The following is a 144,179-nucleotide window of genomic DNA, read 5'->3' as shown; positions in this document are numbered from 1 at the left end:
TGTTGAGTTGGTCAAGCATGAATGCTAATGTCAGCTACTATGCACTATAAAAAAGAAGTTACTTAAAGAAACTCATTGTGCGACCCTTCTCTATTTTTGTTTTTGTTACACTAATTTTAGCATCACAGTCTTCCCATTTATGGCCACAGCCACTCATTTCTGTCTTGTTTGACATGCTCATGAAAACAACACTACCAATTACACAATTAAAGTTTTTCTTGACCAGAAGACATGAATAATACTCATGGTAATGAGTAAACTGATCTTCATGTGTGAAATGGATGGCAGCCCGGTTTTTAATGTCGCAACGTGACGGCTTATTTGTCCCAGATGAAGATACACATCTGTAGTCATTAGTATTGTTGAGCCATTCTGTTCCTGTCACTGCAAGGTTGGAAATAAGGCTGTATGTCCCATGTTGTATTTGTATATTTTCACTTGGTGCTTTTAACACCTTCTCATCTCTTGATGTTTGCAGACAGATGGCAAACAGTAGTGCAATATAGGGAAGGTGATCACAATGAAGGCCAAAAACACTGTCAAGGCGGGGACAAAGGTTATCGTCAGTACACATTGCTTTATCAGAATAATTACATTAATTTAAGCTATTCCCCATTATGCTTGTTGACCTCCACTTTGAAAGCTACTGGTCTGCAACCACAGTGGTCAGATAATAAGCCAATGTTTCCCCTTCCGCCCTTCTCTTCTGTCTCCCTTCATTCCTCTCCTATATTTGACCTCCTTTTTTCCTTGAGGCTCTTCTCCTCTTTCTGACCCTCCGACCCATCATGGTTTTGTTCTTAGGCTTTGTGGCTGTCAGTGGGGAAAGCATATCTGCATAGCAGTAAGTCCATGTTTTTATATGCTGTGTTAGATAAGATAAGATATGCCTTTATTCATCCCACATTGGGGAAATTCTGGTTGTTAACAGCAGCAGACATTCAACATTCAACTTCACAAGCGGTGTACATAGTGTACATATAGGTGGACTACCAAATAAAAGATATAAATAACCAGATATCCAGATATGCCAATTACGCAACTCCCTGGCAGCAGAGCAATGCATGCACAGCAATAAGATGCAGGCAAGCAAAGTTGGTTATTACATCAACTGACGTGACAAAAGGGATAAGCATCAAAGTAAAAGTAATCAATAGGTAAATCAATGAAGCCAGTGATTTATGCAACTTTGATTCTCTCCATGCTGCAATATCTTCAGTATGTTTCTAATGATGAATCCATCTATCATAGGTGAATGCTTTTTCAAAGGAGGCAGCAAATACAATATGGCTTAGAGAGGTGTCCATGGGCACTACCACAGCTTTGTATTCCTGAGGACAAAAGAGTCCATGAAGAAGTTACAGCCTTGTATATAATGGACAGTGAATTCATTGCACTGTATTTCAGAGAGATCAAATAAGAGTCAAGCAAATAAAGCTGCAGAGACTCGCCTTATAGAATGAGACGCATAATAAGGCCGACCACTGCTGCTTCTGCAAGAAGATGACAAAACACAACATAACTTTAGACCTTCATACAATTGCTAACTCCTCTGAAATATATAAAATTATTTCTGCAGCAAAGGCAAGTAGCTTTTTAAAAAAACAGCAGCTACAGTTGGTAGTTAACCAGCAGAGATCTGCCGATCAGAGCAATTTAAGCTGTGAAGGATATAATATGAACAAAAATGTAGTCACACACAGAGTTGGAGTTAAATTTGTGTACAAAATACAAACATAATGCCTGTGATTGGTTGCAGGACTGTCCAGTTGCACACTGAGGTATTTTTTATGTTCCATAATGAACTCTCAATGAGTCATATTTACCCAGTCTAGTAGCTAGAAGTTGAGAGTTTTCTATAAAATGCGCAAGTGTTTTATTGTAAATGGTAAATCTGAAAAAAACATCCTATTCATTGCATTACTTGAAAACCTGCTCACTTTTAATGACCTTTAGTGTCTTTTGCTCAGCATTACAGTATGTTCTCATGTAGAGAGTCTAAAAATGAACATTTAATGTACTAAAAATGGAATATTACTCACACCGTGGTAATAAAATGTCCTTGAACTTTTGGTCTTTCACATTCAGCAAATCTTCACTACATCTCATGAACCTGCAGTCTCAGCCAATCTTTAGGCCGCCGTGTGCTTGCTAAGTGACAAATGATGCCATTGATCCTCCAGGAGGAAATAGACATTGAATTAAACTATAAGGTCACTAACAATTATGAGGACTCTTACTCTTCACCTGCCTCCAGGGAATCAATCCGTCCTCTTAAAAGTGGCTTAGTATGACTTAAGATAAAGCTCAGGTTTTCATGATCACACATACACAGTACAGTAAGGTACACACCCGCAAGCAGAGCAGGCAGTGGGACTGTATGAAAGACGATACGCCTGTTTACTTGTTGACCTTTCAATGAACTGCGGACAGTCTACCACCCATGGTGCTGTGTCCCTATGCGTAGGCTGAATAGCTTGATGTAATTACCCGACTCATATGGAAATCCTCTGAAACACAAGAGAATCGCAACAATCGAGCAGGGTAGGCAGCCTCAATCTGATGTAGCCCTGTAATTTACATAAATTGGGATGAGAGACATGAAAGAAGAAAAATGAAATGCAAAAAGCCTTGTGTTTATTGTCTGATTTGTGTGTGAACGTATGCCTTTATGATAGATGGAGTAGGAAGGAATAATTACAGGAACGCCAGCCTACACTAGAGATACAAAACAAGATAGATGGATGAATGAGGGACCAAAGAAAGGGAGTGGGACATAAGAGAAGTGATAATATGTTAGTAACACTGCCTAGAGCTGATAAACAACACTGAAACATTCTTACCATAATGCTAAACTGCTTATATCCCAAATAAATTCTGTTACAACAATCAACCAATGGTTTCATTTGTTTTGTTATGTTTTGCAAGTGTAATCAGAACCTGTCTTCGCATAATGCATGACAACAAAGACGTATGAATAGGCCAATGCAAACCATTTGGAGAGTCCCATGTGACTTAAATTGAGAAGTGGAGAAGGATTTCCGATTATAGCTGTTTAAAACTTCAATGGGGTGAGGTCAGTGCTTAAAACAGATGCACATGCTAGATACTATAAAAAAATGTGACAGCACATTCAACCCCACTTGTAAGATAGGCATAGTTATCCTTATTACACAAAGCAAATAAACGATTTCGCTGCCTGTATCTGTTATTTCCAGTTGCTGGTTGTTTTATAATGACCATGGTGCTAACAGGAGCTAACTGGCTAACTGACCTTGCTAGCTTAGCAGCAGGTGTAGACCCCTTCATGGCCTATGTCGCTGTGACGTCACAACATTAGCTGGAGGCAGAACAGAGGGAAGTTTTGCAACGAAGACTGTCACTTTCAACCATGAAACTGTCATCTTGCTGTATTTTTGCTGCCAAAAAAGAAACTAAAAAATCAAAAAGACTTACTTGAAGTTTTATCACATAGCAGACTGCAGACATTTTATGTTCACCTGACCCCACATTAAGCACAATGTAAAGAAAATGAAGTGTGTAAATAATTCAACTTTCCTTCTCTTGTGCTACTTGTGTTTTCCCAGTTGTGGATTCTTATTTGCTTGCATGTACATTAGAGCCGCCTCTGTGCCCTTGGCTTTGGTGACCCTGGCAACTGGTCTCTGTGGCAACGCTGAGTCATTTCCTGGTTAGTGTGATTGGGTAATGTGAACCCACCAATGTTTCCTTTGGGATCTTCATAATGAACTTTATCTGGTACTTAATCTGGAATGGAGCGAGGGCACAAAATAAGGAAATAGCTGATGCCGAATAAATAAATAAATATTCAATCTAGACACTGTGGTTACTTTTTGTTGGAGTTGGCTATTTTCATTTCCTTGCCCTGTTGGTCAGTCACATAAATAATGTGTTTATTTGCTTATTTACATATGAATCTCACGCTTTCTTTCCTTTTGTTTTTCTTCTTCTTTTTTTTTTTTTTAAATAATAAAGTATTAATTAGGCATTAATGCAAGGTCCTTTTTGCTTTTGTTAATTGTTCCTCTCTGATTTACCTGCGCTGGACGATCCTTTTAAAACAGCTATCTCCTTTGCTGGTTGGTCTTTATAATTTATTTACTTCTCTACAATGTACCACTTTTATGGAGAAGAACAAAAACAGACAAAGTGATATCTTCAAACTATAGATGTTTAACATTTGTTGTTGTTAGTTTTTACTGGAAACTTTAGGGCTCAAGGCAACAATGTCAGTCTGTATATGATGAAGGAGGATATTCTAGCTAACATCTCACAATTCTCTGCTCCTGTGGAAATAGGGTAAAAGGGCCGGCCCATATACAAGAAAACACAGCTAACAGTGGTGCTAAAGTGGGGCTAAATCACATGTGCAGATGTAACAGGGTTAAGAAGTAGTGATTCCACTTGCCATATATAAACTCATCACACAACAAGAGAGGTACAGAGGCTGAGATAGAATTCACAATTTAGGAAACCAACCCCAATTCTAATAAACCAGATGTCCTCTACCAGATGTCTCTAGGACTTTGCCGACCACTATGGAAGTACAATTGATAATATCAAATCCAGTCTTTTAACTTTTAAAAACATCCAATTCTAACACACCTGAACCATTGCTTTTACCCAAGGAAACATTGGAGAGTTTTGCCCAGGTTGATGCAAGTTTTCTCCCAAGTAAAGCCCACAGCCTAATAGATCCACTTCCCACGTCACTTTTAAGAAAATTTTATGAATTGAGGGACACATTTTAAATATTGTAAACTACTCTCTTCAGATGGGTGTCTTCCCCACTGCCTTCAAAACGGTGGTGGTGAAGAGTAATTTAGACCCTGTGTCTAAATGTCTTAACAGTCTTGGGCCTTCTGAGGTCCTCCAGCACCGGCCTTTTAACCATACCACAAGATAGATCTAAAACACACGGGGAAGCAGCATTTAGATATTATGGCCCCCGACTCTGGAACAGCCTGCTGGAGAACCTCAGGGTGGCAGAGGCTGTTGATACTCTTAAAAAGAGGCTCAAGGTTCATCTTTTTATTCGGGCTTTTACGTGATTTTATTTCTTCTTTATTCTATTTTATCACATTTCATGATTTTAATTGTTCTCAATTGTATTTATACCTGCATTTATACCATACATGATTTTTATTTGTGTCATTTGTGTTTTACATGGCTCATTTTAATATTTTTATTCCACTGCTCTAAATTATTCTAAAATCTAAGTATTTATTCATTTACTTTATAATATATTTTACTGGGTAAAGAATGTTTATTTAATTCAATTAAATGTATTTATTTTTTCCTATTTCTTACCACATCTTACTGTTTTAGTCTTTTAGTTCTCCAGTGTTTCCTCATGGGGGCTGCCATGCTTGGGGCTGTTCCTATCTCTCCGTGGTGTTGCTGTCCCTTGGGTCCCTTCGACCTGGGTGGTTGGACCCCGTACTTAGGAGTGGGGCCCGCCAAGGGGCTGGGACCCCCTTTGCATGGATGGGCCCCACCAAAAGGTAGTGTCCTCCTTGCCTCAAGCATCAGTGCCAATGCGTGGGTATGTGTGCATGTGAGTGTGAATGTGTGTGTGCCTTTGTAGTGTGTGGGGTGTGGGGCGTGTGTGTGTGTGAGTGGGTGGGGAGGGCGGGAGTGTGTTCTCCATTTGTTTCTTGTTATGTTTTATGTTTTTATTTGTGATGCATAAAAAGTGCTAAATAAATAAAGTGTGATTTGAAATTGGAAATTTCCCTCTTCCTGGGTTTAAACAGTATGACTGGAATTTAATTATTAGGATTACACTGTCTTCAAAGCCTGTCCGTGATGTTGGTTCCAGTTGATTTGTTTGATCATGTTAAATTTCTGCACTAGTGAGAAAACCAAGTGAAAAAAAGTAAACCAAAATCGTAAAGATGCACTGAACTTTTTTCTTCTTCTTTTTTTTTGATCTATTGATCAAGTCAAAACAATGACTACTGAAACACATCTAACACTTTTGTGCTAAAGTGCTGCAAAAACATATTGGGTGGACTATACAACTATATCTGAAGGCAATTCTTACCCTTTTTCTGCATTTCAACCCACTGAAGTTCCACCCCAGCAAAGAGAAAGGAGCATCTCAAGTGTCAGTGAGATAATGCATCTGTGAGCTTCCACTGGCTCCCAACACATCTCTCAGTGGCAAAGAAAAAAGCTGGATGATGCATGTGTGTGTGTGCATGTGTGTGTGTGGTCATATGCTGTTATTTGTTGAGGCTGAGTGAAGAGGTTACAAGGTCTTAAAAGGTGGCCAGATTTCTGTTCCACACAATGAAGAGAGCAGCATCTGGTTGTCTGTAACCACAGAAGGTGTTCAGATCACATGATCTTGCCTGGTTATGTGGCCGCAAATACTGATGCAGCTTGTGGAGCATCTGGTTACAACAGCCAAGTGGACTTACCCTAAGCCATCTGTCTAATTTAGAAAAGGTATTATATATATATCCAGTTCCATGGGAAAGCTGGTTACCCTGGAATGAGCTCCCCCTCACAAATGTACCCATTTCACATGAAGCTAATGGGTCTTGAAAATACAGCAGATTTCTTAAATAAATTCACCTATTATTGTTGGCCTATATCAGGAAAGAGGGACACAATTTGGAACAGCATCCGAATCAGTTCAGTCTAAATTGAATAATGGAGAGAAAGTCTCTCTTCTCAGAGGAAGAGATGAAAGAAAGAGAAGAAAAGAAAAAAGACGTGAGATGCACTTACACTAAACAATCTGTACTATGCCCTAGCATGACTTCCAAAGGCCAGTTTGTTTGTCCAGTGTGATTGCTGGACAAACATGATCACTGTTCAGTGTGTTGTGTCCAGCAATCTGATATAACCACATACCATGTCCAAGCATGAACTCAAATGCTCTGAAATCAACATCATGCAACAAACATTTGCTATTAATTCTTGGGAAGACCTCTTTGCAGTTTGTCTCAGAATACCTGAACCGATAAAAGTCAGTGAGTTAGCTACTCAAAATCCTCTAAAATTCTTACTGACAATTGTTGCTTTGCACATTTGATACTTTGAAACTATCAGGCATGTGATTGACTCCAGATAAGCCACAAGCTAAACAAAAACAGGAACTCTGTAAGCTTACTGGTAGGAATTTTCACAGGGGAGTGGGGAAAAGGTAACATTATACAAAATAACCACACTTAGTGTGAGACTTCAAACTGTCTCTTCAAAAGCATGGATCTGCATGTCATCCTGGCAAAATTAAAGACGAGTCTGCCTTAGAGCCTATCAACAATAAAACTAATGGACTAGAATCTTGGCACAAGTATCATTGGATTAAATTACTGTGTAGGGCACAGTGTCCTCCATAATGACATTCCAGAGTATTACCCATTTGTGTGTTTGTCAAGACAGAGATGCATTTAATAAGTTGGTTGGAGCTAAACTAGTCATAAGCATGCTGGTATAGAAGTTCATTTTTCACGGATACTGCTTCGTGTCTTTGTGTAAATTGGAAATTGTTTGCTCACACCATTTATATATTATAAGATCTTGTACATTGGGTTCCAGCTTGCTCAAGTGACCGTGTCACATCTTTAAAGGCATCAAACTGTAATTAATTCATTTTTCATTTAATCATCGTCTTAGAAAACAGTTCTTCCAGTGCAAGCGACATGCCAGTAAACATTACTCATTCAGTGTTTGATGTAACAGTTGCCACTGTTGTTGCATTACTATTGCATTTATGCTCAACCATTGCTGAGGATAAGTACTGACTAGAGCCTCTGCTCAGGGAACAAAAGTCCATGCACAATGCACAAATCCCCAAATGCTTTTGGGGATATCGTCTTTGTCAGACTGTGTTTGAAATAGCCTCATTATCTTTCATATGAACATCTGAATTGTGACAAATGGACAGATGAAACTGAATAAGAGTTTCAAACTTCTTTATAGAGCTTAACATGTTACATCACAGTGGCCTCTGTGGCTGCTCACTGAAAGAGGGGAAAGGCAGAGAACTGCATTTTTATGTCTTATTTTTGTCAATGCAAGTTAGACACATACAAAAAATCAGACAGAATTATTCATACATAGGATTCTTCCGACTGCCAAGAGTGTCTTTCAAAAACTTCAAGTCCCTTATTTCACAGTGAAGTCAGAAACAGAAATGTTTTGGTTCATGCAGCACTATATCTGTCACCGTCTCATAACTGTGACTTGTAGCCAGCAGGGAGAACATCACATGAACTCAAAGAAATGCAAACATAAACACCCACACAAACAAAAAGTCCCACAAGCGCAAGCCATTGTGTACAACACACAATATGTCATGTCCTGAGGGATGTAGTGTTTGCTGTAATTCCCCAGATGAGGAAAGAGACCTATAACTCAGCCCTGTTTAGCTGTACCTCTCTCAAAAACACCCCCTCACTTCTTCATGTGGTTGAGGTCTCACTCCATTGCATCCTGAGGCTCATGCTTGACATTCTTAACTTGCCTTCTCATTTTGCGCTTAATGTTGTGTTGATGTAGTTATTTAAAAACCACAAACCTCGTGTGCTGCTATGGGGTGAGTGCAAGGATGTTGCTCTGAAACAAAATGACATTTTACGTTCTCGCATCCTCCTCCTCATTCTCCTCCTCTAGTGCAAATCGCCCTATCAGCCACACCTGCTGCATCAGCCTGGAAGCTCAGACACAACATTGTTTGTGGGTGATTATGACTTCACAGCATTAGATCGTACACAGAGGAAGAAAATAAAGTAGGAGGAGATGACACACAACAAAGGTCAAGAACCAGACAGTGCAATATGCTTCATGCAGCCTGCTCTGCCCCCGGGGAACCCAGAAAAGACAATTTCCCATGAATTGTCTCCAGCTGCCTCAACATGAGCTGCAGAACATGACAACATTTCTAGGAGTGAGACATTTAAATAGAATCTATTCTCATTAGGGGAGATGTACTTGGGGTGTGCATTACAGGAAGCAGTTTCATCCACACCTACACAGCTGCATGACAAGAATAGATGAGGACTAGACAGACAGCCGACTGGCACAATAAATAGCCCTATAAATCTACCAAGCTACCTAATGTGTGTGTTTGTGTGTGTATGTATCACCCCAGGGATGTAAGTTAGAAGTCTGCATGCATGCTTACTATCTGTCTGCATTCCTGAGCATTCTAACAAGACAACACAATACAAATACCAATACAAACACATTCCATGCCACAGACAATGACTGGGTTGGCAGCAATGGTAAAGATGTGCTTATAGCAGCAACTCATTTCATTTGTTTGCCTTCTTTCATTTTAAAATAAACCACTGCTCCAAATGTGTGTGACCCCACAAATTACTGTTAATCTGGCTAATTAGAACTATGAGACTCTAATTAGTGGTTATATCTAAATATGCATTACACTGTGTTTCGCAATTAGAGGTAGCCAAATGCAAATACAGTGCCTCAATTTGTTGTGAAATGTTAGCTGTTATTGTTGGTCAGGATTGTTGACTTGATTGTGACTGATTCTCCGGCTGGACTGTGCCACTTATTGAATATACAGTTAGGTTCATATATATATGGACGTAGTGACAGGAGTTTTGTTATTTTAGCTGTTTACTAAAACATGTTACAGTTATATAATCAATATGGACTTAAAGTTGGAGGAATGGTTTAGGAATTGCAGCTCTATAATATGTAGCCACCTCTTTTTCAGGGGATCGAAAGTAATTGAACAGCTGCTTCAAAAGGTACTTCATGGGCCGCATGGACTATTCTCTTGTTAATCTTTCATCATTTAGGCAGGTAAGAGGTCTGGAATTGATTCCGGGCCTGACATTTGCTTTTAGAATTTGTTGCTGAGAATCAACAATATGTGGTGAAAGTAGATCTCATGAAAGTACAACAGACCATCATTAGGTTGAACAAAAATGCTAATTCTATCTGAAATAGTGGAAATGTTAGGAGTGGACAAACTCAAAAAGGCCTGGACGTTCACGGAAGACAACAGTGGTGGATGGCCATAGGACCCTTTCCACTGTTTAGAAAAAACCCTACATCCAGCCAAGTGAAGAACACTCTCCAGGAAGTAGCTGTGTCAGTATGTATACCATATACAGAAGATTTCATAAGAGCAAATACAGAGAGTTCACTACAAGGTGCAAACCATCAATCACCCTCAAACATAACTTCTGAAGAAGCCAGCCCAGTTCTAGAACAGCGTTATTTGGAGAGATGAAACTAAGATCAACCTGTACCAGAACGATGGGAAGAATTAAGTATGCAGAAGTCTTGGAACAGCTGATGATCCAAAACACAACACATCTTCTGTGAAACATGGTAGATGCACCTTGACATGGACAAGGGCTTTCAGTGGGACTGGGTCACTAGTGTTTATTGATGACATGACAGGAGACGGAAACAGTCTATTCAATTATAAAGTATATAGGAATATACTTATTGATCATATTCAGCCAAATGAAGCAAAATTTAGAGTACAGATGGACAATGACCCAAAACATACAGCAGAAGCAACCCAACATATTCTGCATTGGCAATGTCAATCAGATCTCAACCCAATCGAGCACACATTTCACTTATGTGAGACAAAACTCAGGGTCAGAAAGACCAACAAACAAGGAACAACTGAAGGCAGCTGCAGTAAAGACCTGGCAAAGCATCACAAAGGAACAGTTCTAGCATCTTGATGTCAATGGGTTCCAGACTTCAAGCAGTCATTGCCTGCAAAGGACAAAATATTAAAAATCAATATTTTATTTATGGTAATGGTTTTATTGTCCAAATACTTTTGAGCCCCTGAAATGAGGAGACTTTGTATAGAAATGGTTGTAATAGGATATGTTTGTTCGACCGCTTAAATTAAACCTGAAAGTCTGCACTTGAACTGCATCTCAGTTGTTTAATTTCAAATCCAAGAGTCCAAACCATGAAGACTGTGCCACTGTCCAAATATATATATCGGCCTAACTGTACATATGACATGAAATAGGTTTACACTGATGCAATTTCCATAGGCCACCATGTCAGGACAACACTGCCACTCAGCAGGACCTACAGTCTGGAGGGACATCCACCAGGTCGAGCAGCCAGTCCATCAGAATGTCAACAGGGGCCTGAATTAGACTCTATAAAACCATGTTTGCCTTCCGTGAACTGTGTTGTGACTATTTGAATTCCTTTGAATTAAATAATGTCTTTGCACAATTATCTGAAACTAGAGGCTATGTGGGTTCTTGGAGCATCATAGTAAGCCTGTCTCCAGTGGCGTCATTAGGTCTGTTTTAGGGGGGCTGAAGCCCCCCTAAAATATTCTTAAGCCCCCCTAAATAGTTTGGTGTTGTTTTATTTGAAAAAAAGAAAAGAAAAAAAAAGAAGATAAATAGCCTGAATTCCCAAGATCTTTGTTGTAAAGGATATAGCACTTCTTCTGTGGTATAATCCACTTTTCTGCTATATACTTGAATGCCAAACAATGTCAAAACACATACATATAAAAGAAAACTATATTTGCTGTTGTAAACTTGTGAACTCATTGTAAGTTCATATAAATAAATCTTGATCATGTCTACTTCATCATGCAGGCAGACTGCAGATAGACACACACCCACCTGCACCAAGCCCAGAGCTATTGCCCTGGGCTCGGAAGAGACGGATGCTGGAATGCATGTACAAGTCAGAGTCAGGCCAGGCTGCTCTTCCCCTGCACTAGAATCCTTTATACTGTGCCAAACATGAAAAAAAAGCCACAGTAGTTATTAGACCAATGGAAGGAGGGGGTGAGAAGAGACTGATAACCAGCTATCTGGAGAGAAAGTGTGAAGCTACAGGCATCAGCTACAACAAGAAGAGTTCACGCCATATTAGGCTGTCAGTTCAGTTAAGATTCAAGATTATTCAAATCAAATCAAATCATACTTTATTTATAGAGCACCTTTCCACGAGGAAACACTGGAGAACTAAAAGACTAAAACAGTAAGATGTGGTAGGGAAAATAAATAAATAAATCAAATAATAAATAAATAAGTAAATGAAATAAATAAATAAAATAAAATAAGTAACTTAAAACACTGTTTATCCAATACAAATATATTATAAAAGTAAATAAATACAGAAGTACTTAGAAGAGTGGAGTTAAAGTAAAATGAGCCATGAAAAACACCAATGACACTAATAAAAATATGTATGATAAAATATGACAAATACAATTAAGAAGAATTAAATCAATAATTTGATAAAATAGAAATTGAAATGAGTCTATTTTGAAGTAAACTAGATTTCACTATTTCAGTTATACTGAATCTTAACTAAAGTAGTATGGTGTGAAACCCCCTGGCTGTATTTTAAACACTTAAAAATTAAACTACATTTTGGAACTCCAATCTAAAAGAACATTTTCTCATAGAGGATAGTTTTCCATTGTGTTGTAATTGGCAAGTTAATTTAATGTTTTAAGCAGACTGAAACTGAACGAGACTTAGGAGTCTCACTCATGCTGACTTTCAGCGTGAGCCTCGTCTTTCATGTGTGTCAGTGAGCATGCATATCTTAACTTTGATGATGCTATCACAGGAATTCTTCTGGCCAGAGGCTGCAGCTGATGGAGAAGCTGAAACGTAGACAGAACAGCCTTGCTTCAATAATATGATGAATGAGCAGCGTTGACGGACGGAGATGAGACGAGCAGAGAAGTGTGCAATGTAAAAGATGAAAATGGGGGAGAATGGGAGCTGAGGGGTAGGGGAAGAGTCTATCTCTGTCAGCATTATGGTGACTGCCATCTGACTGGTGTATAGAGAAAGAAGAGGCTATTCTTATTTAAGCAATCAGCTTTATTTGACTCACTGTTTATCTTAATCTCAACTTCATTTGAAAGTCTTGTTGAGTCATGTCATAACAAGCAGTACTGCACACAGTCATGTAAAACCTTGTCAAAATAGACCCACAGTCCCACAGTCCTGCCTCTACAGAATGCTGCCACTCTTGTTCTATTCTGGATGAGTCCAGAGATAGGAAAGTGTCTTTCCTGTTGTGTCTTTTTGCATGCTTGCCCTGTTCTGTGCAGCAGTGGATACACTGTAAGCCACAATGTAAAATGACTAGAATGGCCCTTAGTAACTTTGCACATATAACTAGCTTAGATGTGACATCAGAAAGAGACGACATAAAGGCATATGTTACAAATTTAACACCAGCAGATAAAGAAGAACAGGCATGAAGACATGTTCTCCAGCTGAACATTTGCTTCATCCTGGTGTCTCCATCTGTCCTGCATTTAATGAGGGTGACACAGTCTTGCGTTACAATGGCAATAACATCTTGTCATGTTTGGTCGTCAACGTCAAAACAGGACATGAGTGCTTGTTTTTATCTTCTGCTTACTATGTGATCCAGTTATGTGTCACCTCTCAACTGACTGACTTCTGGCATGGTTGCTCTTTCTTGAATGTGGCCAGGAGATATTTGTGGACTTAAGGAGGAGCGGGACATTAAACACTAGTTCCATTCCTGGAGAGGAAGTCATCAACTGACCTGACTGGAAATGAAACACTCTACAACACTCGACATGTTGAGGAAGCTTTGGTTCTTTAATGTGTGCAACACCTTGCTGCACACCAGTCCTTTAACCAGCTGAAACCAATATGTGGTCTTGGGCAATTTCTACATTGGAATAGTAAATAAATAAATAATTTCAAGTTATTTTGTTTTATTTAGGAAGTCTCACTGAGGTCATGTTCTCATATGTAGCTACACATATACATTCTTAATTATATAGTTAATTGATATTAGACAAAGACACACATACACTCATACAAACACACCTCTGCTCTTCAGCTGGCATCTGTTTGTTTTCTCCTGGTTTCTGGTCTGCCTCACCATTTTTTCTCCAGCTGCTTGGAAAACATAACAACATCTCCAGAGCCTCTCCAGGACCAGAGGCTCTCCTCCCGCTGCGTGGCCTACTAACGCTGCTTCACGCCGGACTATGCAAACTCCAGATGTCCATGCCCTGACTTTCTCCAGAGGAAGGTATTGCGAATGTTTGTTTATGGGTGCCACCCTAACAGCTGTTAGACTGCCAGACATCACAGATTGAGAACATATGACTAATCTTGTATCCAGATGCCCAGCGTGTCTGTGTGTGCGTGTATGTGTGTGTGTGTGTGTGTTGTTTGCAAAATCAGCCAAATCACCTGCCATAAACACACTTATCACACACACCCTCTTAGCAAACACGTGCATGCACTGACAAGCCTAAGAAGAGTCTAATGACAGAAACAAGCTGGCATCAGACCTTCCTGAAGGCTGTGGACACTAGCAGCAAACTATCTTCTTGTTACTATAACCAATGTAACACATTGATTGTTGCATTAAATCCCATCAAAGGTGTCATTATACAGGTAGGCAGACAGTAGGTTCAGAGAGATCCATCAGTATTTCTGACAAGACAATGCAGGTAAAAGCATTACAAGATTAAAGTTGAGGATCAAATTCTCAGTTCAGCTGCTGCTAAAGTATAACCCATGTCAGCAAGCTGCAAGCTGAAATGCCATGCAGTGACCTCACATGCTGTATTTAAAGAGAAAAACACAAACACATAGCCGTCAAGCCATAGTGAAAATGGGAGGAGGAAATCAGTGACTCAACCTTTCAAATTTCCATTTTCAGAACATAAAATAAGAGAATCACAGAAGGACGACATATCTTCTTTTGCTGTCCCATACCATTCTCTTTCATATTTCAGTTCACAGCACTTCATCCCCATGGCCTGATTCAAATGCATTATGTAGTTTGACATGGACATGGACTGAAACAAATTTGATATTTGGATAATCTCTCACATTGTGCCCTGCAGTTTTTGAGTTTCATTATGAGCCATGAAAAAAAACACTAGTGCATTCAGTGGTGTTGTAAACTCATTCCACTCAACGGCATTCAGAGGTCGGCATGCAGGTTCAGGTCGCAGGGGAAGTAGCTTCAGCGGGGAAGTCCAGACGGCCCTCTCCCCAGCGACTTCCATCAGCCCCGCCGGAGGAACCCCATGGTGTTCCCAGGCCAGACGAGAGAGGCCTCCTTCCAGTGGGACATGCCCGGAACACCTCTCACGGAAGACAACGTTGCTAGATGCTGGAACCACCTCAACTGACTCCTCTCGACGTGGAGGAGCAGCAGTTCTACCCTGAGCTCCTCCCATGTGTCCAAACTCCTTACCCATCTCTAAGACTGAGCCGGCCACCCTCCAAAAGAAATGCATTTCAGCAGCTTGTACATGTGATCTTGTTCTTTCAGTCATTCTTCAAAATTCATGACCATAGGTGAGGATTGGAATTTAGATTGACCTGTAAGTTCAGTGATTCACATCACTGCAGACACTCCATCCGTCTGTCAATCTCACACTCCATCCCACCCTCACTCGTGAATAAGACCCTGAGATATTTGAACTCCACCTCTGAGGCTGGACCTCACTCAAGCTGGAGGTTGTTGTTCAATGAAGCTAAGAGGACCACACCATCCGCAAAAAGTAGGGACCAGACCCTCCGATCACCGAACTTGACACCCTTCCCCATCCATTCTGTCTATAAAAGTTATGAACAGAACCAGTGACAAAAAACAGCCATGGTGGAGTTCAACCCTCACCAGGAACAAGTCTGACTTACTTACTCTTCTGTCCATCATAAAGCCTGCCCAAATAATTTGATTTGGCCCAACAGACCTTTCGTCAGAGCATAATCAGACCCAACTAGATACGGCTCCCTGGCTATGATAGCTGCTGTTCCACAGTCTAAAGGTGCCTTGTACTATCAAAATGCACTGAGCACAGTAAATTGAGTGAAACATTAGCAGTATTTATTAATTTATTAATTTGTTTATAAATTTTGCCCAGGCTGATCTGACCCCCTGTCACAGTGACCACAAAAGCACCAAAAGCGTTCTGCCCTCACTCCTCCATGAACATTCCCAAATATACCACTGGCAGGCTAATGGCAGTAAAAGAACATACAAGAGTCTAGCTGCCCACATCTCGTCTTACCTATTAAGCTACTGCAACACACCCCAGTCCAGTCTGTCCACATTCACAGCCACATTCAGATCAAAAATGATCACCCCGTTTAACAAATGACCGTCAATTGTATAACATAGGTGAACATGATCAAACTGCACGCTACAAGTTTTATGACTTAGTTAAGAGAGCAAACAAGACACAAGGTAGTGCATGTTTCAGTGTGCTATTTCAGCTAAGTGTAGTAAAGATTCAAGGAAGGTTGGATTAATGCTCCTAAAACCTTATTGCACTGAAGAGAGACTCGCAGTTCATCAGTCAAATGGCTATCAACACAAAGTACTGGACTTAATCAATAAATATAGACGCCCAAAAATCTGTTACACAAGAACTGTGTCACAGCTCAACTCAAACACTCCTCCATTGTACTCTGAGAGTTCAAGCACACTGCCATAACACACACACACAGGCAAATGCATGTTTCCCCTGTGATGTTTTGCTCATTAACTTTATTGCATCTCATACTTTTATGAGCTTTCCTGCCCATTGTGATGATAACAGGTTTAACATCAGTGTGAAAGTGTACAGAGTTATGCATATTTTAATTCAAGCACGTACGAGAGTGTAAACACACATACTCACACAGATGTGTTTTTTATTGTACAGATGGGGCAAACTACATTTGATAGTAAAACATGTGAACACAGCAGGTGCTTTATAACTCACCACCTCATCTGGCTTCACTTTGTAGCCTCAGCTTTGTAAGGCACACTGATGAGCATGCACTGTACACCAGCCATGGCAGAAAGTAGATGCAGATCTCATAAAGGTTTAGAAATGGTAAAAGTCAGAAGCACATGATGACCAGGTAAGTCCTGCCATGAAAGTTGTTGGGATTCCCTGTGGATTAACCTGCAGTAGATGAATGTAGCTCGTGCATTGTCTTGGCCTCTAACTCTGCATATGTTCTCCACAGGGTGGAGGGTGGTGGTTCAACTAGGACTCGCTGATTTAACTATATAATAGGTTTTAAAGATGGTGTAAAAGGAAATTTTACACCTTACATATTCATCCAGTTCAATTGTCGAATTATACTGCGAGCAGTATGAAATGAGTTATTTAAAAGGCTCATGATGTCAAATAGTAACATGGCCATCGTTTCTTAATGTTTCAAATACTGAACACCTTACAGCTTAACACATATGAGAGAGGATTTATCTTCAGAATATGTCTCCTACTGTTGTGTCTCATGTGTCCTGGGTCTGTGGAAGGTTGTGGGAAGTGAAGAGCTGTGTTGTCTTTTGGACTCAGCTGCTGTGGATATGTCTAAACTGGCTCTCTGGAAAGAGGAAACAGACTGACGGTGGAGGTTTTATGCAAAGCTTCAGTCACACAAAACCAAACGGACACGTGCACTTCTGTTATACCTGTTCCTTGGAGCTTCTTTTGCATATTTTTTTTTTTAGCTCATAAAGCCAGTTCCAGTTTTCTCGTGCAACAATGAAAACTCATAAAGTGTCTCTGGAGTGCACTGAAAAAAGTACTGATTATGCACCAGTCAGTCAAAGGATCAATGTACTTTTATTTGGAGTTTTTGGTTTCAGTGACTGAACACATGAAATTATTGACACATGGTCAACTGTCAGTTGTAGATCACATAGACTTTTAGGGCACTTGTGCATCTGCATGTGTGGATGTTAATTCACACATTCTCTGAGTGTTTGTCTTTGTAAGTGCGTCCAGGTGCTGTTTGTGGGTTCGTTCTGGGGTCCAGCTGTGGTTCTTCTCAAGTCCTCACAGATTTTCTCTACACCCTTACATGATCACTGAATGTCTTGTTCAGACTTAAAAGTTTGGCTTTGGATTAATTGCAGTATTTACAGGACATCAAGGAGAGGAAACAGGCAACTAAGGAAACATGAGGTTTGAGTGAAAATCCATAACTGATCAAACTTTAACACAGTAAACACGTGGATGCCAGCAATGTATAGATACATAGCACTACATAGGAGTGAAAAGGGGCTGTTTGTAGCTGGCTTTTGAACGAATTCCACACAAAGTGCTTTCAGACAGACACGGTTCTGGTTCTGGCTCCAGTTCTGTTCTGGAGTCTGAGAACCAGCCCGCATTCACACCTGTTTAAGTGGAACCAAAGTGGGTGGACGTTACTCTGCGTTACTAAGGTGACAGTAAACAAACACAGTTACATGGCAGATCGCATGGAGCATCTGGGGCCTTCATCCTGTTGCTACAGACATTTGTTTTCATTCAGCAGTCCAGCATGAATCAGCTGTTGATGGCGAGAAGATGCAGAAGACATAGAATGCAAATGGAATGCAAAAAGTACATGTAGGCCGATACGTCCTATATATCTTGCAGACATAACTGGCTACTGGAGCTAACTCAACACAGCAAGACAACAGATATTTAACACAACTTTTTACCTAACAGGTAATCTGTGGACCATTGCACATTTTTTTTCCATGTTTGCCCACTGATGATGTCATGCTTCTTGGTTCCCTTGAGAACCAACTTTTCAGGTTCCAGACCTGTTATTTTTTTTTATCTGAATGCGGCGGCTGGTTCAAAATTTGGTTCGGAAACCGGAACTGGCACAGAGCCCTGCCGGTGTGAAAGCCCTAACATTGACACGGGTGCATTTAGGGGTTTAGTCTTGAATGCTAGTATTTCTTTTTAACATCATATACTGTATATGTAGAAAAAGAATGCAATATGAGCAATGATAGCCGAGCAAACAATGAAAAGAATAAGGGATTGAAAAATTCTATCTGGAGAAAAAAAAAATACCATTCTGATAGTCAAGTTGACAAATGGTCAATAGAATATTGGTGTGCTTATCACCAAAAATGAACACACAAAAACATATCAAATATATCGTATTCCAGATTCTGAAAAGTGAAATATGCTGCCTCACACGTGTGCACCTTTACATAATGTCATTTTGTATGCTGGAGCTATGAGGTATGTGCCACACCTCTGCCCCTAGCAGATCTTTACAAGCATCAGGAGCATCGTACCACTGACCACAAGGTTGGCAGTCACCCTGCAGCTGCACATACGCACACTTTGCTGGTGTGATGTGGGCCAGATCTAGAGCCAAGACACACTGGACTGAGCTGTGTTACAGCTCCAGATGCTACATCAACATTACCTCACTGTGAAACGATAAAATAGGAGGAGGGCACAGGGCTGTGATAGGTGGAAACTGTTTTGTGGTTGTGTACAATAGAGCACAGAAAGTATGATGACATAACACTTTCCCACAGACTTTCAGCACATTTGAATTCGATAATATGGATCACATTCACAATCATTCCTTTCATATAGTTTAATGTTGTATTATTTTATAATCATTGTACTCAGTATGGTCACACTCTGATCCTGTCAGTCCATTGGTGCTTTGTTGTCATGACATGTAGTGTGATCAGATTTGTTGCATTTATGGACACTCATGTGCTCTGTGCTTATCTTTCCTTGCTGTATCCTGTTATCTGCTGCAGCTGAGTCTCCCCAGACACCTGCTTAAGTTCCGTTTGATTCAATGAGCTGAGTTACACTGCATGAACAGAAAAAGAAAATAAACAGACAATCAGGGTATGCAACAAATGTACAACAAGTGTACATCTATTTTGGCATTTCTCCACACATAGTTGTATATTGTTACATTTTTGCATGTTACTTTTGCATGGCCCATGCTAAGGAGAGTTTCTCTGTTTTGTTACAAATAAGTTCATTCATTCATATATTTTCTGTAATCACTAGACATCTAGAGGGTAGGGTAGTTGTAGCCTATCCCAGGAGTCACTGGTCTATCGCAGAGAGACAGACAACAATTCACACTTACACCTACGGCATTTAGAATCACCAATTAACCCATCAAGGATATCTTTGGACTGTGGGAGGAAGTCAGTGCACCCGGAAGAAACGTGAAATCCGCACAGAATGGCCCCAGTCAGCCTGGGTTCAAACCCAGAGCCTTGAGGCATCAGTCCTAACCACAACATGGATGTGCTATGCTCACCTTTAAAACAGATGACACTGCAAGGAGCAACACTGATGACGTGATAGTGGAGGATGGAGGCAACTTGAGGTCGAGGGAGCTTTTGTTTCAGAGTGATTTTTAATGTGCGGTAGCTTTTCAGTGGTACGTGACATCTCCTCTGTTTTTTGCTAAAGAGCTGTACGTCATAATATTAGAACATCTTGAAAGTACCCATGCTTATTACTAGTTCCACCAGATACACGCCGAAGCCACCAGTCAAAAACTAGCCTTTGCATCTCTATTTCCAAGATATCTGCCATTGCTTCAAAAGAAAAACTGGCTTCAACTATTAAACTGTGGATTTAAGATCTTGCACAGAATTTAGCACTGGAGAAAATGTGCTTCTCTGCAAGAGGATATGCTCAGAGGTTTTATGCGCCATGGCAACCATTTCCAAACAGCCCTGAAGCAAACTCCCAGTTGCTCCCAGTGCATGTCACTGGAGTCTGAATGTGTGTGTTTGTGTGAACAGGTGAGTGATTGTGAAACACTTTGAGTACCACTAGGCAGAAAAGTGTTATACAAATACATTTTCCCATTGAACATAATCATGTCTATGATCGATAGCACAGTGGAGCTAAATGCTAAATAACTGACAGACTCTTAAGTGGAAAAATTCCGATGAAGACTAGTTCAGTTATTTATAGGGAAACCACTGCCTGTTTGTATTCAGTGCTCAGGATGCCCAGCAGGTGCATCTGTTAAAGTAGGTGGGTGAGCTGTAAACCTTCAGACCTTTACAGAGGAATCATTAACTATAGCGGCTAGTGATTGACTTCCTGTGTTTGTCTACATAATGTTTGTCTCCAACCGATGGCTGCATGTGTTGTGGGGCCAAAAGTAAGTTAATTTTCTACCAAGAGAAAAGAGGTGAGTGCAAGTAATTACAATGCTCCACGGGGTGTACCTGGTGATAACTGCAGCAGATACATTTAACAAGCACTGATCCTGGCCAGACTTACACACAAACGCAGCAGGAGAGCATTTAAAGCATGTAAACACGATGCAAAATAGGCCACACTCGAATACCATGTACACACAGGACATACTCCAATAAAGTTGTTTGTTTACAAAGTGCACGGAGGTATGTTTGAGAAAAAAAAACTTAATGGTTGACAGTGAATCTAAAAGTAGGTCACTATGCAGTCAAAACGTTTGTTACACCAGCTGTGCTTCATGGTATGGGCCCAGCAATACACAGGCACATGTAGATCTAAATACAGTCCAGTGCAGACACATACATGTCTCCAGATAGTTGTCTGTCTTGGAATATTTTTTTTTCTCACATATAGTGCAAAAGTTTACATATGCATAGCATTTGTTGTTGTTGCACAAAATGAACAAATATTAATTATTTAGTATCTTATGTTGCTTTAACAATATGCAACTCTAAAAACCAACTCCACTGCATAATAATAATATATTTGATTTGTAATGCTTTTTTAATCAAACCATCTCAAAGGGGTTGAGATGGAGGAACTTAGTGAGTGAGAGGGGAAGAGGTTAGACACCTACAGTATGTAGGCAGGCATGGCTAATTGGATTCCGTGAGGCGCAGAACTGTTCTTGAACATAAATTACACTGATTTGGTTTAACAAAATGGAACATTTAGCAACTAAAGAGCCTTGAGATTATAAAATTAGACAGTGCTTTGGTGGCCAGAATGAGAATACGTTGGCTTATCAACGTAAAGATTCCGTCTGTTCTAGTGTTGCCTCCTGATTATGTAAATTCCCTTTTTACAAAAAGGATAAAGGATATATATGTAGCTCTTTTTAACGTTTTATATCTTTGGGGAGGGGAATTGGTCCTAATCGAAGTTTCAAAAGGAGGACTTCCATAGGATCTGTTTATAATGTTGATATACTTTAGGATTCATTGTCTGGGAACCAAGCGTATCTGTACCTTGACAGACAGTCTCTGGCATATCTCTAATTACTGCAGACTTATGATAGACTCATTTTGTCCTCAGAGGGAGAGGAAGACAAAAAACTACAATTTGACATTTATTTTAGACAATTATACCAGAGAGAGGATGTGAGTAGGTGTCACTTCAATTTTGGTCTGGGAAACTACTTCCTGAAGTCTCATGAAACATCTCATGAAAGTAAAGCAGTGTAGTTCTGGTGTTTGGACGGAATCCATCAGAAAACACCCTGGTACTGCTCCAGAACAATGAATTTCCTCAGTGTGATGATACCGTTGCCCAGCCGATTTCTTATAGGTTCTACAGCAGCTCGCTAACTTCCTCTCTGCTCATGTGGCTTCCCAGCAATCTGCTCATGTGGCTTCCCCCTCCCACCTCCCATAAGGCCATTCTGCTGCATGTCCCGTGTGAGACAGGAAGCAAGGCCCTATGGACAGTGACCTCACCGCAGGAAGAGAGTAAAGGGTGTGTGTACTCTGTGTGTGCAGAACTATAGCTGTCCACTCTCCTCAGGCAGCTCACAAAGCATTACACTGCAGAAAGCTGAAAAAGACAACTTGGAAGACTTTTCAGAGCAGTTTTTAATGTGTACATGTCCAGCATGGCTTGTTAACACACTCAACTAGAGGTGAACACACAACTCAAATGTATAAAACCTTACATTTTCTAAGAAAAAAAATACTAACAACCAATCAAAAAAAAACAAAAAAACAATTGGAATGTTATTAACGAAAAATAAATCAAGTTTTGAGAGAGAAAATCGGCACAAAATCAAATCAAAATAAGACAAATGATCAATGACAAACAACAATTTCATTTGTTCTACTGAATTCCTACATTTTTATGTTGTTTTTTTCCCCCTCTACCATATCTGTGGCCAATAGGCCAGGATGATGGCGCAGGTATCTTTATTCTTTTTTTTTTCTTTTTCAGAAAATCATTGAATCATTACTCAGGTGGTAATGGAAAGAGAAGTTGAAAAGAGCCAAGTGTGAGAAGTTCCACGAAGGATGGTCAGTGAAGAGTTGACTGAATCCAACAAAATCTACTCTCTACTGAAGCTCCAGTTAGTGGGTGGGGGCAGTCTTCTAAAGTAGTCAGCTCAGCAGTTACAATGCCTGTGTCATGATCCAATGCACATGTCCAGGGCAAAGCGACGACACAGGCGCTGAAAGACAATTGTCAGCCATTTTTTCTTCTGGCGGGTGATGATTTAAAGTTAGTGGGTTAGTGGGCAACCCACAATCCTTTGGGTTCAAGTCATTGTAAGCCACGAAGTGAAACTGAAACAGAACACAGTCTGTCCTGTCCAAAATATTTCGTTTAAAGAAAGGGATATCTGGTGACAGTGAGAAGCTGAAAAATAAAAGGTGCACAGCCTGCACATTACAAACACAGCTACAAGAATACCTGGTTCTGAATGAGTGTGGAGCTTTTAACTTCTATGCTCGGTAGTCACAAGAAAGAACGTCATAAGCGCCAAAACATCATGACAGAATCAGGAAAGCCTAGCATGCAGTGTTTAGAGAAACACATCCTGAGAGAGATGAAAGCTCAGACCAGCTCAGCATGTCCTAACCTCACCTAAACTTCATCAAGGGTGTGTACTGCAAAATGGAGAAGGCATTACCATAAAAGAACCTCAGCATTTGCAGCATTAAAACTGAATGTGATATTCAGGTGCTATGTCTGCTTTGGAGAAACTCAAAACCTGACAGGTCGTGTTTTAATCCATCCACAGTTTTAAATGTTGCTGAACAAGGAGGTGGATCTAAAAACAGACTTTGCTGTGTGAGGCTGAACCTTGGGCGGAAGTGGTGGGGTGCGAAGGGAGGAAGGTGAGGCTAGGGAAGACAATAATGTGTTTGTGTGCGTGTGTATTAGGGAGGGAGAAAACAGGGAGAGGAGAAAGAGAGCGCTAGAGACTGTGAGAGACGGAGAGAAGGCCATTGTTGTTATTATGATCCCCTCGGGTTTAAGAGGGCTGGGCTGAGTGTGCAGAGGGGTGGGCATAGAGAGAGTGTGGGAGATTTACAGTCAGAAAACAGGCCTCGCAAATGGAGAGTAGAGCTGATTAACTGAACACCTCCACACACACACAAACAAACATGCATCAATCAGTCCTGACAGATTTCTCCCCCAACCTTTCAACACTTCTCTTCTGCCTGCTGTCCTGAGACAATGCACCGTACTAAATTCAGTCCTCGTCAAAAATCGTCTCACTAAAAATCTCTGAAACTGCTGAATCACCAGAATTTCAAGTCAAGTAAAGTCAGGTGCACTCAACCTTTTCAACTCTGAAGTGGTTACTTTAGCTTTGAAGTGGTTAACTCCCCGTGGGCTGTGTGTTTGGAGGTTACAGAGGATAAAAGGAGGCTCGATAAAAAAGAACTCCATATACAACTTTGTGTCCAGTGCAGTGAGTCTGCAGATTCTGAGCCTGTCCAGACGCTCGCTCGGCTGTCTGAGCACACACCGATGTGCCCGTACGACCGGTGGAAGAGCAGGAAGAGGACAAGAGAGAGGAGAAGAGGGTGGGGGTGCTTTTAACACTGATTAGCCGCGTCCGCCAACCCCCCACCCCTCCCCCATAAAACCATGACGATGGGGAGGTGAACGATGGACACAGGGACAGCGTTTCCTGGCAACCGCTATCGACCTGCCTCACATCAATCTCCAAGACGTCTGCTGAAGGCTGATCTGCTCCTCCCTTCCTTCTTTTTACATGTCCTGTTCATTTCAATTGTGTCTGCTTAAGCATGTCACTTTTGCCTGTCTCCACCTAGCGAAGGACAGTAACAGAAAAACAGCGTTGTGAATGTGTCAACATACAAGCTGAACCCCGGCCACTGTGAGACCTATGCAAATATATACAACACACTTTGACAGCCCTTCCTAAAAAAAGGTCTGTCACCTACTGTAAGCTAAAGTTTCCTCTTTGGCCAGCGCTGTAGTTGAGTTAGCAGGAGAATTTGGGTCACAAGGGCCGTTGCCAGACCTCTCTCTCTCTTCATCTCACTCCCACCCCTCCTTACTCTTGTGATCCAAACTTTGCACACTCAGAGAGCCGAGGTTAGCCCTCCTCCTCCCCCCTCCCTGCCCTCCCCCTATTCTCAGCTGCAGGAAATTCAGAATCTCCTCACCCTCCCCATCCACATCTGTGTAACCTGATCCAAGCTGTCTGAGCCCCCCCACCCCGATCACAGGGAGCTTACTTCTAAATGCTACCTCAGAGAAGCCTCCCTCCCATTCATATCTGAAGTGTAAATATTTGATGGTGGTTTGCTGTTAGCCTGTTTTAACATCATGATGATTTAAATTCATGATAACGAGATCCACAGCATTTTCACCAACTATTTTGCAAATCGTGCTGTTGTCCTCCATATTTTAAATGTATGTTTCCATGATGACCATTGGTTTCCACAATCAAGAAGCAGAATTTTGTGACAATGTTTGTGTTGTTAAATAGTTTACAGTTAGTTACGGTATGTATAAAAACCAGTGGCTAACATGAATGTCAAACACTGTTATGCTTCTGATATAATGCATGGTTCAGGAAAATGTTTTTCCCTGCACCCCTAATCCCTTCTCTGTTCTTGCAAGATGAAAAGAGAGCAGAGAGCGTTTTGATTTGAGGAGTTCAAGGTTTAGTTAAGAGGTCACAAGGGGTACCGGCATTTGCACGCACCTGCTGGTATTTGATGAGGAGGATTAGTCTGTGCTCACATGAGCCTGCAGGCCTGAGCCAAACCCGGTTCTTACTATCTTTACAACAGAAACATCCCAGGTCATCCCTTTGGTTTTTAAACTGTCCTTTTAAAAACACAAGCAGTAAAATGCCCATTATGAACTGCATGGTAGTTAGCTTCAACCTGCCTGGAACCGCTGTGTTGCATTTATAGAGTTACATCCTGTTCTGAAGTTAAAGGCCACAGTGTTGCTTTGTTTCCTCCTTGTTTTATGTTTATATGCACACAAGTACAATGAATGCTCCCTCTCCTGTGTTATTTCGTAGTGAGCTGACTCCTTACATTAACCATTAGTCTGTCTCTGTAGCATGCAGAGAAGGTCTTATTGTTGACAAAAAGAGGCAGTCTGTGAATTAGTCCCATAATTGAAAGCAAAGGGAAGAGGTCCCTTTAAAAGTCTCTTCAGCCTTTGAGCCAAAGAGGTCTTTAAATAGTTTCCAAATAAGGGAAAGAAAGAAGGTAAACCTATTGTCCAACTGTGTGAGCAAAAGATAAAGAAAGAATACAAGGCTTTTGTAGTGGTAGGATTTAAAGGATAATTACAATTTATTACAGCTTGAGTCTTATTTGTAGCCATCATTTCTATTTTTAAGGCTTATGTTAAGATTGTATTCATATGTAATTGCTGATAATATATCTGGGACTGCTGTAAACTGGCTGGAACTAAGCCGGATGGAGGAAGCAACGTTATTAGCTAGACATACAAAAATATGGTTATTTTATTTGTTTTTCTTTGTCTGTTTTTGTGGTTTAGTGAAGTGATTTGGATGGCAAAAAATGAAGCTTGAGCAAAGAGCTGGTTGTCTATGCCCGGCATAAAGCCTGCATACTGCAACAAATCAATAAGTCAGATTCTGTCCAAACGTTAAAAAAAAACAAGGACACAGATACAGTACAATTTAGAAGCCCAAATAGATCCAGAGAATCTACTTCCATTCTTTAAGCTAAGATAAGCTAACTTCGTGTCAGCATGAGAGGGTTATTGATCCTGACATCCTAATTCTCCACAAAAAAGCAAAGAATTTACTTTCCAAAATGTCACTGACAAATGATAATGCCTTGGAACTGACTTTCAAATGAATCTACCAATCTATTATTTATTAGCTCTTTGTTTGGAGTTAAACTAAAAATGGAGACACACCAAATGCAAGTAATCCATCACTGCATGGCTTAAGTGTGGTAGAACAACCTGGAACGACTGGCAAACCTGGAGGCTTGCCTAAAGAAAACAAAATAGTTTTTGGCAATATCCAAATATTCCCAGATCTCAGCAATTTGTGTGGTAAATACACAGTTAAACATATTCATAAACACGAATGGCTCTAACTGAAAAATAAGACTGAGGCTGTAATAATCCTTTCAAACCATAGAAGTTCCCATTAAAAATAAATCACTCTAAGTTTAGTTACAGGCTCTTCCTAATCACCATTAAATGGAGCCAAAAGATAATAATAGCTGGTCTCATGACAGGTCTGTTGTATGCTCCGCCCCCATAAACTATGCTGCCTTGCAAAGATAAAGCTGGAAGATAGAGTGGATGAGAGGAAGGAAAAAGACACTACTCAACGCTATGTGTGTCCTCCAAATCTTTTGTAACCCTTTGCATTTCCTCCTTCGAGGCAACTGAGATAGCATAAGCAGATGTCAAGTTATCAGGAAAAAGCCCCTACCGAGAATATGGGAAGGAGGAGGGCGGTGTAGACACGGAAGAGAGAACACAACAGCCTTCCTGGTTTAGAAACAATAATAACAAAAACAAAAAGTCACACAAAATGAACCAAAACAAAAACAAGAAAAAAACTATGTGCAAACTTCTCTCATATAAATAGACTACAGTCGACGCATTGTAGAGCACCATGGGAAACGGGAGGAGGTTAGGGCAGTGTGTGTATGTGTACATGTATGTTTATGTTTGTGTGTGTAAATGTGACATGATTTAGGATTGCTTCTAGTTTGTGTGTGCCTCTGTATCTGTACAGTATTTGCATGGATCAACTACCACATGTACTAAGAGTTGCAGGAGCCACTGAGCACAGAGACTTGAGACAAATAGATCACTGGGTAGAGGGCAGTTTTAGACGAGGAGGGTATCTAAGGTCTGACTCAAGTTCAGAGTTCAGTGTCCCTTAATGTCAGGGGTCAGACCCAGTCCTGCAGCGAGCGCTTGCAATGCACCAGCAGCCGTGGCGCTCCTTTGCTCTGCAGCGTGTTAATGATGGCATAGATCAGTCCCAAGATGCACAGCACCAGGACCAACGGGATGGTCACCATCAGGATGTTCATGGTCCGCTCTTCGTTGTCATCCACCTTCAACACCACATCCACCTCATTTGTCTCTTCCTCCCGACCCTCGTGATAGTCTTCGTCTTTGTTGTTTTCTTTGCCTTTGCCTGTGTCTTTGTCCGTTCCTCCGCGATCTGCTCCATCCCGATCTTTGCCCTTATCAGCGTCACGTCCTGCGTCTGGGTTGAAGGGTGGACGGTTTACATCTGGGTACTTGCGCCCTGCGTCTGTATCTGTGTCTCTATCAGGATCTAGATCCACGCTGCAGCCCATGAAATCTCTCAGGATGGACTTTGGGTAGCCTGGTTCACTCTTCATGCGGTGGTTGTCAAACTTCCAGTACTTGGAGCCCTTATAGAAGAAGGTGTATGCTAAAATATGGAAGGAGAGCAGAATACGTAAGTCAGTGTAACAGTGTGAAAACAGACAATTTAAATGAGTAGCCTCATATTTTAGGAGAGCTTGCCAAGAGTTGCAGGGACAGCTCAGAGATAAAATAAATAAGTGACTAAATAAATAAATGTTACCGAGATGAAATGAAGAAACAGGAACAATTACGGTTTCATTTATTTTTGCATATTTATTCATATTTATGTTTTACCCGTCTGTAAAGTCAACAGCAGTGCGACCGGCTAACGACTGGCTACAATGGGGACTGTGCCCAGAAATTGGGGATGTCTGGTCACCCGCCCCCCAAAAAAACAAAAAACAACAACCGACACGGCACCTTTTTTTTGCACAAGTCGTCTTTTTTGGACCTTTTCATCCATATCATGATGAAAAAAAATACTTATCGGTATTCGGTATGGACTGGCATACTACCCAGGTCCTCAAGAAAGCATTGATCCATCCATTAGCTAGAGGGTTACATCCTAGACAGGTTGCCATTCTATCACACAGCTAACACTAGAGAGACAAACAACCATTGACATGCACACCTATGGCGACATGCTTGTCTTGGGACTATGGGAGGAAACAGGAGAACAAACCAATGTGCTGTATAAATGGAAAACAGAAAAATATAAATTGAAAAATCCACTGTTCTTCAGCAGAAATCGGAGGCTTCGTCACCCTATTGTATTTTCATTCAGCCAGCGCTTCACATGTCAGCTCAAATTCACTTCATAGACGCTCACAAATGCAATCCTTTCTGTCTCCTGACAACTTCATGACCACGCCCCGTTTCTTTGTTTCAAGCATTTCCGTCTGTCCCAGACCCTCTTCACCCTTCACCCTTTCTTACCAGCACTCATACACATATATTACTCTTCATGTCTGAGCTCACCTCCATCATCGCTAAGAAAAGCCCCTTTGGGAGAAGAGGGAACTGACGATCCCCAGATACTGATTGGCTTTGGGTAGCCTCTGTCAGCTGAGCGGGACTGCTCGTTGAACCGCCAGTACCTGCAAAGAGGATGGTTGGTACTGTTTATCAACTGTCTAAACAAGAACAGTACAACTTATGGACATATACATAGTGTATATACTGTACATGGTGTATCATCTGTTTTGAGTGCAAACACACTGATAAACCTAAAGCCAGCTCTATCATTATTTTTATAAGTGTGCTACTGTTTGCAGAAGTGCAAGGCATGTTTACAATATGTACAGAATATTATAAAGTGTTATAACTGCTATAACAAAAAACTATTCCTCCTGTATAGCCAGATAAATGTAAACCAAAAGATACATATCCAAAAATAAATGAATAATATAATAAAAACAGAAGTAAGATGAAAAGGTAGATGACAAGTCAGGGAGCTGATTACAATCAATCCTGAGCAAAAGGTCCAGACTGCATAAAAATCTAACTATGTTACTTTGAGCATGTTTCATGGAGGGAAAAACCTTCAAACAACTTATTGAAAGATTGATGTATAAAACACTAATATACTGTGTAGCAGGTGAATTAAAGCAGCAGGTTGTGGGCTTTATTACCAGTCTCCTTGAAAGAAGTAAGTGTAGCCAGATGGCTCCCACCAGATCGCTGTGTCTATCCGGTCATAGGGAATATCTTGACCATAGTCAACCAGCTCAAGTGGATAGCCTGACTCAAGGTTAGCCTCCCTGAAAAGCCAGAATCTGTTTCCTGTAAAGTGGAGAGGGGGGTGTAAGGGAGAGGAGGGGAGGGGAAAGGAGAGTAGGGGAGAGGGGAGAAAATTGATGCATACACCGGTAAATTCCCTATGCACGCCTACTCATAACCCTTAAAGACTGGAAAACACATACATGCACACACACGTCATGTACATTTAAGAAAAGGCACACATGTGCACTTTTTGTGAAGAATTGCTTGTGCACATAGTGAGCATTTAATTTACTGCCAATTCTGCATAAAAACAATCCCAAAAACTAAACCAGCATTTACACAAATTATAAAAATGCAATAATGATTTGTTGGCAAGCAATCACAAAACCCAGCAAAAGTGAGTACGACATCATTGACTAAGGAGTTTGGGTATGGCTTGTAATTATCCATTAGGAGCGGCTTGTCTTATGTCAGGCTAAAGCAGATTTCTCGCTGAAGGGAAGGTTTTATTGTTTTTTACAATGTCAGACAGGGGGACTCTGTTGCTCCATTACATCTCTTTTTGGCTTCAGTCCTCTTCCCCCCCTCACCCACCCATCCATCCACCCACCTCCGGCCCCTTGCTCCTCATTTAAAATGAAAGCTCTAAACTCGGCATATGGAGAGAACAAGATGTTGACGCAATGCTTCCCAGGGTTCCTGTGGTGCACAGCCCTGATGTAAAATCCCATGACTTATTCCATGCCTTTCTAAGGCTAAGCAAGAGCATTGTTTCTGTTGCAGCTGGGCATGTTTGGGATATAAACTGCCATGAAACCTCTGGGTTACACAACTGTGCAACTGACTTAGCATTCTGATAACCTGTAATATTTTATGGTGCTCTTATGAATGCTCAAATATAGATTGCTCCTTTCAAAATGCCAAATATTACAGAAATTGATACGAACCACAACCCCATCCTTTCATGCATACAATGATGCATCCATCCACCACTAAATGCACACAAACAGGGTATTTTCCATTACACATCCCACCAAAAACCTTTCTTGTAGGTGATTTTTGTGGGAAATATATTTTATGTGCACACAGTTAAATATTCAAAGTAAAGTATTTATAGTGTTGATGTTTGGTGTCTAACCTAGAACTAAACCATCACTCCCTATATGGAAACATCTCCCAGCAGGGACTGGGGAGCAGCAGCTCACAGCGACTTGTGTGCTGACAGATGTGGAATCTACACTCAGGAACTTTTGGGCATCCTCAAAACCATGTGTCAGCTCACCCCAAGAATCTCCTCTGGCCATTGGACCGTTCTTAACTAACAATAAATTCTGACATTTCACTAGCCCACAAGATCACATCACAAGAGCATACCACAAGACCAAGTAATGACTGCTGTTGCCACAGTAATAGAAAGTAAAGTTGTTGATTGATCTGATAGGTTCATTTAAAAGTTTTAGTGAGAAACATCACACTGTTGTACACAAGACCCGTGTCTTGTGATTCTGTTTGTTCCTTTCTTCTCCTCTTCCTTCCTTTTTCTCTCTCTCTCTTTGCTAATGGCTTTTTGCCAAGTGTCATACTGAGAGGCTTACCAATGACATCATTCTCCTCATCATCAACAGCTGCCCCAAAGCCTGTAGCTCCTAGAGTTCAACGACATTAAAGGCTGAGTTCTTTCTTTCTCATCCAACAACTTTATCTACTGTAGTAAAAGACAAGCTGGTCTCAGTATAAATAATGAGATGTGCTAAAACAATTTATGCCTTCCATGTAGAATCCATTATATGCTCCTGCTTTCTTGAGCACATGGGACTATGTACTGTATATCTATAACACTATCTGCAGAAAAGAATTCCACAATCTGGTGAGAAAATATGACAGCACAATGGCATGATGGTTGGAAGTATATAACAAGAAGTAATGCATTTAGGTAGTAAAGAAGAAATCATATGGTAAATATGTTTTTTTTTCAAATGCAGGACAGTATATAGGTCAACCATGCTAAATATGTATGTGAATATAAGCTTTCTACTTCATGCCTGCTGTCATAGAAGTAAGACACACTGTCTTACAATAACACCTGGATCATATACTGTGGATACAGCTGCAGCATCTAATGATGTAGCACAGCCATGACTGTGCCCTGGCTTGGCAGGAATCAGTATAGTGTGTGTTCATTTTCTAGAACGAATTAAGTGGAGAGATTGGTGTTGGCTAGCAAAAGAAGCATGAACATGATCCACTCCACTCCTCATTCTCACTCTCTGACTAAAGATTTGTTACACCATCACCACTGCACTACTGGGCTATTCTGCACACACACACTTCAAATAAACTATTTGCACAGTTATGCACTGTTTAATGGTCACTTTATATTTGTGTATTTTGTATTGCCTAATTTATCATCTGTCCACGTCCTCTAGTGTCATGTGTTAATGTTATAGTTCCTGTTTATTGTGTACTTACATTTAACACAAAAATCCATCTGTATAATGTGTTCATAGTAGCTCAGTCAGTCATTGTTTGATCACTCACCTGTATAAATGGTCTCACCTGTACATAGGTTTCATCTGTAAATATTGTCCATATGCTATAAAAACAACCTGTACCATACCACTATATACCACAGAATTTATGCTACATGCACTTACTACTTATTGCACTTCTTGTTACTAAACTGCATTTTGTTGCTCTGTACCTGTGCATGTGGAATGACAATAAAGTTGAATCTAATCAAATGGAATGGAATGGAGTCTAGGCCTGTCAACAAATTTTGCTGCATGATATAATGTTACACAAATTATTGCTGACAATATCACAATATCATCATCAACATTATTTTGAGACCATTTCCACTAATGTAATGATAATATGGCATAATAATGAAAGCATCCTTTCAAAAGCAATAAACTTTTATTTCTCAAGAGTATTTAACTTTGTACTTGGAATTCTTTTAAGTATCCTCAATAAAATAAAATGAACAAAAAACAATAAAAAATAAAATTCTCAGGGTTGCATTTCTTTTGTGAAGTAGCTAACTCTCTGTGAGCACACACCATTTTTCGCTGTTACATTTAAATTTAGCCTACTTTGTCCACCAAACACCTCAGTGAATGTTGACTGTCAGGACAAAAGCTCCTCTGTGTCTCCAGCTGCAGTTTTGTTTCCAGCTGGGAAAACTGGACCGGATGGTTGTGTTTCAGGTGCATGTGCAAGTTGATTGTATTGCCTTTTTTCATTGCCACTACTTTAGAACTAATACAACAAACGGACTTGTCCGTGTTAAGGGGCTCACCTTGCTCATTATGCTTAAATGTGAAATGTTCCCACACACTGGGACTCTGGCATTCAGTTTTGAAACCATTCTTTTTATTCTTACAAATTTCTATTCGTGTTACCTTGCTCGCTACTAGGGATGGGCATCGTTAATCGCTTCTTTTAAAGAACCGGTTCCAAATGATTTAATTCATCGATATCATTAGCCATTATGCTTACTGATTCCCCTTACTGATACTTTACATGCCGAATCTTTAAGTAGTTTGCCAACTGCCATAAAACAAAAGAAGAAGAAACTTTAAATGGAAGCACGTCATTCACATCACGTGGCACTCACGTGACGACAAGGAAGACACGAATCCAGAGAGACTGAAACGGTCCAAAGTGTGGCTTCACTGCACTAGAAGGTACTAGAACAGCGCAACGTGCGACTTATGCAGCACCGTAATTTCAAGGAAGGGCACAAACACCACCAACAAGCTGAAGCATTTGTTGACGACGCACAGCATTAAATACAGAGTACGCTATGTGTCACTACAGAGCAGTGCTAGTGAGGGTCCGCTGACCAATTTCCTATGATTCTTACACAATTTCTCATCTCTTGTTTACAACCTCAATAAAATTTCTGTTTACATGAAACCACAAACACCTACTTTTTCAAGACCAAAAGTTCACAGGAGGAATTGATAAGCGATTCGATAAAGAATCCGATCGATAAGCAGAATCTACAATGGCATCAGTATCAATAAAATCTAATCAATGCCCATCCCTTCTTGCTACTCTTCACAGGCTAACTTGCCGCTAGCGGCCCCGGCCCCAACAAAGTGAGACAAAGAAAGTGGATGACTGACAAGAGGGTTCCGTACTTTCATTCCTCTATGAACCAACGTGCCCAGGTGCTGAGACCAAAGCACAGAGTGAACCATCCTCTCATCCAGCCTCTTTGGTAAGAGAGACGAGGAAAACAAACACGCATGCACATGGCGATATATCAAGGCTGGCAAAATTATCGAGTTAATTTTCATTTATCGCGCAATTAATTGATTTATTGATTATCGTATAGTATTCACTGCTTACCTTTGAAGAAGACGAACCTGCCATCATGTCTCTCATAGGCAGCATCTATGTCTCCGGGCAGACCTCTCCAGAAGTGACCGATGGGCATCGGGTAGTTATCGAGAACCCTGTTCCGTCGGACCCGCCAGAACCAACGGCCCTGAAGGGGAAAAAATTAACAAGTGTGTTTAAGTGGGTATGGTTTCCTATTAGGTCAGTGAACAGGATGTGAAAGTACGAAAATAATACAGGTACCTACTGTAAGAACGTCACTTTTCACTAGACAGCTGATTCACTGTGAGTCACATTGTCAAGCTCTGCGGATTTATCTAGGCCAGTATATACAATACAATGTACACGGTACAATGGTAGCAGGCTAATAATAGTCAGTCTAGCTGGATTTATCATGTCACAACATTATGATTTTAGGAACAATTTGAAATAATCTGTCATTACAGGACACTTTGACTTGTGAACATTCACATCTACACTGCCAGGCGATAGATTTTCACCCGAAGACCTCACACTCATTCATAAGTGGTGAGTCAGTATTGTCCTGGATAATGTAACAGTAAAATGCTCAGTGCTGCTTCTTTCTGGCAAGCACACCTACTTTGTCCTTCATGCAGGACACATTGGCAGACAGTACGGCGCGGCGTGGTATGGAACGGAACACGGGACAGGACCGACTGGATCGTCATTAATTTGTGTGGTCCAACAGCTCCTTGCATTGAACTGATTAGCCCTGCATTGACCATATTAGTCCTCAGCACAACAGAACAGACCAACGTGTGAGAGTTTCAATACTGAAAGCAGCTCAATGTGCTCTGCTAGCTGCCTTTATGTTTCTGCTGTGAAGTGCACAAAAGAAAGAGGAACTTTCCCTGCAGAATGTCAGCCTCTCTCTTCTTTTAATCTAGAGATCACAGCTCATCAAACAGTACATAATATGAGCAATTATGCCTGTAAAGGATAACAGTGGAGAGGAACAATTTCTACAATAAAAAACTACAGTTTCTGGGCAAAATGACATCAGTGAAGGCATTGAGACTATTCAAAGGTGAATGCAATAGGAAGATCCATCTCAAGTTTTAAAATAAAAATAAAATATGAGCCAATAATAGTCAATGTACAATTGCATTTTGGGCTCAGTTACAATAGGATGATATAGAAACATGTAAAGATGTGATAATTACATTACAAAAACAAGCAATTAATGCCATTGGCAAAGTTGAACTTACCAAGGTCTGCATTCACTCTGATCATTTGTATTTTAAGAACCACTGCAGGCAATGAATTGGTTAACGTTGGACACTGATTAATGTTGTCCAGACAAGCTTTGGATAAAACCCAGGACCAAAGACATTACTGGCTGAGATTAATCGCATGAGCACTGCTATAACTGTATAACTGTGACCATGTGCAGCTCATGTCCAGGCAGCTGGATGTCATGTTTTATAACTACTGGTCAGTGTCAGACACACTTACAGTACAAGATAGAACATATATTTATAGACTGTGTGTGTCTGAGGGAAAGGATCTACGATATGAAAAGTGCAAACATAACAGGAGCAAAATAAAAAAAGGAGCATCTGCGTTGTTTTTTTTTCAGCTCTGCAAACAAAATCGTTCATATTTCTCCGCTGACACATGCATGTCAAACGGTGTGCTTGGATCAAGTTTGAGATATGTTTGACGGTTTAATGCTGTTGGATGTCTTCAGCTGCTTAATTCCCTACTGCAAATTTATTGTCGAATGTCAAAATTTCTGACATCATGGCAACATTTCTGGAAGTACAACTGAGACTCCCTTCAGAACATTCCACTCAGTGTAATATCTGCAAACCTCTGCACTGTTCACTGCTGTCAACACCTCGTCTGGCCTCTGCTTCCAGAACACATCCACAAACTATCTACATATAAAACCTAAACTTTGACTGATGACTAATGACTGTTACCTCTGATACTGCTGAAAGTCAGATATACAATGACATATGAAAAGAGCATAATATCAAAAACACCCTAAACATAACATGAATAACAGACCCTGCTAAGAGCAGATGCAGCCAAGAGCACAATCGTCAGTTTAAATATTGGCACACAGCTTTTGGTAAAATAGGTAAAAGGGTAAAAAGCCAGCTAATATCGGACTGCTTTTTCAGCCTTAATGAATGTGTTGTATAGGTCCAGAGGGTCTTTAAGGCTTACACCTGACCACCACCCTCCCTTTAAACAGCGCTCCATCTCATAAAAGAACACCGGCCCTGTTGGTTTACAGTCCACAAGGCCTGATTGAAAACAGATGCCTTGTTGGCTCTGCACACGCCATTTGTCTGAAACTGACTCTCAGGAAAGTGGTTGACTGTCTCTTCTGCTTCTCTACTGGAAGCTGACTGAATTTTCAAGCAAAGACATATTGTGAAATAAAAAGTCATAATGGTAGACCTCTCTAAGCTATGTTTAACATTTATATCTTGAACCAAGCTGGCAGGGTGTGAATGAAATTAAAAATACCCATACTTTTTGATCCTAAAACCCACCTTGAAAACAAACATTTCTCCTCTGAGCATAGCAACCGTGTCAAAGTTCCCTTCACAGATATTCGGTCCATAGTGGTCTGGTCTTTCAGTGGTCCTGGGGCGGTCAGGGTGCCGAGGAGGTGTCTGAGGCGGCCTGGGCTCCGGGCGGCGCGGTGTCACTGTGGGTAGGGCCTGTGTGGGGCCACCATCTCGCTGACCTTCAGGGGGGGACAAATAGTGGGTTAAACTGGATGGAATTCAGATCAAATAGAAAATAGTTTACATTCACAATGATTATCATAGGCTCTTCCCAGTTACAGTATGTGTTTATTTAAACATCTTGGTTTCAGTGCCCTGGACATGGAGCACTCCAACAGAAACCAGGATACTGTGGCAGCTCATCAACACTTTTGAACATTGTTTGTTATGACAGAACAATGAGACCTAGATGGGTGACTAGGTAAGTATGCAGCAATATGAAAAAACAGATTTTCTTTTGGGCAAGATTTTAGGTAATAGTCTTAAATTGGTTTTCAGGGATTCATTGATAGCTCAGTTTCCTAATTTTAAATAAAAAAAAAACTGACAAATAATAAAATAATCATTTAATGACATCACCTTGGCATCTTTTTAGAGAAAACAACTAGCTTGACTCCATCGTTCAGATTTTAACATGATAAACGGTTACAGTGCTGTCTCTTTGCACACACAAACTACCACCATGATATTCCTTTGTATTTCTGATCAATTTAAAGGTGAAAAATTAAATGAGCATGAATCTTCTGAAAGCAAATCTTTGAAAAAGAATGTTCAAAAGTCAACTACAATTGTAAAGAAATATTACGAATATTAGAAAAAGTGTGCCAGTCACCAGTTTAGGTCCCCTTGATTTAAACACCTTTTATTTTTACACACCAGAGGGTGTGTAAATCTAAAGAATCCTACCATAAATCTGCTGTATGCCCCGCCGGTCATCTTCAGGAAGCTGGAAGTTCTCAGTCTCCATCCACTGGTAAAATGGAGCCATGATAGCCAGGGGGTTGTTGGAGTGCTCTAAACCCAAGGCGTGTCCCAGCTCATGGACTGCTACCAGGAAGAGGTCATTACCTGTGTGAATATGAAATAAATTAAAGGAAGAAAACATATGTTGCATTTTTTTAAATTTAATTACTAAGGAAGAAACATCAGACATTGAAGAAGAAAGAGAGAATACATGATCCTCTTTGCATTCTTGGGTGTCTTACTAAGAATCCTGTTCATTGTACTCTCCTACTTGTTATGTCAGCAAAAATCACACACAGACACACTAATAATTCTGTCACTTCCAAAGAATCAAGAAATTAAGTTGTCCTACTAATAAATTAAAGAATTATCTTCATCTCATCTTTTGCTACCGCTTAGCCTCACTAGGGTCATGGGGGTTGCTGGAGCCTATCCCAGCTGGCATCGGGCGAGAGGTGGGGTACACCCTGGACAGGTTGTCAGTCTATCGCAGGGATAACACTTAGACAAACAACCATTCACACTCACACCTAGAGTCAGTTTAGAGTCACCAATCTCTGACCGAGCATGTCTTTGGAGGTCGAAGGAAACTAGTACCCGCAGAGAACCCATGCGGACACAGGGAGAACATGCAAACTCTACCCACAACGACTTCAAAATGCACATTCACAAGGTTACAACACACCTGTGGCAATGGCCACTGCATTCACTTCCTCTAAAGAAAGAATACTTGGAGATGTTTTCAAACCAACGAAAATTAGTTTCCCATAAAGTCATCTCTGAAGCAAAGCAAGCACACAGCTGGGAACTTCCCCTCGAGCTTGAAGCTCAGTCAATACCTCTTTGTTGTTGTTCACCCAGGGCCCTGGCCTAAATTAACTCTGAGCATGTAAGCCATTTTGTCTTCCCCATGATGGACCACACTGACTGGACAGATTTGTGCCAGTGACATCATGCTGCTTGGGAGGGAGGGGCTGTGACTTGGTGATGTCACTGCCATTTATGTAAAAGGAGGTGAGATGCTCTCTAAAGAACCGTCCTTGTGCATCTCCATATTCTTCCTTGAACACAATAAGGATACACACAGTTCACCCCTCACCCCTACCATCTATAATTTCAGAGTCACATGAATGTCCTCATGGCAGGCTAAGTGCAGCTCACACTCAAGGGGAGAAAACAGGCAATGCACTGAGATAGCAAAGGATGAATGAAGAGAAAGTGAACACAAAGAGGCCTTTGTGAGGTAACCGTGACAACCATTCAGTTTTAGAAAAAAGCGTGAGTAAACTTTCAACGTCTTCGCAGTTAGAAGTTCACCCCGTACATCTATTGCTAATTCCGACAACCTTACAAAAGCCTGTTTTTCTTTCTGAAGCTTTGTCAACATGTCTAGCATGTCTCACACCTTATTCAGCAGCAAGGGAATCCCAACATAAGAAAGCGCAGACTAAAGCAGCACCTTGACAACTGAATGCACTTTCCAAGTTTGTGCTGCCTTTTGCCAGCAACTTACTCACAATAGTCACATCTGACCACAAAAACTTTGGACTTTTCACTGCTAGCGTTTCACTGCTAGTGTTTCCTGGGTAAGGCGCGTTGAAGTGTGCATGTCAGCAAGTTAAGTGTGAAAACTGTTTTTGTTAGACCATCTGGGACAAAAAGGCTATAACCACTAAAAATGGATGAAATGGATTTGTGCTTTAACCATAAACTGCTGTCATTTTAACTTTGTATGTCTTACTATTGATGGGTAAGCTGCTTTTGTTGGGCGCACTTTGTTTCATGGACGCTTACTTGGTACTTTATACATTGCAACATTGTTCAGGGCACAATATATTTTCCTTTGCTATTTTTGTTTGTACCAACATTTAAACAGTGGTACCTGGAGGAATGCCAATGTATGATACTGTTTAGTGTCAATACAAAACAAAATGTAGGTTTTCTTTTTAGTCTTGCACAATAAATAAGTGTAGTTCACCAAATAAACATTTAGTCTACAAAATTAACACATAGCTAATGGATTTGCTTGGTTATCACTGTGACACCTAAAGACAAAATTTAGATAAATGTAAATTTATATAAAATACAAAACTCAGGAAATGTTTACAATTGATTATTTATAAAATCGTTGATGCAGAACTGACTGCAAGCGGCATACCTGAGTGCCCGGTATTACTGCTTTTTAAGAAAAAAAGACATGTGACATGTATGTTTGAAAGGCAGTAAACCATCCAGAGTTCAATGGTGACTGCATCTGTTTGAAGTTAAACTAGTCAGACTTGTGTCTTGCTGAAGTCAAGAGCGGATTGTAATTTGGTTGTGCTTTTAAGCTTTGTAAGTAGCTAGGTACAACAAAAGGCCCACTCTACAGATCTCCCCCGAGTGGAACACACTCCCACTTACTCTGTTATTCCAGCGTCCCTGTGATCTGTCCTGCAACCCATCCCACACAGCACACATACAGCTGATCACACAGATACAGACACACACAGGGGCGTGCACGCAAATACACATAAACACGTCTGTGTCAGATGTGTATGTTTGGATAACAGGGCAAGAAAGCTCATTGTTACCAAAAATCCCTCTGTAGTGGGCAGGGTTTAAGGGTGCACAGCTTGAGGAACTCTGAAGTCTTCCACGGGATTCTAAATAATAAGCTTCTCAATCTGATTAGTTTAGCGCAGGAGTTAAAAGTCGTAATTTGGTTTAGACTACATCTAAGGAAAGGAAAGGCTGAGCATGAAGTACAATTAGGTTGTGTTCCTTGTCTAGATTGTACACACCTTGATACACACAGTTTATGGGCTGTTGTGTATCACTACAAGTTTCTTAATATCATACTTGTTGTTTGAGTACTTTAAAGAGGTGCAGTTTGGGCGTTTTGTCCACTGCAAGCAAATAAAACTCTTTTAGAGAACCTTTGCAACACACACATATAGACATAACCCAACTTGTGCATGAAAACATTCATACACCTTTAGCCAACTAAGATAGGTTTTAAGTCTTGGAGCATCTTAAGAACCTCTCCAAGTAATTCACTGTACATGGTCCTCAGCAACCTGACCAATGTTGAATGCTTGCTATTGCTTATGATTTTCATCTATAATTTAGTTCTGTTAAAGTACATTGTCAATGAAATTTCTAAAATCCACACAAAACCAATTCCAAATTCCACTGACAGCCACCACTTACCTTGTACGTTCTGGTTCCCTATGGTCCATGGTTCATCAGAGTCAAAATGTGTGTCACCACCCATTCCAGGTCCAGGAAAGTAGGCATGAGCTAGGAAGCCCCCCTCGCCATCAAAAGGAGAGCTGTCTCCATGAAAACCTGATGCAAAAAAGATCATGATGTCGGGCTCTTTGCGGCGTCCATATTTGATCTCCTGGTAGGGGATTTCATCAAAGGTCAATGGGGTAACACTCTCCCAGACTTTAAAGGCCCGCCTGATGGCTTCATATGAGTTATACTCTCCAATTTTGGGAGTGTAGTTCTGAATGCTGTGGAAAATAAAGAGGAAAAGAGTAATGAAATTTCAGATCATGACCCATATTAGTTTAAATCCTGTTTAACTAATAAAACATAATCCTTGGTACACTCACGAGAAGTGAGTGTACCAAGGGTACCAGAGTTTTTCATTCTTACATAGTTAGCATTTTGAGTTGTTTAACAATTTGAGAAAGACAAAGGCAAAACTATCAGTACATTCTTTATACAGAAGGAAATATGAACTTAATACAAGTCCTAAATTGTTTGTTTTACAGTAGCAACCTTCAGCAAAGATGTGTGTGATGTGCATTTTCTGTTTTTGTTACCTGTAAGTTAGATGGCCTTTGTTCCACTTGTGTCCGGTGAGGGCGTACCGTTTCCGCCGTACATTGGTTTTGATCTGGCCTCCAAACTTGTCAGGCACACCGCAGCGGGGTCTCCTCATGGCACTGATGGAGTTGAAAGATATCAGCAGCAGGCAAGAGGATTGTGTGTGTGTTGAAAGGATAAAGCACCAGAGAGAATATACTTTTTTTTTATATTTTGTCTTATTTAATATAAAGTGAGCCCAAGAGTTGCCTAGTACAGCCAAGCTGGTGAGTAGTTTTTTCTTAAGCAACTAGGCAGAATGTGAGCCTTGCTTAACAGCTGTGGAATGGACGAAATAATACCCATTCTTTTATACCATTGAGGATTTTGCAACCACCTAAGCCAAATCAACCTTCTACAATTTTTAAAAGAATATTTGGAATGGAAATGTTTGCAGGCCAGTCTACATTTGTGTCATCCATGCCTGTATAATAAATCCCCAAAACCATCATAATTAAGCCCTGCTCACCTGATGGTTTGAGGGTCCATCTGTCCAGTGACCTCCAGACCATAAAACTGCTGCATGTCACTGATGGCACTGGACAGGATTTGAGCTGATCGCATGGTCGACATCTGTCTGCTGGCCTGGGGAAGGTAACCATACATCTTCAGCCATGCCTAGAGACAGACAGAAAGAAAAAAGGGAAAGTTAAATATTGATTCTAAGAAGGACCGTGTTCACAGTAAGACTTTAATCCTAGACAGCTAACTCTACAGTGACATGTCTGTGAAGCAAGGTCCTGGCAAGAGAATTGTGGGAGACATGAACTACGACAAGAAAGGGTTAGAAATACAAACTGATGAGATGAACCGAGAAGTTTGTCTTTTCCTTAGTTTACGCCTCTGTCTGGCAATGTGAAAGCACACCAAAGACGGGTCATCCCGGGTCTGAAATCCCGTGTCGATTCAGGATTCCCGATGTGAAAGTGGTATATGATGACATGAAAGGGATGTTCCCTGATGCTTGGGTTTTGAGAGACAATAACTCATGCGGTATTTGATATTGAAAAAGAGTATAGTGCTCCTTTTAAATGAATTGTCTTGTGTTTAATGTTTTGAAAATAAAATGGAGAAGGCAGAAAGAAGCTGTAGCTGATGTGTGTGCATGTGTCTGAGAGAGTTGGTGAGTGGGGGTTAATGGCAGACTTAAAGGAGAAAAAGTGATACTTGACCCAATCACAGATGACGCGAAGTCTTTCCCACCTGTTATGTAGAAACTCAATATCACAGACGCACACGCACAAATACACACGCAGGCACATACACACAGAGAAGTGCACTCGCATATTTGGTAGTGTTGCACACTAGATAGGGACACACTCCCAAATGTGGTGCCGGGACTGTAAAAACATGTGTGTTTGAGAGCGCATGTTTGCTCGGGCTTGTACTGGGGTCATATACAGTGGGGGAAATAAGTATTTGATCCCCTGCTGAATTTGTAAGTTTGCCCACTTCCATAGAAATGATCAGACTCTGGTTTTTATGGTTGTTTACTGGTTATGGGTATAGACAGAATATCAGTCGAAAATGCATAAAAAACACACAATCTAAAAGTTATAAATTGTTATGTATTTTATTAAGGGAAATAAGTATTTGATCCCCAAGCACAACACAAGTCAGTACTTTGTAGAGAAACCTTTGTTGGCAAGCACAGCGATGAGACGTTTCTTGTAGTTGGTCACCAGGTTTGCACACAGCGCAGGAGGGATTTTGGCCCATTCATCTTTACAGACAGTCTCTAAATCCTTCAAGTTTCTTGGCTGCCTCTTGGAAACTCGGAGCTTCAGCTCCCTCCACAGGTTTTCGATCGGGTTAAGGTCTGGAGACTGACTAGGCCACTCCATGACCTTAATATGCTTCTTCTTGAGCCACTCCTTTGTTGTCCTGGCAGTATGTTTTGGGTCATTGTCATGTTGGAAAACCCACCCACGAGGCATCTTCAGTGTTCTTGCTGAGGAAAGAAGGTTTTTGTCCAAGATGTTACAGTACATGGCTGCATTCATTGGCCCCATAATGCGGTGGAGTTGCCCTGTACCCTTTGCTGAAAAACAGCCCCAAAACATGATGTTTCCACCTCCATGCTTAACCGTGGGTATGGTGTTCTTTGGGTCATACTCACGTTTTTTCATCCTCCAAACACGGCGGGTCGAGTTAATGCCAAATAGCTCAACTTTGGTTTCGTCAGACCACAGCACTTTCTCCCAAGCCTTCTCTGAGTCATTTAGATGTTCACTGGCAAACTTAAGGCGGGCCTGTACATGTGCCTTCTTGAGCAGGGGGACCTTGCGGGCACTGCAAGAGTTCAATCCATAACGGTGCAGTGTGTTGCCAACTGTTTACTTGGTGACGGAGGTCCCAACTGCTTCCAGATCATTTACAAGCTCCTGCCGTGTTGTTTTAGGCTGCTCCCTCACCTTTCTCATCATCATCCTCACTCCATGAGGCGAGATTTTGCGGGGAGCTCCAGACCGAGGACAGTTGATGGTCCTTTTATGGATCTTCCACTTGCGAATAATGGCACCAATAGTTGTCACCTTTTCACCAAGCCTTTTGCTGATGGTTTTGTAACCTATACCAGCCTTGTGCAGGTCTACAATCTTGTCCCTGACATCTTTTGACAGCTCTTTGGTCTTGCCCATGGTGCTGTAGAAGTTGGAATGTAAGAAACTGATTCTTAGAGCAGGTGTGCTTTATATACATGACGAGTTAAGATCAGGAGTATTGGTAATTAGTTGACTGAGCACAGCTGTGTGCCACATGCGCACCAGCCAATCTGTAGGAGCCTGAATTCTAAGTGAATTGTTGGGGATCAAATACTTATTTCCCTTAATAAAATACATAACAATTTATAACTTTTAGATTGTGTGTTTTTTATGCATTTTCGATTGATATTCTGTCTATACCCATAACCAGTAAACAACCATAAAAACCAGAGTCTGATCATTTCTATGGAAGTGGGCAAAATTACAAATTCAGCAGGGGATCAAATACTTATTTCCCCCACTGTAAGTGTATGTGTTCGGGTTTCAAGATCACACCCATCTTTCACAATAGAAAATACTACTTTGATAAAGGTCTGTGTTTGCTTATCCACTCCTTTGAAAGCATAAAACAGTCTTTCTCTCTCACACAAAAAAGCTTTCCGTAATATCTGTAGAAAACTGACTGGTGAATGTGGTAACCCCATTAGATTGTAAAGTGCTTGGAGTTTCCATGATAAGGTGCAATATAAAACCAAGGCATTATTATTATTGTAAATTAGTTCATACAGAGCTGCTGTAAATAATTATAGTGGAATAAACGCAAAATGCCTGATTGATCAGTCAACGTCAGTAGTTGAGCTGAGTTTGACGGAGTGCCTCTCATAATTTCTAATCAAACAAGCCGGTGGATGCCTTTTAGTAGATGACAATTTAACATCATGGCCTCTTCTAGCTTTCTACATCTAGCTTTTTACATCAAAACTGTCTCTTAGGTTCTTTGGCAGAAATAACTGCAGGAAGGTCATATTTCACATAATCAAATTAAACTGAATTACATTCCACTTTAGAGGTAAACACAGACTATCTACATAGTGTGCAGCAGCTCACCTTAATAGGTTTTCAGTCTAGTTATGCATGTTGAGGTTGTATGAAATCCATGCAGAACATTAGTTCATATTCAAGCATACATAACAAAATCAGTACAGTGCAGTGATGCAACATTCCTTATTAAGCTGCACCTGAGGTCTTTATAGTCTAACCACGGGCCATCATGAAGACATTCACAGAAAAAAGTCTCTCAAAACAAAGTATCCAAGCCCTCAGGATATGGAGAAATTGGCCCAAGGAGCTCCTTTATGTCATTGCGCCTCATACATTTGGAAAAACAGGCTGCTATATGGTGAGTTTTATTATAACAGTTCTCTTTCACTCTTCACACACTCAATGCTTTTAACTGATGCTGATGTCTGCTGGATGATTTACAGATTACCTGCTATTTATACCTAACATTTACACATTGATAATTTTCTTTAAAATGTGAATAGAAGTTAAAAAAAAAATATCTGAATATGTCCCTCAACCATTATGCTATCACTGGATTTCATCTTTATTTTTCTCTGTCGGGCAGTGCAGTCCTGGCTATGTTAGTATGTTCTGAATGTGTGTGCATGCATATATGTGGATGTGTTGGAACAGGAGGAAGAGTAGTGAGGGCTGAACTAGACCTGACCCGAATCTCACCTAGGAATATTATGTGAGTACTCTCAACAAATTCATAAACACAAAGAGCAAGGGAAACAAGTGGCAGTTTCAAAAAACCCGTTGTTGTTACTGTTCAGAGCCACTGTTTTCCAAAAGATGTATAGAAAAGCATTAGCAAATGAACTTGTTGGTTTAGAACTCCATCTCCAGATGACTCATTTTCAAACAAGAACCATGTACACTGACTTGACTGCTGTACATGGTAACTGAAAGACAATGCTATCTACAAAAATATTCCAAAATTTTCAGATGCAATGTGTTGCTCCATCTACAGCCCCATGCACACTTGGACATATGAATTTCCTAAATGACAGAAAACATGTCCCCAAAAGACAGAAAATCTATCAAGAGCTGATTAGTAATGAGCATTATTGATTTTCATTTCCTTTCACTGAATGTTCTCCATATTTCATCCTGTCTATAAATTAAAACAAAGCAATGTGCAATGCTGTAATGCATAGAGTTGTGGACATTCAGCAACAAAAGGCACTAACAAAGGAACATACGATCACTGACTGACCTGCAATTCCCATCTGATTATCAATTAATTATCAATTATCAATTAATAGATTTAATAAACTTATTTTCATATTCTGGTCACATGCTGTTTGTCTTACTGTAGTAATATCACACACTGCAAATGTGAATATCCGTAATGTGTTTTTATATGTTTGTCTTTGAGATGTTTGTTTTTATGTACATTCCATGCCTCTGATGTAGTCTCTGAATACTCTCGCTCCGTTCCCATCCAGGCCAGGAACTACAGCCGGCTGTTATCTGGCACGAGGGCAGAGTTGCAGTGCTGTTAGGAAGATGTATGGAGGCATATGAACTCTCAGCCCATTGTCTTAAAGAGTGAAGCACTTCAGTCTGGCTGCTCACCTTCTCATATCAACTAGGCTCGATACAAAACAACAAGGAGCGGACCTGTGTGTGTATGTGTGTGGACTCTGGGCCTCGTCTATTAAATGGTCTTTCAACGAGTCCTTGAGCTTACCTGCCAAAACCAGGCCCAGCAATATACAAGGAGTTGTAAAACCTGCCAGTGTGTGTGTATGTGTGCATAGATGTGTGTGAATCCACCACAATGTCAGCCAAGAGAGAGCCACTAACAGAGCTTTTATTCCAAAGGCTTGGTCTGCTGCCATCACTTATGCCCCAAAGTCCTACCCAGAAGATGGATAAGTAAATGAAGCAGTGACAAAGAAAGAGAGACAGGGGAGGGGCAGAACTGGAAAGGTTCAAGTTGAAAATTTCAAGAACAACAGAGACTCAGAGATTACAAATGCTCCTGTTTTTGCATGCAAGACAATTTCTTACACCAAACACTGAGGCAAAGAAACACAAACTGACACATTAATCAAATTTGAAAATCACCACTGGCTGCAGTCAGAGGTATAAACATGAATACCTACAAACATGTAAATAAATGGAAGAAATATCCTAGTTGTCATTCCCCTGCCTCATTGTGTCACCGTAGCAATGTGAATCTTTGTGGACATGGTGGTAACCAATCACAGGTGGGCAGTGGCTGGAATGTGAGGAGGTGGCACGTTACGGATTATATGCACAACAAAGAAAACACGGCTTGAGGAAGTTAACTGTTGCATGCAGTAATATATCACTATGTAATATGTAGCTATTAATGTGTTGCACACTTTCTCATACTCTCTTTGCACAGCCAGCCTTACTTATTATGTCCATGTTTCGTTCTCTCTCATCCTATATCTCCGATTCACAAGTTTTTTTTCTCACTGCTCCCTTCGGACAAGAGGGTCCATTGTACTTCCTAAGATGCCTTGGAGTCCCAGACCCAGCATGCCTGTACACAGTTTGTGTGTGTGTGTCTCAGTTAGAGAACAGCTGTCACATTCAGCTATCACATGCTGCACAGCTGAGACTGATCTCTGCCATCACGGTCAACTTCCTCCATCTTTGTCCCCTCAGTTCAGCTTTCATAAATAACTCCATCAGAGAGTTTTCACTGCCGTCACTGTAACGTTTCCCTTTTTTAACTCAGAATTCCTTGGATTCTTGTCACACAATCACTCTAATATTCCCTTGTTTCTTCCTCCATTCTTTTAACCTCCTACCTCATCCTTTTTGTCCAGATAGAGTAGGAGTTGAGGTTTCAGGCCAAATTTTAAAAGCGCAAATTCAAGAGGATCTGACTTCTAAATGACGTCTTTCACTATGTGACAATGGCAGCCGTTACAGTTGTAACAAAATCAGTTTTTTTAAGCTATGGTGTGAAACTTCTACATTACATTAATTACATTACGTTGCCAAATTGGATCACACAGTGCTAATTATCACCGTCAGATAAACAACTCTGTTTTTCTATTTCAGTTTACCAAGGTCTAAATCTAAAATAAAAAGCCCTCTCTCCCTACATTCTGCAGTGGGGAACCAGTAACAATACATTTTATGATCAATGGAGCTGTAGAGAGAGCACCAACTAGGAGTATGCCAATGAATATGGGAGTTGGTGAGTAACAGAAGTTACAAATATTACTCAGTTTCTATGAATCTGCTGTTTCTGGTGTTCTTGAATAATGAAAAGGGAACATTGGAAGTGTCCAACCAAAGTATTTGATGTTCCAGATAAATCAGAGACAGTTCAGAGCAAGGACTACTTGGATATCACACCATGGCGCTACAGCAGCATGGGCAGCGCTTTCATCAACTACTTACTTCTCTTGCATTACCACATGTCCTTCTTTTCTGCCGCTGTGAGGCTGCACAACCAAACCTGCAGCCAGTAGACCACACACTGGACCATCTCAACACAACCGTAACATCTGTAATATCTGTGCACGAGCCTACTTATGTTTACATAGCTTTGACTCCCATGTTTAAGGTCCATAAGTGCAACTTCTATTGTGTCTAATTTTCTATTTTATTGTATTTAATGTTTACTTTTTTTATCTCCTATGGGCACTATATCTATTTTTTGTTCCTTAAAAATGTCTTGTACTTGCACATCATGCTGCGCACATGTGCCTTCAATTGCCCCCCGGAGACAAATAAAGTTTGAATCTGAATCCGAAACCGTCCTTTAAACTGTATGCTACTGCAATGCATCTTACTTTATGTTATTACTCCAATGGGGACACAGCATTTCTGCACTGTAGTTTTCTATCTATCTATCTATCTATCTATCTATCTATCTATCTATCTATCTATCTATCTATCTATCACAAAATACAAAACAAACCAGATGAAAACTGTCAACCCCAAACTGAAGGCAAGTTTTACACTTTTACGTTGAGAGAGAATGTTAAATTTATTGTACTACTATTGCTTCTGACATGCAAAAAGACTTTTTTTGTTGTATGCTGACTGACAACCAGATACCCAGGTCACAGTCTGCTCACCTTAAATTATCCTTAGGTCTCCCTGCCTGTAAGTCTGTCTTTCTGCACCACTTTTTGCACCACTAACCACCTTCTTATAGGTATCAAGACCTCTCTTACCTCCTTACCTTACCTCATTTTTTGTCTCTCAAAACAAACAAGTGTGATGGATAACTGGTTTAACAAGAACGCAAGAGGGGCTGCTTCAAGTCCCAGCTTGATACTTTGGGGGCCCAGTGATACACCTAAATAAACCTGAAATAAGTGTACATTTGCTCACTAATGGGTAAAGAGGAAGTTGTGGCTCCTTGAGATAAAATAACGTGCATCTCTTAAGTTTTAAAGACCTACACTTTAGCATGGGGATTGTTTTAGAACACCTAGACCATAAAAATGTATACCTCTGCGTTGAAGGCGCTTTCATCGTCCGCTCCACGCGCTCCCACGGCACACAGCCACAGCGCGAGGACGGTCCGTCTCCAGAGCAACCACAAGCAGCTGTCCCGTGAGCTGGAGGCCATGGTCTGGGCCCTCCGCTCGTCGCGGTTCAATCCCAACGGAGCAAAGACGTCTCAGGCGAGTTTTTACTCGCAGTAGCGTTAGTTTAAAAGCTCTATAAAATCTCTGCAATACACTATTCCCTCGCAATGACGCTATCAGTCTTCAAGAGGGCACTTGCCTCCTGCAAAAGCGCTCCATCCCAGATTTACAGTCACAGGCAGCGACCCTCCATGAACGTCGGTGAGTTGTCTTTATTCGCCTGTCACCACGTAAGTCCATACAGCTTACTCCTTCAAATTGTTTTACGCCGCTGACGGTGCCACCTTTACTTGCGTGTTGCGCTATGGTTATCTGCAGTGGGGGCTGCTCACGGGAGCGCACATCTCATTTAATTAACAGCAAACCGTTGCTTGATTAGTAACCTTGAACGTGCACTTTACAAGAGTCCGCTCCACGAGCAATGCACACTTTCAGCAAACTGGGTCCACCACAAGAATGCTTCGGTAAATCATATACTGTTCAAGTCCAATGAATTAATAGCTTCGTTTCGTAATAATGCGATTCAGGTTAAAGTTGCAAACAAATAAAACTGCGACGATAATGAGTCCAAAGTTAGCCACACTTGTCCGACTCCTGCAGCACCATTAAGTAATGAGCTCTAGATTTTTAGATAGAAACATCTATTTCACGGTTTGTGTGCCCTTTCTGTCCAGTTTGCCCTTTTACCGGAGGAAATCTTCTCGAAAGCCGGTCCTCTTAGTCCCGTCTTGTGACAGGTTCTTGAGCTGTCACCAGAATGGAACAGATCGTGGAGTGGTTCGCGCTGGCCGTGGTGTTTCGGGACCTCGCGTGGGTCTTTCAGCCAAGCGAGACAATAGCAACGACGTGTTCCTGTATGGACTTTCAAAATAAAAAACCTGTGCGCGCCATACCGTACCTCAACTTTAAAGGGAATCTAAATGTATCGCAGTCATTTTCGCCCCTACGATATTTCGAACCCGATTGTTTCCACGTACGAACAATAAAAACAGTCAAAGACAATCCAGGGAGCACAAGAAACAGGTCGATGGACTCATGTGATCAGTGCAATAAATGTTTGGCAAAAACAGCAACGAACATGTAACTGTGTAGTAACTACAAGTGGTTCTTTTTCAATGTGTTTCCTCCGTGTTTTGTTTTTCATTTTCACAGCAATATTTCCGGTATATCTATTAGCCTGTAAGAGCACTGACCGCTTCAATCCTTTATGAACCGCACGGATGAGGGGATCATGATGGTGTTCCACATTTCCAGACTTTCTGTAACCACTTTGTATATATACATTTATTTATTTCATTCACTTAAAGATGAGAAGAGTCAACTCAGTTGAGAAGGGAAGGTAGCACCTGTCACCACTCAGACACCAGACAGGTCATTTACTCTCGGTCTGTGAAGGACAACCTTATCAACTGAAGGAATCTTAGACAAAAAGTAACAAAGAAGGTAGCTCCTTGTGGAAGTGGTATGTTATTGTTCAAACTTACTGATGCTTATGTTAGTAACAGCTACTGAATGATCAGCAACGTTGTCTTGAGCTTAAATTATTATTATTATTACTATTATTATTATTATTATTATTATTATTATTATACAGCCCAGTGATCTTACCAAGCAGTCTTTGCATGCTACTAAACACGCAGTGTTTTCTACTTTTCACAAAACCAGTTTAATATCGGTTTTCATTCAAAGCAGTAGTTGATCAACAAGAAATGAACACCTTGAACTGATTTGAAGAGCTTATTGAGTCTTTCCTTTGTTTTAGTATACTACAACTTATCTTAACTTCTGTACATGAGGTTATTCTACTTCACTGGTCCTTCTTCCTCAGGAGAGTAGTCTAAGAGTTAGTCACAGGTCGGGCCTTTTGCACGCACCATTTTTTGAAGTCATAGAGGTAGATATTCAAAGTGGCTAAAATGCACTCTATACTCTCTAGTTTTCTTCATGCTGTGTGGGCCACCTGGCAGAAAGGCCTCAGGCCTGCCCAGCAGTTAAGCTTGCTGATGGGTAAAGCATGAAGTGCAACTGACACACGCTCACATCTGTTGAAGGAATGCACAACATTTATAGCCGTTATTTTTAATGAAAAGAAAACTAATTAAAGTACATCATAGGTTACTTGTATAAAATATAGGGCTTTAATGAATATCAAACCTAAGAAACAGAAAGTTCATTTGAGAAGGTTGTGTGGGGGCTGGGGCCTATCCCAGCTGTCACTGGGTGAGAGACAGGGTACACCCTGGACAGGTTGCCAGTCTCTGTCACAGGGCTAACAGAGAGAGACATACAACCATTCTCACTCACACTCACACCTGTGGAAGAAAGCTAGAATACCAGAAGAAAAGCCACGGAAGGACAACATGCAAACTTCACTCAGAAAGGCTCCAGTTGGCCAGCGGATTCAAACCCAGTGCGCACCACTGCACCATTGTTCCACTAGCACCAAATCAGCCTTTTTAAATAAAAAAATAATAATAAGTGCAGACTTGTTTTTGGATTTTCGTATTGCAACAATGGGAAAAATCCCAATTTTACATTAACTTTTACATTCACCACTTTTTAATGTAGCCAACCACTGCCCTCTGTTGGTCGTGGTGAGGTAATGAACATTATTATTATAGAAGATTATCTTCATCACATTTCAGAGTACAGCAATCTGCAGTATAGAGAAGAGTGTAGAGCTGCAGTTTATAAAAGTGTACATCATGATGATAAAACCTGAATAAAATTCAGGATTCAAAAAAAGAACTTCTCAAAATAAATAAATAAATCACTTAATGCTGAATTTTCACTTCTGAAGTCCACTTCCTCCTTTACAGTAACATCATTTACATGTTTGTTATCAACTTCCCACAAAGCTCATTGGCTTTATCAAGTTTTCTCACTTGCTTGTCCCACTGTCGCATCAACTGTGTTCTGCATTTCTGATGGAATAATTTTTACAGAAGCTCAGCAACATGGTAAAGTAAGTCACATTTGATTTTTCTCTTGCCAGAACCACCTAATTTAGCTATCAGCTTCCATGCTGATATATTACGTGATATACAGGATGTGGCTCTTTAAATAAGTCTACACAGATGACCCCGTATATGTGGTGCTGTATTCCCAGTTAAGTTCAGGGTATTTGTACTTCCTCTTGTGTCTGCTTGAAATGCTTAAATGCATGATATATACTAATAATGTATATTATTTTATATTATTTCCTAAACTGAATTTACTCATCTTTACTTATTCTTCTTCCTTGTTGAAAATAAGAATCATTAACCCTATTCCTATTCTATATATGCAATGTGAAACCTGAACTATATATATTATTAACCTATGATAACTATATTAAATAAACTACATGTCTGTGAAAGTCCTCAGTTACCAGGTCATGGTATTCCAAAAGAAGTTTCTAAAAGGCAACTGGACCTGCAGAGTTACGAGGAAATGTGTCGCTACTCATCTTGTTGCTTCAGTTCTATGAGGCTAGTGGGAAGTCTTCTCAAAACTCAACAAGTCCAGTTGCCCTTTTTAAACGACTTTTGAACTACACGGATCATATTTGCAGCTGCTGTCAACACACATATTCTTTGTTGCATTTGCTTTCATTGTCTTATTCATTGTTTTATTGCATTGTAGAAGTGGCCGTTCTCCGAAATAACTGTTTATTTTAACTGTTTGTTTGTTTGCATTTTTCCTCTTTTTACTCTTGCCAACAAAAAGTGTCTAGAGAGTAGAGGCAGTGATAAGGGCCAAAGCTATTTAAACTGAAATGTGAACACACAACAGACTGAAGTCAATAGCCAACTGGTATGTGCATTTTACGTCTGTGTGAGAGGAAATAAATTTACTTGCAGAGTTGGTCTCTGCTAACTCATGTTGGTACGTTGGTCTTCACATTATTTATTCTTCTTGATCATGATGTTGCGATACATGTAATACTGGTATACTGGCATGTTCATGGAGTCCAAGCAGAGTGCTCTCCAACACTTGCTTTTCATTGATCGGAACACAGATGATCACTGACAGCAGTGTGGGGCTTTTAGCCAGAGACCGCAGGTGATGAACTTAACCAGAGGAGTGGCAACATCAGTCATTGTCCCATAGTGTCAATAGTCTCACCTTGACGAGCAAGGAAGTATCAAAAGTACATTGGGAGCTCTTCATAGCACCACACTAGCAGGAACATATTGGTGCATGGAAAGCAATACTGCATCATTTTTGCATACTTTTCTACCTTCAAACTGGTTTCATGGCATAGCATGGGCCATGTTACCTGACAGGTTTTTGATTCACATGACTTCTGTTTACTTCACAGGATAAAATGGTGGCTGTTCTTGTGGATGGTCCTGACTTCTTTGCTCTTTGATCTTTGCTCTGTTCACAGTCCCAAGTGTGAAGGTACTGAACAAAGTATAAGTTGCTTTAATATGGTACAATATAGCATGTTGATACTTTCAATATCACCTTTATCATCTTAATAATATCTTAATAATAATTTATTTGACAGGGAAATCCGAAAGATGTGAATCTCCATGGAATAGCACGAACAGCAAGGGGTAAACATTTTATTTCACTGCTGTGATTGTATGTTTGTGAGAGCATCTGTGTTCATGTATATTTGATTCTAAGTACTTTTTATCCATGAGCGAAAGAATTTGCTTTGTCTTTTTGTCTTAAAAATTTCCTGTGTTTTTTTCACAAGACAACTTAAGCAAATGCAACAATATATAAACGAGAAAATAAAAAACTTGGTAAACTGCCAAAAGTTGTCCCTCTGTAATGGTGTGGGTTTAATGCACAAACCCAGTCACCCCTTTAAAGGCCTTGAACTTCAAGCCAGTGATACCGAGGTAAAAATATCACTTTTTTTGTCATTATAATTGTTTGTTTATTTGATTATTTTTTAAATTGTCTTCCACTTTGGTCGACATGTGATGACATACTATATCTTGAATATGTTGAAGTGTGTGGTCATTTGTTAATTCATATTTGTTCTCTGGTCTTGGTATAAGATATAAAAGCAGCTGTAGAGTTGGATTATTCACATTTAATAACTCATTATAATTATCTGTAATCTATAATCATTATCATTATAGATTACAGACATGAACAAATGATGTCTCGTCTTGTTCTTGGTGCTGTGTCTGTGATGTAGGTAATGCTGGACGGGCCTGTCCTAAACAGCAAAGTGACTGTACAACTGCCAAAAGAGCTAGATGCCGGACCAAACAATGGCATTACCTTTCTAATGCTTTACTCAACAAACTGGGTCAGCACCAACACTTTATGAAAAAAATTGTAGAACAGGCTTTTAGGAGCTGCATTCCAAAAGACTGTATTCTAAATTTAGTTTTGTATGTTCAAAGTGAGATTGCATGTTTTTTTAAAAATTAAACAGAGAAAAGATTGTGATTATTATTTTCAATATCCCCACTGGTTATGATATTATCAAACAGTCCTTATATCCTTATATCTAAATATTACTTTTTGGCCTACTTGCGGATAAAGACACGCAATGCAAATACTCGTACGCAGAAATACAATAATCAAAATCTTTACATATCATTAATGCAAAAGTAGGCAAAAAGATTGTCTATGTCGTCAGATTATTTAAATTGTCCAGCTAATAAAAACAAATACCTTATAATGAATCATGTGATCCATATATTAAACCAATTTAAAAAAAAAACAAAAAAACAACAACAACAACAAACTGCTGTTTTTCCAGTGCAGCACTTTCAGAGTGTTCTGTATTTGCTGGTGTTGTCAGCATATCCTATATCCAGCTCTGACTAAATGTATGCTGTCCTGTAGCTTGATTTGGAACCCTCGGTTAACCTGTATGAGGAAAGACTGATTAGCCTGAGTGTGGAGGACAAAAATGTTTCAGGACTACAGGAACATGTAAACATCACCATAAATGTTACCACGGTTGTAAATGTAAGTACAACTTCATTTTATTATTTTCATCATTCCCTGTGTCCTCACCCTCTATGATCTTATGTTAACCTGGGATGTTACTGTCTCATAGGAAACCCAAAAGCCTTCGTGCCAGTTCTATAATTTTTCAACTGAAAGTGAGTATACAGCATCACCTCTGTCATGAAGAATAGTTTAGTTAAAATAATGCTAATTTGGCTTCTGAGTTTTTGTTCACAACCAGCAAAGCTTGCAGATGTAACTTCTATGTGACAAAATCGTAGACATGATGGATTTGTCTTTCTGACTTACCAGAATTTAGCCCTGATGGCTGCGTAACAAGATGGGAACGGAGTCACATCACCTGTTCCTGTGACCATCTCACATACTTTATTGTGCTCATGGTAGGACTGGCCGTTTTCATTATGCAAAGTCAGGCTCAAGAGTAACAGTATTAGCAGAGACCTGATAGGACTTTCTCCTGTAAAACATAGAAATAGCGACATGTAGAATATAGTGGGTAACTCTATAACATAGCTTCCATTTGTCTCTTCAATTGTATCTGCAAAACATATCCTCAATGATCAGAGAACAAAAATATCAACTCTCCGGGCCATGTAGCTTTTACGGAAACTAGATTTGTGGGTTCACACAACTAATCAATCATTCAACTGGTCAGGAATTCTTGACACATGGAAGTAACCTGTCTCCTGTTCTCAGTAACTCACAATATGTTGGCGCATATACGGGACTGCAGGATATGGATAAAAACATAAGTAATCACGACAAGATACACCAGTCTCATTCAAGTCCATCTGAGTTGACGGGGTAACTTTGTTGTGTCCCTTCACTGAGGAAGCCCTCATATGATTTGATCTGCTCAGATGGCCTAAGATGCAAATCAATTTACAGCCATTCTAATTAAGCTGCATAGAGTCATCGAGTTGGTTCAAACTAGAGGTCGACCGATTCATCTGCCTATTTGACCTTTTTAATCGGTCGATGGTCGTGGCCGATTTAAATTCTGGCACGTCCGCGGACAGCCCACTGTTATTGATGCGGTGGATCGTGCAGCTGCTGCGTGAGAAGGACCCAAGCCAAAACTTTTTTGAGCGCACAACTCTCTTGGGAGAGCAGGTAAGGCTTAAATTCTCGTCTTTGAAAGTCATAGACAATAAGCATATATTTACCTTTTATTGGGTACATTATTAAACGGAGCCTTAAACGGCGGTGAACTTACAGCAAGCCTTCGACCAACTGTAGCTTATAGGTAACTTAGCATTACGAAAGGGTAGTCTATTACAACCATCACCCCCGACGTTGTGAGTTCGGTTTTATTTTTCTTTTGTCACAGTCGCAGAATTTGAACTGTTTGTGTGTGGCGGTAATAGTAACGGGGTGTGTGTAGGGTGTCTAGCGCTGCAGGCAGCAGGTCTCAAACACTGCAGCGTGAATGGGGGCTACGTCCCTCCCCCTCTCTCGACACATTAAATTGCACGGAGACACAGCTCCCGGATATATCAGTTTAGAAGCACAATTAAGTTGATGCGGGCTGTTTTCTCAGTGCAGCGTGTTTTTAACGAAGATTCGAATAGATAATCAGATCTCTCGATACACAGCAAACATTTTTGTGTGTGTGATTACCAGATTGTCTGCATTTGGCCAGTAAGCAATCTCAACAAAAATATGTTAGTGAAATGTTAGTGAAAGATTTTAGTTCTTGTCCACCAGTAGGCTAACCTACTACTCATTATTTTTCAAAATATATTAGAGGATCTGTTTTAATATACAAGTGGTTATTAAATGGATTTAAGATGAAGGAACTACTAAAAATACTAACCATGTGTGATTATTTTGTTTTAGTAATGGCTGAAAAACAAACAAAAAAACAATCCAGTTTGGGAATACTTCAGCGAGCCAACACCAGAGAAGGCCAAATGTGGGATCTGTGTTTTGTTATATAAATGTTCTTTGAAAATTTTTGCTGTTTGCCACCATTGTGCACTATATGGTTAATTTATATTTTTTCTGTTTTTATACAGGCTAAATATATGTTAGAAGAAGGATTATGTTTGTTATATAAATGTTCCTTGAACAACAATTGTGCACTAAATTGTTAATTTATATTTTTTTTTATATATTTTTTTGTCTATTTGTTTTCTATTTATCAATAAAAGTTGTGTTGACTTCATAATTCTTTGCATCCTTTGTTATTAGTGTGCCATTTTTCTTATGCAAGTAGAAGGGGAACTTTCAATTATCGGCCAGGAAAATATCGGCAGCAGACGTCGGCCATCGGCTGACCAGCGTCTAAAACATCAGCATCGGCTTGAAAAAATCCATATCGGTCGACCTCTAGTTCAAACCCATCATCCTGACATGATCTGATAATGTTCCACAGAACTTATTGTGATGTCAATTTTTTTGTTAGTTTGGTTCTCGGTAAACAAACCTTGATATTTTGTTCATCTGATGTGGTGGCTGATCCCTTCTATTCTGAATTTGATTGCTGACTTAGAGATGGTGGCAAAAATAATTTTCCTTTTACTCAAAATGAACTCTGAGATTCTATGTTCTGAGACATTTTGACCCTACTATAAATATTTATATGTTGAATAACGAGTACTAATGCTAGAATAAAAATTATTTGTACTCAACAAAGGTGATTTTATGTGTATACGCATATAGAGCATATATACAGTTAGACCTATGGTGATCCTCATTTTATTGGCTACGGAAGATGTTACACTATAAAATATATGATAACTATTATGTTTTTTTGTATAGTATGCAGGGTCTACAACAATTACTTATGGTCAAAAATGTCTCTTAAAAATAATTTGTTACCGTGATAGATGCTTTTGTCTACAAAACAACATCCAATGCTGGCTATCACAGTGTCATTCTTGATGCTACCACTAGATGCCACAAAGGTTAAAGACCTCTCGTTCTCCATGCAGTGACCTTAAATACAGCGCAGGGATCCAATAAAAACCCTACGTTCAAAATTTCATTTAGGTTTAGGTGTTACTAAAATACCAATAATCGTAGAATCAATAGTGGTACAGATCTGTTTTATCTATACTTCAGCATAAATTGGAAGTACCAAAAGCAAAACCCCAGTTTCTTAAAATTGTACGTAGAGTGCTTAAACTCTCCACTACATTGAGGATACATTTGCTAATTTAGTAAAATGTCAGTCCTATAATTCACTGGCAGTCACAATAAAACAGCAAGAGAATGTGAATGTGTATTTTCTCCACAGCTGTCTGCCACACCCCCACCTCAAGACCTGGCTGCTCTCACATACATTACTCTGATTGGCTGTAGTATTTCTCTTTTTGCACTGGTCATGACTGTTTTGCTCTTCATCACAAACAGGTAAACTTTCACTGTCCTTTATTGCTTCTGTCTTCACAACTCGCACAATGCAAGTGATGTAACATCTATTGCTACTTGCCCCCATCACATTTTCAGCTCTTCTTCTCCCTTCCTCCTGCTTGTTTGACTTTTTCTTACTGTCCTTTACTTACATCCATAAGTTGCCTCAATTGTTTTGTTCCTTTTTTCTTTTTCTTTAAAAGACTTCTTAATTGTTGTTCTCTCATCCATTGATCATTTGTTTTTCACCACATAAGACCTAATTTCCTTGTAACCACTTTGTAATCAAGAAATCAAACCTCTCTACTCACGTTAGATAATTTATCCTCTGCCCCACAGAAAAATTAGAGCAGATGTCTCCATGAAGGTCCACATCAACCTTGCAATTGCCCTGATCCTGCTCAACTTACACTTCCTCCCCAACCAGGCAGCGGCAGCACTGTTTAACGATGGACTTTGTCTTTACATGGGTCTGGCTCTTCACTACTCCCTGTTGGCTACTTTTAGCTGGATGGCCATAGAGGGCTTCCACCTCTACCTTCTCTTAGTCAAAATCTTCAACATCTATTTCAAGAGATACCTGCTGAAACTCAGTGTAGTCGGGTGGGGTGAGTGGCTTTGTCTTCATTCTCAATCAGCAATCATCAAGCAACAACTGTTCAGTCACATGATAGTCGCTTGTTAATTCTTGTGTTTCAGGTATTCCTGCTGTCATTGTGTCAATTGTGGTCATCCTAGACACACGCAACTATGGTAGTGTCATTGTGGACTCAACTATAAACACATCGATGTAAGGGAAAAAGCAGAAACACATTTGCAAGAGTGTACAATTAAGACTAATAACTAACTTATTAAATATCTTTGTGTATTTGAATGTTCAAACAGAACTGACGCACTGGTAGCAGGAACAAGCAGCAAACACCATTTCACCACGCTTCTAACACCCTATAGTTGGCACTCAATCAAAATTTGTCCAGGAATACTTTCACTAAATGTAGCTGAAACCTTCTGTCAACGTGAATTGACATCTTTGATGACACAATGCCATTTTGATTGTTCAGTAAATGACATTACATTTATAGATATGCTTCTTTTCTTTGTAGATGTTATTTAACTAATAACACAGTGAAGAATGGGACTACAATTGGAATGTTTTCCTTGGTGTTCCTCTTCAACATGATCATGTTAGGGGTAACAATCAAACGTGTCGTCAGTCTTCGCCGTAGTCAAGAGGTATGGAAATCCACTCTTTGCTCTTTTATTGAGAATAAATGGTGATAAATTAAAGGATCATCATATCTCATTTCGTAAGTGTCTCACTGCCAGCATGCCCTTTGTTGGCAGTAGGCAACAATCTTTTATGAGAGTTAGAGGTACATAAAGTACATTGGGTTGCCCTATCTATTTATTTGCTTTTCTGATAACATTTTTTTATATCATTTATTTTCCCTTGCACACACTCCATGTATATGCTACTGTTTCCCATAAAATCCTCAAAAATTCCATTATTAATCCTTAAAAGAGTAATGACAAAATACAGTATTTTGTATGTGTTCATTGAAAAGAGAGTCACTCTCCAAGACTTTACACATGTCAGGGTTTCATATAGATTTGTAATTGGTAACTGGTTTCTAATGGTCTATAACCAACTGCTGTTTTACCCTAAAATTTGCATGTCAGTTTGGACCGTGGGATCGTAATAGAGCCAAGAAAGACATTTGTACCCTGCTTGGAGTCATCACTCTTCTTGGCATTACCTGGGGCCTGATCTTCTTCTCGTTTGGCTATCTGGCCATTCCAGGCCTTTACGTTTTTTCCATCCTGAACTCACTGCAAGGTCTGGGCAACATCTTTTTACTTTTTGTCTTTGTTCTGTAGTAGGAGTGTAACGGTTTGGTACGTACCTCGGTATGGGGATCACCGTTTGGTACGGGTTCGGTGCAATGGGAAAATAGCAACAAAAACTCAGACATGAAACACAGAACATACGTTATTTCAGTTTATTTATCACAATGGCAATACAGTTGAGTTATTTTATAGTTAACTTTAACCTGTTTGATGAATTTGATAATTTTGAAGACTGGGATGCAGCAGAAAAGAAAGAGAGAAGAGAATATGAAAAGAAGGAGGAGATGCGACACAAGGTTAAACCTGGAACTGGAACTGGACAATTTAGAGGATGATCCTCTACACATTAAATGATTAGAGTGAAAGGTGGATGATATTTCTTGCAATAAAAACGGTTTAGAAAACTATCTGTGGACTGGAAATTTCGCATGATCCTCTAGACACACACCCGGTAATACGTGCACTGGCCTTCTGAAAGGATACTTTGTATCACGTAATGTAACGTTAAGCAATCATCTCTCTTCCTCTACGCTGATTAGTAACTGCTGCTGCAACGCCTGCAGACCGGAGATGTTAAATAGTCCACTCAGCCGCTTCTTGTGAAAAAGTGACCATGGTATATGCGGGTTAATGCAGACGAGGTGTCCATCATCTGAAATGAATGGACGATGCGGAGGGTTCACTGGGAAACCTGAAGTGCTCCCATACGCGTGATTTCAGTGAAGCCGACGGCTCAACTCAATATTCCCCATTCTTCTGCTTCTGCTGATCAGTTTCTGCATCTTGATCTACTCATGCTGCGTGAGAGATTTATCAAGCTTGTTCAGATTGTGGCACAAAATATTCCAAAATTACTCAATACAAACCAAATATTTGATATATTAAACAGATTCCATATGCGGCTAAGTTGGTAAAGTGCAGGAAATGGACTCTACAGGCCAGGTTGGGAATCTCTCAACATGTAATGGAGGAGCAAATTGTATATCATTGAAAATAACTAGTTTCCAGAGACTCTGGATTTGACACAGGTTTGAGGATCTTTGCTCCCAATGGAAAATTAGAAGATGCCTTTCTAATTCATTGCACTTGCTTGTCAGGAATAGTAAGTCTTGTCCATAATGTTAAAATACTGTATGTATTTATAGAGCAGATATTTGACTGCATGTTTGCATATTAACCTGGCAACTGTTAGATTGTGTAGACAAAGTCTAAATTTTTACTTCACTCTTTCTCTCGTTTCCTGCATGCAGGGTTCTCCATCTTCCTGTGGTTTTTGATGTCTTTGAGAAAGGCTGGAAACTCAGACCCTGTGAGGAGCAGTCAAAGCACCTAAACCTAAAACCAGAAAGTCATGTGAATTTGGAGGCCACGTCAGCACCTTGTGCTGTTCTTTTGTTTTTTGTTTTTATTGTTATTGTTATTATTATTATTTGTGTGTGTGTGTGTGTGTGTGTGTGTGTGTGTGTGTGTGTGGTTATTCACTTCTCCTGTCAGTGGTTTTAATCTTGTGATTGATCAGTGTGTATTCAGGCATGCATTTAGCTTTGTCCGTCAGGATTTTTTTTTCTACATTGCGTGTGATCTGATCTGGGTTTGACATGCAACTCACTTGATATTGATTCTTGTACTTTAAAAGTTTCTCTGATAATGTGGATTCTGTGGATTATACCTATTGCGCTGGATATTGAAATGTTTCCACATCTGTTTAGTAATATTTTATCATGTAAACATACGAGCATATAGCATATTGTACATAAATCTCTGGATACATTACTTTAATATTGGTTAGTTCTTCAACACTGACAGCTGGAATTGTTACAATCTTTAGTGGTTTCTACAACATGGTGTTAGTGTGCATTTTCGTATTTCTGTTCTCAGACTGGTTTACTGCAGACTGATGCACAGTCAAATGTCCACAGAGGGTGAAAAAGTTTGACTGAGTTATTACAGGGCCATAAAAACATAAAACCTCCAGCGGACCTAACACAAGTGCTGCTGTGTTTCGCTTACATACAATAAATGAGAGCCAGCACAGCTCAGTGGTACTTGTCTAGTTTATGTTGTTCACCTGAGAGGAAAGAACTACTCTTCTACTGAATATTAATGTAAGTTTATTTTCCTCTATCTAATGGGCTTGGGGTATCTGTGTGGTGTTAGTGTGGATATACTAGTCACAACATTCATGTGATATAAGATTAATCTGACTGAATTTTTATACAAGACATGTAATTATTTTCCTAAGTATATAAAATGTAAATTTTAGGTGGACTGTTTGGATAAATAGTGAAACAGCAAGAATGCAAGAACGTGTGAATTTAACTTTTTGAGTTTTCAATGTTTTTGATTTATGAGTTTCTACTGTGGCGTTTGTTTAATTTCATTATTTGTTACTGTGACTGGATTCATATGCTATGTCTGTGTGAGTGCAAAAACTTTAAAGAATAAAAAAACACATTCACACTCTACTAACTGAAAATCTTTTTTTAACAAAGAAACCAATCCGTTTAAAAACTGTAAGCTAATATTTGTGAATAACTGATTTCATGCCACTACACTTTCTACTGTTTTATCAGCTGATGGTGTCACATATCATAGGTATCTGTGTGCTGTTCTTTTATTTGACTTTACAATTGCATTTCCTTCATTCAATTGTCATATAGTTAAAATAATCACTCAGAGGAAGAATGATGGTTCCTTTAATGCTGTTAATGCTGCTGCTGTGTGAATCACTGGCTGACCAAGGTATGAATGTCAGTTTTGCTTGTTCATGTGTTGTTCACCAGAGAAGGAGGAAAGTGTAATGTATCTTTGCAAAATTGGTAGAAAAGAAGATTATCCATTTGTTTGCAAACTTAACTGAAAAGTGTACCTAGGAATTTAAATTGTGACTAATATCTATGAAGCTTATTTTAGTGACAATGGCAAATAAAAAAAAAGTAAAAGCACACAAGTGTGGTTATTTAGCAAGGCGGTGGTTAATTAAACTCTGACAAAAACTACCAAAAGCATTCTTCATAATGTTAAGGTATACACATATGTATTCAACAATACACAAAAATGTGTTTGCTCAAAACAGATTCCCAAATAATACTAATAGTTATTCAGGTTATACAAAATCTCCCAACAACCCTTTTGCACATTGTATTGACTGTTATAGGTAAATAGTACAATACAGTCAAGTGCAAGATTCATGAATGGGTCATATTACATTATATGCTTAGAATTTGCTACGATTTAGTGTGGTTTTAATGTTTTTAAAACATTTTAAAAAAATGAGGCGGGAAGGTGAAAATGTCCATTTATGTAAGTGTGACTGAACATGTGTATGTTGCAGTAAGTTGATTCTTCTGACTCTGTGTTCAGTGTGTCTCAACTTTTCAGATTATCGCATTAATATTAATGACACCTGTGGGAACAACCTTTATGAAAACCTAGGTGTAACTAACTGCTCTGTGAATGGAATCCCTTGTGTCTTTAACTGCACATTCAGCAACTACACATGGCCAAGTGGATCACTCATTTGCCTCAATACTACAAGTACATATAAGCCAACCAAGTTTGAGTATGTCTTTGGAGACTGTAAGTATACTGTCTCCCAAATAGACTGTTGTCCCTGTACAGTCATGTCTTTAGCAAGTATCACGTGTGAAGTCCCAACTTTCTTTAAATAGGACTAATATATGTCTTGATCTTGTTCTCGTCTCACTTCACAGATAACAACTGCTCCAAATATTTATGTGAGTTAGACGTCATCTTGCCATTGATTAAGACTTTGACTTGTAACAGCTCTGACCAGAAAGGAATGATGAAACTCTTCGATATATGGGATACATGTAAACTGCTCTTCAGTAGCGATCATGTTGTCAAAAAAACTTTTCTAGAGTAAGTGTCAATCCAGGTTTGTGGCGCTAGGATATTCATATTCATTATTATTAAATTAACTCATACATATACTGTATATTTCTCTAGTAATGTTTGCTTTTTGCCACATGACTAGCACAATTCTGGTACTTTCCCAGAGAATCAATATTGTCTTTCCTTCCTTTGCATCACCATTCCATTCAATTCAATTCAATTCAATTCAATTCAATTCATATAGAGCCAATAACAATACAAATTGTCTTGAGAATTGTCACAAAAACCATCCTGAAACCTCCAGAGCAAGCTTGAGGGTGGGTTTTTCCTTGCCACCATTCTCCCTCTCCCTCCTCCATGACGTCAACATACCTTATGCGGTCCAGTACTTTGGTTATCGACCGTCGGTCCCTGCTCTACTTTGCATTTATGAGCAAGTATTTGCATTGACGAAAACAGTAAACACTGAAGCATAGGTCCCTTTTGGTTTTTGGATATAGCTTGACCTAGACAAGTGAGGACCCTCACAGATTAGAGTGTTAGCATTGGTTTTGTATGCATGCTCAGATTCTCTAAATACACTTGCACAGAAGGGTCTTTCATGTTGCATCATGCCCATCTTATTTATGTAGATTGGAAAGGAAGATGATTCATTCGATTATGGGAACAACTCAAGTTAAGGCTGGAAGCCCCACGATCTACGACCTGAAATACTTGTCTCTACTTGTGGTAAACATCAGTGATTCTAACCTCTCCTCTGTAGAATCCAACTTAAGTATCCAGATGGAAGCTCCAAAGGTACACAGGCTGTGAAAATCTTGTTGAGGAAACAGCAAATGCTTTAGTCTTTGTTATATCAGGCTAACTTCAGGCTCAATTCAAATTAAGCTTGCTGACCAAGGTTTGATCATCAATGAGGGTATTTTGAGCGTGACTTATCAGCTAGTTCTTTATAGCTGCTGCCGCCTCAGAACAGGTCGTTTGTACCTACGGTTCAGCTGCCTGTGGATGCCCTGCGCACCATCCCAGAGGAGAAGAGGATCATTGGCTTGGTCAGCTACATGCACCACAGTCAGTTCAAAGTATGTCTATATTCACTCTATATTCACTTGACATGGTCAATCAGTTAGATTCATCATTTAGCCCTGGCCAATGAGTATTGGTCATTCAGACCTTTGGCCAAGAACATTTTAATGAATCATATTACAACATCTTCATTACAGATGTTTACAGTAAACTGTGTGTTCTATGTAATAGTGTCTTGCGTGTCCATCACTGTACAACTCACAGTATTCCTTTGGTCAGCTTAACCAGGAGGAGATTTCATCAATGGTTATCAGAATAGAGCTACTAGGGGAAAGGCATCTCTATAATCTGAATACGCCAATCAAGATGAATTTCCCTACGCAAACAACTGGGACCGTAAGTCTGCCAGTTTAAGGATGTAACATTTTATCATCGCTTTGTTTTTTTTTGTTGTGTTTTTGTTTTTATAAACTGTAGGACAAAGGAAAGAAAGTTGTGTTGGAGCAAGACTCACTAGACTTAATCATACTGTGACATTGTGTTGCACCTCAGTGAAAGTAATTTAATTCCGATAGCTAAGTAGTCCTTCACTACAGTCAGTTCAGAATGAGAGCTTGTCAACTAAATTTAAAATACTGTATCTCCATTTGTGGTTTTTCAGCTATTCTTTGTATGAGGTCATACCAAAGTCTGGTGATATATAAAGAGACTGAAGGATTTGACTTTGAACTACTGCACCATATTTAATCTATTGAGAAAGCTTGAGTTGGTTGTACATGCAACTGTTAACTATAACATAGCTCCCTACATTTCCATTTATATTTTTACAGAACACTTCGAAGTTACTGTGCCACTATTTGGATGAGCATGGTAGGTATACGCCAGTTTTTGCCTACAACAAGATAAACTGTAAAGCACTGACTTGTATTCAAGTTACTGTTTAGATGCAACTTAATTATTGTTGGGTTGTAAGGATTAAATCATTTCAGTGGTTTGATGATTAAATCCAGAAAGAATCTTAAACACTGGGCATGGAATACTCTCAACCCTTGTCTACCTTTATCAACACACAGTCATTTAAAACCAAGAGACTTCTACTTACACATGTTTGGTTTAGGAGTATAACAAGTGGATATCACTTCTTTGAATACCTTGCATTGATGCAGATGTTTTTAATAAGACAGCCAGTAGAATTATAGTGAATTTTTACAGCTACTGTGTGTTGTTGATGGTTCCAGATTGGGACTGGAGAACAGATGGATGTGAGACTGACAACAGTACCCATAACGACCAAAATGACATTATTTGCAGCTGCAACCATACAACACCTTTTGCCGTCTTACTGGTAATGAAACACTCTGGATTCGGCAAACTTTTCAAGTGTCAGTGTCAAACATTTGACGAGTCGAGTTTATTTGATGAAACCTTTAGTTAATCTGATTTCATGGGGCACAAAGCATTAGTCTGTAAAAAGAAGGGTACAGTGATACCTCACTGAGAAGTTGGAGGTCTCCCAGAAATACGTCACATTAATGCTCTTAAAATCAAAGCTTTTTATTGAAGAATTTTATGAATGACAACTATTGCCATTCTGTTATTACTTTCATAATAAGAGTCACTACATTATAAAGGTTAAATGCTGTTACTGTAATGTGAAGATGCAGCTTTGGGAAACATTTAGTTTCCATTGAGAGAAACCTCTGGACCCATCAGCTTTCTATTGATGGTTTAGCACTCTTCATTCATGGAGATATCTGTTTATAGAGATTACATTAGCATTAACACTGACATTGGTTCCTGGGAATCTGTCCATAGACAGCCAGTTTGTAATAATGCAAATGTATGAAGTCTTTAATACTTTGATCACGCTGCTACAGGCTTAGTCAACATTGTGTTACCTTATTCTAAGATAAATAGTGACTTCACAGACATTTATTTAAATTAATATCGGCAGGATAACTGTCTTACAATCATGATCAAAGTGCCTCAGTAGCCAATATACCATATTCTTAGTCTTCATTAACTTATAAGGTAATAATAATACGAAAATATAATATATAGAATGAGTAAGATATTATTCAGTTCCTAAAATTGCATATTTTGGAAAATATCTTGTTGCTAAAGCGTCTTGCATACTGATACTGCTCCATATATTTTGCAGATTAGGGAACCAATTGGAAAAATCCACTGGGAAATACTGTCATACATCAGTTACATTGGCTGCGGCCTGTCAGCTTTCTTCACTGCTTTGTCCATGGTCATCTACGTATTCCACAGGTAGGTATATAAAGGAACAACATCGACACCATGCATGGTTTGAAGAACTATCAGCTCCTCTGACTTTGGCTAGATTTGAATCCAAATCTAATGACAGTTTGTAGGTGTTTGATAAGAATCACCAGATGTGTTTTTGTGCTGAAGTGTGGTGTATTAAAAGCTTTGAATAAAAAATGAAAATTAGTATTATGACTGGAATAGTGTGTTTCTGGAATATGTGCTGTGTGCCATAACGCTGCAGTATCGAGTGTTATCTTGCCTGAGGACTTGAAGTTCCTATGTTTTTGTTTTTTTCTCCCTAAGAAACTGCACAAAAGACTACTCCACATCTATCCATATATCTCTGAGTGGGGCCTTGCTTTTGCTCAATACAACCTTTCTTCTGACTGAGTGGGGGACCCAAGTGAAGCCAGGCTGGATTTGCATCTTTGTTGCAGCGCTCATGCATTACTCCTTGCTCTGCTGTTTCACCTGGATGGCCATAGAAGCACTTCACCTCTATCTACTGTTCCTCAAGGTGTTTAACACCCTCTACAGACACTACCTGCTCAAACTGTCTCTTGCTGGATGGGGTGAGTGTTGCTAGAGCACCTACTGTATTTACTGTGTGTTGGTGTTGTGTCTCTGTGTATGACAGGATGGGAAATAACTACAAGTGTTTGTGTTTTTGTTTGTTGGAAGGCTTTTCATGAGAGCACACTCTGACCCTTGGTTACACACAAAGATAAACAATGATAGGTACCTGCATATTGAATATGCTTAATGCTCATTTAGTCATACAGTGTAACTAATGGCTCATTGATCTGGATGTGCAGGTCCTTTAATTAATAATTAACAAATAATGTATATGCTTGACACATTAAATCAGGTGAAGGTTATCTGTGTCACTGTGTGATTGACAGGGATTCCTGGCTTAATCGTGTCAGTCTTTTTGGGAGTTAACGACTACAAACAGTTTTATGGAGTTACAAGTATGACCATGGCTGATACTAACCAAACTACCTCTATGTAAGTAAATCCTAACTTTAACTAACTTTTAGCTACAGTAACTGAGAATGTCATATATCATATATCAGACACACACACAAAAAACATGAAGAACAGCACAAGGTGTTGACCTGGCCTCCAAATTCACTTGAACCCAATATTAGCCAGATGGTTTTAGTCTTGTGGCTGAAAAAATCAGTATCAAAACCATTTCAGATTTGTTTCTACTACAAATAGATGATATTTCTTTTATTTGTGTAAACTACACCATAGGCACATTGTATTCCTAGAGATTATGACTGTTTGTGTTGTTATTAAACTTTATTTTTTTTTAAATTCCTCTGTCGGTTTCACAGCTGCTGGATCACAGACAACGCCTTCTTCTACTCGTTGAACCTGGTATATTTCACCATTATATTTATCTTCAACTCTGCCATATTTGTGGCAGTGGCCTCTAGTATCTGTAAGATGAGACGAGCATTAGAGACTAACTCAAACCTTGGCGTAAAGACTGGGGAGAAGTCTTGGAAAGACCCAGAAAGGTGCAGTTCATTCTGCAAGAGTGGCCTCACTGTGTTGGGTCTTACCTGTCTGATGGGGACCACCTGGGGCCTGGCCTTCCTGGGCTCTGGATATGTCAACTACCCCATCCTCTACCTTTTCTGCATCCTTAACTCACTGCAAGGTCTGCAATCAACTTAGTTGTTTTTGATCTTCTGACTAAATGTATGACTACTGAGCAATGCTGCTAATATCATATCTTCATCTAACACATGTGTCTCTTTGTCAAGGTTTCTTCATGTTTGTGTGGATCTGTCTGTCTGCAAAGAAGCAGAGGAAGAGAGCTATGGAGGAGAAATATAGTTCAACTCCAGGGAAGACTTCGGAACTCAAATCTGAGTAGACCTCTAATAGCCTATGGACAATAGGCTATTATCTACTTTACCCTATTGTCTGCTGCAGCAAAGTATAATAAGAGAGTAATAGTCAAATCCCACATGTAACTCTCCCATCATTTTGGGTTTAAGATTCCTTTAACTGCATGTCTCTATCGCAGCTTTATTTCTAAATCTTCTTCTTTATATATACAGTACATATACTCAAGTTCTATTTATGCCATACAATGTAGAATATTACGGCGTGCCTGTGTTTTTGGATAATTTTTTGACAAATAAATATAAGACTAGAATATATTTTGATCATGACATGAAATACTGTACATTATACTTCATACTTTGATTTATTAAGGTTATTCACTGTAGAATGAATCACAAAAGAGTTGCATCATACAGGTTATGATATCATATTGTTTATTTAAGTGTATTTACAAATAATAAATACATAATAAAAATAAAATAGTAAAAGTAAGGGAGAAATGAAGACAGAATAATAAAGGCTAATAATCAATAGAAATGTTTTTGTTTTTACTTACACCATTAAGTAAAAGATGTATTAATAAAATGTAAACCATTGCACAAGCTTTCTAAAGCTTTTGTTGTAATAAAGTTATTCAAAATAATTTTTCCGCAAGATGTTTTATTTCTGATGAGCAAGTCGAGAATATCAGAAATAATATCCAGTTGCTATTGTACCTGAGTAACCTGTGCTATAAAACACCTATGGAGCAGATTTTGTGCCCAGAAAATTCCCCCAGTGCCGATTATAGAGATTATATACTATTATAGAGATGTGACTTACCCACAAATATTGTGAAGGGATTGGACCACTAAACCAAATTGAAAATTTTGACAAATGAGTTTCCCAGAGTAAAGATTGATTAGATAGTTACAGTGTAACAGTGGCTGTAACAGAGTCAGCTCCCTCTCGTATTGTCTGTCAACAAATGAAACCTCTTTTCTAGCTGAGTACCTTGTAACTAGTGTGCATCTTACTGTGACGATAGATTAAAAATATAGATCCCAGAATAGATCCCAGACAACTTTGGCTTTCATTTTCCAAGCTTTTTCCTTGTAACTATTTTGAAGAAGTCCTTCACAGCTATGTGTAACACATACAGTGAGTGCTAGGATGGTGTCAGATTTCAGGTGGATCAATTCTAAATCAGTTCTGGCGCCCTCTGGTGTTTGGTATACAGAACCCATGGCAAGAAATGACAGCAATTCAGTTCCACTATTAGTTGTTTAAGGGTCCCTCACCTATTGCACAGTATTCTCTGTGTTCCCACTGTATGTACTGCTTAAAGGCTAATTCATGGTTTTTCTCCTTTGTGTATTTATAGGTGTCCTTTACACACCTTGTGAGTTGGGTCTAAAGCAATGAAAACCTCACAATAACTTGATATTCTGATGGTCAAATGCAGTTTACTTTAAATATCCAAAAAAGAAAATCTGCAATATCTAATACCTGTTAGAGCATGTCAAAGAACAATAAAATGGAGGCAGAGTTCGAGAAAGATACAACACCTGACTGATCTTGGTCCTAATTTGGTCCTAATTCACATTATTCTGCCTCTGATGACATGTGAGACTGCATTTCAATAAACAGTGCTATACCATGGAGGAATGACATTTTTTTTTTCATGTGTGTAAACCAGCAGAGGAAGAGAGATGAGGATTAGAAAATCACATCAGCAGCACTGTAGACTTGAGGACATCCTGATAAATACTTGTTGCCCTGGTAATTCCCTCACATGTGACCACAGTAACTCAGAAACCCACATGAAAGCCTTGTGACATGTTGAGGCTGAAAATTCCTTTAAGGTGACGTAAATCTGATTCACCGTAAGTTTAACATTGTCCTCGCTTTATCAAAAATCACTTTTTCTGACACACGGGTTCCCTTTACTTTTCTTAATATAACACATGTTTGTATTACATGTTAAAGTTTTTATATGTAATCCAAATGTAAACTCTGTTTCCTATTTGTGTGGTAAACTTTGGAAAATATTTTGTGGTGCATGTCTACTTTCACTTCCCCATCAAACTGTACCTGTCAGTACTTCTTGTGTATTGTGACTTGAATTTTCTTTACTTTTGCGTAAGAGAACACAGAAACATTCGGAAACTTCCTCTTTCCTCCAGACAGAGTTTGATGTAAACAAAGCAAAAACATAACATAAGATAAATAAATGTTCTGAAGTGCCACATGCTGAAGTGTCCTAAGCAAACCTCAGTTGCTCTCAGTGCCTGGCACTGGTGTGTAAATGTGTGTGTGCTTGTGCAAGTGAATGGGTAGATGTGTCTGTGACTTGTAAAGCAATTTGAGTACCAATAGGTCAAAAGGTGCTACGAGACCATTTACCATTTACAATCTAAAAATAATCTGTAAACCCCCTGTCAACCCGTTTTGTAAATGGATCTAATATGAATCACTTCCTGATAAAGAAGTCTACAGCCACCCTGCAATCATGTGACACTCTACGTGGATGTGAAACTCATCTTATTGAGCAAACTCAACTGAAAGACAGCAGTGCTGTGTGTTTGAGGAAGAGCGCGACACGATGTGGACTACTCTTTTTCTCGTCACAATTTATGTGTCCCAAGCTTGTGGTGAGTATCATTTACAGGTGTTTGTTGTTGTCTTTAAAGATGGTGAATAATATTTTGAAGCTATCTATGAAAGTTGAAAGTAGTTCATCAAACAAGAGACAGCTCTCTGCTCCTCAGTGGTGGGGACTTGTCGTTTGCATAGCTTAAGTCACAATCATTTTCCTTGATGACCACAGTTATAACAGACTATCTTGCATGTCACTTCTAAGTTTTGTCTGATTCAGCGCTCACAAATCGTGGACTGACTTGTGATGATGTCCTCAACCACTGTAAAGCCCAGCAGGAGTATCCTTGGACCAGGTGAGTTGTACTGTGCAGCTGATGAATGATGGATTCACACTGGCCTGATTGTGAGAGACTAAAAAATAAGCACCTTATTTATATGATCCATTAGGCTGAGTATTAATTCTAACTTATTAACGTTGATGAAAGTGTTTCAAAGGCACATTTTCATTTCTCCATTTCATACCAAAAGATTTTGAAATGGTTTCATTATCCTAACTGTTGTCCAAAGTAAAAATGACTGCCTAATATATACTGTATAAACGTGTGTGTGTGTGTGTGTGTGTGTGTGTGTGTGTGTGTGTGTTGGTAGGTGTTATACAAAAAAAATTGCAAACTGCACATTAAAAGGACGTTTCACCCCCCCAAACTTCATCCTGAAGAAAGTGAACATATCAAAAGAGGTGAGGCTGCATTTAGAATCAGTTGGTACTTCAAGGAAAAAATAAATCCAATTATTTATCTGATACTAAACAATGTACAAGCAAAACAGCTTTGTTTTTTTCATCATCTGCATATAGCACAAACACATTTGGGTCATTTTATCTTTCCCTCTTGCATTGTATATCCAGTATGTGTAAACAGGGTTTGTATGTCTTTGTGCATCCTAATGGTTTTAGACTGAGGGCAACATTACTTTACAACACAGAGTTCACATTCCATCCTCGGCTCTAAAGATGAGCAGAGGAAATGGGTCCGAAGAGGAGGTCTCTCTGGTGTCTACAGTGATTGACAGCTCTTATTTTGACGATGTGGCTAAGGTCAGTAGCTTTAAAGGTACAACAAAATGAGAATGATTTAAATAGCCTTTACTTAGCTTTCTCTGTTGATTTCCGGTTACATAGCTCATGCTACTTTGCATTGCTTTCCATATACTGTATCTTCTGACAATCAGACGTTGTTGAAAATAAAGGAACTTTTGATACTGTCTGTTTTCCTGTTTCCAGTTTTGAATTTACTTCTACTTAAGCTCAGTCTGCTCCATGTGTACCTTCTGCCACCTCTAAATGTCATTGCAGACGAAAGGACGAAGTCTAATCTACCCACCTGTCCACACACAAGGCATAGTTTTGGGAGGGTTAGTTCTGGTAGTGAAGGTCGGAAATCATCCAGTCAGAAACCTTTCAGAGCCAGTTCAGCTGTTCTTCAAATACAACAAAATGGTAAAATGATGAAAACATCAGAAATAAAACTATATTTGGAACAAAGCAATTCCTCTTATTTTAATGCACCTTCTTATGCTTCAGGTGGAAAATCCAGCTTGTGTTTTTTGGGACGATGAAAATAAAAGGGGTGAGTTAAATATGCCAGAGACACTGTTTTGGTTCTTAAATGAAAGTCAGATTTAAATATAGTGTGTTTGTGATCTTTTAGGTCAGTGGAGCAAGGAGGGCTGTAACATCACTGATGGTGGATCTGAATTTATTTGCAGCTGCGACCACCTGAGCTTCTTTGCTGTGCTTGTGGTAAATTCATTATATTTTCTATAGTATACTCCATCCACCTTCATGGAAACATGCAGTCTAGAGAAAGAGAAATTTTAGCCATGAAAATTTATGTAAACTGATCAAACATAACATTATGACCACCTTCCTAATATTGTGTAGGTCTCTCATGTGCCTCCAAAACAGTTGTGACTCATCAAAGAATGGACATGAGTCTTCTGAGGGTGTCCTATCAACAGAATGACGTTAGTGGGGGTCTTTAGGCCCTATGGGTTGAGGGGAGGGGCCTCTGTGGATCATCCCACAGATACTTGATCAGTTTGGGATCTAGTGACTTTGGAGGCTAGGTCAACACCTTATCCTGTTCTTTTACTTTTCTTTGAGTTGTTCCTAAGCCGTTTGTGTGTGTGTGTGTGTGTGTGTGTGTGTGTGTGTGTGTGTGTGTGTGTGTGTGTTCTGTTGGGGATGGCCGCTTCCCTCGAGGAGTGTCATAGGAGTGTCATTGCTATGGGGTGGGGGTGTCTGGTCTGTTCTAGGTGGGTGTTACATGTCTAAGTAACATCCACATGAATGCCATGATCCATGATATTAACTTCTCCTGTCATAGTGTCTCCTGATAATGTTGTGGCTAACTGGTGTTTAAGGCTAGAACTAAGTGAAGGTGATATTTGATAGTGAAGAGCTTTTTTTTTCAGTGCAAAACTGCATCAATTAATAAGTTACTGTTTCCTCAAGAGGCTCATTCTTAAGCCTTTTCTTATGTCTTTTCTGTTCCAGAACCCAGAATTAAAAGTGGATAAAAATAATGCTGTGAACCTTAGCTATATCTCCTATGCTGGATCAGCGCTCTCTGTTGTCTTCACATTCATCAGTTTGATCATCTATATTTGTCTACAGTGAGTTTTTTCAGTCTCTACAGTCTATGATACATTCCTTTAAAGTAGCAGGTTGTGCAGCTCTAATTTTGCACAAAGAGCAAAACATGTTTGACCTAGATAGGTGTCGCTAGTCAAGATAACTATCTAAATAGCTCTTTCAGGAACCCAATATATGCATGACCACAAGCTTGTCTGATTTCTCAGTGTGAAGTTACCATTGTTTTTAGAGTTTACACTGGCATGTTGAACAAAGGTTCTGTCTAATGGTTTCCTGTTTGAGGCTTAGTGCTATTAACTTTCCCAACACTGTTAGACAACTTGCACCCAATACTATCAATATACTAGGCCATACCACATTTTTACTATATACCAGAAAGCAGAATCAAATCAGTACAGCAGCCGGCTAGCACGCACAAGAAAGTGTTCAGGGCTTTTCATTGGCTACAATTATTTTAGCAACAAAATAATCAGGACAGTGTTGCGGTGGAAGTACTTGCAACATTCAAGACAAAGTGACCAGGGCTGGATGTATGACTACATCTGCTAAATAACAAATATGAAAATTATCATGTAATACTGTTATTTCTCTTTTAGTCGCCAGCGTCCTGAGAATGCCATATGTCTCCATATGCACCTAACAGGGGCATTGCTCTGCCTCCACCTCATCTTCCTGCTCGGCAGTTTCTTGGAAGGGCTGCTGCATTCATCATACATGGATGACTGGCGTTGCAGTGTTCTGGGTTTCTTTTTACATTGGTCCCTGCTGGCCACGTTCACTTGGTCTGCTCTAGAAGGATTCCATCTCTACCTTCTCCTTGTACGAGTGTTTAACATCTACGTCAGAAGATACCTACTCAAGCTCAGCTTGGTTGGATGGGGTAAGTGGAGTTTGGTTGGAACAGTGTTTTAAGTAGAATGTACACACACACACAAATATATATATATATTAGGGGTGTAACAGACACACAAGCTACAGTTTGGTACGTACCTCGGTATAGGGGTCACCGTTCGGTACGGGTTCGGTACAACAGGAAAATAGCAACAAAAACTCAGACATGTATAAGACTAGCTTTTTTCATTTATTTTGAACAGAAACTGCAAAACTAAAACCATCTCCTGTTGTAAAAAGTTAAAGATAAATAGAATAAAACATAAAACAAATGCATTAGGGTTTTCAAAGAAAAACCACACTTTCACCCCGTCGGGCATAAACCCTTACTTAAACCATGGTCTGGGTGGATCCTCGATTCTGACTGGCTGCGGGGTGTACATTAAAAAGTGACAATGGACACCCAGAAGTTCCGGTCAAACAACCTGATGACAGTTCTAAATCATTGCGCTGGCTCAAATGCTTTGGTAACCAAGGCAACAGAAACAGAACAGAACATATGTTATTTCAGTTTATTTATCAAAATGGCGATACAGTTGACAAAAAATTAGTTATTTTATAGTTAACTTTAACCTGTTCGGTGAATTTGATCATTCTGAAGACTGGGAATATGAAAAGAAGAAGGAGATGCGACACAAGGTTAAACCGGAGGAACTGGACAATTTAGAGGAGGATCCTCTACACATTAAATGATTAGAGTGAAAGGTGGATAATATTTCTTGCAATGTGTCTGTGAAGGTTCTCAGTCATCCAGGTCATGGTAATCCAAAAAGCGTTGAATAAGGTCAGCTGGACTTGTAGAATTTCTTGAAGACGTTTCGCCACTCATCCGAGTAGCTTCTTCAGTTCTGATAAACTAGTGGGAAATTGAGGTTTAAATAGGAAAAACTCTGTGGGTAACACCCACCAGAAACTTGCTTGACCAAATAGAGCTCTAACGAGGCTATTGTCCATGGGAACCCGGAGGCTCAATGTGTGAATGTTGTTGAAACTTCTTGGGGACAGAAGTCAAAACTGAATTATAAATAGTTGGTAAATTAAATCTCAGTCCACCTCCTCTGTTTAGAGAAGGTTTCTCCATTTTGACATAGATGGCTTCCTTAACTCCTCTCTCAAACCATCTGTCCTCTCTGGCCAGGACTTTGACGTTGTTATCCTCAAAGGAGTGTCCTTTGTCCTTCAGGTGGAGGTGGACTGCTGAGTCGTTTCCTGATGAGCTGGCTCTCCTGTGTTGGGCCATGCGCTTGTGTATGGGTTGTTTGGTTTCCCCAATGTACAGGTCTGTACATTCCTCGCTACACTGAACCGCGTACACTACATTGCTCTGTTTCTGTCTAGGTGTTTTGTCCTTGGGGTGGACCAGTTTCTGTCTTAGGGTGTTTCCAGGTTTGAAATAAACTGGGATGCGGTGTTTACCAAAAATTCTCCTTAGTTTCTCTGATACCCCAGCTATGGGATGGTGATGTTCTTCCTTCTGTTTTGTTCCTCTTCCCTGTCCTTCCTGGGATATCTTTTGGAGCCTTTGACAAAGGCCCAGTTGGGATATCCGCATGTCTTGAGGGTTTGTTTAATGTGTGTTCCCTCCTTGTCCTTGCCATCCTGTCTGGTGGGGACAGTCTGTGCTCGGTGCTGGAGGGTTCTGATGACTCCCAGTTTGTGTTCCAGGGGGTGGTGTGAGTCAAATAACAGGTGTTGATCTGTGTGTGTGGGTTTCCTATATACTTCTATGTTGAGGCTTCGATCTTCTTCAACACATACCAAACAGTCCAAAAAGGCCAGACAGGCCCCGCTGATGTCCTCCCTGGTGAACTTGATGTTGCTGTCCACTGTGTTGATGTGTTTAGTGAAAGATTCCACCTCCTTTGTCTTGATTTTAACCCAGGTGTCGTCCACATATCTGTACCAGTGGGTGGGAGTGGAACCTGCAAAGGTGCCAGAGCTCTGGTCTCTACTTCTTCCATGTAGAGATTGGCCACGATCGGTGACACTGGGGACCCCATCGCACAGCCGTGTTTTTGCCTGTAGAAACCTCCATTGAACTGAAAGTAGGTGGTGGGCAGGCATAGGTCGAGTAACACACAGACTTGTTCTGGGGTGAGGTTGGTTCTTGAGGCCAAGGTGTCATCCTTTTGTAGTCTTTTCCTTACTACATCCGTGGCTTCTCTCGTGGGGATGCAGGTGAACAGAGAGGTGACATCAAAGGACACGATGGTTTCTTCTGGGTCCAGTGTGATGTCCTTGACTTTGTTCACAAAGTCCCTGGAGTTTTCGATGTGGTGTGGGGTGTTGCCTACTAATGGAGAGAGGATGGATGCCAAATGCTTGGCAATGTTATATGTGACAGAGTTGATGTTACTGACAATGGGTCTGAGTGGGGCTCCCTCCTTGTGTATTTTGGGGAGACCATAAATACACGGTGTGGCTTCCCCTGGGTACAGACGGTAATAAAGGAGTCTGTCGATGACCTTCTCCTTTTCCAGTTGTTGTAGGTAGTTTATTATTCTGGTTTTGTAGATGTTGGTTGGATCGCGTCTCAGTGTCTCAAAGTGTCTTGGTCGTTGAGGAGGTTGTTCATTTTTGCCTGGTAGTCCACCGTGTTTAACACCACTGTGCATCTCCGTTTGTCTGCTGGCAGGATCGTGATGTCCCGGTCTTTCTGCAGTGATACTAGCGCCTTCCTTTCCTGGGGGGTGATGTTCGATGGTGGTGTTTTTGCACTGGCGAGGGCTGATGTTATTTCCAGTCTGAGTTGTTCGGCTTCTGTGTTTGTCAGTTTGTTGTTCTTGATGGCAGACTCTGTAGCAGTGATGAGGTCTACCACTGGAATCTGTTCTGGTGTTATGGCGAAGTTTAGTCCTTTGGCCAGGATCTCATTCTCTGGTTGCGTGAGTTCTCTGTGTGATAGGTTCTGGACCCACTTCTTCTGGATGCCCTGCTGCGTGGTGTGGTCATCCTTCTTCCTCCATGTCAGTTCTTCTGACTTGTGTTTTCTGTTGTGTCTAGTTTGCAAAACCTGGAATTTGCGTTTCTGTCGTTCCTTACCTTTTGTGTGTTGTGTGATCTGGGCCTTTTCCACAAATTTGGAGACTTTCTCCAGAATGTCCTCAGGTAGCTGCGAAGTTAGTTTGCAGAAGCAGTGTTCGGCCTCGGATTTGAGAGCGTCGATGGTGAAATGGACCTGTCTCACTCTCTCGTTGAGCAGCTGGGCTTGAGCTTTCTGGAGAATTTGTTCCGCTTTGAAGCCCTTTACGGTGGAGCCTATGTGTAGGCTGGTGGGAATAATCTTGTGTTAAGCGCATGGCCCAACACAGGAGAGCCAGCTCATCAGGAAACGACTCAGCAGTCCACCTCCACCTGAAGGACAAAGGACACTCCTTTGAGGATAACAACGTCAAAGTCCTGGCCAGAGAGGACAGATGGTTTGAGAGAGGAGTTAAGGAAGCCATCTATGTCAAAATGGAGAAACCTTCTCTAAACAGAGGAGGTGGACTGAGATTTAATTTACCAACTATTTATAATTCAGTTTTGACTTCTGTCCCCAAGAAGTTTCAACAACATTCACACATTGAGCCTCCAGGTTCCCATGGACAATAGCCTCGTTAGAGCTCTATTCATAGGGCAAGTTAGCTTGGGCACTCAGTTCCCCCCATTCAAGGACAGGTAAGTATCAGCCATTATGGTAATTAGTGACCCCAGTTTCTGGTCAAGCAAGTTTCTGGTGGGTGTTACCCACAGAGTTTTTCCTATTTAAACCTCAATTTCCCACTAGTTTATCAGAACTGAAGAAGCTACTCGGATGAGTGGCGAAACGTCTTCAAGAAATTCTACAAGTCCAGCTGACCTTATTTAACGCTTTTTGGATATTTCTTGCAATAAAAACGGTTTAGAAAACTACCTGTGGACTGGAAATTTCGCATGATCCTCTAGACACACACCTGGTAATACGTGCACTGGCCTTCTGAAAGGATACTTTGTATCACGTAATGTAACGTTAAGCAATCATCTCTCTTCCTCTCAGCTGATTAGTAACTGCTGCTGCAACGCCTGCGGATCGGAGATGTTAAATAGTCCACTCAGCCGCTTCTTGTGAAAAAGTGACCATGGTGAATGCGGGTTAATGCAGACGAGGTGTCCATCATCTGAAATGAATGGACGACGCGGAGGGTTCACTGGGAAACCGAAGTGCTCCCATACGCGTGATTTCAGCAGCATTTACTAAGAAATTTATTTTGCAGTATTTCTTAAGATTCAGCTCGTGGTGAGATGTCCTAACAACTTTACAATTCTCTAGAATTCAGGATTCACTGCTCCATCAATGTCAACAGTGAAATAGGCCCAAATAAGGACATTACACCCCCCAGGTTTCACAGATGGAATAAGCTTCTGATGCTGGAATACTTCAAACATGACACCTCTTCTTTCAACAGATTTTCTACCAGACATCATTAAAATGATCTGAAACTCTTCTGAACAGAATATAATCTTAGACTTTGATGATCTTTAATGATACAAGTAACAAACCACAACTGAAAAGATAAAATAAAATAAGATTACATTAAAATAGAATAAAATAATAATAATAATAATAATAATAATAATAATAATAATAATAATAATAATAATAATAATAATAATAATAATATCTGGACAAATAAAATAAACAGTGCGATCAAAAAACTACAGAATTAGCATTACAAACAAATTTACAAAAGTAGTTGGCAAAACAGTGTCCAAGGTGATGTGGTTGTTTGGTCAGTTCCATAGCAACAGTGGGATGGATCATGTTGCATGCTGTTTCTGTGTCCGCTGAGGGAGGGCTGTAAATTCCAACAACCAGGAGTGAGTCTCCATCCACCTGTAAAGTCTCGAAGCCAAGCCCAGACATCCTGTGGTGCATGTAAACCCAGGTCTCCAACGCACTCCTCACGGCACACTTAGAGATTGGTGGGAAGTTGAGGTTCTAAGAGACTCTTAGACCCGAAGGAGCTACTCAGATGAGTGTTGAAACGTCTTCAAGAAACTCTACAAGTTTAGTTGCCTTCTTTTAAACACCTTGATTACCATGACCCGGATGACTGAGAACCTAGCTAATTTTCTTAAACAAAAAATACAGTGTAGTAGGAGTATGAAATTTTTGTCTCATTTGTTTGACTGGGTTCTCTACTTTCGGTATACTCTCAGGACTCTCAGCGAAAAATCACTGATATTGCGTATCATTTTTATGTGGGAATATAGAAAACTCTAAAGGATGCCTCTAAACAGATTTTCAGCTATCACTTTACAAATTTGTCTGTGTGGGCAATGTCCAGTGTTTAGGAGTTTCTAGTGTTATTAACATAACAGATCACGGATATAATGATAGACCCAGTTTTGGGATGTGGTGGAACGGGAGATTGGCATCATAGATGTGCAGCCAACAAGTCTATAGCAACTGTAAGAAATGAGAGGCCATTTAGGAAATAATTCATATTTGCTCTCACATGTTACATCATACTCTCTCACAAACACTACTATAGTCACACACACATACGATCATACTCACAAACACTACAATCAAAACTCTGTTACACGAATTTGACATGCGATGTGTGCGAGTATAGTAGTATGTGTGAGACAGTTTGAATGAAACGGAAGTCAACTTGAATTTTCAGTTTCTGATTGGCTCATCGCGAGTGTAGATACCGGATGTGTCTCTCCAGCAGGATGGAAGACAGTAACCTTATGCCACTGGAAAGGCCACAGCCCATTTGGGTGAAAACAAATCACTGGTAAAAATACAAACCCCCACGTAATCACTGTTTATTTTGTGTTGCTAGCATTCATCGGCTGGAAAGCAGGCGAAATGGCTACTGTTAGTCAGACAGACACATGATGTAGTTGCAGAGCGATTGTGCGATGATTGTCAACGTTAAATAGAAAAAAAATGTATTAATTGTTTGTGAGAGAGTATGACAGTAAGTGTGTGTGACTAGTGTATGTGAGAGAGTATGATGTAACATGTGAGAGCAAATATGAATAACAAGAGTGTGGCTGCCCCAGGGCATGCACACTAATTATTTCCTAAACGGCCTCTCATAGTAAGATGCTATCGTTTCAATATGGACCAAAATCTTTGAGGAATGTTTCCAACACCTTGATGAAAGTATGCCACAAAGAATTAAGTCAGTTCTGAAGGCAAAAGGGGGCCCCTTTATGAGGCAAGGAATCATACTTGGTAAGTTCAGCACACATTTTCATTCAGCCAATCAGCGAAGATCAATGAAACATTTTCAAGTCAAATTAGGGTCTAATGTGGTCTTCAAGGTCTATGTCTGCATGAACTCTGAGCAGAACTGATTTATTACGTACCAGGAAGTAGTGCAGGTCTTACTTAAAGCTTTCTATATTCTTGTGACATGTTGCAGCATGAACACCAAGTGTGTGGAGTGGTCATACAACCCAAACACCAGCATCATTATCACAATAAACCTGTCACAGATTAAAATCTTGACATTAAGAACTGTTTTGGTATGGTGGTTTGACACCTTGTTTCTTCACCTAGAGTGTTTCCCTCATGATCGGTTCATTTGGGCCACTGTGAACATAGCGATCTTAACCAGTTCTGGAACAAATCAACTGAGCTGAGCTCAGTTTAAGAGGATAACCTCACTCGGCTTGTTATTGCTTCTCGGTCCAATTTGTTGATTCAGACTTTTCTTTTTCAGGACTTCCTACACTAGTTGCTGTGGTGTGTGCAATTTCAGGTGTTTATGGCAAATACACTCTGACTGATAGCAGCGGCCAAACTTCAGTAGCACACATGTAAGAAACAACCAGTGATTTTTAAATATGTAACCACAAAGATAGTTTGAAGTCTTTGTAAATACACATTTTGATGTAGTCTGCTTTAAAACAGTTATTTGGAATTCAAATATAACCTTGTTCAAAGTGAAAGTTCTTGAATTCATTTTTGAATTTTCTTTTTTTCATAATGTGCAGGTGCTGGATGAGCAGCCAATTCCCACACATGCTTTTAGTGAGCTACATCACTACTGTGGCCTTTCCATGCCTGGTGATACTGTATAATTCTTGCATTTTGGGTGTCGTGGTCTTTAAACTCTGGGGAGTAAGAAGAAGTCGTAGAGGCTTTGAGAAAGATGGTAGCTGGAATAAAAACAGAGGGAAATGGACTGGGTTGTGGAAGGACTGTGCCACAGTAGTGGGCCTCAGCTGTGTCCTGGGCTTACCTTGGGGTTTAGCCAGCACAACATACATTCTTCCTGGGATCTACGTATTCACTATATTCAACTCCCTGCAGGGTGAGTATGTGAATGTTTTTCATGTTAAGTATGCATATTGATAATTAGCCGGGGGTAATTCACAGCCTCCTCTTTTCCATTTTCAGGTGTATTTGTGTTCCTGTGGTCTGTGGCTTTGATGTGCAAGCCTAGATCTGACGATAACTCATCAACCAGAGACCACTCTTCGCAGAAAATGATGACTACCAGTTTCAATAACTGATCCAATAACTATATCACGTGTTAGGGGTTACTTGAATAAGCATGATGCACAATTAAAGCTAAACTCAAGACTGTCTCAACATTTCCCGTTGCTGGATTCAGCCTTCTGGAAGCTAATGCTTACTGGCAGAATTCACACATCAGAGATCATCAAAGCCAAAGTCAATTCTTGCATCCTTCTGTGTTTCTGTTTTATTTACTTAAACTTTGGTAACACAATCGAGTTATTGTAGAGGTTTAGTGTAATTTCACTCCAACTATGCTTTCTAGGAGACTATAGAAAAATTTACTTTATGAGATGTTTCTTTCTTATTTTTATATAATGTCTACAGCTGCAGTTAAAATAAATATTTCTAATGCTTGTCTTGTTTTACTGTTAATTATTATTATTATTATTTTTTTTTTGTTGGGGTGTTAAGCTCAGTGAGTAGAGACCCACCCCATATATTGAGGCAACGAGTTGCCCTTCCTCTGTGTCACTCCCCCCTCTCTCCCTCCCCATTTCCTTTCTCTCTTCACTGTGCTTTCAATTAAAGGCTAAAAAGCCCCAAAAATATACTTAGGAAAAAAAAAAGAATCTCTTTATTGGCCAAATGTACAATGTACATAGGAATTTTACCTGGTGTAAGCAGCGCCACATAACATTACAGGTTTTTTTTTTTTTTTACAACCGCTATGACCCGTATGATACGCTTTTTCAAAACTCTTCACACAGTTACCACATCAGCCTGTGTGGGCTATACAATTAACACAATTCTTCCTCTTTTGACACAAAATACACACATTTTACACGTTTAAAATTTGCTGATTCTGGTCTCACCCAGCTCAGGTGCTGGGCTTTTTTCAATCACATTACCAATAACATCAGGACAAGGTGGAGGACTTGCAAAAAACCAAGTGTACTGAGTCTTGTACAAAAAAAAAGGAAGAAAAATCATGCCCAACAAATGAAAAATGAAGAACATCATCACAAATATTTATTTACAAGTACGATAAATACAATAATCTGTTGATTGTAAAAGAAAAAGGAAAAAAGTAGATTTGACACATGCAAAGTGATTCAGTTTGTGTTATTCCATCAGTTGTCAGTGTTTTTTATGACACTGTGCTGTGACTGGCTAAATGTTTCTGTTGGAAGACAACGTGTGTCAGTGCTTTGGTAAATTTGGTGAACAGTGTTAGTGGATTATTGTATTTTGAAAGTGTGTGTCTGTGTTTTTTTCAACAGTTTTGAAAAAGTGTTTAAGGTTCTGACAAACAGGTCATAGCGGTTGTAAAAAACTGTAAATAAAAGTTAAATTAGTGAGAGAGAAAAAAAAAGAAAAGAAAGGAAAGACAATATATACAATATGGACCAAACATTGAGGAATGTTTCCAACACCTTTTTGAACATATGCCATGAAGAATTAAGGCAGTTCTGAAGGCAAAAGGGGTCCAATATTTTACTGGCATGGTATACCTAACAAAGTGGCTGGTGAGTTGTATATAGTATATAAATAAATATCCAAGTTTGAATGAGTAAGATTAGTGGTAGTGGGATGTGGCATCAGTTCATCGGCAGAAGAATGGAGTTCACAATAGCTGAATATACAGTACGTTATTGCATTCTTCAGGTTGATTTGTTTGTAAAGCTGACTGTTTTTCATGTGGTATCTATTGTGTTAACAAATCCAGCCATTGTGTGGTGTCAACCTTTTTCCTATTTTGCCAGTTGAGTAGTATTGCTTTCTTGGCGATAGTTAGGGCTACAGGTAGGAGTGTTATGATTTGTTTTGAGTCTGTGTTGAGTGTGTCCAGATTTCCAAGTATGCATATGGATGGCAAAAGTGAGATGTTGCAGACAGTGAATTGAGATGGTGTGGTGGTTACTTCTCTCCAGAACTGGTGTATTGGTGGGCAGGTCCAGAATGCATGGACATAATCATCTGTTGTATTAAGTGTACAGTGAGTACATATGTCTGTGGTAGCTAATCCCATTAAGTACAATATTTGCTGTGTAATGTGTGTTCTATAGATGATCTTCTACTGTATTAGTCTTATGTTGGTGTTCCTGGACATACTGAAGATGTAATTGCAAATGTTGTTCCAGAATTCATTATTGGTGTTGATGTTGAGGTCACTTTACTTTTTTGCATTTTATCCATTTACTTATTGGAATATGGTGTGTTTTGTCATTGGAACATACTAGTTCATAGCGTTTTGACAGTGGTTTGTTTGTTTTTGCAATTTTGTTGATATTGTCCAATACTGGTGGTTGTTGTAAATGGATATTTGATATGCCTAGTTTTGTCTTGGTTATGTTTTTTCATTGAATGTATTGTATAAAATGTTGTTTTTCAGTGCCATATATGTCAGTGAGTTGTATTGTGGCTATGCAGCCTTTAATTGGAGTGAAATTCAAATGAAATAACCGACAGCTTGGTGGAGAATTTGATGCCTAAATATGCAATAGTGCCAGTAGGGGGTGGTAAGTGTGGCCCAAATGAATCGATCATGAGGGAAACACTCTAGGTATGAAATAAGGTGGCAAACCACCATGTCAAAACAGTCCTTAATGTCAAGATTTTAACCCGTGACAGTTTTTTGTGATAATGATGCTGGTCTTTGGGTTGTATGACCACTCCTCACACTTGGTGTTCATGCTGCAACATGTCACAAGAATATAGAAAGCTCTAAGTAAGATATGCACTACTTCCTCTTAAAGTTCCTCTTAACCCATTATAGCACCCACACTTACCAACTGTCTCCATAAAGTGTAAGGATGGTGGTTTTATTCCAGTTTATTGTATAGTCAGAGATATTAAAGTATGTATTGATGGTTGTGATTTGTTCTATGGTAGAATTATGTGGGATCTGTATGAATATGAGTACATATATTGGCTGATTTTATGTGTTATATATTGGCTGATTTTATGTGTTTACGTGTTATATTACTGCCAATGTCTGTGATTTTGTTATTCTGGCATACTGCTGCTATTAATTGTTCAATTAAAAGTGCAAATAGTAAAGGTGAAAGTGAACGTCCTTGTCTTGTGCCTCTATGCAGTGTGAAGTTTGGTGAAGTTACACTGTTAGTGATGACTGATGCTCTTAGTTTGTTGTAGAATGTTTTAATCCATCATATGCATGACTGTCCAAAACAAAAATTTGTTTATGTCCAGTTTACCTTCTCGAATGCCTTTTCTGCATCTAGTGAGAGAATGGCCTTATTGGGATAAACTTATCAAGTTGAAGAGACAGCTTGTGTTATTTGATGAGTGTTTGCCTTTAATGAATCCTGTTTGATCTGGGTGGATGAGTGATGAGATTACTGATCCAATCCGGACTGCAAGTGCTTTGCTGATTATTTTTATTTATTATCTGTGTTTATTTATAATTTATTTATAATGGGTATAGTGTTTGTAAAATTCAGTGGGGAATCCATCCATTCTGGGAGCTTTATTACTTGGCTTGGTTTTTAGTGCTTTTTCATTTTCTGTCGATGTTAATGGAGTGTCCAAACTGTCTGCTGGGTCTTTGGTCAGTGAGGGTACAGTAATGTTGTCTATGTATTTTTCTATTGCTGCCAGGTTTGTTTCCTTGTTGATGTAAATAAATCAAAGTAGAATTGTCTACAGATGTTGTTTATGGTCTGTGTGTCACTGGTGATATTCCCTAATATTGATATTCCCTCTTTGATTGTTGTGATCTTTGAGTGTTTTCTCATTATTGCGTTTGAGTTGATTTACTAAGCATTTACCACGTTTGTCATTGTGTTCAAAATGGTTATATCTTAGTCTTTGTAACGTGAACTGTATCCTTTTATTAAAGATATTGTTGAGTTGGAGTTTGACTCCTCTGATTTCTTTGAGTGTTTGTTCTGTTGGGTATGTTGCATAGTAGTAGATTTCTTTCCTGCTATGTCATTTATTTCTCTGAAAAGTGTCCATTCTTTCTTAAAAGATGAGTCTAAGTCTTTATGTTGGAGTAGGGGTGTGTTGAACCGGCATCTTGAGTTGATTTTTGTTTCTGTTTTATTGTGCATTATGAAACTGATCGGTGCATGGTCAGATATGATAACTGGGTGTGTGGTGGGGTCAGATATCTGTCATCATATACTTGTTAAAAAGTAATCAATATGTGAAAAAGATTGATGGACTGGAGAGAAGTAGGTGCATTCTCTGGTTGATGGGTTTTATAGCCTCCAACTATCGCCCACAACCAGATCTATCATGTACTGTTTGATTATTTGTGTTGAGTGCCAGTTTTTGGTGTGATGTGAATTTGTTGAGCTGTCTCCTGTTGGTGCTACCGGTGGTACTGTGTTGGAGTTGCCACGTATGATAATAATTGATGATGAGAAATCTTGTAATGGCGTGAAGAAGTCGTGGTAGAATGTTGGGTCATCTGTATTTGGGGCACAAATACTTGCATTTGTTATGTTGTTGATTGTTCCATTAATAATGATGTAGCATCCATCTGGCTATGCTTTTTGTATAAGTGGGGTGTTACTATTGATCAGGATTGAGACTCCTCTTTTTTGGAGTTGTATGTGACAAAGTATACTTGATATTGTCTGTGAAGGTACTCAGTCATCCAGGTCATAGTAATCCAAAAGGTGTGGAATAAAGGCAACTGGACTTGTGTTATATCTAGCACTTGGTGAAACTAAACATGTAGCTAATAAGATTAGTTAGATGAATTAACACATTAGCCTAATATGGTAACTGACAGTCAGCAGAAGTACAAAAATAAAAGCTTGATTCTGAGCAGTGTTGTAGTCAGGTGGTGGGACTGCATATTGGTTATAAAGCTAATGCTATCTGGATATAAATGTCTCCTCAGTGCTTCACCAGCAATGCATCTGGCACTGCACCGGGGTCAGTGACACCCATTAGCTGTGCTTTTAATCTTTGGACAAGATGTTTCTATTTGAATTCTAATAAAAAATATATATAAATATATATATATATATATATATATATATATATACTGTATATATATATATATAGTACATGAAACATAAAAAATACAACTTGCACAAAGTCAGGGATTTTGTAGGATCTTAGTGGTCAGCCAAGGAAACTGCAGCAGATGAAAAACTCATCAAGATCATGAGCTCAAGATGTCCAGCAGTGCCATCAGCTCAGAACTGGCAGAAACTAGTGGGACCCAGGTACACCCATCTACTGTCTGGAGAGGTTTGGCCAGAAATGGTCTTCATGGAAGAATTACAAAAATCCATCCATCCCTTACATCCAAAAATCCATCCCTCTGACATGGAAACAAGGCAGAACTGGGGTGCAGTAGTTCAAGAGGTAGAGTGGCCATCCAATAACCGAGAGGTTAGCAGTTCAATTCCGCCCTATTCATAGGCTTCCCATTGTGTCTTTGAGTAAGACACTTAACCCACGTTGTTCCCAGCGTGATCTCTACTGATGTAACATTGCACGGATTGGCATTCACGTTTCTGTCAGTCTGTCAGTTAACCACCACCAGGTGTGACTGTATGGGCGTCTGTGTGTATCCTATGAAAAGTGTCTCTGAGTGCCTATGATAAAGCCCAATATAAAACTGATTATTATTATCATTATTATTAGAAAATGGTCACAGGTGCTCTGGACTGAATTTAAATTAACTTTGAATTATTTGGCTGTAGCAGAAGGCAGTTTGTTCACCGAAGGGCTGCAGAGCGGTACAGTAATGAGTGTCTGCAGGCAAGAGTGAAGCATGGTGGAGTTTGCTTGCAAGTTTGGGGCTGCATTTCTGCAGATGGAGTTGGGGATTTGTTCAGGTTTAATGGTGTCCTCAGTGCTGAGAAATACAGGCAGATACTTATTCATCACGCAATACCATCAGGGAGGCGTATGATTGGCACCAAATTTATTCTGTGGCGTGACAAGAACCCAAACATACAGCCAAGGTCATTAAGAGTCTATATCCAGTGTGAAGAAGCACAAGAAGTCCTGGAAGTGATGGCATTGCTCCCACAGAGCCCCGATTTCAACATCATTGAGTGATTCTGTGATGACATGAAGAGACAGAATGATTTGAGGAAGCCTACATCCACAGAAGATCTGTGGGTAGTTCTCCAAGATGTTTGGGACAACCTACCAGCTGAGGTCCTTCAGAAACTTTGTGCAAGTGGACCTAGAAGAATTGAAGCTGACATATTGATTGATTTAGATTTTACTCTTATGTTAATTCACCGCATTTTGTTAATTGCAAGGCCTGCAAGGCCTTCTTTGCTGCCCTAAAAATATCTGAAAAACTCACTTAATTCTATTTTCCACGAATTTATATTAAATAATTACTATAAGTCTGTTTGCTTCCTTTGATAGCTTTCACAAGGTTGCTCTGCTTCCAAACATGTATTTTCATATAAAAATTCTTATCCAATCACCTTTCAGGCATAGTTTGGTGCTAGGGTCGGAGAAGGGGGCTTCACAATCTGTTCTGCATGCCCTGCAGCATAAAATACGTGTTGATAAGACTGTTGCTTTAACCAATCAGATTTTGAGATAAGGACACCAGGCCTGCTAGCACGGGTATGGTGAGCCTCACCTATTCAGAGCCTCTGATTGGACAATCAGAGAGTGAGTTAGCCAGAGCTAGTGAACTGCATCTGCTGTGAGTTGGATGAGCAAAAATATAGTTGTATTGATTTAATAGCTGTTTTGTCACCACACAATGGTTGTAGGAGGAGAAGAAATGGATGTGGTTGAAAATTTACTGTCAAAGCCATTTTCAAGATGGACTTCTCAAGAAAAGCTGGGCATCGTTAAGAAAGGTTAGGCAACTCAGAAGCTACAGAAAAGGATTTGTCAGTCTACTAACTAGTAGCAGTACCCCTGGTTCACAGGGAAAACTGGTGAGAAAAATATCTTTATGCCATTTCATTGGGTCAGCGTTGATGCTGGATTTGACGTATGTGACTGGTGCAAAGCTTCAGTGCAGGTGTGCTGCTATATTGTTTGCTGTATTTGCTGTATCTGTATTTTATCTCATGTTCAGGAGCCTTTTCCCTGCAATAGCGATATTCCCTGAGCCTGGGAAGCTAAACAAATAGATTAATATGTTTACTTAATTTTTTATCACATAATTACATTTAATAAACTATGAGCGATTTTGTGTGGTAATTTAAATGCACATTATATTTTAACAAGCATTACATTTCAAGTTACTGGTTTATTTACTGGTTATCATTGCCGACAGCAAAGTTCATCATAAATATTATTTGTGAAGTGAAGAGTCCAGTGACTGAGTTCCACAATGATGTTGCCCGGAAATAAAGGCGGAGTAAGCGCTCCCGTAATTTCCTCTTCTCTGACTGCTAGACAACTAACCAGACCAGACGAGACCGACGCAGACAGAGACGCAACATGGATCCGAACACGACAATTTTGCGAGTTAAGAGAAAAAGGGGCACCGACCCCGCCGATGCGTTATTGCTGGCTTGCAAACGTATCCGACCGGAAACCTCCCAGAGCTCGAGCGAAACGGTACCAGAGCCCGGCGAAGCGGAGGTTGAGAACTCCGTCTTCAAACTAGTGGCGACCGTGGCGACACAGGTGAGAGGCCCGCTGCTAACGGAGCGTACCAGGCGGTGGACACATTAGGGACGGCTTTGGGGAAATTGATTGTTACTTATGTCCAAATGTTACTATTTAGCAAAACTGATCGATAGAAAGACGAATTTGACTCCAGGGAGTGACCGTTGTTGTGTGAAAACAGCGCGCTTTTCATGCTAGTTGTTGTTAGCATAGCACTCAGGCTAACCACCGCTCCTAGCCAACATTAGGCGCAATTTATGCTTCTGCGCTTAAGTGACGCAGAGGCTCCTGCGTTAACGCAGACCCCGCGCGGACCTAGCTGTTGTACCCAATCCAATAGTCCGTGACTGCAACAGCCTGTACTGGCGCTGCCTTAATACCGATGACGCTACACGTAGCACTGGTGTGGTAAAGGTTAGGGCAATTAAAAAATGATTAAGGACTTTAAAGCAATGTTGTTGTTGTTGTTGTTTTTGCCTCGGAATAAATTCAAATACATTAGCTTCTAACAAAAGGTGGTGAAAGTTAGTGTATTGGATGGTCAGGTTGAAGAATTATTTGGAAAATACTTAAATTTCTGCCTAAATTCAACGACTCGTGGTTTATGATGAAATGCCTAATTTTCAATGGCCGAGTTAGTATGCTGAGTAATTTTCATCTTTGTCATCTGTCACCACCAGGATGCTCCTGTCCAGACGCAGGTCCGACAGGCTCTGGCTCGGCCTCGCATGGCTCATGCTGTGCGGCCCTCTGCTGGCAGCTCACAACGGATAATCGGAGATCTACGGAGCACAAAGTGGAGCACCCGGAGGGAGGAACGCTATAGAATACTCTCAAGCCACCGTGCAGGGCTGTCAAGCCCAGCTGAGCAGCAAACCCCCCAGACAGATGCCTCTGAGGCTGTAGAGGAAAGTGTGAAAGAGACAGGCAAACTTTGTGGTATCGGCGAAATCCAGGTGGTGGATCTCATCCACGAGGATGTCATAGACCAGGACAAACTGTCTGACAAGGTGAGTTGTATCTAGAGATGTACTCGCTACTTCCTGCAAAGCATTATTGAGGACTTTTGGAGTAACATGAGAATGTTGGTCTTGCATGATTTAAAACAGGAACATCAAAAGCTGAGGGTATACAGATATAAAACACCTTATCGACATCTCTTCAATACTAGATGCAAGGGTGCAGAGCTCTTTACTAGAACTCTGTCCAAAAAATTTGTTTTATTTTGATTTTCTAATTTGAAAGACGAGATATCAATTCTTAAATCAGTCAGATCGATTTCCAGCATCCTCTGTTAGAACTCTTGCTGCAATCATGCAAACCTGGTTTCAGTTGCCAAATCTTGTGAAACCACACAATAACCCATATGCAACTAGAGGTCAAGATAATGCGATTACATGCAGAGCTTAATCGAGCTGTGCTTGAAATTTGACTTTCTGAGTACAGTCTTTGTCCCAGTTTTGATGCAGTTGAGAAAATAACTGACGGGAGCATGTCCTCCTCCTCCACACTAGGTGGTGATGAGTTTCTTTTCAGTGGTAAAATACCATGTTAATATGGCCCGCTTTCTGGACCTATTTAGGTGAATGGATGGATGGATAGATTACTTTATTCATCTATCTATCTATCTAAATTAATAAAGTAATCATCATATAATAAACAACAGTCATTCATGCGGCAGAGCGGCATTTCATACAACAACCAGACGGATAATAGTACAGCTCTTTTAATCTCCTATGTCATGTGCGCACTACTTTTGGTGCAGGTAAGATATGCGCTATCCCTCAGGTGGTTCTTCTACCGGCTCTGTTTACCGTCTTCTTCTGCAACCGACTTTCTTGGATGTTTTTGTTCCGGGGTCACACACCAGCACAGCGGTCGTGGAGCATGCGCACGCGTGTTATCCGATTGTAGTCCCGTGAAGTGTATACATAGCAGAGAAAACTGAATTCCAAACGCATTATGTGGGTGTCGTAATCAGAGAACTCCGATTGTAGTCAGAGTAACGTGTTTACATGCACTTAAGTTGTCTAGCTACAGTCTGATTAAGGCAACAATTTGTTTTTTTCACATGCTTGTAAACGCACTGAGTGATCTGATGCCACAGATCTCTGGAACCAACGTTGCAATGTGCAATTTATTCAGCAAAGTAATTTCAAGCAAGGGTGGCAACACTACCCACATGCTGAAGCATTTCTTGACAACGCATCGCACTGAATACTGAGAGTGCCATGTGTTGAACAATCTCCGGTCAACACGTGCAGCTATTGCTAAGTATCAGCAGAGCAGAGCAGTGCTAGTGGGATTCCAGTGACCAATTTCCTCTTGGTTTACTTACACGAGCTCTTATTTCTTCTTTAGAAACTTAGTAAAATTTCCATTGCTTACACAAAAGCACAAACGGCTACTTTTTCTATACCAAAAACTCACAAGAGGAATTGATAAGGGAAACAATAAGGAATTGGATTAATGAGCAGAATCGATAATGGCATTTTATCAATGCCCACTGCTAGTGGGGACAGCAAATCCCCACAGCTGCACTGTTGGCTTCTCTTCTGCAGCGTGTGTCTGCGTGTCACATGCCCAGCAGTCCCTGACCCCCTGTTGAAGACCAGTGGTTTAGCTGTTTAGCTCCTTTTTATTTGCTTTTGTTAATCTGGTTTCATGTGCCCCTTTTTAACCACGAACACTTAAAAGTGTATGCGTTATTCTGGTTTGTGTATGTTCAGCAACATGTCAGTCCACGTTGCGGTTATAGATGGCTTACCTACTTATTCATTTGATTTCTTGCTCTGTTTTTCTAAAGACCCTGTCCTCAGATCCAGAAGTGGTCCTGTGCAACAACACCAAGATGCTGCGGGAGCGTCTGAGTATAACTGGAGAGCGCCTGGGAGAGGAGCACCGGGAGCAGGATGATGACTATGTCTACGATCTTTACTACCAGGAAACAGTCACACCAGGGTGGATCCAGGACATCCTGTCTGTCAGGGCCTACGCAGATGAGGGAGAACTGGTGTGTGTGGATGGATGGACGGACAGATGAATGTGTGCTGAATCCGGAGTGAGTGAATGAAGACATGGGTGAAGTAGTAGCAATTTTGTATTTGTTAAAAGAAAAAAGAAAAAGAAAGAAGCAAAGGTTGGCTGGCACGCAGCTGATCATGAATCTAGTTCAGGTCTTTGTACATTTGCTGACTGAGTTATGATTTATTACTAAGGGTGTAACGGACACACAAGTCACGGTTTGGTACGTACCTCGGTATGGGGGTCACCGTTCGGTACAACAGGAAAATGGCAACAAAACTCAGACATGTATAAGACTAGCTTTTTTCATTTATTTTGAACAGAAACTGCAAAACTAAAACCATCTCCTGTTGTAAAAAGGTAAAGATAAATAGAATAAAACATAAAACAAATGCATTAGGGTTTTCAAAGAAAAACCACACTTTCACCCCGTCGGGCATAAACCCTTACTTAAACCATGGTCTGGGTGGATCCTCGATTCTGACTGGCTGCGGGGTGTACATTAAAAAGTGACAATGGACACCCAGAAGTTCCGGTCAAATAACCTGATGACAGTTCTAAATCATTGCGCTGGCTCAAATGCTTTGGTAACCAAGGCAACAGAAACAGAACAGAACATATGTTATTTCAGTTTATTTATCAAAATGGCGATACAGTTGACAAAAAATTAGTTATTTTATAGTTAACTTTAACCTGTTCGGTGAATTTGATCATTCTGAAGACTGGGAATATGAAAAGAAGAAGGAGATGCGACACAAGGTTAAACCGGAGGAACTGGACAATTTAGAGGAGGATCCTCTACACATTAAATGATTAGAGTGAAAGGTGGATGATATTTCTTGCAATAACAACGGCTTAGGAAACTATCTGTGGACTGGAAATTTGGCATGATCCTCTAGACACACACCCGAAATTTCTTCTGAAAGGATACTTTGTATCACGTGATGTAACGTTAAGCAATCATCTCTCTTCCTCTCCGCTGATTAGTAACTGCTGCTGCAACGCCTGCGGACCGGAGATGTTAAATAGTCCACTCAGCCGCTTCTTGTGAAAAAGTTATGATTTAAACGGTAAAAAAACACAATATTAACGTATTAATAATTGACATGATATTTATTTATCTGAAATGAATAGACGACACAAAGTGCTCTGCTGCTTCTTCTTCTGTAATGTCAGTTGTTGGCAACTTTCAGGCTCATTACCGCAACCTGAATTGATGTGAGGACTCAACTTTTTTAAATAGTCACTCAGACGTATTCGTCGTGTGACTGCGTGCACCTAACTGTGACACCCATACCATGATGGGACGGGACAAATACAAATACCGTTACACCCCTATTTATTACACTGATCAGTCATAACATTAAAACCCCTGACTGGAGAAATAATTAACATTAACAACAGTTAGTGACCTGACACAGAAACAAACACTGTTCAACTGTTTAGGAGGCACAAGAGAGACCTACGCAGAATTAGTCAGGTAGTTTTAATGTTGTGGCTGATGGGTGTGATTCACACCGTGACAAAGGAACAAACGCTGCTTTACATGGCTTGTTGATGCGATTATGGGGCCTGTAGGAAGTAATGACATGAAAATGTGATTTACATCTCTTGTTTTATTTTGATTCTAAATCCAAAATGAATTTCAGATAAATAGGTTTTTTATTTCAGGTTCCTGATCTCGTGGTTCATGAAGAGGAGGTGTACGAAGATGAGGATGATGAGAACGAGGAGGGGAACTGGAGGAATGACTACCCTGATGAGGAGAGTGATGAAGACAGTGACAGAGAGGAGCGCTATGGTGGTATGTATTTATTAATTAGCTGATTTAGTTTGTGTGGCTCCATGACCTTGGTGCTGTTACAGCATGGTTGCCTGTTGTGTCTTTAGGTGCACGTCTTTGCTGTTTTCCTGTGTTGAGTTTGACAAACAAAATGACTTCACATGCTTTACGTGCTTGTAGTGGAAACGGTTTCAAAATAGGGAAACAACAATACAGTTAGCCTGGCGTTCAACATTGTTTTTTGAGTTCGGTTCATTTCAGACAGTCCAGGCCGCCGGTGTGTTTCAGCATGTTGGGCTGTTTCTTTTGTACGAAATCGTTTTTCTGACTCTTCAGGACTCTGCACTGATTGACACGAGGGCTGCCACAAACAATTATTTTGATAATCGACTAGTCACTGATTATTTTTGCGATTAGTCGATCTTTAAATATGATTTAAATTAAGGCCTGATGTCGTTGTTATAACATTACATCAACCTATGTGTGCTAAGGCTAATCAGCCTCGTCGTTAGCTTTAAGCTAATGTTAACGTTTACAGACATAAGTAAGTAGCTCACTAACGTTGACATTCATGTTAGCAGCTAACAAATATCTTATTGAGACAAATGTCCCTCTTTGTCAGAAAATGAATCATCTACAACATGCTTCCTTTTCAGATGCTCTGTTGTGCTGCCATGAAGGAAACGTTGTGCCTAGCTCATTTTGCATTCCACATTCTTATCTTTAATATTTTTGGGGAAATGCTCCTAAACTTTGGAGTGCCGTTGCCAGTTAGCTATGATACTGTTTGGCCATAACTTTTCCTGTGACATCACAGCTGACCCTGATTACCACTACTGCACATGTACAGGTACGGGGTACAGGTAAACAGTGACACCGATTATTAAATTAGGTGTTGCCGATTTTGATAGTTGATATATTCGTGACTAATCAACTAATCTAGCCCTAATTGACACTAGTCTCTTGACTTTCGTACGGCAGACCTGTTTGGAGTTCTACACTCATTTCCCAATCTGACATGTGGTAAACCATGACTGTTGGTTGAGGAGGAGGAGGAGGGATGAATGCAGTAGCTTGACTAAGGGTGGACTATTTTCCTTTGATGAGTAAATATTTTGGAACACAGACCCTCAATAGGTGGCCCCCAGGCTTTGATTCCTTCACAATGTGTTTTGTTTGGGTCGGCACGTGTAAACCGGGACTCTTATCTCTATGCCTACACGTTTTAACTGTAACTTTGAGAGCAGTTTGCTTGTTGACACTTGGCCAGCAGTATGTAGGGATGGGCAATATGGGCTTAAGAAATGAACCAGAAAGAATTTGCCATTCTGACAATAATGATAAAAACATTCTAATTCCAATCCATTTTTTTGACTCAGTCTGTCACTGCATTCTGTCTTCAGAGCTCAAAGATGATACTGACCAGTCGTAGTCAAATAACTACAGGTTTAAGTGGGAAGTTGTGGAGAAAACTGTAGTGACTAATCAAACAATGTGAAGTAAAGTTTGAAATGTGCAAACAGCAACATGTCTTCCTCAAGGCAAAATGCAATCCCTTCGGTTCTATCTGTCCACTACTTGCTTTGCTTCTTATATGCAACGGACTGACTGAATACGTCAGCAGTTATGTATTTAGTTTTTTTTTTTAACGCCGACCAAATTTCTGAAATGAAATCCAGCGATGTTTACGACTCGGACATAAAATAAATGTTATCAAGATGAAATGAAGAAACGTGTACAATTAGGTTGTCATTTATGTTGACATATTTATTCATCTTTAAACATATTTAAACTAGGGATGTACCGATCCGCCTTTTTCACCTCCGATACCGATATCTGAGGTTTAGTATTAGCCGATACCAATACAGTACAAAACGGTGCGGAATTATAGTAACAAACGGTAAGTTTCATTGTGTGGAAAAGACTGGGGTCATTCTTTTGTGCAAGGCAACATCAGACTTGACTTGAACATTTCTTTCCTATTTTTTTTTTTAAACAAATAAACATGAATTACTTATTTTTTTTAATAATTGTGCACCAGTAAAACAATCTTAACCATAAAAATATAACAAGTGTAACTGGTTCAGTCAGTGCAATTAGGGATTCAAAATCCAATGGAAAACACAATAAATAATAAATAAAGGAGCTGAAATTGAGGGAAAAAAACAATAGCTTCACTAGCTTCGTTGGTAGACTTTCAAAATAAATAGCAATCAGCTCTTAATATAGTTTAGTGCAAATGGTAATTAAACATCCATTACCGGTATGGATCGGCTCATTGTCACCGATACTCGATCTAGAATTTTCTTTGATATCGGTACCGATACACACGGGTCGGTGCATCCCTAATTTAAACTGCTATGTCTGTAATGTCAATAGCAGCACGACTAGCTACCGCAGGGGTGTCAAACTCATGTTAGTTCAGGGGCCGAGTACAGAATCATTTCATCTCAAAGGGGCCAGACCTTCAAATAATGACAACTTCGAATGTTTCCCTTTGTTTTAGCACAGTGAAGTACATTATGAGAGTGCTGACATTTAATGAACTGCACTATTACAAAATCTTTTATGAACAACCAGATGTTTCTTAAGAAAAAGAAGTGCAATTTCTGTATGTCTCAATGTTGTGTTATGTCCACAGCTCTTACTAAAATTGTGTGAAACCTCGGAAAAAGTAGTAAGTGGAAAATTTGCGGTTAATGTCTTGAATGTAATTTTTGCACTTTGCAAATTCATCCCGCAGGCTAGATCGGACCCTCTGGCGGGCCGCTTTTGGCCCGCGGGTCATATGTTTGACACTTGTGAGCTACCGTAATAACTTTAGTCTATGTGCAACATTTTTTTTTTCTCTCCTCATTCATAAAGCTAAAATTGGGGACACTTTCGGGCAGCTCTAGCCGGCGGACAGGTCATCCAAAACAGAGACTGTCCCCAGAAATGGGAGATCTGGTCACCCTTTTTTTCCCTCTCGTTCTGCTGCTTTACAGTGGGGGAAATAAGTATTTGATCCCCTGCTGAATTTGTAAGTTTGCCCACTTCCATAGAAATGATCAGACTCTGGTTTTTATGGTTGTTTACTGGTTATGGGTATAGACAGAATATCAGTCGAAAATGCATAAAAAACACACAATCTAAAAGTTATAAATTGTTATGTATTTTATTAAGGGAAATAAGTATTTGATCCCCAACAATTCACTTAGAATTCAGGCTCCTACAGATTGGCTGGTGCGCATGTGGCACACAGCTGTGCTCAGTCAACTAATTACCAATACTCCTGATCTTAACTCGTCATGTATATAAAGCACACCTGCTCTAAGAATCAGTTTCTTACATTCCAACTTCTACAGCACCATGGGCAAGACCAAAGAGCTGTCAAAAGATGTCAGGGACAAGATTGTAGACCTGCACAAGGCTGGTATAGGTTACAAAACCATCAGCAAAAGGCTTGGTGAGAAGGTGACAACTATTGGTGCCATTATTCGCAAGTGGAAGACCCATAAAAGGACCATCAACTGTCCTCGGTCTGGAGCTCCCCGCAAAATCTCGCCTCATGGAGTGAGGATGATGATGAGAAAGGTGAGGGAGCAGCCTAAAACAACACGGCAGGAGCTTGTTAATGATCTGGAAGCAGTTGGGACCTCCGTCACCAAGAAAACAGTTGGCAACACACTGCGCCGTTATGGATTGAACTCTTGCAGTGCCCGCAAGGTCCCCCTGCTCAAGAAGGCACATGTACAGGCCCGCCTTAAGTTTGCCAGTGAACATCTAAATGACTCAGAGAAGGCTTGGGAGAAAGTGCTGTGGTCTGATGAAACCAAAGTTGAGCTATTTGGCATTAACTCGACCCGCCGTGTTTGGAGGATGAAAAAACGTGAGTATGACCCAAAGAACACCATACCCACGGTTAAGCATGGAGGTGGAAACATCATGTTTTGGGGCTGTTTTTCAGCAAAGGGTACAGGGCAACTTCACCGCATTATGGGGCCAATGAATGCAGCCATGTACTGTAACATCTTGGACAAAAACCTTCTTTCCTCAGCAAGAACACTGAAGATGCCTCGTGGGTGGGTTTTCCAACATGACAATGACCCAAAACATACTGCCAGGACAACAAAGGAGTGGCTCAAGAAGAAGCATATTAAGGTCATGGAGTGGCCTAGTCAGTCTCCAGACCTTAACCCGATCGAAAACCTGTGGAGGGAGCTGAAGCTCCGAGTTTCCAAGAGGCAGCCAAGAAACTTGAAGGATTTAGAGACTGTCTGTAAAGATGAATGGGCCAAAATCCCTCCTGCGCTGTGTGCAAACCTGGTGACCAACTACAAGAAACGTCTCATCGCTGTGCTTGCCAACAAAGGTTTCTCTACAAAGTACTGACTTGTGTTGTGCTTGGGGATCAAATACTTATTTCCCTTAATAAAATACATAACAATTTATAACTTTTAGATTGTGTGTTTTTTATGCATTTTCGACTAATATTCTGTCTATACCCATAACCAGTAAACAACCATAAAAACCAGAGTCTGATCATTTCTATGGAAGTGGGCAAACTTACAAATTCAGCAGGGGATCAAATACTTATTTCCCCCACTGTATATAACAAAGCCTCACTTTCCACTTTCAGTTTTTCCCTCTCTGCCAAAAGCATATGCATCACAAAAGGCATGATCAAGGGTCTGTTGCCTTATGGGTAGCAGTGTTACCTACTAACTGTCCTGCTTTCGGACAGTCACATGACTAGGTGATGGCAACACAGATGTGCAGTCATGTTGCAAGCATTTTCATTCAACTAGACAACACTTGTAAAACCGTGCATAATGATAGTCATTATTTGGTTGCCATTTTCTCTTTTTCGTAATTCTATGCAGAAACTTTACTGTTTCCATTCTGTCACTCCATGTTGAAGTAGTTTGTGGAATCTGAGACCAGGTTTATCAGCTTCTCCCAATTTTAGCACAAAGTGAGTGGATATCTACTCCTGGAGAGGGTGCATGTGGACTCACGGACATGCACGAACGGGCAATTCAAAGTGAAATATAAATCATAGAAATGACTTTGATGCAGACCCATAAATGTGGATGTCTTACTGGATGGTTCACTATTATATTGACAATTATTAACATTGCAAGTTAAAAAGTCCAATGTTGTTGTCATTTTCCTCATAGTTAAAGTCTTCTTATCATTTTCACTGCTATATTTTTCAGTTGGTCAACACATGCAACACATAGAACTTCTTGTAGCGGACTGCAGTTTGTGAAAAGTTACATATACATATACATGCATGGCTGTTGTGCATGGGCATAGTGGGGCTGGAAATCACTATTTTATTGAAGCGATTCCGATTTACAAGTTTTCTGTTCTATTCAATATGAATTTAGAGAGATTTCAGTTTTTACAAAATTTCATGAAATATTGTCCAGTGATTTGTGGTATTTCCACAGTATTTTCCCATCTAGTCTTACATCTTTCACACCTGCTTGTGTGCAGCTCCTACCAGCTTTCAGGCCTGTTGCTCGGAGGGTTACAGCTTCTGTCATGCATTGGATCTCCCTCACACCGTGACTAATCTTATGGCACGGCCTTGTGAGATTTTTCATGTTTCAGTGTGTGAGGCTGCAGTGTGATTTCTAATGAGAGAATGCAGGAAATGACATGTATTTAGATCTTTTACGTCAAGATTGATTTGAATTGGAAAATTTAGTTTTTTTTTTGTTTTTTGTTTTTTTTTACCAAATATTTTTTTTCCACCAATGTATCATTTCTAAAGATTATTTTAATATCAACCAGAGCTGGGTGATATAGACTAAGAATGACATGACTATTCTAAAGCCTATTCTAATCCTTGTGTTTTTTTAAGTGGACTAAATATTCAGCTGTCAAATCCAAAACCAAACTGAGACAGACTTTCCTTCTCTGCTTTACAGTGTACAGTTGCCTGTATTTAGCAGCTTGCCTGCATTGCTATAAATAGTGTAGTGTCATCCTGTATTATGTTTGAAAGTGTATCGATACATTGCCTAGCCCAAGCACCAGCAGCCTTCCAGACTCCAGCTGCTTACTGCAGTCCTGCCTGTGATTGATTGACTGATGTTTGTATCATGTGCAGGTTACTGGGAGGAGGAGCACTCCTACAGCAGGAGGAGCTGGCAGCGCTACCAGAGGGAGGTGCTGCATGAGCTGGGCTGTGGTGGTAAGGAGGCGGATGAGGAGGAGGACGACGATGATGGAGACAAATATGATTCCAACTAATCTGCTGCATATGATCCCCACTCAGTGGATCTTCCCAGTGCCCTCTGCACAAATAACCCATACTCTAGAGACTACTGTGTAGGTAAGAGTAGAAGAACTCACTGCGACAAGAAAGAAAATCCCACCTTGCAGAGAAGCAAGGTGTAGATGAGATTTTACAAAGTTTCTAATTTCAAGTAAAATTGAGAAACATTCCATTAACACCGGGAACAATGTACTGTTCTTTGTGCCAAAGTTTTAAAAGTCACAAAGCTTGTTGACTAGTTATTTAGAAACTGCACACATGTGAATGAATCCATCTCTTACTACTCAGATGGTAAAGGAGTAGGTGTTATTTCTGGAAGGATCCAGTGTTTTTTGTTTTGTTTTTTTACTGTGGTGGAGTGAATTTGTGTGTGGGTGTATGTTCGAAGTGGATGTGCGTTTGAAATGTTGCACATTAGTGGGATATGCCTTGTGTGCTTTGTGCTATGTTAGTGAGACGTCTCGGGCCATGTGTGGTTGCAATTTAGGGTGTTTGCATTTTGTGCACGGTAGCGTGTGTTCGTACAACTGTGTGTGTTAGATTTTTGCATAATATGAAAGTGCGACACATCATTTTTATTGTGAGTGCGTGTTTCTCTTGGATGCTTGATGAGTTAAACCGTTTGTAAATATGTAGATGTGTATAAAAACAAAGCTTTCAAAATAACAGCGTCTCATTGTCGGTTATTCCTGCACAACACAACCTAGTCAATTTAAAGACTTTATTGATTCTAATAATAGGTCAAAATAAATAATGATGAACAAAAGTTCTCAAAACAATCAGTTAGAGGTTGGTCATACCTCATAATTCAATGTCCAGGGACAGTATGCCAACTGTTGGTAAAGCTCGAGGCTGTGTTTGACTGAACTGGAGGAAGGAAAAGTGGAACAGGAACCCCTGCTGTTTGTTGCTGGAAGTGATTATTTGATGAACTGTTCTCCTTAGTTACTGTCCCTGAGGCTACGCTGTGTTTTTTAGGTCAGTGACGACAGGTACTGTAACAGCTTAAGCTGTGAGAGGCAGTTTCAGGAAAAACTGTCCCAACTGCTCTGCAACCCTCAATGTGATGATGATTTGGCCTTAACATCACAAGACACAGCATCTACAGAACTGCAAAGAATAAGTTGTTTCATGTTGAAATTAACTCACAATTTGTAACAACCATAATTCAAAGTTATTGCTGTTAGTCTACACAAGAGGCTCTAGTCCATTAACATCCAGTTTAATGCACAGCCATATGGTGTGGGTGATGCAGTCAGTGCATTACAGCAGGAGTGGACCGATTCCAAAGCACGATCTCATCAGTGGCAACAAAACGAAGCAGTATACTGCAACTAAAAGGTGCTTACTAAAGATGAAATGTGGATTCTAAGATGGAGAATGTTTTCCTATAGAACAGGATTCAAATGTTGGAGCAGCACAATGAGGTCATTCTGTGTCATCAGATTCAGCTGACACTAAACCCACCTCAGATGACATGTTGAAACCAGTAGAGTCTAAATATGACAGTAGGTGAAAGGCATCACCCCACCACCCAGCAGTGGCACCAATGCCACATGACCACAATGACATTAGAATTGAGAGTCTTTACATACATTTCCCTACCGTGGGACCGTTATCTCATGAATCATATTTTATTCCCTTTTTCATTCAGGAAATGACTAACAGTTTACAATACTTTGGTTCCCATGCGAGGTTAACTCACTCATACTGCACAAGATCACTTAAATGAGTAAAAGCTATATAGAAAAAATGTACTTGCATCATTATCAGGTCCCTGTGACTGTGTACACAGCATCTGTAAAATCTCACAGGCAGGTACTTTAAAAGGCATACAGTATATACTACAACCTGTGGAAACAACAAGGCGCATGATATATACCAGAGGTTATTAAATACTGTAATGTAACAGTAGTGTCTCCGCTGAGGGGTGAAAGTCTTTGAAATCCAGGGGAAATCTGCACGTCTGTGCAGCACTGTTAGTGTTGTAGGCAGTCAAGGCAGTGAAGTCTGAGAGTTTCATCATGGTGGAAGGTTGTGTAGAAGATCTGACGTCCCATCTGAATCCATTGCCTGGTGACTATGAGGTCACTGCTGGTGAAAGCTTTGCAGTGTCAAATATGCTATAGGCTTTTATCCACCTCAGTGAGTACAGAGTAGCAGGTGTACTGGGTGAAGGTAGTCAGAGAACCTGCAGTAAAAGACAACATGTTGGCTTGTTGACTCTAGAATAAGTGATGATGCAACCACAGCGACAACTGTGACTGCAGCTTCAGGGTGCTGGACATGTGGTATACTCACGCAATAGCTTAGTGATGATAGGCGGCCGTTTGGACTCTGGCAGGTAGACACCCAGGAAGTAGACGGGGACGCCTGACAGGGCAATGGCAATGCCAATCAGAGAGTTGGCGGTGTCGCTGTAGAGAGGAACTGCCACCAGGAAAACGGCACACAGACAGAACACCACGGGGTATAACAACGACAGCTACAGAGAGAAAAAAATCAGGAAGGAGGCCATGAGATGGAGACGCAACAATAAACGTATATGCCTTAATGACTTTTTTTTTAGAGTATTTTTTTATGCATATGTTTAGGAAGCATTTGTCCCACTGGACATTTTAGCAACAGACAAATTAAAGCCTACATCTAAGACAGTTCATTTCCTGCCCAGACATTCACGCAGTTACATCAGTACTGGTATCATCCTCTTCAAGGGTGGTTATTTTCTATTGACCTCTTTTCTTGCCAGAGGAGATTCTAAGATTTGGCAGGCTCAATGACCAACAAAGACATCTACAGAAGAATGAATGTAATAAAGCTTCTGATGGTGCCACTATGATATTGATGGAGAACAAGCTGAGCTCTGGCTCTGGTCAGTACACAGAGCTCAAGCCCTGCTTGTCAGCCAAACACAAACACCATGATTCATTAATGAATCCATCAATGGACGGATACATAGTGATCACACAGGTGTGTTGTTTTTGTGTTTTTACTTTAAGTGGTCTGGGTCTGTCAGGCTCCTTCCAGCGGAGGTAGATCTGTCCAGCAATAGAAAGTCCCATAAAGAACCAGTAGCTAAAACTATAGTAGTTGATGAGCTGGAACACATCATCCACTGTCAAGTAGATCAGAGACATGACGCACTGGACAGCAGATGGAGGAAGAAAGGGCCATGCGTGACAACAGGGAGACAAAAAAATAACAGTTTATGTGAAAAACATGTTTATTTACCTGAGTGTTACATGTTGTGTCATATTTAGTAGCAAGTGGAAATCCCACAGACATTTTGTTTCCATTTTCATTAGTTTCAAAATGAAAAATATATTTGGAATAGATTGAAATTAGACCTGTTGTGTGATTTCTATGAGGTACTATTAAGTGGAATTTTCTTCCACCAATCTAACCTGAATGTAATTATTCTGTTTACGTACATTGAAGAGCAGAGCTGGAATCGGAGTGAACCTCTGTATATGGATCATGGACAGAGCGTCTGGAAGGTGACCCTCACGAGAGCCCACGAAGAACAACCTGGACACAACAAACAAGAATTCAGACAATAAAATAACCACTGTAGATTGCTGCTTAAATGTGAGTGTGTGTGTGCGTGTTCTACCTGGATGCAGCTATAATGGAAGCATTGAGTCCTCCATAGCAGGACAAAGCCACGGCAATGGGGATCGTCCAGCTCATCACACCAAGAGTGTGATCTGCAAAAGTCTAAACGCAACACAGAAACTGCTGATTTAGGAACTGCATTCTAAGCTTACACACATGCACTTCTGTTCTCCATCCCACCAGCAGCAGTTTGTTTTCTCACCACAGCCACTGCATCGCTGGCCAATATAGCACTAACATCCAAAACAGCGTAGTATGCCACATTGGTGAGGATGTAGATGATGGTGACAATGGGCATAGAGATGGCAATGGCCAGGGGCAGGTTCCTAGAACAACGGGACATTTGATCAGTTTTAGTTAAGTATTAAACATTAGTCTGACTGGCCACAGTTTTAATTTGAAAAAAAGGCCCAGAAAAGGAAAGCTTACCTTTCAGGGTTTTTGATCTCCTCAGTTACAAAGTTGAGGGTGTCCCAGCCAGAGTAGGAGAAGAGTGCAGAGTACAGCGCCAGCGCAATGTCACCAGGATCTGTAGACGACCCTCGAAAGGATGACTGAAGGTTGGTCGTGTAGCCTAAGACGGAGACACAATAAATACAGAGTGAAACTTCATTCTTCCACAGGAGATCCCTGGGGTTTTAACTTCCTATAACTTTTTGCTGGTATGGACTGTTAAAACCTTATGCTCTGATTGGGACAAATGTGTCCTTTTCCAGTTTATTTTTTGATAACTTAGCTACAAGCTATCATATTTGGCAAAGGTGTATTGTGCTTTTTTAAGGTTTTAATATGTCAAACTAAAATGCCATTATTCTCTATTTTTACACTGTGTAACCTAAATTGTTACATTCTTACTGTTAAGGGCCAAAACTGTAATCTATTCCTATTCATAAATTCCAAAAGTCTGATTAATTTCAAAATTTTAACCCTTTATATCCCAGTGTTTATGGTAGAAGTTAGAACACAAAAAATCACATAATAATCTAAATGCAACTGGTTTTCAGCTATACCAGCAATACACTCACAACAGCTATGACTATGAACGATGACTACTGACTGTTATTTATTTGTTGTATGTTATATTGTTCTGAAAATGCAACTTATTACATTTCCAATTACAAGACTTTTTCAGATGCCAAGCCATCAAATAATTTTCCTTTTTTTTTGCTATGTGGAAAAGCACACACAGTATGTAAGCTGGTGCTAAAGCTGCTCACTGCATTTCTATCAGTTATTATGTTGAATAATGTAATGACACAACTCACCCTGGCACAGCCTGACGATGCCGGTGACGATGATGACGATGAGTGCGGCCACCTTTGCATAGGTGAAAAGGTCCTGCACACGGGTGCCCCACTTTACATAAGAAGAGTTGATGAACGTCAATAGACCTGGAGAAAGCAGAGAGCTTCAAATGTGTTCCTCTACTCGTTTAGGAATGGCTAAACAGATAGGAGCAGACAACAGCTGTGTGACATAGTGTACAGTAAAAGTACTTACAGATACAGGCTGCGGCAATGAGCCTGGATGCTGCATATGGGGGCTCACATGTTGGAAACAATGGCTGCACCAGGTAGTTTGCAAATGTAATGGCAATGACCGCTTGGCTGGTGGGCTCAATGATCAACAGAGACGTCCACAGACGAATGAATGCAATGAAGCCACCGAATGACTCCAAGATATATGCATAAGATGCCCCTGATTTGGTGATTGTGGTGCCCAGCTCAGCATAGCAGAGGGCCCCCACCACTGAGAACAGACCCCCTATAGCCCAGATGACTAGTGACAGCCCATAAGAGGCACTGTAGATAAGAACCCCCTTAGGGGAGACGAAAATGCCAGAGCCTATCATGTTTCCTACAATCAGACTGACTCCGTTAAGCAGCGAAATCTCCTTCTTAAGCTGCATGCTTTCTTTGGGCGGCTCCAAAAGACCGGAAGACTGGCCAGCACTGCCGTTCATCTTTTCAGAAGATCCGTGGTCGGCCATGGGGCTGGTGTTTCAAGGCTACAGGAAAGAGGCCCGGCGGTGGACCCTACAGCCGTTTGTCCCCTTCTGGCAACCTCAGGAACAAACCTGTTTAACAGACTGAGGAGAGGCATGTCATTACTGGTGAAGTCCATGGGAGCTCAATGCCAAATGATGACTCACAAGACTGCTGTTATTCAACAGATAACAGCAAGGGTAGTTAATTAACTGCAGAAATGGATAGGAGCAGAAAAGCATGTGAGAAGTACTGCTTTCTCACACATAAAAACATCACACAGAAAACCAGAACTATATTTAAAACCTGATCATGTGTCTTGTGAGGGGGTTACTTTAGTGGAGGTGAGTCAAATGCTTTGTTTTTCCACAAATCACATTATAACTTGTGTTATTAAGGCGCAACATTGTTTATTTCAAAGAATGATCTCTGTGCTGTCTCCAGACAATAGATACCTAAATGTACAGTAAATAGATTAGGAAAGGGCAAGTTAAAACAGCAGGGTTAGCGCTGAATGTACACCAATACAGGATAATAACAAAATCATCAATCCACATGAGAAGCCAGTTATAACAATGGGCTGGTCCTCGTGGTTTTTGTCTGTTTGCATGTGAGGTACATGCTTCACTTCAGTCATTAGACATCTGTTCCTCATGCGGAAGCTCACCGCTGCACCACCTGTTTATCAGATGATAACAGACCAATCAATGACCCAAACAATCACACCGCTGTTAACTTTAGTCTAAGCATCGATGACTCATCTGTCACAACACTGTAGTGTCCGTGCTTCATTAAAGCTAGGACTAGGTGTGTGTGAACTTGTGTGCATCACCCTGTGTGACGCTTCAAGGATTATGTAACTCTGGAAGACGGTGTATTCTAGATGTGACCTGCTATAAACCTCATCATGCTTCATCCAGCTTTATGGATGGAAACCGTGAAAAGATGCATTCAACACATTCTTACTCTGGTGCTTCAACCAAACGTGACATCCTTGGAAGTCTGAGGTGCCTTTCACATGACTGTGATGCTCTTATGGCCTAGGAGAATTTGCCTGTGTCAGTTTGTTCTGTTCTTCAGGTTTTAATATAACCTTAATCATCAGAAGTTGAGCACGACATGAAGTAAATCATTATGTTTCCCTGTTAGAGACAGCTGTAGCCAGACGCATATGTTCTTCTTATAAAGAATCTCAGGAACGCCTTGACAGTTTCTCTTCAAAAGTGGCACAAGCATTCACATGGAGTCAGAAGTCAAAGGTCGAGTCCCCTCTTTACGTGCTGTATTTCAATAAATGAAACCATCTGTATGGCAGCAGTGTGCCTGCTGGCTGGTATAATAAGTTCATTACAGTCACGTTTCTCAAATGTGAAGAGCTGCTACTGTGCCAGGTTGTGTCGTATCACCGTAAAGTGAATAAGTTTGGGTTCTATACTGTCAGACAACACTAAAAGTTGAATCTAACATTTAACACATTGAGAAATGCTGGCAGGCTCTTAGTTTTCCTTTAGATCTTCCGTCCTAACACACATTTGGCTGCAGGCCTACTGAGCACTGATTACTTTTCTGGCTTGGATTCCTCCTCTGTTAGTGGGTATGGATATGAGCATGTATAGTATGCATATATTTGACAAAGAGAGATCATTTTCATCTAGGGCTGCGTGTAATTTGAGAGCTGTTTTCAACACTGATGCAACTAGAGACAGGCCCGAGGTGGGATAAGCAGCAGCCAGGTAAGCCTGACAAAAATCCTGATAATGAACTATAGAATGAACTATAATAAAACACTTCTTATTCTGTCTTTTCTTCTTTCTTTGAGTACTTTGCTGGATGTCTGTACGAAGTATTGTGCTTGGAAAACACAGAAACACTTACCAAAATAAATAAATAAATAAATAAATAATCTGAATTGGATTAATTGTAAAATTACCTCAAAGATTATTTATTTACAGTTTAACAATATCACGAGAAGTAATATTTTAAAAGACATAAAATGAGTCTCCACAGACAAAAAATATATAAAAGAAGCAGGGAAAGTGCTGAGTAAGCTGGTGCTACCCTGCAGTCTATGCAGCTCACACAACGGTGTGGGACAAGATCATTACAGTTTAAAGCCTAAAGGTCTGTGTGGGTCACTCTACTCAATGAGACCATCTCCCATTCGTAATAATATCAAACCCTTGTCTGTCCGAGTGTCACACAATAATATAAACCTACCTGACCATGAGAATCATCCTATCATCTCTGAACGCTCTGTCTTCCTAACCTAACAAAGCCGCTATCAATCTAACACTCACGACTTCCGCTTAACAAAACGTATAAACGTATGCTGTCGCGAACTAAAGCTTTCTCTCTATTTACATTTCATACTGTACTTTAGTGACTATGTTTGTTTATACTGACCGAACATATATGTAACATTCATGCCACGAAGAGATGAGACATCAAACTAGGGTAGTTAAAAGAGAGCTGCTTCTACAGACACCTTAACGAACAAGACGACTCTACTAACAGGCTTCAACTATGAAAGCTATAGGCTACTGACTGAATACTGCTACTACTAATAATAATAATAACAATAAAAACATCAATAATAATAACAACAATAATTCAGATCACAAGTTAAAAGAACATAAGAATTTAACAGCTGGCCATCACTACTATTTAGACCAATTAGCTTGTTATTTAGGAACAACTCGACAACGCGCTCGACAACAACAGCCCGTTCACCAAACCTGAATAAAATCCAGCTAAGGCGGCGGTAACGTTAATTTGTGGCTTTATTTCTACTTTTATTTTTTTCGTCCTGCACTGTGTCGGCTCTCCGCAGAGAGCTGCAAACATTACTTCTTTGTTTTGTCCTTTATTTAAATTCAGTTTACCGTATCTCCCAGCGTGCAGACATGAAACATATCGGTAAAACTACCCGGGTGTATCTGCCGGTCTTACCTGCGCTGCTTAGCCGGCCCGTCTCTTGGTTTTGACGGGCTGACAGCACCGTCTCCTGTCCTGTCCTCTAACAAAGCATCACAGCAGCCCGTAAACAACTGGCTCCGGTTGGGAGGACAAGTCACGTGACGCTGCTGTAGCGTGGCCTAACGTCTGCAATATCAATAAAAAATACCAGTGCGCATGCTAAAAAATGCTTCCCCCCACCCCCCCTTTTTTTTCGAAAACGTTCGAATACGACTGGTATGCTTTTAGGCTTTAGGAAAGGCGTTAGGTGAACAACGTTTAATGTGGCATACAGGGACCGTCAGGAAAATCATTATGAAGACGTGTAAAATGAGCTACAGAAGGAACTGCGTGGACACAAGAACGGAGCACTATACTGTATGTTATTTCTCTCTATTTGTTTCCATATTTGTGTATATATATATATATATATATATACACACAAATATGGAAACATATATATATATATATATATATATATATATATATATTTTTTTTTTTTTTTTTTTTGTCAGCACTAAGCATGGTGCTGTGTGTGAAACACTGGCTGACTGTAATTAGAGCTGTCCTGCTAGGAGCATGGGTCCTCCAATAGTATGTGTCGTTTTTGTGTTAGTGTGTCAGCGGTGGTGAAGCAGATTTACACATGCCAGTACGCAAAATTGAGGGGGCAAACAAATACAACAGTATGAACCTGCGTTCATGAGAACCCATTAGAGTGTTCATTTTCTTATGCAAAGAGCCCACCCTTGCCCCAGTTCAATTTTGTTCAGTTCAAAATATAGAGTCAGTAACAATACAGTGTCTCAAGACACTGGCCTGAGACCCACAGTTCAAGCGAGAAGGCAACAGTGGCAAGGAAAATCTCCCTTTTAACAGGAAGAAAGCCAGAACTCTGCTTGAGGCCAGCCAGGTAGAGACAGAATAGAGAGAAGAGAGCAGCAATAACAGATTGGAGACTTGTGGGGACACGACTGACCCCCCACATATGATGCTGGTGTAATGTTTTGGGGGTTTTTTTTGTTTTGTTTTTTAACCCAGCCACCTTCAATCCAAACACTTGTTACTTAAATAGTAAACTGAAAGTTATTTTCAAAGATAAGCTTAAAATGCATTCAATAATATATGACATTTTATTTACTAATTACAAAAAAAGTTAAATGTAGGGTCACAAGGTGGAAAATGACATAGTTCATGTTCTTCTACGGCAAAGCTGAAGCTTTTGGGACCCAGATGACTATCAGGCCTTTAATCCAGTATGTGTACCTTGATCATAAAATACTAGTGGAAGCTGCTGAAGAACCCACAGGCAGTCAGGACGATCAATGGACTGTCTCCCCTCCCTAAACATACAGCCTCACTCGCCTATTAGTTGAGACAGTGAGAGTTCTGCACCATCAGTGTCAGTGTCAGATCATTGTCTATCATTATCTCCATCTCAATCCCATAGTATTGTTTTTAGTTCAGCTGTTGTTGTGTGAATGACCTTGAATCACACACTACTATCAGAAAAGGATTTTTGTGTTAATGACACAGAAAAGACTTTTTCACACACTCCCTGTGAGAGCCATAATGGCCGGCTTCCTCTATGTCTAGAACTGCACCTCCATCTTTATCAAATACTGACCTGACTGGTGTAGACAAACATCATAAAAATAAGGCTGTTAAACGTTTCTTGTGACCCTCAAATAAACACTATCATAATCGTTTGCTACAATATGTGTCCTACGTCCTTTTTTTTCAGAATTTGGAGGGCAAACAAGCAGCAAGAGAACAACAAATATAAAACCTCTGGGGAGGAAGCACGGAGGGACAGATAAGAGGGAGGGACGACTGAGCAGGAAACCACAAAAGTGCTTAGTGTGCAAGGTTAAGTGCATACACATGTAGACAAATACACAGCCATTACTTAATTTTTAACCAAAAGATATTTATTAATACTGTATATACATTCGCACTGACAAATAAACAACCATTTTAGTAACAACAAATTCAAATTTACAAAATAAAAATAAAAAGTGCAAGCCTCACAGTATCTCCCTGAATATCCCTATGAATATGATCTCATATTCTATAACATTCAGTTGTTACTTTACGTCGGGCACATACTGGTCATGAAATATATAAAAAAAAAATACAGACTGAAAATCTAAAGTGCTATTTTAAAATCAGCTACAGAAAAAAGCATACATAATATAAAATGTTTTTTTGTTGTTGTTTTGTTTTGTTTTTTAAAAAAAAAAAAAAAAAAAAGCTTATCTAAGGTTGAGGAGCTCATCAATAATACACTATTGCCCATAAAGCTGGAATCAAATATTTTTTATTTTTTTACCTCTTCTTAAGTAATGATTGTGACAATGGGATTTATTCCTGGTAAAGTATATATCTTCTCAGAACTTCATGGATTAATCTCTTCCAAACACAACATATGTGTATAAATAGGAATAGAAAAAGGAATGTTTCTGAAAACAATATTATTCCAACTTTATGGGCAAAAGTGTATAATCTTCTGTTTCATAATAAGCAATATAACAGAAATCACAGCACAGTTACTTAGAATCATTTAACATCCTCATGTTCTGGAAATAAAGCTCAACTTTATTTACAATTTACTCTTTTTAATCTCACATAAATTCCATAACTAGAGCCAGTCTAGGTATACTGCAAATACAGGCTCCAGGCAAGTATTATGAGTTCCTGAGTGATGGTGTTATTTCTTCTTCACTGGTCCAGAGAACAAGAGTCAAGTAATAAAGTATATTCTTAAGATAATTTAACAACAAGTGGATTGGGTTTCCCACACCAGGTTTACTGTGAGACTTTATTTATATATTATTTATCTAATCTCACCAAAATGTTAGATGTGGGAGTGACATCTGCAGCTTTACTTAAACAAACATTATCATTTGCAATATGCATCTTTCCGCAACTTTGATTGATTTACTTGACTCTTTAATTTAAGCTTAATTCTTAATTTAATGAGGTGATTAGCACAGCACACCCTTGGAATGTGTGAGGTACACCTGTGTCAATGGAGTGTGACATAAATACCTGTATGTGGCACATTAACATTCTATTTCATTTGAAAAGCCGCCGCCAAAAGAAGGTTTTAAAGTCCCCATGAAATCAACTGAAATCACATATACGCCAATATCTGGCCAAAGAAGGACATGAGACATGTATATAATAAAGTATTCCTCTAATCATTTTTAAATGGTGATGAATCATCCTGCACTCAGGGGTAATTACTAATTCTGTGTCTTGTGAAAACTTTCAGATTTTCATATGAGTCACTTCCCTTATGTCTTTCATTAACCAGCTGCACTGCTGGCTTCATCTCTTCAAACTGACCAAACTAAGCAGACTGTGTTTTCAAAGATTCAGTAGCTTTTTCTAGTTTTTACAAGAAATCCATTAATATGCTGAAGCATTAGCACTCTCCTAGTCATTCAATCATCACTAATGCAACAGTAACATTGAGTCGCCACCACCTAAATGGTGCGTGGAACAACTAGTATATCCAAACTGACTGACATTTTTGGAAATTCAATGATGTGTCCATTGTTCATTATGCTCAGTGTGCTATGTTTATTAATACAGCTGGCCTGGGATGTTCAGTACAAAAGGATAACAGAAGAATAAATGGCATATGATGAAGAGAGTATGTGCATGTTTCACAGGAAACAGAATTTCATCTGAACTTAATCTACACTTTCTTAGGAGTGGTGCCTACTCCTCTCAGGACTGGTGCCTAGTCCTCTATCATGTTTTATCTGTTATATAGACTGCTGCAGCTTGGTTTTGCCTCTGTATTGTGTACCACAACTTTATTTGGCCCATTTAACTCTTCTCCTGGGCCTGTAACATGTGTTGCCTGGTAGATCCGGTGCTGGTGCTGCCGAAACCAGAGCCCCCAGCCTGTTTGCGCATCCTGTCCAGCATGTAGAACCGCAGCATCAAGAAGAAACCTGAGAGACACACCACAACCAAGACACATTCATTCATTTGTTATCTCTCCTTATTTTGTCATTTTAACATTACTGGGCCAAAGGCCTATGAAACGAGTAAGGCAACAATAACCTCACTTGTTCTATTAAGAGTTACTGTGAACAGTAACCAGACATTTAAAGGATTATTGAAAAGCAAAAAAGATACAAATACTATAAAGAGGGCAATTTTAAATAAAGATTCTAGTGGATTTATTAGCTGTCAGAATGTGACACGAAGTAGATGTCCTACATTTTTTATGGTCGTCTACGGCACGATTGCAAGATGGTGAGCTTTATCTGTTGATAAAAGAAAAGCCTGCCTGCCATGCCATTAATCCCCATTTTATCCCTGAGTGAGACAATAAAAGTCTTTTTTGTTGTTTTGTTTATGCCTATCTCTCTTTAACCTAGGTTTTATTCACTTTACAAAATCAATTACAAAAGACAAAATGTCATGTTACAGTAGATATCTGATCTACCACTGTGCAGCAAATATGGGGTTAATGAACTGAGGGTTTGGCTTTGAACCAAAAACAAGTGTGTTGCATGTGGGAGGAAACAGCTTTACTTCTGATAGGCACCAGTAACAGAAGGCCATGATTAACCACAGCCATTGTCTCATTCCCACACTGATACAATGGAGCACTGGCTCCAAATACATAGTGCCCAATTTGCACCAACAATGAAAATACCTCTGACCACAGACTCTATAAATAGGTAAACTGTGAAGGTGGTTATAATGCTGCGGAACTACACATTGAGTATATGTAGCTTATTTCAGGTCATTTTCCATTCAACAAGACATATCAAAGTCTTCAAGCACAAGAAAATGCTGAAAACTGCTTTATCCTGGTATAATGGCCTTCCTGCACATTTTTTTATAGATGGGAAAAAATATTTTAGCACTAGTGGGGCAATCTCCTCGTGTGTGCAGAGTCAAACTATCTGTACACAAAAGCACATACCTTGGAAGGAGTTGAGGATACAGAAGAGGAAGAGAATACAATCAGAGAGGGGTTCAAAGTCTAGGAAGGTCAGACCCCAAGTTGTTCCAAACAGGCAGCTGAGGCCCCAAATGCTGAAAAAAGCCACACGGTTCTGACTCCATTCATCCCTGGTGCGGATCTTTCTGTAGACCAGGAACAGCATCACAAAGCCTGATAACACCAGAATGGCCAGGACCGTCATGGTGGTGAAACAGTGAGCCAGGAAGGCCTTTTTGTTCTCTTTTATCCAGCACCTGGAAAAAACAAATACACTCAGATATTCAATATTACAGTCGATATTCCCTAGTCGTTCCAAAAAGGAAAAATGGAGTGGTAGGATAATGTTAATTCAGTGTTTTCCGAAACATCCCTCAAACCACTCTGCTGCTCTTTGCTACTCTAAAAACAAGGGGATGTGATTCACAGTGCAATGCCAGGGAATCTGGGGAATACTGCATTTGTTGATCCACAGCAAGTATCTGTCTGAGTAAGTTTTGATGAAATAAGGAAAGACTTACATCCGGTAAGGGTTGGAGACGTCATCGCTTGCCACCACCTCTCTCACTCCATAAATATCACCTACTGCAGCCAGGATGCCAACAGGAACACCAGGGAGAACTGGAAAAGAATATCCATGGGTCATACATGTACTGCACATCCCCTATATGTAATACAAGGTGCAATTTTAAACATTATTTCACACACTCACCGAAGCCAACCAAGGTCCATACATACGCCTTCGGGGAGGGGGTGAAAATCATGAAGACCAACCAGAAGGTGTGGAACACTTGTATGCCCATCCAAGCAAAAGAGCTGAGCAGGGCGTAGTGAAGCATAGCCCCCACCCAGGTACACACGCTCTCCCCTCCCACGTTGGCCAAGACTCCAGTGAAGAAAAACAGCAGGGCGAGGAAGGCCAGGGACACAGCTAAGCCCAAGTGGATGGGTATGGACTGCTCTTTAGATCGCGTCCTGGGAGGAGAATGGAATGGAAATGAGAAGCTAGCTTCATTGTAAAAAAAACCAAAACAAATATTATGAAATATCATGTCATATACACTCACTTGTCACTTTATTAGGTACACTTGCCAATTTTTAGGTACAACTGTTTCCTTTTGTAATTGCTTGTTAACACAAATAGCTAACCAGCCAATTACATGGTTGCAATTCAATGCATTTAGGCATGTAGAGGAGATCAACACAACTTGCTGAAGTTCAAACCGAGCATCACAATGTTGTTGGTGCCAGACTGACTGGTCTGAGTATTCCAGAAACTGCTGATCTACTGGTATTTAGATGGTTTTGAAGAGATGTGAGAGGTCACAGGAGAATGTACAGACTGGTTTGAGATGATGGGCCCCTTACTACAAACTGAGCATGGTTTAAATGCCACAGCCTACGTGAGTATTGTTGCTGACCATGTCCATCTCTTTATGACCACAATGTAGCCATCTTTTGACGTCTACTTCCAGCAGGATAATGCACCATGACACAAAGCTCATATCATCTCAAACTGGTTTCTGGAACATGACAATGAGTTCACTGTACTCCAATGGCCTCCACAGTCACCAGATCTCAGCACCTTTAGGATGTGTGGAATGAGATTCACGTCACAGATGCACAGTCAACAAATCTGCAGCAACTGTGTGATGCTATCATGTCAATATGGACCAAAATCTCATAGGAATGTTTCCAACACCTTGTTGAAAGTATGCCAAGAAGAATTAAGGCAGAGCTGAAGGCAAAAGGGGGTTCAACCTATTAATAGCAAGGTGTACCTAATAAAGTGGCTGGTGAGTGTACATATGACATATATATATTTTTTAACTATTACCTTTTCCTGCAGAGGAAAATAATGAGACCGACACAGCTGATAGCAGAGACAGCACAGCCCAGAGATGTAATGACGGTGAGTGCCAGGAGGTGGCGCACTGGTCGAGGCTCAAGTTGCTGCCAGACCACACAGAACAATGAGAAAACGACAAGGCCTTCATATACCAAAATATAAAACTGTCCATTTCTACTTGAAAGTCTCATTATGTGTCTGTCTCACCACCAGCACGCTGAAGTAAGTCAGATGGTCACACTGGCATTCAGTTTGTTTTGTTCCTCTCCGTTTTGTCTTACATCCATCCATCAACCAATTCACCTGCAAAGGATCTACACAAAGAAAATATACATTCAAACATATTTTATCATCATTTCCAAAAGAGGATACAGGTATAAGGTGAATGCGAATAGTAATGGAATGGAATTAATATGATGTTTGAACAAAAGGGTCCCGACCTTTCCTGGTGTCCCATGAAACACATTTCCTTGTATACATTTTCTGAAATAAAGATAAAAAATACTTCCCATTAACATGCTGTGCACATTTGTTTTGTGTTAACAAATCTATACTTGTAGACAGAACTGCTCTAAATGCAAAATTTTTCTCGCCACATTACTGTGATACAGAAACTATAAGGTGTTTTTAAGTCGCGCAGTGTAGAAGGCAAACAACGTGTTTTGCAAGGGAAGTAAGAAACCTCTGTCTTTGTGTGGTCTCTGTGCTGCCGGAGGAGACAAACAGACGTCATGAAATTGTGACCAACCATCGTGTTTCCTTTTTCAACACTATTCAGCTAACCCACATTTGAAGGTTTTATTATCAGTCAACACCTTTGAGTAATTTGCTGGTGTTATATTTGGTACAGTGAGTCCTAGAGTTTTAGGGAACTAGTCAGCGATGCCACCCAAACAAATATGTCCCTGACGATACTGTACCTAAACACGTTGTTTCTGTCACTGGTGAACAGTTAGAAAGATGTGAACCACCAATTATTTATTCAAATGATTTAGTATCAGCAGGTACTTGCTGAACTTGAGCATTTTGGAATGTTTAAGAGAATTAGAAAGTACAGCTAAAAGGACACAGAAATGCATAAACTCACAGGTATGTCATCATGGTGAAAACCAATCCTAATTGGCTCAGACAGATTACTGATAACTTCGTTCTCCACAGTGATTCCGACCACATCATTGAGAACCTTGTAGTTATGGCCCTCCTAGAACAGACACACACAGTTGTTACCTTCCTTTCGAATAGTACAGCTTACATACGTAGACACAGAGGAACAAAAGTGCATTGATTCAAACATAAAGTTTGGAAGAAATGTCAGGCACTAAGTCATCTAACATCTATTCCTCTGTTGACCGAGGGCAAACAATAGCTTTATACCTGAAACAGGGAGTTGTTTCTGAAAAAAGTGCAGACTACTTTGCTGGTATTCTTTGCTGCTTCTTTTAAAGCAAGAGGCAGATAAACAGTGGTAGTGGACTCCGAAGGTTCACCTGGGATGGCCTGAAAAACAGAACATATACAGAGAGAGGAGTGTGATATTGCAGAGTTACAGAAAGAGCAAAAATAGGTAAGGTTGCTCTCAAGTCAGTACATGAAAAGTTAACCACTAGCCATAAACAGGCTAATGAATACTTACACTGTATAAGTGACATAAGGTGTTTTGAGAGTCTGAGCACTACAGTAATGACAATCTTTGTACCATCCAGCAGGTCTGTTTATGAGTGTGCATCACAGCCCCTATGCATGGTGTACACAGATGTAAGAAGAAGATCTGTTTGTGGATTGCTGGGTACCCAGATTGTTCTATTTTAAGGCAAATGCCAACTTTCCGTTTCCATCCACTACTTGTCAGAAGAATACTGCTATCTTTCAGTTTCATGTGGTTGCCCTTATTGCCTTATTTTTTTTTTTTTTAACTAAATCACTTCTCCCCTCATCTTGAATGAATACTCTTCAAAACTGGTTAGAATGCGCTTCAAAATGAAAATGAAAACTGATTAAAACGGATGCACACGTCTCAGAAGTGAAGGCAGCTCCATAGTCTTTACCTCTAAGAAGTGGTGCTGAAGTGGCATTATCACATCACTACAAATGACCACAACTATTTGCAACAAGGGATGCCACATTTTTCTAGATGCAACTAGAACCAACAATCACCTTTTCTTCTTTTTTTGGTAAAGCAGATGTATTTCAATTTTTGTGTCTCAGGAATGTTGTTCATTTCATGGGATTAAGATCACGTCATGAACCAAAAAATGTTTTGAAAGCTCGAAATCTAATAATAATAAAATAAACTTCCAATTTAGTAGCAGAATTTTAGCATTTTAAAACATTTCAATGTTTCAAATTATGGCAAGATCTTAATTCCATATATATTAATGCACAAGAAACAAATCCAGGTCACAATATTCCTCATATGGCCTGTGAAGACACCGCATTAAGTGACAACTGCCATTATTCTATACTTTTAATGTCAATATATCCCATTTAAAGACTAAAACCACAAAGAAATTAGTCTGGCGCAGCTCAGTTCTTATCAAAATATGAATCACATTTTAGTTTAGATTTCATTAAGTCCTACAGTTGCAATCACGGTGTGTCAATAAGCATGTGTTGTGCCCAAACAGTTCAGTTAGACTGGCAGAATTTTTCCTGAGCATAATGAGTTCCCAACACAGCAACTCAAGACCAACTTTCTACCACAAAACATGTAATAATAAGAATAAGTTGGTCATACTGACATTTTTTTCCACAGTCTGATTCTGCACTAAAGAGCTTAAACATTGTTCATCGTTCAACGATTAAAACCATACTAGTAGAAAACATTTCCAATTTAAACTAAAATATAAACTGATTTGTATTTGTTGTTGAATTCAAATTCTGGCTTTTATAGTGAAATCTGGTGCTGGTGAAAATGAATGTGAAAATATGCCACTAGCTCTGTCTCTGTGTTTGTCTTACATGTGATGTGACTTTGGAGCCACTGAAGTTTTCCTTCATCTCCACCTCAGTTTTGTGAGCGCAGTGACGTTCAATATGCTGAGTCTCCACATATCTGGACAGAAAAGAACACACACATCACCATCTTTAGAAGTTACAAACTATGGTTTCAGATGTTCATGCAAAAGGAGAACAGTTATTGTGTGAGTCCCACCCTCACATAGTTTTAATCTTAGGTTCCTGTTTGTACTAACTTTGTGTACATGATTACAGCAACATTCACAACAGCAGTGCAAGTCATCAAGGCGAAGACTTTCCCCAGAGGATGTTATGAAAAATACCCTGTTATGATACTGCAGCAGTGAGTGTGATGGTGCATTTGAGGAAAAGGAGAGAGGAAATTACTTTCTGTCAGGGTTGGACATCTGACTTGCTTGGTCACATAATTCTTCTGCAAAAAAAGACAGGAGAAAGAAGAATTCTGAATTTGAGATGCTGCACGGTAAACTATAAAAACTGCCTGAAATCATGAGTCCATTCTTCCGATTTTGGGACTGAGCCACACTAAGTTAAACACACCTGACAGAACAAAAGAGAATGGTAATAATGATGTCGAAAAACTGACCCTATTTGACAAAGAAAAATACCACAGAACATCAGTTTTATGTAATGAATACAACTTCCATGTGGCCAAGTATATTTTTACAGATTTACAGATGATGTGTAGAAAGCCTCCTTACTGCAATTGGTGGGTTGTCCCTCGAAGCTGTATGCTGTCATTGTGTTGTCACTGATTATATCCTTTTTGACCATCCCATTTTTGATGCCATAACTTGCTATTTGTTTGTTGGGGCCATTAGACAGGTCGGTGCAGCAAGAGTCCTGCAGGCTTGTTGGCCAGCACAGAACAAAGTTTGTTTTTCCAATCTGTAAAACAAAATAATAATTAAATAAAGCCATTCTTACTCTTCTCTCCAGCTTTAAACTAGTGCAGCTTATACAGTATGCTGACTGCTGTACACATTTTCAGTTTATCATACGTTTTCCTCTGTTATTATTGTGACTCTCACACATTTATATTTTTGTACATTTTTTTATATTTTGGTACCTCCTTTCAGAACTAATGTGGTTACGGTTACGCAAGTGGTTAGTTTTGTTTTAACACCTTCTACAGACTGATGTGTTTGATATAAATGATATATTTTTATATGTGATGTAGCTCTGAAAGGAAAATCATGTTCATCGTGTTTAGGAACACGATACATAATAAATATCAGTGAAAATCTAGTAAAGACCAGTATTTAGTATTTATTTATTCTCTCAAACAAAAATTGGAAGTCAGTTAAAAGCTGGTATCAAATAACAAGAGGCGTGTCGTCAACACACATAAATGAAGGCTCCTACCCAAATACAGGGCAGGAAAAAACAAGGGGGCTTGGCACATCAGTTAAAGATACATTGATTGCTCTAATTTAATAAATTAAACAATGTCTGATTACGGATAGCTGTAAAGTGGGAGCAGATCAAAATGAGGCTTCAAAGTGAATAACAATCAGTTATCCTTCCTAATCAGAGGGTAACAGAAATAAAGATATAACTCTAAGAGAAGCCTGATGCAAATAAATACTGGCTATATTCTCCTGTAGTGTTAAATAAAGACCATGCTCAGTAATTTGGCATATTAGCTTTTAGACATGAAAAGTGAGGTCCCATTAGGTACAAAGTCTCCACACGCTTCCTTTCTTCTTATTATTATTTACCTGCAGCTTCAACTGGTCCAGCAATGGCTCCCAGTACAGACAGAAGTCAATGCTGCCGTTTGAATCAGATCTTAAACGGTTAAGGGGAATTACATCATGCCTTGTACAATAAGCTGTGATCTGCCCACGGATAGACAGAGAACTCTTATTGGCTGAAATCAAGAGCTCATCACAGCCTGTAGAGAGGTTGACATTCAGGCTCAAGAAGTCTTCGCCATGGAGCCAGGTTCCACAAAAGTCCAAGTACAGGTCATTTTCACTTGAACCTGTTAAAACAGAGCACAGTCTCAATAAAGGCTGTTAATGCAATAAAAATAGATTCTTCACCTTCAAATCTTTTGGGCTCTACTCCTGGTCTCTCGTTGCCTTAGTGCTTACTCTGGGGTTTTCAGACCGGGTTTTTTAAAGTGTCTTGAGACAATTTGTATTGTTATTGACGCTATATAAATACAATTGAATTGAAATTGAATTGTTTTACTCCTGTGACAAATCGTAAAGCAAAATACTTCCTCAGTGTGTGATTGGCTATATGCAGCATGTTACCTACTTCCCATAAACTTAAGTTACACACAGATGTACTCAGAAGAAAGAATGCTGTGCTTCGTGTTTGAGGTTACCCTACCACACTAGTCGAGACAAATGCATTCTAATATAACAGTCCTGCATAAATCTCCTTTCATGACTGTTTTAATGTAGAAACAGCGTCGGTGTAAATTCAGCTGATCGTTCTGTAGGATGTGGTTTGTGGCGCTGTTAAACTGGATTAAACACTAAAGTTTCTGTTCTTTATCCTAGCCTTCTGACTAAAATGCAGTTGTTAAAGTAACAGAAACCACAGCCTCCACAATGAAAACACAGTTGAATCAACAGCCCTGTTAATTAATATTTAATACAGGACTGATATATTAGAATGCATTCATTTTCACTGAAGTACCTAATGAACTGGCAAATGCGTATAAAGTTTCATGTATCACATAGAAAACAATCATGGTGGAGGTATAGTGTGAGGCAACACCATAGTGAATAAACAAATGAGCATGAGAGTAAAAGTAGCAGTACCAGTTGTTTCAGAAGAGAGGAGGATGAACAAGAAGAGCCCAATCTTCAGACTATCTGTTGGTCGTTGCGCCATCGGTAACAACTGCTGCAGAGAGAAACAAAAAGTGAGCTGCAGTTCGCATTTCTTTTGCCTATGTCAGGAGAGTAGTCACTGGGAAATGACGCCGCTGATGCCAGCTGTGGATAAAAATGGAACATTAAATTTAAAAGAATGGTCTTCAACGGTAAAAGGCAAACTTCAGTAAAAAGAACAAGCATATCACGTGTACTGTATCATGCTTTTGATTGGACACACATCCTAAATTAAACAAAAAGACCCATAGAGGGAGAAAAGGTTTGACATAGTGAAATGTTTTTTTAATGATACTATTCTTATGCAGACGCCTGGTTTGTTATCTATAGTCTTGTGTCAATGAATACGAATGAGTTCAGGCTCAAAATACACACAGGGACCTTTCTCTGCTCTTATCAATGGAAACAGTCTTCCTCTTTACATGGAAACCGCACACATGCACCAATAATTCACTCTTTCCATCAGCCCATAGCAAGTTGAATTTTCTTGGCCAAGTAAAAACCCTGCAGATACGTAAGTATTTCTATCTTACAGCACTGCAGACATCGCAGTGTTTAGACCAGGGTACACATGAGTTCCTGAGAATCACTTGAGATTTTTCAGGCCAACGCATCAATTAACGTACTATCTTCACACACTTCACATACTAGACAAAGATGCCACTCATCCCAGACAGTTCTCAGTTCACACTCTTTCAGGCTTTGCCGACATTACAAACCACTTCCCAGGGTTATCAAAGTGCTGTCACACTTACCCACGCCAGCACCTTTCAGTAACCTTATATAACAAACAGTGCATCTATGGATTTGCACAGTGCGTACAGTACGTGACAGTCTGAGATGCAGACACTTGTGGGGAAACTGAGCAGTTGCAGTTTTCATTTACATCACAAGGCAGACAGGAACTATGAACCACAGACAGACTAGTCAGAAAGACAGCACGAGAGGGGGAAAGATAGACAAAGCGGATCTAACCTAAATATTGAACAAGCACACAGACGGTGCTTTTAAAGGTTTACATTAAAACAGAGCTAGCACTAAACTGCCAAATGACACAATTATGAAATTGCATAACAGTTTGCAAAATTGCTTTATGAATAGCAATCTTTTATCACACTGTCTAGAATCTCCATGCAACTGAAGACTTACTGTGAGATTCTGTCGCCTTTTGTATTGTACTTTTTGTCGCCTGTTGTCCTGTTTAATGTTGTTGTCCTATTTAATTTCTTTAATTCTTTCATTTCTTTCTGGTCACTGTTGTGCTGCTGTAACATTTGAATTTCGCCAATGGGGATCAATTAAGTACTATCTTATCTTGGTTCCTCCTGGTGAGAAACCAGGAAACCTGATGAGATTAGACTTAAACAGACTTTAATGATCCACAAGAGAAATTAATCGATCATAGTAGCTTAATTGACACAAAAAGATGAGCTGTTATACAGATGGATAGAATAAGGAATAAAGGAAGTTCTACTAGAAACAGTCTTAGTCTAGTAGACTAGAAGCTACTAGACTACTATAGTCTAGTAGTTTCCATAGTAGTAAAAAATGGTGGTAAAGGTGGTGGTCTACTAGGCTAATGCACGCGAAACCTGCTGTGGTTGTATTTCTTACATAACACTACACACAGATTTTGTGCAGCTTTTGTGCATATTTTGTGATATAGGTATATAGTATAAAATAAATACCATAAATTGTCTTGTAGTTCAATTGAGTAACATTTCTGTGACAACACCATGAAAAAACTGAATGCTCATTGCATTAAGACCTTTGATTTGGGGTTTCTGTTTTTTCTTTAAACTGACAAAGTGACTGTCTATAATTGTTGGGTTTTGAATTTCTGCGAAGAATCTAATAGTAGAGAATGAACGATTACAACTAGAAAAATATGCTGCTAAAATGCTATAGGACTAAAGATGGAAAAACTCAATAAAGCCATGACTTTTGTGATGACTACACTCAGGGATATGTCAATTAAAACAGCCTCACACTAAAGCTAGATTGTGGCTTGAGTGATGGAATGAACTATTCCTCCATTAGGATATGAAAGTCACTTCAGATAGACGACTTCAGTCTTTGTTTAAATAAGTTCAAATTCAAATTTTAATCATAATTTAGTTTTCCGTAAAGTTTCTGTCTATGTTTAGGTCAATGGTGGACCACTATCGGCTGAAAGTTAAGATTACCTTCACCAGATTGTCCATCCCATAAAACATAAGACATGCTTCTGTTCTAAATTCTAAATAAATAACACCATTCAGGTATGGTGAAATAAGCTAGTGGCCACCGTTAACTATGTTAAACTGAACAACATCTTATTTCTACAAGGCAATTAGGTAAGTTTTGTAGTTTTCATGATGAATGCAGAAACCGCATCGGGTAAAGATCACCGTAATTTGCACATAGGAAACTATAAACTAGTGTCACCCCACCCACTCACCACTGCCTTCAGGGGTAAGGATGCAGTGGAAGGCTCAGCAAATATGACCCCTATTGTTAGCACAAAATCATGAAAGTGTAAATATGCCCAAAAATAAAGTCTGCCACGTCACACCTTCAGATTTAAGATTACATTAATTTGTTCTGAATAATGTACAAACTGTGTATGTGTAAATAGCTTCGCAGTCGTGAGAACCCCAATGACTGAATGTATTTGGTGTGATATGTGAGTATTTCATGGTGTAGCTCTTGATAGCGCAGCTCAAACCACTAGATTTCTCCTGTCTTGCACAACGCTTCAACTTGCTAAAATGGCATGACATGTAAACTAACACTCACTCTACTCCCACACCCTCTCTTTTGTCCCTGCGCAGCAGCCAGACATCAATTCAGTTTTCTTTCACTTCACAGATCATGACTTGTGTGTGTGTGTGTGTGTATACGTGAAATGCTGAACTCGCCCCACTGACGGAGCGTGAGACCATAAAAAAACGGCTTTCAGTACGAAGCTGACACTCAACCTGAAAGTTGTTAATACATCTTTCACTTCTACATAAATAAAGGATTGTATGAAACTGATAAGTGTTTGTGTGAATTTGTGTGTATCCACCAGCCCCCCTAGCGTGTGAACAAAACAGTCAAGCACCCCGGTCCATGTCTGTCGTGTTTTCCAGTAAACTTTCCCTACATCATATAGACGTCTGACTCACTCAACATATTAATCATCTTCAGGGTCAGAAAACAACTCCATTAACCCATAAGGGATTTGTTTGGTAGCAATTGCTGAATAGTAATAAAATCCAAAACCAGTAAATGTCTTTTACAGTAAAGAGAATTCACAGTTTGGATTTTGGTCCTGCAACAATTTTTCAGTCTACTTTCCTCTACTTGTCCACAAGCGGCAGAGTGAAGCAGCAAAGAATGTGAACCGTCGACACACACAAGGAACAAAAGCTGCTCTTTGTTGTCGGGCTTCAGAGCTGAAGTGACAGTGAGTATGAATAGGGGTCAAAGATCGTTGGCTGATTCGGGGGCTGTTTAAGCCAATGGTGAAAGGACTTTCACTTGCATACAACTACACATCACAGACTCGCTGCACCACATGGCCACAGTGTAATGTATGGAGGTTTAGGGCCACTTTCTAAAATGACAATTATACTGGTGTAAGGTTCAAAATATCACTATCTTGATTTAAAGAATTAGCTTTCAAGCTCTTGAACTTATGAAATAATTAGTATATTGTAAAAGCATCTTCCATTTCTTGGTTGTCTGTCTGTTTTTTCACAAATGCTACTGCTGTGAGAAAACCGCACTGCGCTACAAATTAAGTCTGGCGTTGCCAAGAATTTCGCAAGATAAGACTTGCAAGGTTGAGGTTGTTTCCCTGAGTTACGTTACAATAATCAACTGGCTTGCTATGGCTGCTATTGTCACGCTGATATGCGACACAGAGTATTAGCAGTAGGGACTGTGAGTGGAAAAAATAGGATGCTGTTATATATTGAGCTACTTCTGCTGAGAAAGTGTTGAAAACTGAGAGTGATTACATGCAGTCTGTCAAAGCAATGATGAGCATGACAGTTCTCTGCTCAGAATATTTCAAGGTGAAGTAGATGTCTAGATGTCATATGGCTGATGCGGAATGCTCCCCAGGCCAACCTGGTGTTAGGACCTTGCATACTTTGTAATAGCACCATAGTAACGTAGCGTGCACGTCTGTGCACGTGTCTCTCTGATCCTTTATCTGGATCCTGAGCTCTTCAGCGAGGAAATTGGAGGAGCAGGTGGAATGCTGCAGATATTTCCTTCGGGGGGCATGAATAAATCAATATGACAATAAACACACACGGACAGAGGCGCACACAAAAGCCAGCCCCCCCAGTGTGGCCTTAGGTGTGGGTCACAAGGCATAGTTACCCATCAGCAGCTTTCTTTTCCTCATTATGAAAAATGAGGTCAGCACAAAAAGGGTATTTGCAATGAGTCACATATCTACTGAAAATTTACATTTCAAGCAATGGGGCATTTCCTGCATTTTCAGTTTCACATGCTTTTATCATCTCCTGGGTGTTGTTCACAAGTGTTAAATTTAGGCTTGTGACATTTGTATAACTTCGGTACTTTTTTTTTTTTTTTTTACTGAGTGAAGACTTCTGATTGTGCACCTTGACTCAGTTCTGAAACCACATTGCACAGCTGTAAGCAGCGTACAGGCCCTGCAACTTGACTTTGATGTCTGCCTTCAACACCAACATGAACTCAGACAACACCTCCTGGCACAAGTGGCCTTTGAAGGGAGGAGAAAACAAGACAAGGCTTGGCACACTGTTACTGTAAACAAGGAATGAAAGCATTCATGGCCCTGGCTGTAACACAATAGCAAATATGTGATTAATTATTGATAATGAACTCACAACTTGAAAACAGGCATGTAACTGACATAAATCACACCTAGAGCATAGCCTTATTTTTGAGTTACTAGCTATGCCATACATTTTTTTTTTTTGTGATAACATTTTTTTTTTCAAAAGGAACAATTTGAAAATTGGTATGACTTTACAGTGTTACCATAAAACCCTCGTTGAAAAGGTGCATCTAAGGTGCGCCAAATGTATGTACAGACAATGATAAAATGTCAGTTTAGCTTGGTTCCAAATTATAATAATAATAATAAAATAAACAAATAAAATGCAATAGAATTAGTATTCCTCCTAGGTCGCGTAAACTCACCTCAAGTAGTTCTGCTGTCGTAAGTCGACGTTTGTCCTCTCCTCCCGCAGACTCTTCTACGCTCAGCGAGAGAAAATATTCACCTGCTATTCCTCACAAAATGACTCCGAGATGAAATTCAAAAATGAACTTCCACACCGTTGGATACACCGTGTCTGACTTAAAAAAAAAAGAAAAAGCGACGCAGGTTCACCAGAGGGAGAAAAAAAAATGTTCGTGGACACTTGCTGTTTTTCCAGTAATTTCTGGGTCCTTCAGCACACCCGAGAAAGTTAAAAGTTTTTTCTAATACTCTGCTAAGATAAAAAGCGTGGAGAACGAGACGCCGAGCCGAAGCGGTGACTCAAGCCGTGGCACGGGACGTGAGACTGACAGCGGAGAGAGCGCTGCTGTCAAGTGACAGAAGTGGTCGCTGTTTCCGGTTATGGTCTTCAAAATATAGCGATCAAGTCCCCAAAACCATTAACGTTAATAAAAAAAAAAAAAAAATGTTGGGTATTTAACACAACATACACAAATAAAAAATCTCTTTAAAAGTCAAGCCTTTTTTAATTCCGCTCAATAAAAACACACCTCAGCCCTGGCTGGCGACCTTTCCAGGGTGTACCCCGCCTTTCGCCTGATGCCAGCTGGGATAGGCTCCAGGAACCCCCATGACCCTAGTGCAGGATTAAGCGGTAGTAGAAGATGAGATGAGATGAAAAACACAACTCATGTATGTCTGAGTAGGCTAGGTCAATTTGTTTATTTATTGACTGAATGTTTTCACTCAACCAGCTTTTAATGCATTTTTTTCCTTTATACGAGTCTACACCATTGACTGTATATAGGACTACACGAAACCGCAGAAACGCTGCAATATAACCGGCCTGTGAGTGGCGCTATGCAACACAGAAGAAATAGAGCTTGCCTATAAGTGCAAAACAAACCACAAAGACAAGGAGAAGACGACGTAGGGAATGGCTGGAAGAATCATTTAATGCATGGACAACCCCATAGTGATGTAATTCTGAATTCGAATTCTGACCCTTGAATATGAGTCCATGTCGGAAGTGCTTTACTCGGCCCACACAGACTCCAATACTTCTCTGATGGGGGTCTTGTGCCAATGGTTGGTGCAGAGCTAAAGCAGCGTGGACGCTGAGACCCGCCCACCAAACTCTCAACTGCCTGTCAGCTCCAACCACCACCTGTCACTCAAAGCAAGAACGTCCTTAATTGTTTTAAAATTTAACAACAAATAAATAAATAAACGAATGAAAAACACGGGGTCTACGGGGATTTGCTTGCCCCCTTTGTGAGACAGCCTCAAGCGAAACGCCGGTTCCGTGTGGACGAAACAACCATAGGACAAAAAACTCTGGTGATTACTACTGCACCCGTGTCCGTGTGGACAGGTTCCTTCCGCGGCTGCGTTTGTTTCTACCACCAGAAACTGCTCTTTTATTTTGAAGTCATATCCTTTTCCCTGTTCAACCTCACCATGTGTGTCTTGACTGTCTTGTCAGAGGCAAGGTGTGTGAAAGGAATTCAGACAGGGTGACTGTGGCTCAATATGGGAACACAGAGGAGGGGCTGAAAGCATAAATAAAAGAACACTCATTTCACTTCCTGCGACCACCCTCTCTCGATCCACGAAGCAGACAAAACACGGCAATGCATAGCGCTCAGTGCTTGCTTAATGTCATTGCTATTGACCTATGGCGTTTTATTACGTTAGGTTTTGCGATCACATCTTGTAATCCCCATTAACTGGATTATCAGATATGGATTTGGATTGATCATTACTACAACGCTTGCCCTGTGCACGCGATTTTTATTATATTTATATTATATATACATAGTTTATATTACACACACACACACACACACAAGCTTGGACATGTACCACCCACCAACCAGACCAGGCACCCCCCACTCCATACACAATGTTGTAAACTCAGACTAAACTCAAGACTTAACGTGAAGCTAAAACAGAGAACTGAAACGTGTAATTGGCTTCATAAAACTACATTACTTCCCCTCATGGAAATCATCACCAAAGGCAACATTAAGAGAATCTCTGTAGCCATTAAACTTCCTGTTAAAGAACCTGTGATGTCGTTTGATGTAAATGATTAATGCAAAGCCATTTTTTTTCTGACCTTTTATTCAAAAGTCTTCAAATGTAGGAAAACAAGACTTGTTCTGACTAGTCAGTCCTACAGTAGACATAACAGTTGATTTTGTTGCTCCACTGCTAGCCTAGCCTCCTTATGTCAACACAACACATCTCTGGCTGTGCTGCGATGCATGAGCCAACAAAGGCTGCTTTCTAGTAGTGGCCTCTTGAAGAGAAGTAAAAAGAAAATGAAAAAGAAAGAGGCTTTTTACATGAATGATATTTCCCCTGGAAGTACAGTATGAACAAACGTGCATATGTATTCTGCCTTGTACAAAAATATTTGTGACACACTGTAGGTAGGCTACTCACCCAACAATTTAAAAGACATTTTCATCTACAAAAACGAAAGCAGGGGGAGGAGGGGAGAGAAATGAGGAAATTGACCAGTCTTTAGCACCTGGCTTTTCTGTTCAACTGTCTACATGAGTGGTTGAGAGTGTGCTTGTGTAAGTCTGTGTGTGTGTGTGGGTGACTGTGTCTGAAGCAGAATTTGTCAGTTGAGCATGGGTAATAAAGGGCCCCACTGTCTGGCAGGTGTGTTTGGAATCATACACATGCGCGCACACACACCCACACACACACACACACACACACACACACCTTTTTTTATACAGGTGGTAAAAATATACACACACAACCACACGTGAACAACATGATCAAAGGTAACAACACAAAAAAGTTTGATGAAAGAGTGACAAAGAAAAAAGAGAAAGAAAAAAGACACTTCGTGACACATGGAGCATATGCGTCAGAAGACAGTCTAAGGTCCCCATCAGTTAGACATCTTATCGTCTGCCTTGCTGTAAAAGCGCACCCAACTCTGTGCATGGCTTAAGTCTGCCTTTAACAGAAGAGCTATTGTGGGCTGACTATTTACAGGACAAGGTGCGGCAGAGTAGGAAGTGTTTGCTCATGTATGTCAGTGGCAAACACTAACCAGCCCATTGGGTCAGAGTATGTAAAATCTAAATTGTCTGCAGTCTACCACGTCACACAGAGGCCTGTGATAGGAAATCAGCCACAAGATCACAGCACAGTCGAGCGAACACGCTAAGACCAGACATGCTTTCCCACAGACAACTGAATTGATATCATAAGCATTTTGTAAATATCTGCTGATTCCTCATGTTGTTTTGGAACAAACATCACATTGTTAACATAATAACTGTGAATGTGTGTTTTGACTGTAACTGTGCAAATAAACCACAATGCGAGGGGAAACACACTGATGTATGAAAGACTTCCCAAGGTATTAACAATGGCACACTGTGTTGTAAAAAAAATGCTCTTGTAATGAGCTGCATAAGAAGTGCTACATGCACAGCCTCCATCATGACTGGTTACATTAGCACATTCATCGTAACATGTAATGTATCCTAAAGCAGGTCAGTGCGTCTGTGGTCAGTTTAAATGATGTGCCTGTTTTTTTGTTTTTCATGGTGGATGCCATTCACAGGAGCCCCTTTCTTGTTAAATTGAGCAACAATGGCCTCTGAGCCTTTTGGGTTCTCTGGGCTACGCTCACCATAGATTAAACGACTTTACAGCACAGTCATAAAAGAGAAAGGCACCCAATCTCTAGAACAACAACAACTTTACAGGGGTTTAAATCAGCACAACACCTGTCACACGTTCAGACACCAGAGATAAATGTCACCTAGTTTTCTTGCAAGCATTCAGATGAGTGTTGAGCTGTCATTTCCTGTCACAAACTCGCACTAATTTACTTTTCAGTGGTATGGGCCTTTGTTACGAACCTTTCAGTTCAATTGATCGTGTTAAATTTGCTGTAGTATGTCCACACTATGATCTGGTTGTGCAGGGACGTCTGAATGTGCTTGGAACCTGTTTATTTTACAAAAGACAAACTAACAGATCCCCGGTGTCTTCGACCACTAGAATGCCGCCCTTTAAAAACTGAAGGTAAACTGCAGTCCGTTTAAATTTAGCTCATGACAGAGAGTAATGCTGTTACATCTCTTAGAATTTACAATTTAAACTGTTGGCTCGCTTGTTATGGGAGGGCAGATTCAGTATATCTTTGTCACAGTTAGTTAGTTAGTTAGTTAGCAGGTTATTCGGGGAAAATAAAACAAGCAACAGACAGTAGAAAAGAGTAATCTGTGGCATTTGTGTACAAAATACATTTTTCAAAAAGGAAAAATATCAGCAGCAATTTTAGTATTAGATTTAGTAAGGGGATGTGTCTGTGGATGTTGTGTAACCGTGAGTAACATTAGTGGAAGTCAGAGGTTTTCAAACTGTGACTGGCTGAATCTCTAGATGAATATTTAACACTCTGTGCATCTCCATCCCCATCACAAAGGGCGGCAGTAAGGAGGCATTCAGACGTATAATGAAACGTTCAGATGTATTGTTCAAGGTTTGGTGCGATCTTTTTCACTCGATATGAGGCAAGCCTTGAACTTTAACCTTGCACAAGTCTACATTGCATTAGTTATTAACACTCAAGTGTCCCACCATCTATTTTGAAATTGCCATAAGATGCAGAAATTCAGAGACTCCACATTGCATGCAACAGAAAGTGATATTAACTAAAACAAAAATGGGAAAATACATTTAGTTGAATAGCTTTTGTGCCAAACCAAAGTTTACACATGCATGTGCATGCATATCTCAGAAAATCTTACCGCACGATTATCTCTTGTCTCTATTTAGTCTGGAGTGTAGACAAGAAGATCTGCAGGCTATGTGGGCTAGACACACTTGCACACACACACACACACACACACACACACACACACACACACACACACACACACACACACACACACACACACACACATGCATTATTAAAACACTGTTGAACCAGCATCACACACAAGCAATAAAGCACACACGGCTCCTTATCTGGCAGGCTTTGTCACCATGGTGACAACTGTGTGTCCTGTTTGAGACCAGCTGGGGGATTCTAGCTGTGATGGGTGTGACATGTGCATGCATGAGACTGAGAGACAATACAAAGGGAGTCACAGAGAATAAATGTATTCATTGAGCTGCCTGTTTCTTGTATTATACACCTGGACACAATCCTAAAACCAAAGACAAAGAGAGAAAGCTCAACATGCGTGACATATTGATCTCTCTATTGATTGGTAGTTGCAAATGAGTATTTATTCTGCAATTCGTTTCAGTCCTTATTGACTGCGTAGTGCTGACACCCCAGACAGCATGCCATCTGCATCCAACACTATCATATAGAACGTAGGGAACGTGCTGAGACAGGCCTGGCTGTCTGGTTGGTGTTTGTCTCATTTAACAAGATTATAGACTTTCTACTACCGAAACATGCAGGCCCGCTTTTCCATCATTCCACGCTTACTGAGTCACTCTCTCGAATTACTTCATCTTCTCCTTCCCCTGCCTTTAGTACTCCTTTTGCTTGACTAACACTGTGAATGCAAATTAGGCTATGCCACATCTTGAGCACCTTCAACTCAGTTTCGAGGAGGTACAGACATGTAGCATGGTCTGGAATTGAGAAGGTTAAACACAGTGCTTCTTTTCAGGATGTGTTAAATGAGACTTGGAGATTAGGTCCAACATCCTGGACTTCACAACCACCAGCATGTCTCACAAAATGACATTTAACCAGCTTGAAAGAGTAAGAAGAGAGGTACAGGTCTGAATTAGACAGATGAAGGGCAGATTCACTTTACCCAGTTAAATCATTTTAAAACATCACTTTTATTTTGCCAAACTTTAAATTAAAAAAAAGATGATGAGATGTTGACTCACCCAGCACTGGATGAGTACTCGGTTTACAGTCATTATCTATTCATGGCTAAAAGCAAAAACAAAGAAAATGTCACAGACAGTAGTCATGCAGAACTCAAACATATAACACTTGTGTGACATGACTGTACAGCTCAGATTGTAATTGCTCTATAAATGTAAGACAAGACAAGATAGGATAAGATAATCCTCTAATTTATCCCACAGTGCGGAGATTTGCTATGTTACAGCAGCAGATGGTTAAGAAAGGTGCACAAAAAAAGAAAGATACATCATACATCAAAAATAACAATTTAAACAATTTAAAATTTGTGTAACAGCAGTTACACATTTATGGTCTACTGGGAGCAGGCCTGGTTGTACAGCCTCACAGCAGCTTTTTAGCATTCTATGCAAACAGGCACAGTGATCATAAAATAAGAAGTTATTTTTAATGAAATGGAATGAAATATAATTTTCCTTACTTCTTATTACCTTTAAATATAAGACTAAATTAATACAGTATATGTAAAGGGACAGTCAGGTAGAAGATAACAGTGTGTGTATCCAAGCTTCAAACAAATATATACAGTCAGTAAAATAGAGGAACAGCTTCAATCATAGCACATTCATGACGTGTTTTTTTCAAGTTGCTCAGCTAATATTTGTCCAATGGGGACAAACTCCTGTGGTCAGACATGTAGGTGCATGCTGCGTTTTTGTCGACCTGTTTCTTGAGCGATTTTATCATTCAACACACTGTTTTAACAGAAATATACTGTACATTATTATTTTACACAGTCTCAAATATTATCATGAACTATTTGTGGAAAAATCGTTTTTGTGTTTCCAAAGCTAAGCTGAAACTAAATTCTTGACAGTTTCAATATGTCAAGAATATATGTCTCAACCTTGTCGGTATCAAAGTCAACAAATAACAGAGAATGTGTTCAAAACTAAAAAATATATAAACCATTACATCACCAAATTAATATTTAGTACTCCTGCCATCAGCAGCAGTAGAGCTCTAATCCTGGCTGGCATGTTCCCCACGAGCCTTTCACACTGTTGATAGGTAATCTTTTCCCATTCTCCTTAAATTACTACCTTTAATTCTTCTAAATACTTTGATTTTTCATTGATCAGGAGCTTCTGGACAGCCTTGTAGGACCTTAAGCTTTGATCAGTGGTTTTTCCAGCACATGCAGTCATTTCTTGCTGAAGAAAAAACACTTAGAAGCCCAGATCTTGGTTTGTCTTCCAAGCTGTTGGTTTTGCAGAGTGTATCCAACTGCTGAAGGACTGCATCTGCACAAGGCAAACTGTGAGCATTGGAGCCTCTCTGGTGCCACCTTGAGGCTGAACTTTACTATGTTTATATCATTCTTTAGCATAGTGGACGTGGGTAATTTCAGTTGGGAACAGAATGAGAAAACTGAACTGTGATACATATAAATAAACAAGTAAGATCTGTACAATTGTTTTTCTGTTTTTTTAAATTTTTTTTTAATTATTCTTTTGCTCTTGTATGCACTGTCCATTGTTTCTGACAGTTTGTGTTTACAGACACTTTTTGTTTGTTCACTGTGATCTTCTGACATCTTGGGTGGTTTCTCAGGCATGTATTTATTTTAGAGATCTGTCCTACCCTAGGTTTACAGAGTAAGTCAAACATTCAGTATACCTGCTTGCTGAAACAGGCTCCTAGTGGAACAATTGTTTGGAATTAGTTTAACCTTCAGGTTATAATACCTGCAAATGACTCAATATCTTACAAGCATCTCACTTGATCATTTGATCACTTAAGCTTTAACCTTTAACTTTGAGATACATTTTTTTGCAGAGCTCTGTGTGTGATGACTTATTACGTTCTTTTTACTTCAGGCTATGGGACATTTTACAGGTCACAAAGGGATCAGTGGAGCACGCTCAGAGCACACATAAACCAGCAGCTTCCAGGGTCAAAGTGCTTTGAGATGACTTCTGTTAATAGGCAGAAGTATGAATTTAATTGCGTGCATTATTTATCTCAGGTCAGATCAGCACCATCTATCTCTCAGTGATGATTTTTCAGTGCTTAAATTCAATACATCTCATCTCATCTTCCATACTGCTTAATCCTCACTAGGGTTGCGGGGGTTGCTGGAGCCTATCCCAGCTGGTATTGGATGAGAGGCGGGATACGCACTGGAAGAGGTTGCCAGCCTATCACAGGGCTAACACAGAGCCAAACAACCATTCACACTCACACTCACACCTACGGTCAATTTAGTCACCAATCAGCCTAGCGAGCATGTCTTTGGAGGTGGGAGGAAACCAGAGTACCCAGAGAAAACCCTCTCAGACACAGGGAGAACATGTAAACTCCACCCAGAAAGGCCCGAGCTGGACTCAAACTCAGACCTTCTCGCTGCTGCCCCAGTCCAATACAATGCAATTCAACTTTATTTATATGCCGAACAGCCACGACATTATGACGCAAGTCAATAACAATGACCATCAAGTGGATTCAATGTTCTGCTGGGAAACTCACGGACAACACGCCTTGACCAGACCAGACACCCCACTTCTTAGCAATGACACTCCTTGATGGCAGCAGTCATCCCCAGCAGGATGCAGCCTGACACAGACACACACGAAAATGGTTTAGGAACTCATGCCCATGCCCAGTCTCTGATAAATAACGGTTTTGGAGGCACTATATTAATAAGGTGGTAATAATGTTATGCTTGATCAGTATATATATATGATCAGTTGCAAACTCACATCTCAGAACCTAGCTTCCCTGGACAAAGACATGATGAATTATGGATAAATATTTATTAAAGTGAAAAATGTACAGTATTTCAGTGGCAGAGAAACAAAGTAAATCAGACATACATGCAGGATTTGGTCAACTTGCAGTTAAACAGAGAAGCAGATATATAATGTATGTATAATGAAATAGAAATGCTACTAATGTAATGTTAGAACCCTCTTTATTTACAGAAATGTCAGTTTACATTTGACTTTACTATACTATAACTATACCAAGACTTAACTGACCAACCCACCAGGAAGCAGCAGTGGAAAGAAACTGAATACAGACAGACCCTCTCCACTAAAAAAAAAATAAATAAAAAAAATCATGGTACTTGTATTAGGTACTCTCTAGTGAGTTTTCTCCTCAAAGACATAGAAGGTAGAGGAAACCTAATCAGTTGTACTTCACTAATATGTCTGAACCTAGCTGCTGCCTCCAGCAGAGGTGACATATTCTTGCGATTAATGGATCAATGCCTCTTAATCAGGTACAGGAGAATCTTTATAAGATAGTAATCACAGTCATGAAGGGCAGAAGATTTGGAAGTTCTCTTGTCCATCACTGGTTACTATTCATCCAACCTACAACAGATCACTGCCTCAGACAGCAACAAACACACTAGTTTTCTAGCTGTCATCAGCCTGCAGCATCTTCTCAATCTCTTGATCCCACTGGTCGTCTCTGTTGTCTGACTCAGTCACCACCTCGTATTCCTGAAGTTCTTGCTGCAGCTCTTTCTCCCAGTCTGCTGACTCATCTGGATGTTAATGAAAGAGAGGACTATCAGTAAAACAATTATTTACTCTGCATTTAAAGAAAACTTTATCTTCCAGAACATTGCTCTCCGAAATCCAAACTGACAGAACAAGTGCAGCAAATACTCTATAATGCTAACCATCAGGAGAAGGGGTGCTGTCCTTCTTATCCAGCACCAGCTGCTCCATCTCTTTCCTCAGGTCCTCCTGGTTGATGGCCGTTGAGTCAAAAGCGTCGCTCACAAACTCGCTCACTCCAGGACTTGTGGATATCTCCTCTTCCTCTTCTTGAGGAGGCTGGCAGTAACATAGAGAGGACAGAAACAGTCAAATGACTGGGCTACTCTTTCTTAATGTCTAGAATAATCACTGGAAAATGAATTACCTTTTTTAAGTCATTTATGGAGACTGGTGGAGTCTTTGGTCTGACATTGTCTATAAAGAAATGACAATGTTCTCAGTTTGCTGACCCATGGGTTGCCTCAAAAAAAAAAACACTGACAAAACAATCTGCTACCAAATTCAAACCAGTTAATTTAAGTAGTTGACTGCTAGTTGGACTTCATCTGACTGACCAAAGTACATGGTCCTCTTTAGCTCTCAGATTATTAGATAGAGGGCAGCTCACTGCTGCAGGGATTGCAAATGAAACAGATCAAAATTGCTCAGACAGGATATTACACTCGTTCCAACTGTGACCAACCTTAAATCCAGAAAATTAATTACATTTATTGTGTACGCCTTGATTTATGTCTCGACTTTAAAATGTTTCTATTCATTTAATTTACAATTTAAAATGCAGGCTGTAGAGCATCTTTAAACAAAATCAGACCTGCTAAGACGACGTCCTCGGTTGAAACGCTGTCCACAGAGTCCTTCTGCTGCTGCTGGGCTGCCAGCTCTGTGAGCTGAGCTGACTGCTTGATCAGAGACACTCTGTAGAAATAATTCCTCCAAAACACCTCTTCCTTCACACTGTCAAAAATAAAACATACCCTCATCCATATGATTAACTCAACAGTGGCCAGAACATTTTACACATGTCGAAAAAAAAAAAAAAAGCGAATGTAAATGTAGCAAATTTTGGAAGACCACTCACTGTTTAGGTACAAGGTCAAAGCGCATGCGGTTGAGGATCTGGTCTTCTTCCAGCATCACTGTTGCCAGAGGATACATCTGTTCCATGTTGAAGTGGAATTGAACACCAGCAGGAGGGTCCCTCAAGAAGTTCCTCTTGTCCTACAATCAGCAGCCAGGGAGCTCAGTATCTATTAGACAACAGTTAGGTCACAAATACGATGATACGGCCATCCAAAGTGTGGGATGTCTTCACTTACAGCGGACAGGGCAAGGATCTGTTGCTGGATGGTCTCTTCCTCGTTGTAGCCAACCCAGGGAGGCACTGCTGCTTCTACATATTAACACACATACAATTCACACCCTCAGTAATGTCATTCAGTCATCAGTCTGTTGACACCTCATCACTGCTGCAGCCTCTCAGAGGCAGAATCTGAAGATCAAAAAGGTCTTAGAGCATTGCAATTTGAACACAAAAGCACAAATCTTACAGTATTCAAAAGCTGATATATAAGGACTGTAACAATTGATTAACCACATTTATATTTTTTAAATATGAAAAATTATAATAATCTTTATTTCTATAGATGTTTCCAGATCAATATTACAAGGTGCTTAACAAAGACTTGAAAAGAAACACATACATAAAACAAAGGCGATTACTATGAAAGATTCCTGTCTACAAACTTTGTAGAGGCCTCTACAAACAATCATTTTGTGACGTGTTAATCGTTAGTAGCTAAGCTGTGTTCAGTACTACCAATTTCATACTGCACCAGAAATACAAATTTGCTTCTCACATATAGGCTTTCTGTACAGCTGGCTGTACAGGTATATTAATGGCCAGCTAATTACAATACATTTGGCAACTCTTTTTTTCGAATTTCCACAATTGACCAGTGGCCACTCTCCTCTCCCTCTTACTAGTTTGTTGTGTGTGAGACACATACAGAGAAAGGGAGGCTGCAGCTAGTGCTGCTGTGGCAGTGAAAGCAGTAACTCCTGAATGCTGCAATGAAATGAAATGCGACGTTTTTTTAAACACTGAATCTCCACTTCCACATCACATTTAATTTCAAAGGTTCATTATAATAATTACCTTATTGACTTCTCAATATGCAATATGTGGACCTTGAGCTGTTTTGCTAAACTCACTATGCCCTGTTTGGTTAGATAACAGTGTCATCAACAATTAACCAAGAATACAAAGCCAAGACTGGCTGGATAAAAGGAACAGTTCTCAGCAGCATTATGAGACCTGAAACCAGTAGAGTGGTTATTGGAGTGCCAAAAAAAACATCCTGAGCATCACACCCACCCACCCATGACGATTAGTCGGGTAAGAAAAGGTTGGTCAAAGCTAAAATGTGTTATTCTCAATGGCTGTTTAATTCCAGACATTGTGTGGAAACAAATTGTGTGTGTGTGTGTGTGTGTGAACAAATGGGTTGATGCATCTGTGACTGTAAGGTGCTTTGGGTATCAATAGGTTGAAAGGCGCTGTTTAATAACAAGACCATTACTATATGCTACTGTAGATTTGATTCTTTTTATTGTTTTGGTTATGTGGCTTTATTTTGTTTGACACTTGTTTGTCAGTTCAATAGTTACAGCAGTAACATCTAACACATTCAAATATAACAGTCCTGCACTAAATCCCTCCATGACACTTCCTACGTTCAGTTCATGCCCATGCAACATCAAAAAAGTGGTAATTCAACTGGATTATCATTTTGGAGCCTGTAGTTTCTAGCACTGTCCATCATCCAGTTGAATTACCACAACGCAAACTGAACTTTAGAACAGTTATGAACAAGGATTTAGTGCAGGACTGCTATTTTAGATTGTTCTGTTTTTTTTCACGAGTGTACCAGATATTTTGGCAAGTGGGTGCATATATGTGTATAGAGAGCAGCTTCACAGAATTTGCACCCCTCAGAATTTTCTAGGTTTCTGCTTAAAAATGACCTAAAGTTTTAGCAGTGCTTCACACAAGCCCTGAGAGTAGACAAAGAGATCCCAATTGAACAATGAAATAGAAAATGTATACTTTTGTGTTTGTTTATTCAAGGAAATGAATCATTTGCACATAGCTGTGAGGTGCAAAAGTAACCGAATCCTTGTTTTCAGTATCTGGTGTGCTCCCTTATGCAGCAATAACATCACCTAAACATTTCCAGTAACTGCTGATCAGTCATTTTTGTCCATTCCTCAGTTAAGAATCGCTTTAATTCTGAGACACTGCCAGGTTTCTTCACATGAACTGCTTGCTTCCGGTCCTTCCACAACATTTCTATTGGATTTAAGTCAGAACCTTGACTTGGCCGTTCTAAAACATTCATTCTGTGTTTTTCTTACTGCATGATCCAGTTTCTCTTAACATTCACCTCACAGGCAGATATGTTCCTTTAGATTTGTCTGGCCTAATTCAGAATTAGTTCATCAGTGAAGAAAAGCCATCCTGAGCCAGACGCAGAAACACAGGCCCAAACAAGAACATTACTACCACCATGCTTCCTGGGCAGGATAAAGTTCTGATGCTGGGATGCAGTGTTCTTTGATCTCCAGACATGAGCCTCTTATTCACACCAAAGATTTCTACTTTTGTCAACCAAACACCAAACATTTTTCCAAAAATCTCCTGGCTTGTCCACATGATGTTTAGTAAACTGTAGACAAGCAAAGTTTTGGAGGGATTTTTTGGGGAGTTGTGTATTTGTTCTTGTCACGCACACCATGGCTGTTAAGTGTTCTCCTGATGGTGGATTCATGATCATTAACATTAGCTAATGTGAGGCCTTTAGTTGCTTAGAAGTCACACTGCGTTACTTTGTGACCTCCCAGGTCCCAGATGTGTCTTGCCAGTGTGATCATACCCTTCCATAAACATCTGTTGTGAAGATCAGACTGCGACAATTCCCTGACTTCTTTGAAATAAACAAGGTGCTGAACGTCTCATTACATTGATAGGAAAAACTTCTGAACAGATGGACTTGAATTTGGCCTTGAAATTAACTTTGAATCCTAGAGGTGCACTTACATTTTTGCACCTCTATATAATGTATATAATCTATTATTTCTGTTTCATCTGTATGATTGCCTACTTGTAGGACTTCTTTTAGGACTGTGAAAATTTGCTGATGTTTTGAGTCATTTTTATGCAGAAATGAAACAAAAATTCTGAGAGGTGGAAATATTTTTAAGTGACACTGTATATTTCACATCCTACTTCTAAATATTCTTAAGAATTTAAATTTCTTCAACCTTTGAAAGAGAGTTTACTTAAACTCTATTATAATATCAGAAGGACAAATATGACCCATCATTTATGTTTGGGACACCTCAGTGTCCCGCAGTGCTGTGCAGAGACAGTATAATACCAAAAGTGACTTCATTGTTACTACGTTACTGACTCTTTATACAGTTTTAACTTTTCCTCTTCAAGATGTTTCCCAATTAAACATGATGTGCAAAATCAACTTAACTGTCTAATTTGCCTTGTAGAGTAAGACTTCTGTAACTAGAGAGTTTGCTCTTGTAAGTGTTTAGGGACTTTGTTGTTAAGAACATTCATATTTTCAGAAGAATTTACCTGATTTCTTTGCCTTCTTCTCTTGGACAAATTTCTCCTGCTCCTTTTGGAAGTCTCCTAAAAAAGTCTGCAAAACACATACACACAGTTATTATTAGGGTAACATTTCTAAATGTATGCTTCCAACCGTGGACTAAGAACAGTCTCGTAAACAGCAGACCAGAAGAGCAACATACCTTGTCTATGATGCCGTCGATTTTCCCTTCTTCCACTGTCTTCTTAATGGTCTGAGCCGTCTCCACCATCGACTCAGAGATCTTTTTGGTGGCACTGGATGCAAAACTAAATATGTAGTCTTCAGATGTGGGAAGAGGAGTAGATAGCAAAATTAACAAGCGCGATATAACGCAAAAAACACTGTCACGTCAATTACATGAGACAGCAAGTCACACGGTAGAATTGGGAAGATCAAGGACTGGTATAATGACTTATGAGTAAACGCAGACAGAAAGTTCATCCAGTTTACGTAACGTTCATCACATATGTTCACATGGCTTGACGCTTTTACGAAATGCACAATTTCGTAAAAAAACAAAACAAAAATAAATAAATAAATAAATAAAACAAAACAACACGAACAAATAACTGCAAAGCAAAGCTAGAAAGCAGCTTACCACCCAATCCTTTGCTGTGCTCGGAGTTTTCCTGGTCCGCCTCTGCTTCTCCATCCTGCTGGTCAGCTGGTTGTTGTTTGTTTACCTCGTTTTGTGCTTCTACCACCTTCTCTCCCTGCTCCTCGGGAAGGTTTTCTTGGTCATCTGACGTCTGTGAGTACGTCTGGTTCTCCAAACCCAACCACGTCCCTAGACCTTTGAACATCTTGGTTGAAATAAACTGTTTCACCGAGTTGTTCAGATAAAATGTGAGGGTGGAATAACAACCTGGACGGTGGGAGAGTCTTGACTTTGCAACCAGGAACTAAATCGACGTTTCTTCTTCTCTGTTTGCTATCGTGTACTTGTGTGACACTCCCACCCAGTGGCCACAAGAGTGGAGCGATGCCTTCAGGTGTGCTCTGGGTAAACGAGGGGAGGAAGCTTCAGTTGATACATACTTAGAGATGTAATGGAATTTATTGACCAAATCTGTTTTCTCACAATTGCATTTATTTTAGCAATAATATTACAAACTCCTGTCAATAATAATAATACCCACGCAGCTTTCAAAATTAAATAATAAAAAAAAACATTGAAAGTTGAACGTATATGTTTGTTGTTACCATTAGAGGACGGAAAAAAATCTGTAGCCTACTAATAACATGAGTTATTATTTCAATTATTATATTAGTCACTACTTAGTATACAGTTTCTATTTCGTTTTATTTATCTTATTTTTCTCAGTTATTTTATCCTGTGTGCTA

General features: G+C 39.9%; 8 protein-coding genes across 10 annotated transcripts; 4 read left to right on the top strand and 4 right to left on the bottom strand.

The window, feature by feature from the left end:
* Positions 1-22,575: 22,575 nt before the first annotated feature.
* On the bottom strand, positions 22,576-50,769 carry mmp15b (matrix metallopeptidase 15b). Its single transcript, XM_047580643.1, has 10 exons — positions 49,789-50,769; positions 42,257-42,405; positions 41,745-41,867; positions 41,122-41,429; positions 37,873-38,034; positions 36,949-37,145; positions 34,430-34,568; positions 29,983-30,133; positions 29,330-29,448; positions 22,576-28,415 (listed from the first exon to the last, which is right to left on the bottom strand). The coding sequence occupies exons 1-10, from the start codon at positions 49,906-49,908 to the stop codon at positions 27,901-27,903; spliced, it is 1,983 nt and encodes a 660-aa protein (XP_047436599.1). The 5' UTR covers positions 49,909-50,769; the 3' UTR covers positions 22,576-27,900.
* Positions 50,770-52,808: 2,039 nt separating this feature from the next.
* LOC125004996 (adhesion G-protein coupled receptor G1-like) lies at positions 52,809-63,528 on the top strand. Its single transcript, XM_047579887.1, has 14 exons — positions 52,809-52,892; positions 54,231-54,313; positions 54,423-54,471; positions 54,618-54,765; positions 55,071-55,184; positions 55,730-55,855; positions 55,947-55,992; positions 56,150-56,238; positions 59,100-59,215; positions 59,555-59,823; positions 59,915-60,005; positions 60,319-60,448; positions 60,896-61,052; positions 62,314-63,528. The coding sequence occupies exons 1-14, from the start codon at positions 52,885-52,887 to the stop codon at positions 62,394-62,396; spliced, it is 1,509 nt and encodes a 502-aa protein (XP_047435843.1). The 5' UTR covers positions 52,809-52,884; the 3' UTR covers positions 62,397-63,528.
* Positions 63,529-65,578: 2,050 nt separating this feature from the next.
* On the top strand, positions 65,579-69,910 carry LOC125005384 (adhesion G-protein coupled receptor G2). The gene is made up of 9 exons (XM_047580717.1): positions 65,579-65,716; positions 65,875-66,000; positions 66,176-66,340; positions 66,775-66,814; positions 67,183-67,289; positions 68,106-68,221; positions 68,525-68,793; positions 69,124-69,229; positions 69,565-69,910. Exons 1-9 carry the CDS (start codon positions 65,579-65,581, stop codon positions 69,908-69,910), a joined length of 1,413 nt encoding a protein of 470 aa, XP_047436673.1.
* Positions 69,911-72,630: 2,720 nt separating this feature from the next.
* LOC125005046 (adhesion G protein-coupled receptor G3-like) lies at positions 72,631-84,073 on the top strand. 2 transcript variants are annotated; one of them, XM_047579989.1, is made up of 12 exons: positions 72,631-72,717; positions 72,927-73,017; positions 73,313-73,403; positions 73,620-73,760; positions 74,019-74,162; positions 74,247-74,292; positions 74,374-74,465; positions 75,222-75,340; positions 75,917-76,200; positions 82,916-83,012; positions 83,190-83,509; positions 83,596-84,073. In XM_047579989.1, exons 1-12 carry the CDS (start codon positions 72,669-72,671, stop codon positions 83,709-83,711), a joined length of 1,590 nt encoding a protein of 529 aa, XP_047435945.1. In that variant the 5' UTR covers positions 72,631-72,668; the 3' UTR covers positions 83,712-84,073. The 2 variants fall into 2 exon arrangements, with proteins under 2 accessions (XP_047435945.1, XP_047435947.1); XM_047579991.1 differs by lacking the exons at positions 72,631-72,717; positions 72,927-73,017 and having other exon boundaries at positions 73,649-73,760.
* A 6,941-nt stretch (positions 84,074-91,014) lies between these two features.
* On the top strand, positions 91,015-102,986 carry slc7a6os (solute carrier family 7 member 6 opposite strand). The gene is made up of 5 exons (XM_047579993.1): positions 91,015-91,260; positions 91,923-92,252; positions 94,049-94,255; positions 95,938-96,070; positions 102,153-102,986. Exons 1-5 carry the CDS (start codon positions 91,072-91,074, stop codon positions 102,293-102,295), a joined length of 1,002 nt encoding a protein of 333 aa, XP_047435949.1. The 5' UTR covers positions 91,015-91,071; the 3' UTR covers positions 102,296-102,986.
* A 41-nt stretch (positions 102,987-103,027) lies between these two features.
* slc7a6 (solute carrier family 7 member 6) lies at positions 103,028-111,010 on the bottom strand. The gene is made up of 10 exons (XM_047579992.1): positions 110,870-111,010; positions 107,436-108,024; positions 107,201-107,326; positions 106,365-106,509; positions 106,138-106,261; positions 105,934-106,037; positions 105,752-105,848; positions 105,314-105,463; positions 104,622-104,805; positions 103,028-104,511 (listed from the first exon to the last, which is right to left on the bottom strand). Exons 2-10 carry the CDS (start codon positions 107,923-107,925, stop codon positions 104,444-104,446), a joined length of 1,488 nt encoding a protein of 495 aa, XP_047435948.1. The 5' UTR covers positions 107,926-108,024; positions 110,870-111,010; the 3' UTR covers positions 103,028-104,443.
* Positions 111,011-112,784: 1,774 nt separating this feature from the next.
* On the bottom strand, positions 112,785-129,107 carry adgrg1 (adhesion G protein-coupled receptor G1). 2 transcript variants are annotated; one of them, XM_047581489.1, is made up of 15 exons: positions 128,694-129,107; positions 123,453-123,534; positions 122,394-122,659; positions 121,374-121,560; positions 121,039-121,084; positions 120,655-120,748; positions 119,071-119,193; positions 118,784-118,897; positions 118,137-118,179; positions 117,904-118,010; positions 117,685-117,800; positions 116,560-116,822; positions 116,369-116,468; positions 115,830-116,104; positions 112,785-114,843 (listed from the first exon to the last, which is right to left on the bottom strand). In XM_047581489.1, exons 2-15 carry the CDS (start codon positions 123,523-123,525, stop codon positions 114,716-114,718), a joined length of 1,935 nt encoding a protein of 644 aa, XP_047437445.1. In that variant the 5' UTR covers positions 123,526-123,534; positions 128,694-129,107; the 3' UTR covers positions 112,785-114,715. The 2 variants fall into 2 exon arrangements, with proteins under 2 accessions (XP_047437445.1, XP_047437444.1); XM_047581488.1 differs by having other exon boundaries at positions 123,453-123,537; positions 128,694-129,104.
* An 8,290-nt stretch (positions 129,108-137,397) lies between these two features.
* On the bottom strand, positions 137,398-143,760 carry LOC125005953 (synapse-associated protein 1-like). The gene is made up of 9 exons (XM_047581624.1): positions 143,434-143,760; positions 142,996-143,114; positions 142,820-142,886; positions 139,488-139,561; positions 139,250-139,389; positions 138,983-139,125; positions 138,536-138,585; positions 138,291-138,447; positions 137,398-138,152 (listed from the first exon to the last, which is right to left on the bottom strand). Exons 1-9 carry the CDS (start codon positions 143,636-143,638, stop codon positions 138,022-138,024), a joined length of 1,086 nt encoding a protein of 361 aa, XP_047437580.1. The 5' UTR covers positions 143,639-143,760; the 3' UTR covers positions 137,398-138,021.
* Positions 143,761-144,179: the final 419 nt, after the last annotated feature.

This window comes from Mugil cephalus, chromosome 3 (genome assembly GCF_022458985.1).
Source record: "Mugil cephalus isolate CIBA_MC_2020 chromosome 3, CIBA_Mcephalus_1.1, whole genome shotgun sequence".
Classification (NCBI taxonomy): domain Eukaryota; kingdom Metazoa; phylum Chordata; class Actinopteri; order Mugiliformes; family Mugilidae; genus Mugil; species Mugil cephalus.
The sequence above is the reverse complement of the archived record's forward strand: the minus strand, read 5'-3'. Positions and strand labels throughout refer to the sequence as shown.

What these genes read in the sequence shown, in the direction of transcription:
- mmp15b (XM_047580643.1), bottom strand. Translation starts at nt 49,908, where the DNA reads ATGGCCTCCAGCTCACGGGACAGCTGCTTGTGGTTGCTCTGGAGACGG. An exon ending in AGGGAACCAGAACGTACAAG is followed by an intron (nt 38,035 to 41,121) that starts GTAAGTGGTGGC and finishes ATATTCACACAG; the next exon opens with GTAATGACCTCTTCCTGGTA. An exon ending in CAGGTTCGTCTTCTTCAAAG is followed by an intron (nt 30,134 to 34,429) that starts GTAAGCAGTGAA and finishes TCCACTTTACAG; the next exon opens with GAAACAGATTCTGGCTTTTC.
- LOC125004996 (XM_047579887.1), top strand. An exon ending in AATAGCACGAACAGCAAGGG is followed by an intron (nt 54,472 to 54,617) that starts GTAAACATTTTA and finishes TTTTTTCACAAG; the next exon opens with ACAACTTAAGCAAATGCAAC. An exon ending in ACTCAGTGTAGTCGGGTGGG is followed by an intron (nt 59,824 to 59,914) that starts GTGAGTGGCTTT and finishes CTTGTGTTTCAG; the next exon opens with GTATTCCTGCTGTCATTGTG.
- LOC125005384 (XM_047580717.1), top strand. Translation starts at nt 65,579, where the DNA reads ATGGGAACAACTCAAGTTAAGGCTGGAAGCCCCACGATCTACGACCTG. An exon ending in CTACGCAAACAACTGGGACC is followed by an intron (nt 66,341 to 66,774) that starts GTAAGTCTGCCA and finishes ATATTTTTACAG; the next exon opens with AACACTTCGAAGTTACTGTG. An exon ending in ACTAACCAAACTACCTCTAT is followed by an intron (nt 69,230 to 69,564) that starts GTAAGTAAATCC and finishes TCGGTTTCACAG; the next exon opens with CTGCTGGATCACAGACAACG.
- LOC125005046 (XM_047579989.1), top strand. Translation starts at nt 72,669, where the DNA reads ATGTGGACTACTCTTTTTCTCGTCACAATTTATGTGTCCCAAGCTTGT. An exon ending in TTATGTGTCCCAAGCTTGTG is followed by an intron (nt 72,718 to 72,926) that starts GTGAGTATCATT and finishes GTCACTTCTAAG; the next exon opens with TTTTGTCTGATTCAGCGCTC. An exon ending in GGACGATGAAAATAAAAGGG is followed by an intron (nt 74,293 to 74,373) that starts GTGAGTTAAATA and finishes GTGATCTTTTAG; the next exon opens with GTCAGTGGAGCAAGGAGGGC.
- slc7a6os (XM_047579993.1), top strand. Translation starts at nt 91,072, where the DNA reads ATGGATCCGAACACGACAATTTTGCGAGTTAAGAGAAAAAGGGGCACC. An exon ending in TGGCGACCGTGGCGACACAG is followed by an intron (nt 91,261 to 91,922) that starts GTGAGAGGCCCG and finishes TGTCACCACCAG; the next exon opens with GATGCTCCTGTCCAGACGCA. An exon ending in ACGCAGATGAGGGAGAACTG is followed by an intron (nt 94,256 to 95,937) that starts GTGTGTGTGGAT and finishes TTTTTATTTCAG; the next exon opens with GTTCCTGATCTCGTGGTTCA.
- slc7a6 (XM_047579992.1), bottom strand. Translation starts at nt 107,925, where the DNA reads ATGGCCGACCACGGATCTTCTGAAAAGATGAACGGCAGTGCTGGCCAG. An exon ending in CATTGCCGCAGCCTGTATCT is followed by an intron (nt 107,327 to 107,435) that starts GTAAGTACTTTT and finishes TGCTTTCTCCAG; the next exon opens with GTCTATTGACGTTCATCAAC. An exon ending in ACAGACCCAGACCACTTAAA is followed by an intron (nt 104,806 to 105,313) that starts GTAAAAACACAA and finishes TTCTCTCTGTAG; the next exon opens with CTGTCGTTGTTATACCCCGT.
- adgrg1 (XM_047581489.1), bottom strand. Translation starts at nt 123,525, where the DNA reads ATGGCGCAACGACCAACAGATAGTCTGAAGATTGGGCTCTTCTTGTTC. An exon ending in CCTCTCTTCTGAAACAACTG is followed by an intron (nt 122,660 to 123,452) that starts GTACTGCTACTT and finishes CTGTTTTAACAG; the next exon opens with GTTCAAGTGAAAATGACCTG. An exon ending in CTTACTTCAGCGTGCTGGTG is followed by an intron (nt 117,801 to 117,903) that starts GTGAGACAGACA and finishes GTGGTCTGGCAG; the next exon opens with CAACTTGAGCCTCGACCAGT.
- LOC125005953 (XM_047581624.1), bottom strand. Translation starts at nt 143,638, where the DNA reads ATGTTCAAAGGTCTAGGGACGTGGTTGGGTTTGGAGAACCAGACGTAC. An exon ending in TCGACGGCATCATAGACAAG is followed by an intron (nt 142,887 to 142,995) that starts GTATGTTGCTCT and finishes TGTGTTTTGCAG; the next exon opens with ACTTTTTTAGGAGACTTCCA. An exon ending in CGAGGACGTCGTCTTAGCAG is followed by an intron (nt 138,586 to 138,982) that starts GTCTGATTTTGT and finishes ATTTCTTTATAG; the next exon opens with ACAATGTCAGACCAAAGACT.